The following is a 115,586-nucleotide window of genomic DNA, read 5'->3' on the forward strand; positions in this document are numbered from 1 at the left end:
GATTTGGTTAAGATGTGGGGGTGAATATAAGAAATTGATTGTGTATCTATATACAATGCACAGAAGATGGAGTGAAAGTGACGGTGTAGCAAGTTGCCTACATATTCTTATCTCCAAATTATTCTCCTTCGTCAGGAAGGAATATGGTTTGCCTACTCTAATTAAATGCAGCATTTAATGCTGTGTCTGCAACAAATTCGATCCTTTGAATCTGCCCTCTCTTCTTTTTTTTATATATTTTTGTTTATTAAAGTAATTATTTGAGTATTTGTTCACTTGTTCATTTAATTTGGTGTAGGTATAATCGGTTCAGGTTCGTGGCTGGCCGCGTTGAAGTTCCCGATTTTTATTAGAACGCAGGATGTATAGATTAAATTTTGTTGGACTTTTGTTGGATGTATCGGACAACAAAATTTTGATTTTGGGATCTTATTTATTTGTTTATTTATTTATTTAAATTTATTATTTTCATATAGGTGTAATATATTTACGTGTTCTATTTACTTGCCTATCGTCAAAACAAACCACGACGATAATCTATCGTGGCTCGGATTTAATCGCACAAAAGTTACTTATTTAGATAATCGAGCTATTAATATTGATTATAATAATATCGGCTTAGCGGGTCGCTACAATATCCTTTAACACCCTCAGGATATCCCAGAAAAACATCATTTCTAGATCTAGGCTCAAGTTTATTAGTTTTGGTATGCACAAAAGCAGAACAACCAAACACCCTTAGATGAGAAAGATTCAAAGTTTTTCCAGTAAAACCATGTTCAGGGCACTGTCCTAACAAAGGCACAGAGGGAGATCTATTAACCAAGTAAGTAGCAGTCAACAAAGCTTCACCCCAAAACTTTTTAGATAAACCAGATTTTGCAAGCGTGCATCTCACTTTATCAAGTAAGGTCCTATTCATTCTTTCAGCAACCCCATTTTGCTGTGGGGAATAAGGTACAGTTTTATGTCTTCTTATTCTAAAACCAGCACACATGTCATCCATCTGTTTGTTACAAAACTCCAAGCCATTATCAGTTCTAAAAGCCTTAATTTTCTTTCCAGTCTAAGTTTCAATCAAAGTTTTCCAAGCAGCAAGTTTATCAAATACTTCACACTTATGTCTCATGAGGAAGCACCAAACTTTTCTTGAAAAATCATCAATTATTGAAAGAAAATACACAGAGCCAAAACGAGAAGACACAGAAGCAAGGCCCCCACATCCATATACAAATATTCAAGAACATCTCTACTGATATTAGCAGGTACAAGAGTAGGAAAGGTAACCATGTGCTGTTTACCCAGCACACAAGTGTCACAGAAAGGCAAACTTCCATGAATATCAGCTTCAGACAAAATAACATGTTTTTTCAGAATATTCAGGCCTTTTTCACTCATGTGTCCAAGCCTATTATGCCACAACAGAGTTTTATCAATTTTAATAACATTACCCAAACTCCACATTAGTATGATATTGTCCGCTTTGGGCAAAGCCCTTACGGTTTTGCTATTGGGGTACTCCCCAAAAGGCCTCATACTAATGGAGTTGGGTAGCCCTTATATATTCTTGCAACTCTTGTTCATTCTCCAATGTGGGAATTGTTTGCCCTCACAATCCTCCCCTCAAACCAAGACCACATGTCTACCCATGTTACAGGTCACCACAGGTCTTGATCGAGCTCACGCAATGACATTGGAGAACTTGCAAGCACTATCCACCGATACCAAACAGTGATAAATGCATATAAATTGTACATAAATTTTTTAGGTATTTTACAATAGAATGAGTTCATGAACACTAATTAATTTAAAATGAAATTAATATGTCACATATTAATCCATATGAAATAATTTAGGAAAATATTACATTTTTAAATTAAATATATATATAGATTCATTAAAAGATTCAAAATTTGATGAATATTGCATAAATATTTCCAAATAAGCTCAAAATTATGAGTGAATTTTTCATAAATCTTTCATATATCTTCATTTTATTTTTCATGTAAAATAGTATAAGAGTAAATTAAATAAAAATTAATTTATAAATTAATTTAATTTTATTTAAATTCTTTATAAGGAATACGAATTTGCACACGTTTTTATTGTCTAAATACAAACACATGATTTTTTTAATCTTTTTTTTTTCGTGAATGATTCAATTCCTTTTCCTATAAAATGAATCAAAATCATTAGACAAATCAACGTTGGATAATATAATGGAAAGATGAGATCCCGTACACAAAGCTATGTTTTGAACTACTATAAAATTATAAATATTTCATTTTTCGAATAGTGTGTTTCTATTAAATACTTTTTCTAGTACTAGATAATTGTTGACCTCTCAATAACTAACATACCCTTTTACTATATACTCCCTCCGTCCCATTGATCCACTTTCCTTTTTGGTTTGTTTCAACTAAAATGACTCATTACTAAAAATGGAAACACGTTTCTTTCTACTTTATTCACACTCACTTACTTTACTCTCTCCACTTCTCACACAAAACTAAATTGCATAAATTCTTATACTCCCCAAGGAAGGGGTTTCCTTAGGACGGAGGGTTATAAAAATCTTAAAATTTGAATATTATTACTCCTTCTGTCCCGCTTTTTGCAGTCCTAGTTACTTTTGGGCACTTGTTTTGTAAAAATGATACTCCATCTGTCCCTGAAAATTTGTCACCTATTTTCTTTTTTGTCCGTCCCTAAAAATTAGTCACTTTTCACTTTTACCATTTTGGTAGTAGACCCTACATTCCACTAACTCATTCCACTAACAAATTATGAGGGACGGATGGAGTAATAAATATTTAAAGTGGAGAAATGGTAGAGCGTCGTCATTCCGTCCGTCCGCCAATAAATGTCTCATTTTTCCTTTTCCGTCCGTCCGTCATTAAATGTCTCATTTCACTTTTACCATATTTTTGGTAAGTGGATCATATATTCCACTAACTCATTTCACTCACATTTTATTATAAATTTAATATAAAAAAGTAGGCCTCACATTATTTGATTGTGTATCTATATACAATGCACACAAGATGGAGTGAAAGTGACGGTGTAGCAAGTTGCCTACATATTCTTATCTCCAAATTATTCTCCTTCGTCAAGAAGGAATATGGTTTGCCTACTCTAATTAAATGCAGCATTTAATGCTGTGTCTGCAACAAATTCGATCCTTTGAATCTGCCCTCTCTTCTTTTTTTTATATATTTTTGTTTATTAAAGTAATTATTTGAGTATTTGTTCACTTGTTCATTTAATTTGGTGTAGGTATAATCGGTTCAGGTTCGTGGCTGGCCGCGTTGAAGTTCCCGATTTTTATTAGAACGCAGGATGTATAGATTAAATTTTGTTGGACTTTTGTTGGATGTATCGGACAACAAAATTTTGATTTTGGGATCTTATTTATTTGTTTATTTATTTATTTAAATTTATTATTTTCATATAGGTGTAATATATTTACGTGTTCTATTTACTTGTCTATCGTCAAAACAAACCACGACGATAATCTATCGTGGCTCGGATTTAATCGCACAAAAGTTACTTATTTAGATAATCGAGCTATTAATATTGATTATAATAATATCGGCTTAGCGGGTCGCTACAATATCCTTTAACACCCTCAGGATATCCCAGAAAAACATCATTTCTAGATCTAGGCTCAAGTTTATTAGTTTTGGTATGCACAAAAGCAGAACAACCAAACACCCTTAGATGAGAAAGATTCAAAGTTTTTCCAGTAAAACCATGTTCAGGGCACTGTCCTAACAAAGGCACAGAGGGAGATCTATTAACCAAGTAAGTAGCAGTCAACAAAGCTTCACCCCAAAACTTTTTAGATAAACCAGATTTTGCAAGCGTGCATCTCACTTTATCAAGTAAGGTCCTATTCATTCTTTCAGCAACCCCATTTTGTTGTGGGGAATAAGGTACAGTTTTATGTCTTCTTATTCTAAAACCAGCACACATGTCATCCATCTGTTTGTTACAAAACTCCAAGCCATTATCAGTTCTAAAAGCCTTAATTTTCTTTCCAGTCTAAGTTTCAATCAAAGTTTTCCAAGCAGCAAGTTTATCAAATACTTCACACTTATGTCTCATGAGGAAGCACCAAACTTTTCTTGAAAAATCATCAATTATTGAAAGAAAATACACAGAGCCAAAACGAGAAGACACATAAGCAAGGCCCCCACATCCATATACAAATATTCAAGAACATCTCTACTGATATTAGCAGGTACAAGAGTAGGAAAGGTAACCATGTGCTGTTTACTCAGCACACAAGTGTCACAGAAAGGCAAACTTCCATGAATATCAGCTTCAGACAAAATAGCATGTTTTTTCAGAATATTCAGGCCTTTTTCACTCATGTGTCCAAGCCTATTATGCCACAATAGAGTTTTATCAATTTTAATAACATTACCCAAACTCCACATTAGTATGATATTGTCCGCTTTGGGCAAAGCCCTCACGGTTTTGCTATTGGGGTACTCCCCAAAAGGCCCCATACTAATGGAGTTGGGTAGCCCTTATATATTCTTGCAACTCTTGTTCATTCTCCAATGTGGGAATTGTTTGCCCTCACAATCCTCCCCTCAAACCAAGACCACATGTCTACCCATGTTACAGGTCACCACAGGTCTTGATCGAGCTCACGCAATGACATTGGAGAACTTGCAAGCACTATCCACCGATACCAAACAGTGATAAATGCATATAAATTGTACATAAAATTTTTAGGTATTTTACAATAGAATGAGTTCATGAACACTAATTAATTTAAAATGAAATTAATATGTCACATATTAATCCATATGAAATAATTTAGGAAAATATTACATTTTTAAATTAAATATATATAGATTCATTAAAAGATTCAAAATTTGATGAATATTGCATAAATATTTCCAAATAAGCTCAAAATTATGAGTGAATTTTTCATAAATCTTTCATATATCTTCATTTTATTTTTCATGTAAAATAGTATAAGAGTAAATTAAATAAAAATTAATTTATAAATTAATTTAATTTTATTTAAATTCTTTATAAGGAATACGAATTTGCACACGTTTTTATTGTCTAAATACAAACACATGATTTTTTTAATCTTTTTTTTTTCGTGAATGATTCAATTCCTTTTCCTATAAAATGAATCAAAATCACTAGACAAATCAACGTTGGATAATATAATGGAAAGATGAGATCCCGTACACAAAGCTATGTTTTGAACTACTATAAAATTATAAATATTTCATTTTTCGAATAGTGTGTTTCTATTAAATACTTTTTCTAGTACTAGATAATTGTTGACCTCTCAATAACTAACATACCCTTTTACTATACACTCCCTCCGTCCCATTGATCCACTTTCCTTTTTGGTTTGTTCCAACTAAAATGACTCATTACTAAAAATGGAAACACGTTTCTTTCTACTTTATTCACACTCACTTACTTTACTCTCTCCACTTCTCACACAAAACTAAATTGCATAAATTCTCATACTCCCCAAGGAAGGGGTTTCCTTAGGACGGAGGGTTATAAAAATCTTAAAATTTGAATATTATTACTCCTTCTGTCCCGCTTTTTGCAGTCCTAGTTACTTTTGGGCACTTGTTTTGTAAAAATGATACTCCATCTATCCCTGAAAATTTGTCACTTATTTTCTTTTTTGTCTGTCCCTAAAAATTAGTCACTTTTCACTTTTACCATTTTGGTAGTAGACCCTACATTCCACTAACTCATTCCACTAACAAATTATGAGGGACGGATGGAGTAATAAATATTTAAAGTGGAGAAATGGTAGAGCGTCGTCATTCCGTCCGTCCGCCAATAAATGTCTCATTTTTCCTTTTCCGTCCGTCCGTCATTAAATGTCTCATTTCACTTTTACCATATTTTTGGTAAGTGGATCATATATTCCACTAACTCATTTCACTCACATTTTATTATAAATTTAATATAAAAAAGTAGGCCTCACATTCCACTAATTTTTCTTACTCACTTTATTTTATATAAAGTCAAACAATTTCTTAAAATCCGTGACGATCAAATATGAAACATTTAGTCATGGGCGGATGAAGTATATTATAAGGAAAAAGAACTACACCCTCAAACTTAATCTATAAATGGAGCAAAAAATATTATATATCTCCAAATATCTTAATAGTGTAAATTCAAATTAATTGAGTCATTCAATCCCGACAAGGTGGAATACTTTCACAGTTTCACGAGACCAATCTACATTGGAAAAAAATAATGGACAGATAATATCTTAATAGCACAAATTTTGAAACTATAAAATTATAAATATTCTCGTAACATTTTTTTCTAGGATTACGTCTAGCAGAGTTTATTAATATGTAATTCTCGTACTTTAGCTTGGAAGACTATAATCTCATCAAACTCTAATATGCTTAGCTTTGATAAATTAGTGCTATTATTTGGCATACTATGATTGGGTATTTCACATTGGAGGTGCCCAGTTTATCGATGATGTCCATCTGTCGCGATATACTAAAAAATCAATACGTATCTTATATTCTCTCCGTGAGATTATGACAATCTCAAAATTGTTTTAAAGATTACACATCGTAAATCAAATCAAACAACACGACAAGTTTTGTATAATTATATTCAATTTTCTTACAATTAATAAGCTCTTAAAAGGCTGTCACAAATCCTGTACAATCTACTTGTATATACATAAGCAGCATGTGAATGGTTCAGCAGCCTTTGTTGTGTAAGTGTTCTTACCTAAGTAGATTATTCCGCCCGATGATAACAACTTATTTCTATAAAAGTAAAAAAGGTAAAAAAAAATGCATAAAATTAGAGAATTGAATGAAATAGCATAGAATCTCTTCTTTGGCTGTGTTAATTATTTTAAGATGACATGCTATTTAAATTTAAATTGATCCTCATATATTAGAATAAGTTATCGACGATGTCCTTCTGTCAAAATATACTAAATAAAAAATTAAATTGATGAACGTGTAATTGTCGATCATTCAATAATTAAAATACCTTTTTACTATTTCATAAAAGTTAAACTCTAAAACTATCCGTTCCTGGTTATTCTCTGATTTGTATCAATTTGTCCAATTCGTTGAATGACTCAATTAATTTGAATCTACTCTATTAAAATTTAATTTACTTTGATATAAGATATGTGGAGATATACAAGAATTATATTTTTTTATTTATTATTTTCTATCAATTATTAGAAACCACACCATATCCAACTCCTATAATATTCCACAAGATGGACTATATCTATATTGGAGTATATTTTTACAAAACGCAGAAAAAGTTCGTCAATCGATACTCTGTGTTGGATATCATTAATAAAATTAAAGATTGTACTACATTTTTTTTCGTACGAGGTATCTTGTCTGTTCATTTGTCTTTAAATTTTTTAGTAGATTAGTTGTTTTATTGAGGCACTTCTAATAATTCATATAAATTAATTAAATATTCTTTGGGTTATATATAAAATAACACGTGAAATACACCATTATGAAATTAATTCGTTAATAGCTATTCCCACCCTCCATTATTAATTTATGTGAATTATTAGAAGCGCCACATCAATCAAACAAAAACCAATCAACCTTGAAAAGACAAATAATAAGACAAGATAAGATAAGATATTCCCACCATTCATATATGAATAAGCTGTCGACGATGTCCTTCTGTCAAAATATATTGAATAAAAAATTAAATTGATGAACGTGCAATTGTCGATCATTCAATAATTCAATAAAAAATTAAATTGATGAACGTGCAATTGTCGATCATTCAATAATTAAAATACCTTTTTACTATTTCATAAAAGTTAAACTCTAAAACTATTCGTTCCGGGTTATACTCTGATTTGAATCAATTTGTCCAATTCGTTGAATGGCTCAATTAATTTGAATTTACTATATTAAAATTTAATTTACTTTGATATAAGATATGTGGAGATATACAAGAATTACATTTTATTTATTTATTATTTTCTATCAATTATTAGAAACAACACCGTATCCAAATCCTATAATATTCCACAAGATGGACTAATTTCACGAGAGTACCAATCTACATTGGAGTATCATTTTTACAAAACGAATGCAGAAAAAGATTTTATTTCCGCCGACCCCTCACTGGCGCCGCCCGACGGGAAACCTGCCCAGATTTTATTTCCGCCGACCCTCAGAGCATCCACAATGGTCTAGGACCTCCCATAGCCCTCACATAGCCTTCCCACTACCACATCATCCAGCACTAAAATCCTCCTGCCACATCATCCGGACATGCAACTGGACATCAAATAGCCCTCACATAGCCTATCCACATCACTAATAACAATTATATAAATTTAATTTACAATTGTAGCAACATACGGAATTTAATTTACGAGATAAATACAGGAAAATTGAATAATACTATTAAAATATCAAAAAGTACAATAATTAAAAAAAATACATTTAAAAAAATTACATAAATTTAAATAAAAACTAATGCCTTCCTATCCTCCGCGCCCACAACTCTTCAATTAAATCCTTTTGGAGGCGAATATGAGCCTCCGTCTGACGCATGTCGGCATGTGCTTGGAGGAGGGCTTCTTCATCGTGAGGTACCCCACCTCGTACGTTGGCGGCGGGGACGCCGTGGCTTGGACCGGCTTCATCATCGTCATTGGCCCAATCAGTCAGTTGTACACCTTCATCTTCGACAATCATGTTGTGCATGATACTACAGACGTACATTATATCAGCAATGCAGTCGACATGCCACAAACGCGTTGGTCCCTTAACTGCAGCCCATCGCGCCTGAAGCACACCAAATGCGCGCTTCACGTCCTTTCGCGCCGACTCCTGCCGCGTCGCAAAGTAGGCCTTCTTCGCATCTGATGCGCATCGGATCGTCTTCACGAAGACGGGCCACCTAGGGTATATCCCATCCGCCAAGTAGTAGCCCATATCATGCTGGTTGCCGTCGGCGACAAAACTGATGGCCGGACCGACGCCCTGGCACTGCTCGTTGAAAAGGGGCAACGAGTTGGGGACGTTTAGGTCGTTGTTTGAACCGGCTATCCCAAAATACGCATGCCAAATCCACAGCCGGTAATCAGCTACGGCCTCGATGATCATCGTGGGATTCTTTCCCTTGTAGCCGGTCGTGTAGAACCCCTTCCAGGCAGCGGGACAGTTCTTCCACTCCCAATGCATACAATCTATGCTGCCTAGCATTCCTGGGAACCCATGCTGCTCCCCGTGCATCCGCAGCAGATCTTGGCAATCTTCGGGGGTAGGCTTTCGGAGATACTGATCACCGAATACTTCAATCACGCCCTGACAGAAATACTTCATACATTCGAGGGCAGTCGTCTCACCGATGTGGAGGTATTCGTCCCACATGTCTGCCGAAGTGCCGTAGGCCAACTGCCTGATTGCCGCAGTGCACTTTTGAATAGGGGTGTGGCCGGGTTTGCCAGCCGCGTCGTGCCTGAAGCGGAAATACAGATATCGCTGCTCCAAACCGTTAACAATACGCATAAACAAGTCCCGCCTCATCCTAAAACGACGCCTGAAATGGTTGGCGTTAAAACGCGGCTCCTCTGCGAAGTAATCTGTGAACAGGCGCTGATGTGCAGCTACATGATCACGATCAACCACTTGTCGACGGCGGACAACTGGTCGTGGGCGAGGTACCGGCGGCTGCATATAACTCTGCATCCATCGATCAACCTCACGACTCGTATAGGCATCTAGCTCTTCGTTCAGCATACGCTCGTACTCATCAGCATCCCCATCACTACCACCACCATTACCACCGGCATTACTCATTTCTTAAATTGATCTTGTACAGAAAGAAAGATAGAGAGAGTACTCGTTAAAACAAGTGGTGCGAATGAAAATGACGTCCTCGAAAAAAAAAATTAAATTCTGAAGCCGATCCGGGGCCTACAATGGCGCCGTGAGGATCGGCGTTAGAACCGGTGTCACCACACGAATCGGCATGGGTACGCCGAAATTGACGCCGATTTCGCCGACGCCGGTTGCAATGGTTCGGCGTCAGAACCGGCGTCGGCGAAAAATCGGCGTCACGGTTTTGACGCCTCCATTGCTGATGCTCTCACTGGCGCCGGATTTTTCGTTAGGATTTAGGTCCTTAACAAATAATCCATTTTAAACTACTGTCACACAAGACTTTCGTCAATATGCTTATTTATTTAGTCTTTCTACCACATGATATATGTAAGCTAAACGATTTATTGTCAGTGGTTAGATCTATTTCATTATGTTTATTTTTTTATGTAAAAATGACAATAAAATAAAATAAAAATAAGTACATGTCATGTTAAAGAGACTAAAGTCCAATTTTGGTCTCTTACATTTTCTCTAAAATTCTTTTTGGTATCATACATTAAGTTTACCTTTTGATCCCTAACATATTGTTTTGATACATTTTGGTCCCAAACAAGGTCACAAACTTAATGTATGAGACCTTAAAAGAATTTTATGGAAAATGTACGATACCAAAATTGTATTTTAGTCCTAGATTATAATTAAGTTATTAAATTGATCAAATATTTTTACTACTATTAATTTTAACTAAAAAATGGTTATTTTGGACCAAAACAATATTTTTAAGATCAAAAGGTACCAAAACAATATGTTAGGGATCAAAAGGTCACAAACTTAATGTATGAAACCAAAAAGAATTTTAGGGCAAATATAAGGGACCAACATTGGACTTTAGTCCTTTAAAAGAACATAGATAATTTAGCTATTATTGAATATTATCTCTGAATACAACGGCTAAACAACAATTGAACCAATTAAATTATTTCAACAAGTTATACTCCGAACGCCACAATGTTAACTACACCCTTAAACTTCTATCTATAAATAGAGTCGTATTATAGAAAATCACAAAGCAAGAATCAAGAAAATCATTTCCTCTTTTCTAAATCTTTGTAATCATCCTTTGATTTGATTTGATTTGATTTGATTTAAGCTATTACTAGTAATTAGTTTAAGTTAAATTTTGGTTATTCATTTTCAGGTGGAAGAAGCATGGCAGCTACGCTTCCAAAGTTGATCGTGATCAAATCGAAATACGACAGTGGTAATGGCAACGCATACTACAGCGCAGAAAAGGATGGGAGCGTACTCGTGGGAGAAGAGGATGTGTTCAGCACGTTGGTGAAGATAGAAGTGGAGCGGTCGACAACCAACACCAAATATGTTCACCTACGATTCAGTTACTTCAACCGCTACTGGCAGAGGAAGGAGAACGGCGTAGACATTGTCGGTGCATCCGACCAGCCAGAAGAGGACTTAACAAAGCCCAGTTGTACCTTGTTCGAGGCGGTTAAGGTTGATGACAGCGGCGTCTTCTATTTGAGGCACGTCCAGAGCGGAGGGCGCGTGTTGTTAGATCCCTCCACCATGGCCTTGTACGCGGATGGAAATGCGGGCGATGATACCAGAAGTTACCTGACGTTTGTGGATTGGAACACCGTTGTTAAACTGCCTCCGCGCGTGGCGTTCAAGGGGTCTAACGGCCTGTACATCAAGGATCGGAATGGAAGCTTGGAATTCACATCCGAAGATCCTAATGATGAGAGTTCAAGCTACGTGGTGGAACTGATGCCTGACGGACATGTCCAGATCAAGCAGCCCGCCGGGGAAGGAAATTACTGGTCAGTGAGCCACACCGTTAATTTTTGGGTAAACATTATAGATCCTTTCAGCCAGCAGATCAAATTCTGGCCTGTCAAAATGGATGAGGATACCATCGCGCTCCGCAGCGCAGACACCAATAACTTCTGCCGCCGTCTCACTGCTGAGGGTCTCACTGATGGTGTAAGCGCGTCAGCTACGAGCATCACCAATGAAGCGATCATGACAGTGCAGGAATCGGTGGTGGGAAGAAAGATCTACAACGTGGTGTATCAGATGGAGTATGCTCGGATCTTCGACGAGGCTCCTTACTTGGCAGGCTCAGCCTCGCTTACCAACGGGGAAGCTGAGGAGGCTAATATGGCGGTATCAATTACATATGAAGATCAGAAATCTTATAGTTTTACCCGCAGTGTGTCATTGACCGCAGGTGTGACTGCAAGCATCGAAGCAGGCCTGCCCTTCATTGAAAAAGCAACGATCACAGTGAGTTACTCGATCAATGGGACGTTCCAGTGGGATAACACCACCACAACTACAACGTCGGTTACAGCCACGGGGACAGTTCCTGTGCCGGGGAAGAGTAGCGTTACAGTGGATTATGTGGGAACAAGAGGCACCTGCAATATTCCTTATTCTTACACTCAGGAGGATAGGAGCTCCATTGATGGCAAACCCATTTATACTGATCTGGCTGATGGTATTTACACTGGTGTCAGCTACTACAACTTCAAGTTTTATGTCAGAGATACTCTGCCACTTTGAAAACCATTGCTCTACCCAAAACATCCACTCATCTTTGTCTTTTTTTTGTTTCCTGTTATTGTTGTTTGTGTTTGTGTGCTTTGTTTTGTAAGCTTATTTTAACTTGGATTTCCCTATGTTGTTGTGTTAATAATTTCCAGATACATGTTGTATGTGATGATCCCAAGTTTGTATGCATTTTCTGGTTGATTTGAATTTTGAATAATGGATGTTTGAATTAAGACCTTAATTGCATTGTCTCTCTTCAATATTGCCTAGTTGGTTTATGTGCATCAAACTCTTCAATTTATTTATGAAAAAACATTATTGCTTTTCTATCACAGAAAGGCCCAACTGGTTTGAGGCTCAGCCCAGTCCAGGCCTATATTTGAAGTAGGCTGTTTTATTGATATTATTTGTGATTGATTACATACATATGTAATCACTCTGAGCTTGCCTCTAACCAAAACAAGATCATTTTTCCTAGATGAAGGTAATAGTGCTAATTTTTGGGACGGATTGAAGACATATTGTGGATGTTAATATTTAAGGCCCATTACAGAATATAAAAGGCCAATTCCTTTGAAGCATTTAATCGAGTGTTAATATTAAGGCCCATTATAGACTAAAGCAATTAAGGCCCATTAGCCCTGCGTGTAATGCTGCTTATGGAATAAAGATAAACGTTTTTTTTAAATGAATTTCTACGAGCCAATTCATTTTGTCAGAAATCAGCACTTAATTTATTTTATTTTAGTTTAGTTTTTTTTTCATTAATCTATTTTATTTTATATTCTTTTTATTGGGTCAAAACTAAGTTCACTTTGAACGACTTAGGCAATTCAAGGCCCATAAGGGCTAATGCATGATGGTTGAAAATAAACACCCACCTAAGAGTAGTTGTTATAGGCGTCATTTGTACTTTTTAAAGAAAAAACAGTGATAAATGCATATAAATTGTACATAAATTTTTTAGGTATTTTACAATAGAATGAGTTCATGAACACTAATTAATTTAAAATGAAATTAATATGTCACATATTAATCCTTATGAAATAATTTAGGAAAATATTACATTTTTAAATTAAATATATATAGATTCATAAAAAGACTCAAGTTTTGATGAATATTGCATAAATATTTCCAAATAAGCTCAAAATCATGAGTGAATTTTTCATAAATCTTTCATATATCTTCATTTTATTTTTCATGTAAAATAGTATAAGAGTGAATTAAATAAAAAGTAATTTATAAATTAATTTAATTTTATTTTATTCTAATTCTTTATAAGGAATACGAATTTGCACACGTTTTCATTGTCTAAATACAAACACATGGTTTTTTTAATCTTTTTTTTTTCGTGAATGATTCAATTCCTTTTCCTATAAAATGAATCAAAATCACTAGACAAATCAACGTTGGATAATATAATGGAAAGATGAGATCCCGTACACAAAGCTATGTTTTGAACTACTATAAAATTATAAATATTTCATTTTTCGAATAGTGTGTTTCTATTAAATACTTTTTCTAGTACTAGATAATTGTTGACCTCTCAATAACTAACATATCCTTTTACTATATACTCCCTCCGTCCCATTGATCCACTTTCCTTTTTGGTTTGTCCCAACTAAAATGACTCATTACTAAAAATGGCATTAATTGTAAATTTCTAGAAAACTCTTTTTTTATAGTAGTATACGTATAGATAGATAGACGTGGAGATCATTTTTTTTGCTCTATTTATCTATAGATTAAGTTTGAGGGTGTTGTTCCTTTTAAAATAAATTATATTTTTATTATTTTCTGTGAATTATTAGACGCCGCACCAGATTCAATCCCGACAAGGTGGAATACTTTCACAGTTTCACGAGACCAATCTACATTGGAAAAAAATAATGGACAGATAAGATCTTAATAGCACAAATTTTGAAACTATAAAATTATAAATATTCTCGTAACATTTTTTCTAGGACTAGGTCTAGTAGAGTTTATTAATATGCAATTCTCGTACTTTAGCTTGGAAGACGACAATCTCATCAAACTCTAATATGCTATAGCTTTGATAAATTAGTGCTATTATTTGGCATACTATGATTGTTGGGTATTTCACATTGGAGGTGCCCAGTTTATCGATGATGTCCATCTGTCGCGATATATTAAAAAAATCAATACTTATCTTATATTCTCTCCATGAGATTATGACAATCTCAAAATTGTTTTAAATATTACACATCGTAAATCAAATCAAACAACACGACAAGTTTTGTATAATTATATTCAATTCTCTTACAATTAATAAGCTCTTAAAAGGCTGTCACAAATCATGTACAATCTACTTGTTTATACATAAGCAGCATGTGAATGGTTCAGCAGCCTCTGTTGTGTAAGTGTTCTTACCTAAGTAGATTATTCCGCCCGATGATAACAACTTATTTCTATAAAAGTAAAAAAAGTAAAAAAAATGCATAAAATTAGAGGATTGAATGAAATAGCATTGAATCTCTTCTTTAATTGTGTTAATTATTTTAAGATGACATGCTATTTAAAATTAAATTGATCCTCATATATTAGAATAAGTTGTCGACGATATCCTTCTGTCAAAATATACTATATAAAAAATTAATTTGCTGAACGTGTAATTGTCGATCATTCAATAATTAAAATACCTTTTTACTATTTCATAAAAGTTAAACTCTAAAACTATCCGTTCCAAGTTATTCTCTGATTTGAATCAATTGATCCAATTCGTTGAATGGCTCAATTAATTTGAATCTACTCTATTAAAATTTAATTTACTTTGATATAAGATATGTGGAGATATACAAGAATTACATTTTTTTATTTATTATTTTCTATCAATTATTAGAAACCACCCCATATCCAAATCCTATAATATTTCACAAGATGGACTATATCTACATTGGAGTATCATTTTTTCAAAACGAATGCAGAAAAAGTTCGTCAATCGATACTCTGTGTTGGATATCATCAATAAAATTAAAGATTGTACTACATTTTTTTTCGTACGAGGTATCTTATCTGTTCATTTGTCTTTAATTTTTTAGTAGATTAGTTGTTTTATTGAGGCACTTCTAATAATTTATATAAATTAATTAAATATTCTTTGGGTTATATATAAAATAACACGTGAAATACACCATTATGAAAATTAATTGGATCATAGCTATTCCCACCGTCCATTATTAATTTATGTGAATTATTTGAAGCGCCTCATCAATCAAACAAAAACCAATGAACCATGAAAAGACAAATAAGAAGATAAGATAAGATAAGATATTGCCACCGTTCATATATTAGAATAAGCTATCGACGATGTCCTTCTGTCAAAATATACTAAATAAAAAATTAAATTGATGAACGTGTAATTGTCGATCATTCAATAATTAAAATACCTTTTTACTATTTTATAAAAGTTAAACTCTAAAACTATTCATTCTGGGTTATTCTCTGATTTGAATCAATTTGTCCAATTCGTTGAATGGCTCAATTAATTTGAATTTACTCTATTAAAATTTAATTTACTTTGATATAAGATATGTGGAGATATACAAGAATTATCTTTTTTTATTTATTATTTTCTATGAATTATTAGAAACCACACCATATCCAAATCCTATAATATTCCACAAGATGGACTAATTTCACTAGAGTACCAATCTACATTGCAGCATCATTTTTACAAAAAGAATGCAGAAAAAGTTAGTCAATCGATACTCAATGTTGGATATCCTCGATAAAATTAAAGATTGTACTGCATTTTTTTCGTACGAGGTATCTTATCTGTTCATTTGTCTTTAATTTTTTTAGTAGATTAGTTGTTTTATTGAGGCACTTCTAATAATTCATATAAATTAAAGATGCTTTTGTTTCTTCCTCTCAGATTTGGAAAAATATATTAAACCAACGCCGAATGAAGACAAAACAATCTTTTGTTTTTAATCCAAAAGATCACGATTTTAAACGTGATTTAACTATTGTCCACTTGTATTTATTAATCATGATCACATTTTCTTATTTTGGCTAGTGGGCTGCCACAATGGACAAAAGTGCATAATTTTTAATTTGTTTTGAGGATAAGATCTGAATTTAATAAGGGACCGACCATTAATTAATAATGCAGTTTCCTCGTGTTATTCTTTATAAACTTATAATTATGTATACCTTTATTTAAATTTTAGACGTAGCTTAACATATTATTTGATAGTTAGTAATACTATATAATGTAATTAAGAAAGATTACTGATAATTTTGATGTGAAGATAGTAGTGTCGCTTGAATTGTAGTATTATAAGATTTTTCAATAATTTATTATTGTATTTTTCATTAGTTCATCCAATCCTACGATAAGCAATTTTTAGATTCGTCATTGACCACATAATATCTACTACTATTATTTATGCAAGGACAAAGCATAAACTAACTTTGAACGAAGACAAAACAACTTTTTTATTTTTTTAATCCAAAGTAGTGCTATTTATACAGTTAGGTAGTATTTTTTTAATTCCTAAAGGTTAGCAATGACATTTTTAATTTTTTTCGGCCGGCAGTACGTTATATGTAGAAGAATATACCAATAAAACAAAGTTATTATATAAATAATCATTAACCTCGAATTATGACAAGTATATTTTTGTCGTAAGTGATGATAATCATTTGTACGGTTGTACCACGTGAAATAACATGTTTTATGAGATGATTATTTATTTGTAACTAACATTAAATTTGGAAAATTATGATAAGTACGATTATAAACTAACGCCAAATTATGATAAGTACAATTATGATAAGTACAATTATAAACTAATGGTTTTTTAAAATTTTCCAGCCCAATCCATCTCTAGAAAATAAATATATATATTTAAGCAAGAAAATCATTTCTTCATTTCAGTAATATGATACGAGACCATATCTTTTATCTAGACTACTACTCCTTCCGTCCCCAAAGAGTATAAACTTTGGGTTCGACACATGTTTTAATAAATAAGGGGAAAAGTAAGACAGAGAGGGAGAAAGAGTAATGGAAATAATGTTAGTGGAGAGTGGGGTCCACATTATTATAATGATATAAGTGTTAATGACAATGATATAAGTTGTAAATAAAATGATGTGTAAGGGTAGTATATTGTTTGAATTTTGTAGAATTGGAAAGTTCATACTCTTTCAGGATGGACGAAATAGAAAATAGTTCATACTCTTTGGGGACGGTGGAGTATTACTTTATTTACCATATCTTTTCCATATAATTATTTTCTTATTCATTAAGTTAGGGTTTAGTATTATAAACATGGGATTGTTATCATTTAATCAATAAAGAAATAGAATATTATTTTGAGCCCTAAATTGGTGTTCCACGTTTTTGCATGTGCTGCCGCTGCCCGACGCAAAACCTGCGCATAGCCGCCCAGATTTTATCTCCGCCGACCCTCACTGGCGCCGGAGTTTTCGTTAGGATTTGGGTCTTTAACAAATAATCCATTTTAAACTGCTGTCACACAAAACTATCCTCAACATGCTTATTTATTTACTCTCTCTACCACATGATATATGTAAGCTAAACGATTTATTATCAGTGGTTAGATCCATTTCATTATGTTTATTTTTTTAATGTAAAAATGACAAAATAAAATAAAATAAAAATAAGTACGTGTCATGTTAAATAGACTAAAGTCCAATTTTGGTCTCGTACATTTTCTCAAAAAGAAGTGTCATGTTAAAGAGACTAAAGTCCAATTTTGGTCTCTTACATTTTCTCTAAAATTCTTTTTGGTCTCATACATTAAGTTTACCTTTTGATCTCTAACATATTGTTTTGATACATTTTGGTCCCAAACAAGGTCACAAACTTAATGTATGGGACCTTAAAAGAATTTTATGGAAAATGTACGATACCAAAATTGTACTTTAGTCCTAGATTATAATTAAGTTATTAAATTGATCAAATATTTTTACTACTATTAATTTTAACTGAAAAATGATTATTTTGGTCCAAAACAATATTTTTATGATCAAAAGGTACCAAAACAATATGTTATGGACCAAAATGTCATAAACTTAATATATAAGATCAAAAAGAATTTTAGGGCAAATGTAAGGGACCAACATTGGACTTTAGTCTTTTAAAGAACATAAATAATTTAGCTATTACTTGAATATTATCTCTGAATACAACGGTGTTGTTCTTTTTTTTTCCTTTTTAAAATAAATTACATTTTTATTATTTTCTGTGAATTATTAGACGCCGCACCAGATTCAATCCCGACAAGGTGGAATACTTTCACAGTTTCACGAGACCAATCTACATTGGAAAAAAATAATGGACAGATAAGATCTTTATAGCACAAATTTTGAAACTATAAAATTATAAATATTCTCGTAACATTTTTTCTAGGACTAGGTCTAGCAGAGTGTATTAATATGTAATTCTCGTACTTTAGCTTGGAAGACTACAATCTCATCAAACTCTAATATACTTAGCTTTGATAAATTAGTGCTATTATTTGGCATACTATGATTGAGTATTTCACATTGGAGGTGCCCAGTTTATCGATGATGTCCATCTGTCGCGATATACCAAAAAAAATCAATACGTATCTTTTATTCTCTCCGTGATCCGTGAGATTGTGACAATCTCATAATTGTTTTAAAGATTACACATCGTAAATCAAATCAAATAACACGACAAGTTTTGTATAATTATATTCAATTTTCTTACAATTAATAAGCTCTTAAAAGGCGGTCTCAAATCCTGTACAATCTAATTGTTTATACATAAGCAGCATGTGAATGGTTCAACAGCCTCTGTTGTGTAAGTGTTCTTACCTAAGTAGATTATTCCACCCGATGATAACAACTTATTTCTATAAAAGTAAAAAAGGTAAAAATAAAATGCATAAAATTAGAGAATTGAATGAAATAGCATAGAATCTCTTCTTTGATTGTGTTAATTATTTAAGATGGCACGCTATGTAAAATTAAATTGATCCTCATATATTAGAATAAGTTATCGACGAGGTCCTGTGAAAATATACTAAATAAAAAATTAAATTGATGAAGGTTTAATTGTCGATCATTCAATAATTAAAATACCTTTTTACTATTTCATGAAAGTTAAACTCTAAAACTATCTGTTCCGGGTTATTCTCTGATTTGAATCAATTTGTCATGGCTCAATTAATTAGAATCTACTCTATTAAAATTTAATTTACTTTGATATAAGATATGTGGAGATATACAAGAATTACATTTTTTTATTTTTATTTTCTATCAATTATTAGAAACCACACCATATCTAAATCCTATAATATTCCACAAGATGGACTATATCTACATTGGAGTAGCATTTTTACAAAACGAATGTAGAAAAAGTTCGTCAATCAATACCCTGTTGGATATCATCATTAAAATTAAAGATTGTACTACATTTTTTTTCGTACGAGGTATCTTATCTGTCCATTTGTCTTTAATTTTTTAGTAGATTAGTTGTTTTATTGAGGCACTTCTAATAATTCATATAAATTAATTAAATATTCTTTGGGTTATATATAAAATAACACGTGAAATACACCATTATGAAAATTAATTGGATAATAGCTATTCCCACCGTTCATTATTAATTTATGTGAATTATTTGAAGCGCCTCATCAATCAAACAAAAACCAATCAACCATGAAAAGACAAATAACAAGATAAGATAAGATAGGATAGGATAGGATAAGATAAGATATTCCCACCGTTCATATATTAGAATAAGCTATCGACGATGTCCTTCTGTCAAAATATACTGAATAAAAAATTAAATTGATGAACGTGTAATTGTCTATCATTCAATAATTAAAATACCTTTTTACTATTTCATAAAAGTTAAACTCTAAAAATATTCATTCCGGGTTATTCTCTGATTTGAATCAATTTGTCCAATTCGTTGAATGGCTCAATTAATTTGAATTTACTCTATTAAAATTTAATTTACTTTGACATAAGATATGTGGAGATATACAAGAATTATATTTTTTTTATTTATTATTTTCTATGAATTATTAGAAACCACACCATATCCAAATCCTATAATATTCCACAAGATGGACTAATTTCACGAGAGTACCAATCTACATTGGAGTATCATTTTTACAAAAAGAATGCAGAAAAAGTTAGTCAATCGATACTCAATGTTGGATATCCTCGATAAAATTAAAGATTGTACTACATTTTTTTCGTACAGAGGTATCTTATCTGTTCATTTGTCTTTAATTTTTTTAGTAGATTAGTTGTTTTATTGAGGCACTTCTAATAATTCATATAAACTAACTTTGAACGAAGACAAAAAAACTTTTAAATTTTTTAATCCAAAGTAGTGCTATTTATACAATGATAAAGGCAATGTATACTTCAAGGGTGAGGATGCGTCCGTAGTTGTGGGAGAAGAGGACGTATTCAGCACGATGGTCAAGATTGAGGTCGAGCGTTCTACCACCAACGCCAAATATGTGAAACTACCATTCGGTTATTTCGACAGGTATATATAGGGAGATGATTCTTAGATATTGAACGTATGAAGCATCATGCAGCAACCGAGAAGCTGACGCAAATTAATTTAATACTTCATCCGTCCCATAAAAATATGAATAATGGGGACGACATATGAATTAATGCACAATTGATTAACTAAGACAAAAAAATAATTATGGTATAGTTAGTTGAGAATGAGGCTCACCTTACTAAAGAAAAAGAAGTTACCAAATATAGAAGAGAATAATTTTATAGGACATCACAAAATGAAAAATGTCCATATTTTTATGGGACAAAGATGATATGTATTAGCTATTCAATTTACTAAAAGACTATAAAATCTGTAAAACAGTTACACTAGTGTCCCAAAACATGTCAATTCAATTTCATATCAAGTCTTCTTTTTACCAAACATAAGATTTCCAATTCAATTCCGTAAAATTCCAGTTCCAATTCAATTCCAATTATGTGTACAGAACGGACCCGATTGAAAATATTAAGTATTGAGACTAGATTGTTTACTCATGAATCGCGTGTGGGAAGTAGCTGGGCCGGCCTGAAAATATAATAATATATAAGGCATTTATTCTTGTATATATAATGTACTGCCGGCCTGAAAATATAATAATATATAAGGCATTTATCAGTACAAGGAGGGAGTATTTACAAGTTAAAACTAGAAATTTCATTATATTTCAGTGAATACTAAAAAGTTTAAAAATTGGATATTATATCACGAAAATTTTGTATTTCTTGATAATGTCGAAATTAATGTTGATGATTGAAATAAGTAGTATTTTTTTTCCCTTTCTGTTCTACTAGCTAGTAGTATTTATTTTTTTTAACTTTAGCGAGACAAAAATCACAAATATGATATGGCTGTCGTTATTTCATTTAGTTATTAGCTTCTACCTAAACGTGTTGATTGTCTCCTCTCCATTCCGTTAATCAAAGAGCTTAATAAATAACACAATGTTAATAAGTACACCTTGAAACTTTATCTATAAATAGAGTCTTCCCATTTCCAGAAAATCACAACATAAGTTGAAGCAATCTTAGCGCAAGAAATTCATTTCTGTCCTTAAAAATATTGTAATCCTCCTTGAATTATTTTGCTGTATCGATCCTTTATCCATTTGATTAGTTATCTGTTTCATAATTTTGCATGTGAATTTCAATCTATAAATAGAGTCCTACTATAGAAAATCAGAAAGCAAGAATCAAGAAAATCATTTCCTCTTTTCTAAATCTTTGTAATCATCCTTTGATTTGATTTAAGCTATTCCTACTAATTAGAAGTTAAATTTTGGTTATTCATTTTCAGGTGGAAGAAGCATGGCAGCTACGCTTCCAAAGTTGATCGTGATCAAATCGAAATACGACAGTGGTAATGGCAATGCATACTACAGCACAGAAAAGGATGGGAGCGTACGCGTGGGAGAAGAGGATGTGTTCAGCACGCTGGTGAAGATAGAAGTGGAGCGCTCGACAACCAACACCAAATATGTTCACCTACGATTCAGTTACTTCAACCGCTACTGGCAGAGGAAGGAGAACAGCGTAGACATTGTCGGTGCATCCGACCAGCCAGAAGAGGACTTAACAAAGCCCACTTGTACCTTGTTCGAGGCGGTTAAGGTTGATGACAGCGGCGTTTTCTATTTGAGGCACGTCCAGAGCGGAGGGCGCGTGTTGTTAGATCCCTCCACCATGGCCTTGTACGCGGATGGAAATGCGGGCGATGATACCAGAAGTTACCTGACGTTTGTGGATTGGAACACCGTTGTTAAACTGCCTCCGCGGGTGGCGTTCAAGGGGTCTAACGGCATGTACATCAATGATCGGAATGGAATCTTGGAATTCTCATCCGAAGATCCTAATGAGGAGAGTTCAAGCTACGTGGTGGAACTGATGCCTGACGGACATGTCCAGATCAAGCAGCCCGCCGAGTTAGTATTTTACTGGTCAGTGAGCTACTTTGTTAATTCGTGGGTAATTATGGATAATATCAGCCAGCGGATCAAATTCTGGCCTGTCAAAATGGATGAGGATACAATCGCGCTCCGCAGCGCAGACACCAATAACTTCTGCCGCCGTCTCACTGCTGATAATATCGCTGATGGTGTAAGCGCGTCAGCTACGAGCATCACGAAGGAAGCGATAATGACAGTGCAGGAATCGGTGGTGGGAAGAAAGATCTACAACGTGGTGTATCAGATGGAGTATGCTCGGATCTTCGACGAGGCTCCTTACTTGGCAGGCTCATCCTCGCTTACCAACGGGGAAGCTGAGGAGGCTAATATGTCGGTATCAATTACATATGAAGATCAGAAATCTTATAGTTTTACCCGCAGTGTGTCATTGACCGCAGGTGTGACTGCGAGCATCGAAGCAGGCCTGCCCTTCATTGAAAAAGCAACGATCACAGTGAGTTACTCGATCAATGGGACGTTCCAGTGGGATAACACCACCACAACTACAACGTCGGTTACAGCCACGGGGACAGTTCCTGTGCCGGGGAAGAGTAGCGTTACAGTGGATTATGTGGGAACAAGAGGCACCTGCAATATTCCTTTTTCTTACACTCAGGAGGATAGGAGCTCCATTGATGGCACACCCATTTATACTGATCTGGTTGATGGTTAATGCTGGTAGAGAATGAAAATACAGACACAAAGAATTTACGTGGTTCGATTTACTGAAGTAAATCTACGTCCACGGGAAAAAGGGAGGGCAAGATTGTATTGCTTGATCTGCCAAAATACAGCTTACAACACAGACTTGCTATATGATTGTTTCTCTAGAGAGATTCTAACCTCTTCTATCAGATCTAAGTTCTATTTATATAATGAACTCAGATCATGGCTTGCATCACCACCCTAAGTCGTGGATGTCGTGTAGGTTATGGCCTAAGATCGTGGGCGAAGCGTAGGTCATGGCCTACGATCGTGGCCTGAACTGACATCACGTGGTAGTGGGTGTGTTGGACATCCTGTATGGGTCCACTAACTCCTTGTTCGGCCGAATACCGAGACCGAACTGCTTTGGTTGCCGATCTGAGAGTAGAGCTTGATGCCGACCTGAGAGCAGAGCTTGATTGGTTGGCTTTTACCGAGCTGTAGGCTGAGGCCGAACTCTTTGGTAATGCCGAACTGAACTCTTGGGCTTTGGGCTGGCCGAGCTGTCACTGCTATTGGGCTTGTTTAGTACGTACCCCATCACTACCCCCCCCGAAAAGCGAAGTGATTCACTTCGGCGAAGCGAGTCACTTCGGCATTCTGGAAAAGGGGTACGGGGGAGGCTGAAGTCAGGGGACGTGCCCTGCGCGTGACTGCATTAAATGCGGCATTAAATGCGACAGTAAAATCCGGCCGTTGAATCCTGAAAAGGTGGGATATGAAACGGTGCGATGATTTGAAATCTTTTCCAAATCTGATAAATACCGTCTTTCTTCATCATTTGAACACCTTTGCTATTGGCTTCTTCTGCACTCTCTATCTTCTGCGTGAAAAATTTCCTTCCGCTTTCAAAAATTTCTTCAGACTACCTTCACCTTCAAAAAGTAAGAAAAATGTCTTCTTCTTCTTCTTCGGAGTCGGGTAGCGTTAGGAAAGGGGGTAAGGGGTCTTCTAGCCGGAAAGAATCCGGGGAGAAGACCGTAGAGTATTTTCACAGTATCTTGAGTAAGGATACTGTGATATCCCTTTACGAAAAATACTCTTTTCCTGGGGGGAAGGCGGTGGTACCTGACGGTGATCACAGGGCTGACTCCCCGCCGGAGGGTTACGTCACCGTGTATGAGGCCTGCTTAGAATGCGGGCTTCGTTTCCCCCTCCCTTCTGCCTTTATAGATTTACTAGATTTTTTTCAGCTTCCTTTAGGCCAGGTGACTCCGAACTCTTGGAGGCACTTGTCGGCCTTCGCTGCCGAACTCCGTAGGTTAGGAAGGGATTTGTCTTTGAAGGCGATCCTTAAATTCTTTCAATTTAAGAGGAAGGGGTCTTGGTTTTACTTGATCCCTTTACAGCCCTTTAGGGCCTTTTGTAAAACGAAGTGGCCGAAGTGGCAAAATCGCTTCTTCTACTATGATAGGACCGCGGCTCCTAGTTTTCCCTGGAGAGGGCCGGAGTCCGTTATCCGTCACCCTCGGCCTGAACCGTTGGACGAGCTCGATGGCGAGCTCAACAAGATTCCCATAGTTAGGAAACAATACACGGAGTCTGAGCTCGTCAAGGGCGACGTCGTGTTCGACATCTCGTCTTCGGACGAAGAGGCCGAGGGTGAGGATTTCTCTTTATCTTTATGCTCTACTGCTTTAACGAAGAAAATCTGACTTTGCTTTCTTGCTTTTTGGCAGTGTTCATGTTGAATAAGGCTATCAGAAAGTCCTCCGAGCTTGTGGAGCCGGAGAGAGAGAAGGCTACCAGCTCGGCGCATGATGCCGAGAAGAATCCGAAGAGGCAAAAGACCTCTTCGGGTCCAAAGAAGCCGGAGTCGACTTCGGCAAGCAAGAAGGGGAAGACCCAGAAGCCCCCAAGGGCGCCAGAGAAAGACGTGGTCTTGGCGCCTCCTTCGGAGCATATCTGTGAGCCATTTTTATGGCCCACGGACTTCGCCGAGGTGAATTGTCTTCTTGATTCCTTGGCTTGGCTTGTCTTGTATTTTTGGTGCCCTCTGTTAACTTTTTTCCTTATCCATTTTCAGAGGAATGATATGCTCTCCAAGCTCGTCGCCGTCGAACTCTCCAAAGCGTCCAACGACTATGCCGAGATGCAGAGGAAATTGGCGGCTGCTTGTCACCGGGCCGAGCAGGCAGAGGCAAACTTTGAGAAAGCCAGGGCTGCTAGGATTTCGGCCCAGGATGAAGCTCAGTTTGCCAAAAACCAGCTCGTCATCCAGCGAGAGCAGACGAAACGGAGGGATGCTGCCGCCGTGGTTGCCCAAGGAGAGGGTCTCCGTGCCTACACGGAGAGACTCTTTTTGAGCAGCCAGTTCTCGGCCTTTGTCGGTAGTCTGGTAAGGCTAATTGCCGATAAGGGCGAGCAGGGGCCCGACGTCGTGCTGCCTCTGTACAGCCGAGAGATAGCTGCTCGGCTTCAGAATCTGCCGCTCCTTGAGGAGCTCGCTTCATCCTCGGTCCTGCTTTCTGCAGACCGAGTCCGGAGTTGTCGAGCTGATCGGGACGAGAACCTGGAGGCTATCTTTGCCTCCGTGGGACCCGTTTCACCCGCTTCGACTTACAACGGAGAGGGTGAGGCCGAGCCGCTGGAGCGGGAGGCCGAAGTCGATCAGGCCGGGCATCCGGAGAAGGAGGCCGATCAGGAGGCGGAGGCGAGGCCGGCAGGAGGCGAGGCCGAGGCTGAGGTAGCCCAGGAGAAGGAAGCTTGTACCAGACCGAGGAGCCGGAGACGAAGCAGGCGGAGTATGATTTCGTCTCCCTTCTCTTAGTCTAGTTTCTTCCTTGTAAAATGGCCTTGAAGCCCTAGTGTAAAAAATTTTCCTTGTGAATGAAAAATTCTCTACATTTGTCTTCGTATAGCTTTTCGTACTCGCCTTTACTCCTGTTGTATTTTACTATCTGCTCGGTACAGCTGCCGAACTAATATAGCTGCTTTGTACTCAAGGAGATGGAGATACTTCACTGGAAACGGCTGTACTCTTCGGCTTTAGACGAAGCTGAGAGAAGAGCTATAGCCGATCAGACGAAGAATGACGAGCTTCTGGCTCGTTTAGTGAAGCTGGAGGCCGATAATAAGGACTTAGAGTCCGATAAGAAGGATCTGGAGGCCGAGCTGAATACGACCATTGCTGAGAGGACTGCGTACGAGGATTACATCCGTGTGCGCGGGGGATTGACCATCTCAGATGTTCAGAGTCGAGTTGACGAACTGTGGGAGGAATATCTTGTACTCCGGAGGAACAATGCGCTGGAGAGCTCGGCTTGCCAACAAGTTGTGAAATCATTACGGCGCTGGGCTTCTCGGTACGACATTGTTCTTTCTCGGCGCCCCTCCATAGAAAGATTCCTTCGGCATATCGTGCCAACAGATGCTCGCACTCCAGATCAAACCTCTGGTTCCCTTGTTCAAAATCCTACTCCCAGCCAACAACGAACTCCGGAACAGCCGGAAACGTCAAGACGAGAACGGGCTCCGGAGCAACCGGAATCGTCAAGACGGGGACGGACTGAAATTCGCCGAGGAGTTGTGACTATGAGCGAGCAAGATCAGCAGATGCTTATTGCAGAGACTCTTCATCGCCGAGGTGTTAGGACTTCTCGGGCTCGGGGAAGAGGCGTTGGGTCGAGGATAGCATCTCGTCGACCTGCTTATTCTTCATCTGCTCGGAACAACCGAACTCGGCTTCCAGAGGATTTTGCAGATAGGTGGCTTAACTTCAGCAACCCTGGACAGTAGAATAGTCCTTTGTAATAGCGTAACGCCATTTTGTAGGGTAGCGGAGTTGTATGCCGAACAAGATTTGATAAATGAAATTTTGTTTTCGCTTCTAACACTGTATTTACAGCTTAGCGAAAAAATTTCATCGTACTTGTCCTCGGTCTTATGAAGTAAACTTCTTTGACCGGACTTGGTCCTTGGTCTGATGAAATAAACATCTTTGACCGGACTCGTCTTTGGTCTGATGAAATAAACATCTTAGACCGGACTCGTCTTTGGTCTGATGAAATAAACATCTTTGACCGGACTCGTCTTTGGTCTGATGAAATAAACATCTTTGACCGGACTTGGTTTGTGTTCTAATTTGGCGATTTTTGTCGCCGGGATCGAACTTTCCCTTGTCCTAATTCGGCGAGTTTTATCGCGTGGATCGGACTTTCCCAGTTAACCGAAGTGGTCTTATGCAGTAAACCTCTTTGACTAGACATGGTCGTCCCCGGTCTTATGAGGTAAACTTCTTTGACCGAACTTGGTCGTCCTAATTCGGCGAGGTTTATCGCGTGGATCGGACTTTCCCTTATCGCAGTTCGTTTCAGACGAAGTGCTTGTTAAGCTGAATTGCGGTCTTGTATCCTCCTTGGAAGCTTGGACTCACAATCGTTGGCTTATTGCAGTTCGTTTCAGACGGACTGCTTGTTAAGCTGAATTGTGGTCTTATATCCTCCTTGGAAGCTTGGACTCACAATAGTCTTTAATAATCGATCTAAAAAGGGGATCAGTCTTTAAAGAACGATATACCTTGGTACCATTTGTAAGAGACGACAAGCACATAGAGACAAAACACATAGGGAAAAAATGAAAAAGACGAAGGAAAAAAACTTTAAACCTTTTTTTTAAAACGACAAGTAAAAGGTACAAGTAAAAAACAAACAAATAAAAACACATACCCCTATGACCGAACTAGACACGAGACGGACTGACCGGACTTGTCTCTTACAAGTGGAACTTCTTGAGGTTGGAGACGTGCCATGTTCGGGGTACTTGTTCTCCTGACATGTGAGTCAATTTATAAGACCCTTTGCCGAGGACTTCTGACACCCGATATGGACCCTCCCATGTGGGTTCGAGTTTGCCCAGCTTTTCTGCTCGGCTTACTTCGTTGTTTCTCAAGACGAGATCTCCCACTTGAAATTGAAGCTTTTTCACCCTTTGGTTATAATACCGGGCTACTTGCTCCTTATACTTGGCTGCTTTTATGCACGCCAATTCTCTTCTTTCTTCGGCGAGATCTAGTTCTGCTCTCAGTCCGTCGTCATTCATTTCTGAGGAGAAATTTAGGGTTCGGGGACTGGGTACGCCGATCTCCACCGGAATTACGGCTTCAGTGCCGTACACCAGGCTATACGGAGTTTCACCGTTGGAGGTTTTGGGTGTAGTTCGGTAGGACCATAGGACTTGAGGGAGATTTTCTACCCATTGTCCTTTGGCTTGTTCTAACCGAGCTTTTAACCCTTTCACCAGAATCCGGTTCGTTACTTCCGTTTGTCCGTTTGCTTGGGGATGGGAGACCGAAGTGAACCGCTGTTGAATGTTCAGCTCTTGGCACCAATTCTTGAACGTCTTGTCGGTGAACTGAGTCCCATTATCCGAGATGAGGATGTGGGGTATGCCAAATCGGCACACTATGTTCTTCCAGACGAAGTCCAATGCCTTTGAGCTCGTTATCGTAGCTAAAGGTTCAGCCTCCACCCACTTCGTGAAGTAGTCCACGGCAACGATAAGGAATTTCATTTGCCGAGGAGCTTGAGGAAGTGGTCCCACTATGTCTATGCCCCATTGCATGAAAGGCCAAGGGCTTTGCATAGTGTATAGATCGGTCTGCGGCATCCTTGGGACATTTGCATGAATTTGGCACTTCGTACACTTCTTGACGAGCTGCACTGCCTCTTGTACCATGGTTGGCCAATAATATCCCCATCTCAGAACTTTTTTAGCTAAAGCTCTGGCTCCGATGTGGCTACCGCACGATCCTTCATGAACTTCTCTGAGGATGTAGTCCGTCTCTTCTGGTCCTACGCACCGCAATAACGGCTGGAGGTAAGACTTTCTAAAGAGGACTCCTTCATGAAGTTCGTACCGAAGAGCTCGGCACGTGATCTTCCGAGCTTCTCTCTTATCCTCGGGCAATTGTCCTTGATCCAGATACTGCAAGATCGGCGTCATCCAGTTCGGCGAGCTGGATACAGAATGTACCTCGGCTTCATCAATGCTTCGATGCATTAATTCTTCCGCCTTTGAGCTCGGATCTGAGGCCAACTTACTTAAGGTATCTGCTCGGCTATTTTCCGCTCTGGGAATGCGGATTATCCGGAAATAGGAGAAACTTCGGCTGATGCTTTGCGCTTTGTCCAAATACTTCTTCATTCTCTCGTCACGGGCTTCACTTGTACCCAACATGTGATTTACTATGACTTGTGAATCACAATGGACTTTGAGAGATTTGACGAGTAGACTTTGCGCTAACTGGAGTCCGGCCAGGAGGGCTTCGTACTCGGCTTCATTATTAGTAGTGGGGAATAGGAAACGAAGTGAGTAGGTTACCTCGTGTCCGTCGGGAGCGACAAGTAAAATACCAGCTCCACTTCCCATCTTGTTTGAAGCTCCATCTACGAATCCGCTCCAGCAGTCCGGCGGCTCTACTTCGGATTCCAAGGGCTGTGCTAGTTCGGCATTGGCAGAATTCATCTGTTCGGCAATAATAGGAATTGCTTGATCGAACTTCGCTTCTGCAAGAAAATCTGCCAAGGCTTGTCCCTTGATGGCTTTCCGAGGTAGATATTCAATTGTGTGCTCTCCCAACTCTATAGCCCACTTGGCGATTCTGCCTGATGCTTCTGGCTTGGTCAAAACTTGCCGAAGAGGTAGATCGGTTAAGACGCATACCTTGTGAGCATAGAAGTATGGCCGCAGTCTCCTTGCTGCATTTACTAACGCCAGAGCAATTTTTTCCAGAGGTTGATACCTTGTTTCTGGACCTCTTAATGCTCGGCTTGTAAAGTAGATGGGAAACTGCTTTAGGCCTTCTTCTCGTACAAGCACCGCGCTGATGGTTTGATCCGATGCCGCTAAGTATAAGAATAGTACTTCGGCTTCGGCTGGAGCAGAGAGAATAGGAAGCTCGGCTAGATAACTTTTGAGCTCGTCAAAGGCCTTTTTCTGCTCGGCTCCCCACTCGAACTTTGGTGCCTTTTTCAACACCTTGAAGAACGGCAGTTGCTTTTCGGCTGCTTGGGAAAGGAATCGACTCAGTGCGGCTAGACATCCGGTTAGCCTTTGCACGTCATGTATGGACTTCGGCATTGCCATGTTCTGAACGACTTGAACTTTTGAGGGGTTTGCCTTGAGTCCGTCTTTTGAAACCCAACAACCCAGAAACTTTCCCGAATCTACCAAAAAGGTACACTTTTGGGGATTAAGTTTGAGGTTGGCTTTCTTGAGCACGTTGAGAGTGGACTTGAGGTTGTGCTCGTACTCCGAGGTGCTTTTGCTCTTGACGACTATATCGTCAACATATACTTCGACTTCCTTTCCAATCAGGTGCCGAAAAAGCTTGTCTACCATCCTTTGATAAGTGGCTCCGGCATTCTTTAAACCGAATGGCATCTTTTTATAAGCGAAAATGCCGAAATCAGTAATGAAGGCCGTTTTTTGAAGCGTCAATCTCATCCATTAAAACCTGATGGTATCCTTTGTATAGATCAAGAAAACAAAAAATTTCAAAGCCTATCAGAGCTTCTACTTTTTTATCTATGTTCGGAAGGGGATAGCAATCTTTGGGACAGTGCTTATTTAGATCGGTGAAATCTATGCACATCCGCCATCCTCCTTCCTTTTTCTTGATCATGACAGGATTGGCCACCCACGAAGGGTACTTCACTTCGAATAACACATCCGCCTTCAATAATTGACGGACTTCGTCATGGATGACTTGACTTCGTTCTGCCGCAAAGAGTCTTTGCTTCTGTTTTATCGGCCGGACCGAAGGATCAATATTTAAACGATGAGTGATTACCTCGGGGGGCACTCCGGTCATGTCCAACGGAGACCATGCAAAGACGTCTTTGTACTCCTTGAGGAGCTGGATGGTTTTTTCCCGAAGTAGAGGCGTTCCCGCGAAGCCGATCTTAACCGTTCTGGATGGGTCGTCTTCGTACAGCTGAACTGTCATCGAGTTCGGCTCATGTATGACTTCGGTCATCGCCTCTGACTCCGGCTGCTGTGATTGCTATGCTTGGTGGTGCCGATCTGACTGCTCGGCACTTCTAAGCGCAATTTGCAGACATTCCTTTGCTCTCTTTTGGTCACCTCGGATGACCGCTATCCCTCCTTTAGTAGGGATCTTGATGGTGAGGTGATAAGTGGAGCAAATGGCCCGAACTGTGTTGAGCCAGTCTCTTCCCAGGATGACGTTGTACGGGGACCGAGCTTTCACCACGAAAAACTCAATCATCGTACTGGAGCTAGTAGGCGCTTTCCCCACCGTGATCGGAAGGCTGATAATACCTTCAGGGCGGGTGTCCTCCTGGGCGAAGCTCTTCAGGGGAAGCGGAGCCGGGCTGAGCCGAGCTGGGTCCACTTCTAGTTTGTCGAAGCACTCTTTAAAAAGAATGCTGACTGACGCTCCTGTATCCACAAACACCCTGTGGATCAGTTTGTTTGCCACTCCGGCTTGGATGACAATGGCGTCTTGGTGAGGAGAGATGGCCGGGACGGGATCAGCATCCGAGAACGTAATCACTTCGTCCTGCTTCAGCCTTTTATGCGTTGGCTCCTCTCGATTGGAGCCCCTGCGCTCTGACTTCAGGGACGACTTGGTCTTCCCGGCAGGGAGAGCGTCAATAGTCAGGATTACTCCATCATATTGCGGCTCGTCATCGTCTTCGGGATCCGGCTGCCTTTTCGGATCCTGAGGAGCGCAGTTCGCCCCTCTCTGCTTCTTATTCTTCTTTGACTGCTTGCTTTGGTATTTTTTCAATGTCCCTGCCCTCACAAGAACATCGATACCTGCAGCCAAGTTTCTGCACTCCTCGGTATCGTGACCGTGGTCTTGATGGTAGGAGCAGTAGTTATCCTGGGGTCGGCGCGCGGCTGATTTCGTCATCCGCTTTGGCTTTTCGAACAGGTCAGAGTGCAGTTCGAAAATTTCCGCTCTCGGCTTGTTCAGCGGTACGAACTGAGCGGGCGGCTTCTCGGGATTGAGACGGGGTCCCAATCTGTCTTGCACCGGAGTCCTTTGAATCCTTTCAAAGGGAGTTCGGCGAGGATGTCCCTGATCGCCAAAAGGAGTCCGGCGAGGATGCCCCTGATCGCTATGATCGGGCTTCCTCCTGTCTCCTCGGGACGATGAGCTGTCTAACGACCGTTTGCGACGGTCTGCCTCATCGGCCCGGGAGTACTGGTCCGCAATGTCCCACATTTCCTGAGCTGTCTGCGGACCGCACTCAACGAGCTTCCTGTAGAGAGCTCCGGGTAGGATTCCATTTTGGAATGCCGAGATGACAAGCAGATCGTTGAGATCGTCTACTTGCAGGCATTCCTTGTGGAATCTTGTCATAAAGTCGCTGATTTTTTCGTCGCGACCTTGACGAATGGAAAGCAGCTGAGCCGAAGTGATTCGGGCTTCCGCTTTCTGAAAGAACCTCCTGTGGAAGGCATCCATTAGATCTCGGTAAGATCTGATGCTGCCCTGGGGGAGGCTATCGAACCACCTTCTCGCGTTCCCGATGAGCAGCTCGGGAAATAGCTTGCACATGTGGACCTCGTTGAGACCCTGGTTCGCCATGTTATATTGATAGCGCCCCAGGAAATCGTGAGGGTCCACGAGCCCGTCGTAAGTCATCGACGGAGTTCGGTAGTTCTGTGGTAGGGGAGTTCGGGTGATGTCGTCCGAGAACGGAGTCTTCAGTGCTCCGTACACGGCGAATCCGATATCTCGTCGGTATGGAGGAGATTGAGTTCTCCTGTGATTCCGGTACCGAGGAAGATCAGGAATATGTCGGGGTTGAGGATTCTTCTTCCTGGAAGACACGGCACTACTGCGGTAGTGACTTTCATGTCTGGATGAGGAAGGAGAATCCTCCGTTTTCGTCTTCGGCTCTTGGCTCTTTTGCAGGAAGGCTAAGAACTCATCCTGCTTCTCAGCCAAGAACAGCTTGACAGCCTCATTCAGATCAGGCTGCTGGGAAGACTCAGTGGGACGATTTTTGGAGCGGCCTGTTCCTTCGCCATGAGAACTGGTGGTGGATTTATCCCTAGGCTGTTTTCCAGACCTATGGGATGGATTGGCTCCCTCCGGGTTCTCACGGGCAGGAATGCGGGTATTCTGCGATCTGGTATGCATTTTTTGGGTGGAAAAAATGGATCAAAAATTCGCTTTATCACAAATTTAGTTCTTCGTTTCCCACAGACGGCGCCAGTGATGGATCCGCGAATTTTTGATGTTAGCTAATGCTGGTAGAGAATGAAAATACAGACACAAAGAATTTACGTGGTTCGATTTACTGAAGTAAATCTACGTCCACGGGAAAAAGGGAGGGCAAGATTGTATTGCTTGATCTGCCAAAATACAGCTTACAACACAGACTTGCTATATGATTGTTTCTCTAGAGAGATTCTAACCTCTTCTATCAGATCTAAGTTCTATTTATATAATGAACTCAGATCATGGCTTGCATCACCACCCTAAGTCGTGGATGTCGTGTAGGTTATGGCCTAAGATCGTGGGCGAAGCGTAGGTCATGGCCTACGATCGTGGCCTGAACTGACATCACGTGGTAGTGGGTGTGTTGGACATCCTGTATGGGTCCACTAACTCCTTGTTCGGCCGAATACCGAGACCGAACTGCTTTGGTTGCCGATCTGAGAGTAGAGCTTGATGCCGACCTGAGAGCAGAGCTTGATTGGTTGGCTTTTACCGAGCTGTAGGCTGAGGCCGAACTCTTTGGTAATGCCGAACTGAACTCTTGGGCTTTGGGCTGGCCGAGCTGTCACTGCTATTGGGCTTGTTTAGTACGTACCCCATCAATGGTATTTACACTGGTGTCAGCAACTACAACTTCAAGTTTTATGTCAGAGATACTCTGCCACTTTGAAAACCATTGCTCTACCCAAAACATCCACTCATCTTTGTCCTTTTTTTTGTTTCCTGTTATTGTTGTTTGTGTTTGTGTGCTTTGTTTTGTAAGCTTATTTTAACTTGGATTTCCCTATGTTGTTGTGTTAATAATTTCCAGATACATGCTGTATGTGATGATCCCAAGTTTGTATGCATTTTCTGGTTGATTTGAATTTTGAATAATGGATGTTTGAATTAAGACCTTGCATTGCATTGTCTCTCTTCAATATTGCCTAGTTGGTTTATGTGCATCAAACTCTTCAATTTATTTATGAAAAAACATTATTGTTTTTCTATCACAGAAAGGCCCAACTAGTTTGAGGCTCAGCCCAGTCCAGTCCAGGCCTATATTTGAAGTAGGCTGTTTTATTGATATTATTTGTGACTGATTACATACATATACATATGTAATCACTGTGAGCTTGCCTCTAACCAAAACAAGATAACTTTTCCTAAATGAAGGTAATAGTGCTAATTTTTGGGGACGGATTGAAGACATATTGTGGATTTTAATATTTAAGGCCCATTACAGAATATAAAAGGCCAATTCCTTTGAAGCATTTAATCGAGTGTTAATATTAAGGCCCATTATGGACTAAAGCAATAAGGCCCATTAGCCCTGCGTGTAATGCTGCTTATGGAATAAGATAAACGTTTTTTTTTAAATGATTCATAAAAAGATTCATAAAAAGATTCAAATTTTGATGAATATTGCATAAATATTTCCAAATAAGCTCAAAATCATGAGTGAATTTTTCATAAATCTTTCATATATCTTCATTTTATTTTTCATGTAAAATAGTATAAGAGTAAATTAAATAAAAATTAATTTATAAATTAATTTAATTTTATTTAAATTCTTTATTAGGAATACGAATTTGCACACGTTTTCATTGTCTAAATACAAACACATGGTTTTTTTAATCTTTTTTTTTTTTCCGTGAATGATTCAATTCCTTTTCCTATATCCCCAGGAAGATCCCACGTTGTGATCTCAGTACCTTAATCCCCAGGAAGTACTTCAGGGCTCTGAGGTTCTTCATTTCAAATTCCTTGCACAAATTCTCCTTTAAATTCTAGATTTCTTCTTTGTCATCTCCAGTAATGATCATGTCATCCACATAGATGATTATGCATGTCATCTTATCCCCATTCTCTTTAGAAAAAGCGTATGATCAGATTGGCTTTGTGTGAAGCCATGTTTGACCATTGCTTGGCAGAATCTTCCGAACCATATCCTCGAGGACTGCTTGAGCCCGTATAGAGTCTTCCTTAGCCTGCATACTTCTCCTACCCCAAACTCCTCTGAACAACCTGGAGGAACTTACATGTATACTTCCTTGTCCTTTTCGAGTTCTCCATGTAAGAAGGCGTTGGTTACATCAAACTGGTGCAAAGGCCAATCCTTACAGGCAGCTACAGACAGCAACGTTCTCACTGTATTTAGTTTGGCCACTGGAGAAAAGGTCTCTTCATAGTCCACTCCATATACTTGAGTGTATCCCTTGGCTACCAATCGCGCTTTGTATCTCTCGATTGAACCATCTGCTCGTCTCTTGATAGTAAAGACCCATCTGCATCCAACTGGTTTCTTCCCTTTCGGTAAAGTACACTTTTCCCACGTGCCATTCTTCTTTAAGGCATCTATCTCCTTCTTCATTGCATCCCTCCAATGTTTGTGCCTCATTGCATCCTCGAACGATTGTGGAATTTCTTCTTCCTCATATAGGGCAGCCTCAAATGCCCTTGCCATCTCCGTGAGTTGTCCTTGAACAGTATTTGCCAAAGAATATCTTGATTTTCTTCCCGTCGAATCTGGGGAGAATCTTCGTGGAGGGACGCCTCTAGTACTTCTCTTGGGCAATTCATACTGCCCAGTATCTTCATCTACGCCTATTGGTTCTACTTCATCTTCCCTGTCATTATTAGTGTTGTCTGTAACATGCAAAGGTACAATGCTTTTTTCAGAACTGTTTACCTCGGGATCCGAGATCGGGGTTGATGGTTCGGCCATGTCACTTAATTCCACGTTCTGTATGTTGGAGTTCGGCTGCCCGGTGGTGCCGCTAACTGTCTCGGGTGGACCGACATCTGTAACAGGCGATGACTGTGGAGGCCGGTTACTCTCCCCCTGGGGCTCAGTCATGGATATGGGTATGGTCGGTCTAAGGTATAGGAGGCTGGCAATCTAGGGAGTCGTCATTGTCCTTAGTCTCCCCCTGACTCCTAGGTTGGCAGTAGAAGTATTCATCTTCCACAAAGTCACAATTCATTGTGGTATATAGTGTTCGAGAAGTTGGATCATAACAACGATACCCTTTTTGAGATCTCCCTTATCCTAGAAAGACACATTTGACTGCTCTCGGGGCGAATTTAGTTCTTTCTGGCTTAGGAATATGGACAAAAACAGTACACCCAAACACTCTTGGTTCAAGGCTAAGGGAGGATGGGATGGAATGGTTTTGGGAGAAAATATCAAGAGGTGTTTTGAAGTTTAGAATATATGTCGGGAGGCGGTTAATGAGGTAAACGGAAGTGGCTATAGCTTCCGGCCAGAAGGATTTGGGTATGTTTGAGTAAATAAGGAAGGCTCGAGTCATTTCCAGGATATATCTATTTTTCCTTTCTGCTACCCCATTTTGTTCCGGAGTTTGTGGGCAGGTAGTTTGGTGAACTAATCCCTTTTCGGCATAAATAAGTTGCATTTTGGAAATAACAAATTTTCCCCCGTTAAGGATTTGGATAGACTGTTTGTATTGAGTTTGCACAAGAGTATATAATTGAGTAAATTTTTCAAAAACTTCAGATTTTGCTTTTAAAAAATAGACCCATGTCATGCGTGTAAAATCATCTGCAAACAGCAAAAAATAGTGAAACCCTTGTCCCCCAGTAACCGGTGCAGGACCCCACACATCAGAATGAATTAAGGCAAAAGGAGTCTTTTCACGAGTATTATTTGAATGATATGAATGTCTATGGCTTTTGGCCAAAAAACAGGTTTCACAATTCAAGGCAAAAGTGGAATTAACTAATTTCGGAAAAAGTAAACGAAGATATCCTATAGAAGGGTGCCCAAACCGGCGGTGCCAAAGCCATGTCTGTTTGTCAGTCAGTCCGTGAGACAGCAACGCAGAACTCTGTTGGGCTGCTTTATCCACGTAGTACAGTCCGTGTCCACGCCCAACTATCTCCCCCGTCTGGGTATCCTGTAATAAGCAGAAACGAGGTTGCATTAGTAACTTGCAGTGAAGTTCCTTAGTTGCATGACTCACAGATAGAAGTTTATGGGATAGAGACGGAACATATAATCAATTTGAGTGCAGTGATCCCTTTGCTGCCATTTTGGGTAGTTTGGATCGATCAGTGGTGGGGGGCTTGAAACTCCGAGAATGTGAGATGTCAGCCCTTTACCACCGATTGCACGTTCCATCAGATTTGACCATAAGGGGTAATTGTCCCCATTCAACTTGGTCTGGACGGTAATTTCACCGAGAGATTCAATCTGGGATGATGGTGTGTATGGTGGTTTGTTGCTGATCTTGAGAAACTCGGCGAATTGCGCCGCAAGATCGGTTGGGATGTTGATGGTGTTTGAGAATGTGTTGGTTGGGTTTGAACTTTCGGAATCTGACATGTTTGATTGCTCACAGGTTCAAGGTCGATAGGTCGGGGAATGTATGGGACTGTGATGAACTTTCTCTGAGTACACCACGTTAACAACCTGCTCTGATACCATCTTGAAGATGGACATCGAGAGGGGCAGCGACGATTGAAGCCATTGTAGTTTAGAGTTTGTAGAGAATAGTATATAAGTTATCTTATTTCTTGTATATTGAAAGTGTACAATTTCTCCTTCTTTTATAGGTGAAGGGAAGAACTATCTAAGGCAAGAGATCAACCTATTCTAGGAGCCTATTACAAGGTATTAATTACAAATCAATTACCAAACAATTATCAATCTTCTCATCAATTATGGATCATTTCCTTGTATAGTTTGACATTTTCTTCGATTTGAAAACATGGAGTAGTAATTAATAAAAGAGGGGACATTTTTTATGATCCATCAACTTTGTCAAACTATCATTTTAGATTTGTAAACTTAGAAAATATCATTTGAGATCTGTCAACTACGATTAATATCAATCGAAATACTTTTTTACTATTTCTAAGTTTTTTCAGGATGAAAAAAGCCTCAATGCCTTGAAGGATAGTTCCTATCAATTTATTATTAATAGTATTTAAAATTTAAAATAAAATATTTTAATATATTGTTTAATAATAAAATAATATACCAATATTCAAGTATCACTAGTGTCTATTGACTTCTGTAAATTTTACGAGTATCCATATCTCAAAAATATTTTAAAAAATTCATTAAAAGAGAATTAATATTCAAGTATCACTACTGTCTATTGACTTGTAATATCTCCCTCCCTCCTCTCTTCCGAATTCTTGCTTGAAGTTATGTTGTGATTTTTTTGAGGGTATATATAGTTAACATTGTGGAGCTCTTTGTTAAATTTGTTGCATAGGACCAGATAATTTATTTAAGAGAGAAATTCAATGGTAGATATAATCAATTTCTATTGTTATATTCATATGGATTAACAATATAAAACATTGGCCCTTACCGTTTTCTCATGAATTGCGTGTGGTAAGTAGCCATCATCGAATGCTTAGTTTATATATATTTCTTCTATGCAACGTACACCACATCACATAGTGTGCATGCACGATTTATTTATTTTAAATGATTCATCAACAGTGGAATTTGGAAAAGTGTAATACACTTGTAAAATATTATCATTTGAAATATTTGGGACTAGCAAATTAAAATGTAATAAGGAAAACAAATTAACTTTTAAATGGAATAGTAGAAAAAAAACTGAATAAATAAAAATACCGAATTAAATAAAAGTAGTCAAGTTGAGGAAAATCTCTTTTAAATGGCCATTTCTACTTTGAATTTATAGTTGACAGTTGTGTTCGTTGTAATTGGGCTGGGCTGAATATAATTTTGGGTTACTTGATTGCATTCGGTTTAGCCCATGACCCGTAGGTTTACCCACTTGCAAGCCCAAGATCCACTGATTATTCGGGCCGGACAACTTGAATGAAAGCCCAATCCAATTCAGTTGACAATCTATGTTGGAAGACGAACTAGTAGTGAAACTACCCTTCTTCGAATTCATCGACGACTTGAACTAGGTATGCTTTGCCTTTCTTTATCAATCATATTTCAACATACGTGGACGAATTGATAATTCGTTTGATGTGAAAATTGTGAGTTTGTGACCTTCTACAAATCATGAACCCAAGAGTGAGCTGCGATTGAGAGCCGTTGGAGACTCAAGAAGAGGATCAAGATTTAAGAGTAGCCGTTGGAATAGCGGTTATAACCGAATTTCAGTTTCGAGGAGATTGAGTTGGTTAGCTTTGTATCTCATGTATTAGCTCAGCTTGCTTACGTAAATACATGAGAGAAAACACACACAACACACATATAGAATTTAGGGTTATGAGCTATTGTGATTAGTTTAGAACATTCGATTTGCATGTGTGAGTATAATCTTATTGAGAGTGTGAATCAATAAACTTCGTTAGTCTTCTCCGTAGATGTAGGCTACCATTGCCAAACCACGTAATCGCTTGAGAGTGCTTTATATTTCTTGTTTATGTGAGTTCAATTGGTAGATAGATCATAACAAAAATTTTGTTCGTTTTTCATGTTGCTTGATCGAAAATATGGAGGCATGTTACTGTTTTGGATTCTGGCCGTCTCTTGTTCGGTAAAATGCTTGTGCGAGTTTTCGAATTTGAAGGATAGACATTACCATTATAATGCTTGATGAAGTGCCTACATGATTTTCGCTTTAGTTGAATTACATGTGTTTCTTCGTCGTTCTCCCTCGGCTATTTGGATCATTCAAGGAATTCGGTTAAGTTTTCTAAATTGTTTGAAACAAATATCGCTTCGAATTTCTGCTGAATTCTAGTTAATCCAATTAATTTCGTGTATTTTTTGGATTCCTTATGTTTCAATCAATGCTTTCGATACAAAAGGTTGAATCTTCCAAGAAAATCATCGAAAAATCGTCTGATATTAGTTTGCTCTTGGACCGGGGTTCTCACCAACTGTTCGACGAAACGCTTCAAAGAAATACCCAATTTTCGCCGTGAATTAAAATGCATTAGAGTTCTTAATAAAGGGATTATTGAAGAGAGACAGAGCTCTTAATTGAAACATCATAATTCAAATCAAACACAATGTACATCATCAAACACATAAATGTATCTGGAATTATTAGAACACCAACAACAAAAGGCAACCCAAAGTTGAAAAAAGTAAACGAAACAAAGCACACAAACAAAAGCGACAACAAGAGCAACAAAGGTTATGGATGATCAGAGTGACTTAATCTCTCTGATAGAGAAGCTGAAGTTGTAATAACTGACGCCACTGTAGATACCATCATAAAGAATCGTATTAACAATTTTGCCATCAACGGAACTGGTGTCTTGCTGAGTGTAAGAGTAAGGAATATTGCAGGTGCCTCTTGTTCCAACATAATCAACAATAACCGTACTCTTCCCAGGCACAGGAACTGTCCCGGTGGCTGTAACCGACGTTGAAGTTGTTGTGGTTTCACCCCACTCGAACGTCCCATTTATCTCATAACTCACTGTGATTGAAGCGCTTGTAATGAAGGGCACACCAGCTTCAATGCTGCTGCTGACTCCCCCGGTCAGTGACAAGCTTCTGCTAAAAGAGTAGGATTTCTCATCTGTATAAGTAATTGAGGCCTGGACAGTAGCCACTCCCTCGTTCGGGTTACTAAGCGAGGTCGTGCCTGCCACAAAAGGCACCTCGTTGAAAATCCGAGCATACTCCATCTGGTACCTCACGTTGTAGATCTTTCTTGACAGCAACGATTCCTGCACTTCCATTATTGCTTCTTTCGTGATACTGTCAGCTGATGCGCTTAGAGAATTATCCAACTCACCTGAAATAATATTTCTCACACGACGGCAGCAGAAGTGTGGGTAGAACACACTGCGGAAGGCGATTGAAGTTTCATCGATTTTAATCGGCCAGAACATATACCTTTCAGGAAGCGCCACGCTTTGAGGATTAACGGTGATCAATCCAAAATGAGTAGGGAACCTGCTCACATTCCAGTAAGATCTAGTCGATAAAGCCTGCCCCTGCCCTATTTCCACATGTCCATCCGGCTGCACTTCCACTATGAAGCTCGAATCTTGTTTGTTACGATCTTCAGATTCGAACTCCAGAACTGTCTCATTCGTTCTCAGATACTTTCCGTTATCCCCTTTTAATGATACATTGGGAGGCAGTTTAACTAATGTGGACCAATCCACAAAAGTTAGATAAGCTTTCTCATCATCACCGCCCTTTTCATCGACGTAGAAGCCCATGGTCAGGCTATCTACCAACACACGCCCTCCGCTCTGGACGTGCCTAAGGTAGAAGGCGCCGTTATCATCAACCTTGACGGGCTCGAACAAGGTGCAGGAGGGCTGTGTGACGTCCTCCTGTGGCTGGTCGGATTCAGCAACGATGAAGTTGCTGTCTCCACTCTGCTGCTGCCAGTACCTGTTGAAATAACCGAATCGTAGGTTAACATACTTCTCGTTGATTGTTGCCATCTCGGATTCAATCTTGACGAGCGTGCTGAATATGTCCTCTTCTCCGATAAGTACAGAAGCGCCGTCAGCCTTGAAGTAAGCATTGCCTTTCTCACTGTATGTTTTGGATTTGATCACGATGGACCTTGGAAGAATGATTGTTGCCATGTTTCTTCCACCTGAAAATGTTGACAAAATGAATGACCACTACTATAACTAATAACTAAATCTCCGCCATTAGATTTTTATATATGATGTGCAATAACTAATAACTGATTTAGATAAAATGAAATGAGAGAAATATGCAAAAACGGCATATAAAAACATAACGAAACGATAGTCTAAGTAGCATAAAGGAGGATGGGTGAAGATGCAGAAATAATCACCGAAATTTAGATAAGAAGAAATGATTTTCTTGTTACAAGTGCCTGAAGTTATGTTGTGATTTTTTGGAAATGGGGGGAGGAGTCTATTTATAGATCAAGTTAACATTTTGTAGCTCTTTGTTAAATTTGTGGAGTGGGACTAGATAAATTTATTTAAGACAAAAATTCTATGGATTAACAATATAAAGCATTGGCACTTACTGTTTACTCATGAATTGCGTGTGGTGAGTAGCCATCATCGAATGATCAGTTTATATATTTTTCTTCTATCGTCTAACCTTTTCATTTTTCATTCGCCAATATATGTTTAATTTCACTTTTACTAACGTTCCAATAATTCACTTCACTCTCGTTTTAAACATAGCTCTGAGTTTAAAGTTATCACAGTTGTGTTTGTTGTAATTGGGCCGGGCTGAGTTAGACTGAATATAATTTTGAGGTTGCTATTTTACTTGCTCAATCCCAATTATATTGAATGAATTCGGGTTAGCCCATTACAACTCGAATGAAAGCCCAATCCAATTCAATTGACAATATATGTTGGTAAGACACTACCCCCTCTTCGATAACATCGACTACATGAATTAGGTAGGCTCTGGCTTTCTTTATCAATCATATTTCAACATATATTGACGAATTGATAATTCATTTGATGTGACAGTTTGTTTTTCATGTTGCTTGATCGAAAATATTGAGGCATGTTTTGGATTCTGCCCGTCTCTTGTTCGTTAAAATGCCTGTGTTAGTTTTCGAATTTGAAGGATACACATTACGCCGTTAAAATGTTTGATGAAGAGCCTACATGATTAAGGATAAAATCTTGACTAAAGGCTCATTTTGGTCCTTAACATATTGCGATTTTATGATTTTGGTCTAAAACATTATCTTTTGAATTATTCGGTCCCTCACAAATAAAAACGGGTCACATTTGGTCCATTTTGGACGGTTCCGTCAAAAATTTGACGGTCAATGAATTTTAATTCGATTTTAACCGAATTAAGAGTTAACAATTATGTTTTATTAATGTGTAATATGTAATTAACCCAAACCTCCCTCACCACCTCCGCCACGACGTCCACCTTCCATCATCCCTCAGCCTCACCCACCGTCGTCACCGTCTCATCCCTCAGCCTCACCCCCTCCTTACATCATCTCCCTCACCACCTCCGCCACGACGTCCACCTTTCTCGCCTCGCTCAACTCAGCAATCAATCCCCCGTAGCTGTCGTAATCGGGGACGCATCCCGCCCTCCCTATCCCAAATTGACCTATTTTTGAAAGAGTCAGAAATAGGTAATTGCTGGTGCCGCAGTCGGGGGTGTATCCGATCGATTTCATCTCCGGCAAAATTAGCGACGACGACACCTTCCGGTGTTGCCGCAGTCACGATTTGAGAGGAGGTGGAACTGTGGCGGGGGAGGCAGCCGTAGCGGAGGGTGCCTGGACGACGGCGAGGGCGAGGGGGAGGTGGTCGATGGAGGGGTCGGGGTGAGGGAGATGGAGATGGAGAGGAGGCGAGACGACGACTTGACGGTGAGCAACAGCGGCAGAACACCGGGAGTCGGAAGCCGGCATGTCCGAGGAGAAATGAGGGTGCCGCGAATCGATTCTGAGGCAGAGGGGGATGACACCGAGAAGGCAGTGTTTCAATTTGGAACTTCTAATTGAGAAGAAAAGAGTGAGAGAAGGGCGTGACAGAGATAGAAAGAGGGAGGAGGAGGAGGAGGAGGAGGAGGACCGAAGGTGATGGTACGACGGAGATTTTGGAGGGGGGAACCGTCAAATTTTTTACGGAACCGTCCAAAATGGACCAAATGTGACCCGTTTTTATTTGTGAGGGACCGAATAATTCAAAAGATAATGTTTTGGACCAAAATCATAAAATCGCAATATGTTAAGGACCAAAATGAGCCTTTAGTCTAAAATCTTTTCTAAATATTGTTTGATACAAATATACGTTCGAAATGTTAAGAATGTTTAAGAGTGTTTCAGCAAGATTAAATGGTAGTAGCATTTTTGGTTGTAGGGTTGATGGAGGTATTGGAACGATAATGAAATTAGAATCAATTTCTCACTTTAATACCATGTTAAACTCTGTTGAATTATCTGAATTTAACAACTCCGCCATCGATGGCCTGCTGAGTGTAAGTATAAGGAATATTGCAGGTTCCAACATAATCCACAATACCCTTGCTCCTCGCAGGCACAGGAACTATCCCGGTGGCTGTGACTAACGTTGAAGTTGTTGTGGTTTCACCCGTACGAATCTGGGGGATTTCCCTCCACAAAAATGCCCGGGATCTACCAACACACGCGCACCAGTCGGAACGTAATTGAATGTACACCTTCCGCCTGAACCAGTTGGAACAGCGTGCATTAAGGCTTCTTTATGTCTTCCACGGGCTTCTTCGATTCGGCAACGATGCCACTCTCTTGGACCAATACCTGTTGGAATTACTGAACCGGAGGTGAACGTAGTTGGTGTTGCTTGTTCCACTTCAATCTTCATCTTTACCGTACTTGCTTTTTCGTAGTAGTATAAATGCCCTTTATCAGGATAATTAGTTGATCTAATGGTGATGAACCTCGGAAGCATGAAGGCCATGATAACCAACCTGCTACTAAACATACAATCAAAATAACTTGTAGTATGTATCCAATGATTAATTATGACTTGAAAAAAAACAAATGATTAGGAGAGAAGATTACCTTAATTGGAAAGTGGAAATGAAAAAAGCTCAATCAATCTTGTTTGTGTGATTCTTTGTGGAAATGCATCCACTATATTTATAGATGAAGTAATTATTAGTATGCTGTTTTTGATGAGGTTGGTCCAGCTGGCAAACGCAGATCAGTTTGCTTAAATTTGATTGGTGGAAAGCTGTATCCAAAGATAAGATTAATGCACACTTGTTTACTAATCATGCCCACCACCTCTATCCAAAGATAAAGATATATTGAATGCACACTTCTTCTCTAATCATGTCTACTCATTGCGTACGTGATGACGCGTGAATGCTGTTCGGCGTGTATGGGCATGTCGGATCCCTTCTGGACCGATGAATATCATGAACCCAACAAACAATAATTAATTAAGAGATCAAACTACTCTTCACAACAACTAATTATTTTCCAACCGATACAATTATGAACATTGGGAGAAAGATTTTTATGCTATTTTACATTTCCTAGGAACAAAACTTCATCATTATTGTCCTTTTTTTGACTTGTAGGCAGCCCCACCATGCGTTATGAACTTATGACTAATTAAAAAAAATACTACTAGATAATTTCATTTTATTACAAAAAGTAGGTAGAATGATATAACTACGTACATATATATTTTCGAGATCAAGTAGGGAATATAGTTTCTTAATTGAAACATCCATTTATTCAAAATTCAAATCAACCATAACGATACATACTAATCACCAGATACATGTATTGATACGAACCTCTATTAGTTTAGATATTATAGGGATTTAGCATATCTTTTTCTATATCTTTGTTTTCTTGTTCATTAAGTCAGTAGCATTATAAATAGGATAGACTGTTATCTTTTTTATTCATTCAATCAATTAATGAAATATTTTCTCTCCCAAATATAACGTGTGTTTTCCAATCCTAATTTTGGATTCCCTCCGCCGATCCTAATTGGACGCCGGAGTATTCTATCAATCGCCGAGTTATCTGCCCGACGGGAGCGACTCCCGCGCACAGAAACTCTGCAATCGTCCGCCGAGCCTATTGGCCGCCGGAAATTTATCTCCACCGCCGAGCGAAACTCGCCGCCGGTGCTTGTTAAGGGAAACGTCCTTAACAACTGGTGCTTTCATTGAGAGCTCAGCATCCTCCGTCTGCGTTCATCCATATCCCCAAATAAATCACCACCATTTCTACCACAACCACGATTCAGTCCGTCGACATGTCATACGACTACGCCAGCTATTGCCATCGTAAATACAATTTCCCTCAACTCGTGCAGCCGTTTCACCCTTGCCATACCCGACAGCCCACTTGCTGGGACCCACCATGGACCCGTCGGACCACTGCATATCAACATTCTTCATCCTACGAGCTAGATATGTACTCGCCATCACCGCCCAAGCGCCGACCTACCTGTTGGGACCCACCGGCGCAACAGCAGGACCGCGGCTACCCGACCGTTGACCGGCCCCGACGCTCGGAGACGTGCTGGGACCGACCTCGCCCTCGGGAGGAGGTGAGAGCGCGAGTCCAGCCCGCCTCCCACCAGCCCCGCTACTCCACCGAAAAGCCAATGCGAGACCTGTACAGTCAGCCCGCACGTGTGACCAGTCAAACTCCGGAGCAGCCATGCCTGCCTCTAATACGGGTCTCCCAGGCGGAGAAGTCAGAACGGTCCAGGTTGGGTCTCTGCTGGCACTGTCCCGAGAAATGGGTGATGAGACATGTGTGTAAACAACGCATTCTCTGTTATGCGGATGATGGGGATGAGTTTGAGGAGAACATTCAAGATGAGAATTTAGCCGAAGAGAAAACTGATAATACTCCCACTATAGTATTCGGTGATGATGTTCCCAATGACATTACCGACGCTCCTCTTGATGTTCCAAACAACGAGTCCCCTAGAGAGTTCCTCAAGAACAAAGGGATTGTCAAGAACGACAATGAGCCACCGCAAGTGCTCGTTGGGGTATCTGATGAGAAGATTGGTGAAAATGAGGAGACAATGCTAGAAGATAAAGAGGAGGATGGTTCTATTGGTGAAGTGGAGAAGATAATCGCCTCACTCAATGTTGTTCAAGTGTCATCCCAAAATGTTGTTGGAAATTGTTTGGGCAAGAAAGGAGATGGTGCTTACACCGAATTGCCCGTAATTGCTTGTGTCAATGTGGATTTGAATGTCGGTGATGTTCCAAGTATGAATCATCGATCAACATCGCTCGACAAAGATGCAAGGTTGATCCCTCCGAGTAATGACATGCCATGCTTGGGCATTCTGGGAGGCGTGGACAAGCTTTTCGATTTGGCAAGGAATTTTTCCGCCAAAGTTGGGTCTCCTTTGTTGATTTTTTATGGAAGTGAAGAAGGGAGACGTTCAACTGTTCGGTGTGTGTTTGATCCAGGAGGAGTTGCCTCGCCGAAGCTTCTGCTTTCAACTCTCCTTTTTGCTTCGTGGTTCCCACCTTGAGGACAAGGTGGATTTTAACCGTGGGGGAGTTGATACGAACCTCTATTAGTTTAGATATTATAGGGATTTAGCATATCTTTTTCTATATCTTTGTTTTCTTGTTCATTAAGTCAGTAGCATTATAAATAGGATAGACTGTTATCTTTTTTATTCATTCAATCAATTAATGAAATATTTTCTCTCCCAAATATAACGTGTGTTTTCCAATCCTAATTTTGGATTCCCTCCGCCGATCCTAATTGGACGCCGGAGTATTCTATCAATCGCCGAGTTATCTGCCCGACGGGAGCGACTCCCGCGCACAGAAACTCTGCAATCGTCCGCCGAGCCTATTGGCCGCCGGAAATTTATCTCCACCGCCGAGCGAAACTCGCCGCCGGTGCTTGTTAAGGGAAACGTCCTTAACATGTATCTGGAAATTATGAGCATAACAACAACGACAAGAGAAAGCAACGTTGAAAGAAACTTACAAGCAAAGCACACAAACAGAAACAAGAGTAGAAGAAAATGCAAAGGTTATGGATGTTTTGGGGGTGTTCAAAGTGGCATGGTATCTCTAACATGAAAGTTGAAGTTGTAATAACTGACGCCAGTGTAAATACCATCAACCAGATCAGTATAAATCGGTTTGCCATCAATGGAGCTCTTGTCCTCCTGAGTGTAAGAATAAGGAATATTGCAGGTGCCTCTTGTTCCCACATAATCAACCGTAGCCTTAGTCTTCGCAGGTATAGGAACGGTCCCAGTGGCTGTAACCGACGTTGTAGTTGTTGTGGTTTCATCCCACTGCAACGCCCCGCTTATCTCATAATGCACTTGAATAGTTGCTTTTTCAATGAAGGGAATTCCAGCTTCGATGCTGGCGGACACCCCTGCTGTCAACGAAATGCTCCGGCTAAAAGTATAAGATTTCTCGTCTGTATACTCAATTGACACCGCCATGGAATCCTCCTTATCTCCGTCGTTAGTAAGCGTTTCTGAGCCTGCCAAGTAAGGGACCTCATCGAAGATCCGAGCATACTCCATCTGATACACCACGTTATAGATCTTTCTTCCCACCACGGACTCGTGCACTTGCAGTATTGCGTCTTTCGTGACCGTGGAAGCTCTTGCCCATAGACCGTCCATGATACCATAATCGTCATACAGATAGCAGCAGAAGTTGTTGTTGTATTCACTGCGGAGCGCGATTGTATTATCATCCATTATGACCGGCCAGAAATTATAGAGCTGGGTTGAAGGAGGAGATAAAGACGAAGCAACACCGGACACCAATAATTCCGGTGTTCTTACTGCCCAGAAATAATCATCATCGTATTCCCTCTGCCTTATATGGACATGTCCTTCCGGCTTCTGCTCCACCACGCAGATGGTTGTTTTGTCGTTCGGATCATCAGATTTAAACAGCAATAGAGACCCATCCAGCATGATATACTTGCCATTACTCCCTTTGAACGCTACGCTCCCCGGCATTTTAACTAATGTGTTCCAATCCACAAAAGTGAGGTAACCTTTCTCCTCATCCCCATTTTTCTGCTCATCTACATAGAGGGCCATGGTTTGGCCATCTACTGACAAACGGCCTCCGCTCTGGACGTGGCTCAAGTAGAAGACGCCGTTATCATCCACCTTGACCGGCTCGAACAAGGTGCAAGAGGAATTAGTGACGTCCTCTTCAGGCTGGTCAGATTCTGCAACGATGAATTTGTCGTTTTCTTTCCGCTGCCAGTACCTGTTGAAATAGACGAATCGTAGGTTCACATATTTGGCGTTGGTGGTAGAACGCTCCACTTCAATCTTCACCGGCGTGCTCAATACGTCCTCTTCTCCCACAACTACGGACCTACCATCGCTCTTGAAATGCACATTGCCTTTATCACTATAAGCTTTCGATTTGATGACGATGAACCTTGGAAGTGTGGCTGTTATTGCTTCACTACTTGCCATGTTTCTTCTACCTGAAAATGTAGAGAAAATGAAAGTTTATAAAGTACTAATAACGAAATGAACTAATTCATTTTAATAGCTTAAACAAAAGCAAAAGAGGATTGATTACTCTGCAGGTTTAAGAAGATTTTGTGAATTCCTAGATATGGGAGGAGGAGTCTATCTATAGATTAATTTTTGTGGATTATTATTGGCTTATTCTCCTAGTATATCGTCGTGTCGGCCTGAATAATGTTATAAAACAAAATGTGGTTTTGTCTTTGTTCGGCGTTAGTTTTTACTTACAATACTTTCCCAAATTTAATGTTAGTTATCATCTCATAAACATGCTCTTTCACGTGGTACTAGTAATTATCATCACTTACGACAAATATGTACAACTTGTCATAATTTGAGGTGTTATATTTATATAATCAATCACAAATATGATGAAAACGTACCTCTCGTAATTAACTTGTTGATTTTTTTTAATTGGTTTATTGTTCTATATATAACGTACTGCTGGCCGGAAAAAATTAATACTATCATTGTTTGTCTTTAGGGCATCATTAACCCCGTCCCCATTTCCGGCCCCAAGTCCCCTCCACGTCATCATTCCTCTACAGTTGCGGCCCAGGCCCCAACTGCTGTAACCCTGCAGGTTGCGGCCCGGGCCGCAACTAATAAATGACACTATTCACAACTTCAACCTATTTTATTCGTAAATGCAATACGTTGAACAATTCAAACCGGGAAAATACATTGTTCAGTCGAAAAAAGAAAATTACAAATCCTAGAAAAAAAATACAAATCCTAGAGAAAAAAAATTACAAATCCTAAAAAAAAAATATTAAATCCTAAAAAATAAAAATTACACGTCCTAGAAAAAATATTGAAATAATTTAGAGGATAGAAATGGAGAAATTGGTGGAAGAATATTGAAGAAATGAGTATAAATGGATAAAAAAATAAAAAAAAAATACATTTTGGGGGTTTGCGGCCCGTCCCGCACCGTGTAACCCTAGGCCGGGCCGGGCCGCGGGATGCTCACCAGGCCGGGAACGCGGCCCCGGGAGCGGCCTGGGCCGTGACTCGCCTCCGTGTAACGCATGGGACGGGCCGGGACTCGCGATTTGCGGCCCGGCCCCTAGCGTTACCGATGCTCTTAGGAATTAAAATAATCGTACCTATATATATAAATCGCATTCCTTTGGATAAAAAAATTACAAGTTGTTCTTCGTTCGGAGTTGGTTTATACTTAACACTTTCTCCTCTCCTTCATCAATTATTCTAAGTTGGGGTGTTATGATGAATTGTAGTAAAAAGTGGTTGGAAAGTTGTATATAAAAATAGAATTCACTCAATATATAGTGTTAATTTCACGTGGTATTTTATATATAACCCAAAGAATATTTAATTAACTTATATGAATTATTAGAAGTGCCTCAATAAAACAACTAATCTACTAAAAAAATTAAAGACAAATGAACAGATAAGATACCTTGTACGAAAAAAAATGTAGTACAATCTTTAATTTTATCGACGATTATCGAAAAAACGTTGATTTGTCTAGTGATTTTGATTCATTTTATAGGAAAAGGAATTGAATCATTCACGGAAAAAAAAAGATTAAAAAAACCATGTGTTTGTATTTAGATAATGAAAACGTGTGCAAATTCGTATTCCGTATAAAGAATTTAAATAAAATTAAATTAATTTATAAATTAATTTTTATTTAATTTACTCTTATACTATTTTACATGAAAAATAAAATGAAGATATATGAAAGATTTATGAAAAATTCACTCATGATTTTGAGCTTATTTGGAAATATTTATGCAATATTCATCAAAATTTGAATCTTTTTTTATGAATCTATATATATTTAATTTAAAAATGTAATATTTTCCTAAATTATTTCATAAGGATTAATATGTGACATATTAATTTCATTTTAAATTAATTATTGTTCATGAACTCATTCTATTGTAAAATACCTAAAAAAATTATGTACAATTTATATGAATTTAACAACTACTCTTAGGTGGGTGTTTATTTTCAACAATCATGCATTAGTTAATGGGCCTTGAATTGCCTAAGTTGTTCAAAGTGAACTTAGTTTTGACCCAATAAAAAGAATATAAAATAAAATAGATTAATGAAAAAAAACTAAAATAAAATAAATTAATTGCTGATTTCTGACACAATGAATTGGCTCGTACAAATTCATTTAAAAAAACGTTATCTTTATTCCATAAGCAGCATTACACGCAGGGCTAATGGGCCTTAAATGCTTTAGTCCATAATGGGCCTTAATATTAACACTCGATTAAATGCTTCAAAGGAATTGGCCTTTTATATTCTGTAATGGGCCTTAAATATTAACATCCACAATATGTCTTGAATCCGTCCCCAAAAATTAGCAATATTACCTTCATCTAGGAAAAATTATCTTGTTTTGGTTAGAGGCAAGCTCACAGTGATTACATATGTGTGTAATCAATCACAAATAATATCAATAAAACAGCCTACTTCAAATATAGGCCTGGACTGGGCTGAGCCTCAAACTAGTTGGGCCTTTCTGTAATAGAAAAACAATAATGTTTTTTCATAAATAAATTAAAGAGTTTGATGCACATAAACCAACTACACAAGACTAAAGACCCAAAATGGTCCTTAACATATTACGTTTTTTTGATTTTGGTCAAAAACATTATCTTTTGAATTATTCGGTCCCTCTCATTTGAAATCAGATCACATTTGGTCCATTTTGGATGGTTCCGTCAATTTTTTGACGGTTTTAATTACCGGGTCACAGATTCGTCACTAATCCGTCACTAACTGGGAGAAACAGATCCGTCACTAATCCGTCACAAATTCAGTCACTAATCCGTCACTAATCCGTCACTAATCAGCCGCCGCCTGAATCTCAACTACCACATGATCACCATCATCCACAGGCTAACAATCCCACGCTGATTAACCGCCGCCGCCGCCTCGGTCGTCTTCAAACCCTCGAAACCCGCCTCCCTCGCAAGCTCGCCGACCGCCGCCTCGATTCCGTCGGCGCATCTAATAACGTCGATGAGCAGCGATGCGACGACGAGCAGCGACGCCACCTCCTGCAAGTCCAGCTTCGGGGGCAGCGAGGAGTTCTGCAGCACGCTCCGCAGCCGATCCGCCGCCGATTTGGCGCTTTGCACGTGTGCCTCATTTTTAATTGCGGCGGCGATTTCGGCGATGGCCTTGCCGGATTCCGTGCACATTTCGACGCACGGTTGCCGAATTTTGGCGCTGAACTCCGACGCCGGCCACGGTTAAAGACCATTTTGGGACTTTAGTCACTACACAACTAGGCAATATTGAAGAGAGACAATGCAAGGTCTTAATTCAAACATCCATTATTCAAAATTCAAATCAACCAGAAAATGCAACTTGGGATCATCACATACAGCATGTATCTGGAAATTATTAACACAACAACCACAACATAGGGAAATCCAAGTTGAAAGAAGCTTACAAAACAAAGCACACAAACACAAACAAAAACAACAGGAAACAAAAAAAAGGAACAAAGATGAGTGGATGTTTTGGGTAGAGCAATGGTTTTCACAGTGGCTGAGTGTCTCTGACATAAAACTTGAAGTTGTAATAGCTGATACCAGTGTAAATACCATCAACCAGATCAGTATAAATCGGTTTGCCATCAAGGGAGCTCCTATCCTCCTGAGTGTAAGAAAAAGGAATATTGCAGGTGCCTCTTGTTCCCACATAATCCACTGTGACGCTACTCTTCCCCGGCACAGGAACTGTCCCCGTGGCTGAAACCGTCTTTGAATCTGTGGTGGTGTTATCCCACTGGAACGTCCCATTGATCTCGTAACTCACTTCGATCGTTGCTGTTTCAATGAAGGGCAGGCCTACTTCGATGCTCGCAGTCACACCTGCGGTCAATGACAGACTGCGGGTAAAACTATAAGATTTATCATCTTCATATGTAATTGATACCGACATATTAGCCTCCTCAGCTTCCCCGTTGTCAAGCGAGGCTGAGCCTGCCAAGTAAGGAGCCTCGTCGAAGATCCGAGCATACTCCATCTGATACACCACGTTGTAGATCTTTCTTCCCACCACCGATTCCTGCACTGTCATTATCGCTTCATTGGTGAGGCTCGTAGCTGACGCGCTTACACCATCAGTGAGACCCTCAGCAGTGAGACGGCGGCAGAAGTTATTGGTGTCTGCGCTGCGGAGCGCGATTGTATCCTCATCCATTTTGACAGGCCAGAATTTGATCTGCTGGCTGAAAGGATCTATAATGTTTACCCACGAATTAACGGTGTGGCTCACTGACCAGTAATTTCCTTCCCCGGCGGGCTGCTGTATCTGGACATGTCCGTCAGGCATCAGTTCCACCACGTAGCTTGAACTCTCATCATTAGGATCTTCGGATGAGAATTCCAAGCTTCCATTCCGATCCTTGATGTACAGGCCGTTAGACCCCTTGAACGCCACGCGCGGAGGCAGTTTAACAACGGTGTTCCAATCCACAAACGTCAGGTAGCTTCTGGTATCATCGCCCGCATTTCCATCCGCGTACAAGGCCATGGTGGAGGGATCTAACAACACGCGCCCTCCGCTCTGGACGTGCCTCAAATAGAAGACGCCGCTGTCATCAACCTTAACCGCCTCGAACAAGGTACAAGTGGGCTTTGTTAAGTCCTCTTCTGGCTGGTCGGATGCACCCACGATGTCTACGCCGCTCTCCTTCCTCTGCCAGTAGCGGTTGAAGTAACTGAATCGTAGGTGAACATATTTGGTGTTGGTTGTCGACCGCTCCACTTCTATCTTCACCAGCGTGCTGAACACATCCTCTTCTCCCACGAGTACGCTCCCATCCTTTTCTGCGCTGTAGTATGCGTTCCGATTACCAATGTCGTATTTCGATTTGATCACGATCAACCTTGGAAGTGTAGCTGCCATGCTTCTTCCACCTGAAAATCAATAACCAAAATTTAACTTCAACTAGTAATTACTAGTAATAGCTTAAATCAAATCAAACCAAAGGATGATTACAAAGATTTAGAAAAGAGGAAATGATTTTCTTGATTCTTGCTTTGTGATTTTCTATAATACGACTCTATTTATAGATTGAAATTCACATGCAAAATTATGAAACAGATAACTAATCAAATGGATAAAGGATCGATACAGCAAAATAATTCAAGGAGGATTACAATATTTTTAAGGACAGAAATGAATTTCTTGCGCTAAGATTGCTTCAACTTATGTTGTGATTTTCTGGAAATGGGAAGACTCCATTTATAGATAAAGTTTCAAGGTGTAATTATTAACATTGTGTTATTTCTTAAGCTCTTTGATTAACGGGATGGAGAGGAGACAATCAACACGTTTAGGTAGAAGCTAATAAATAAATGAAATAACGACAGCCATATCATATTTGTGATTTTTTTCTCGCTAAAGTTAAAAAATAAAATACTACTAGTAGAACAGAGAGGGGAAAAAATAGTTATTTCAATCATCAACATTAATTTCGACATTATCAAGAAAAACAAAAAAATCGTGATATAATATCCAATTTTTAAACTTTTTAGTATTCACTGAAATATAATGAAATTTCAAGTTTTAACTTTTAAATACTCCCTCCTTGTACTGATAAATGCCTTATATATTATTATATTTTCAGGCTGAATAAACCAATTAAAAATTTAACAAAACTATGAGAGAAAGATACGTTTTCATTATTTTAGAATCACGATTAAGGTGGAGACGGAAAGCCATATCACATTTATGATTGATTACATTAAATAGTACAACATTAGCTTCCATTCTTGGATTATGACAAGCAGTATAAGTTTGTCGTATGTAATGACAAATACCATTACCACGTGAAAGAGCATGTTTATGAGATCAAGTAATTGTAATTAAAAAATAATTAGTGAAGTGTACTCTATTTACGGTAGCTATATAGTGCGCATATAATCATTTAACAACAATAATTCCCTATTTATGTGCGTACTATGTAAAGTGGGGTTGCATAGAAGAAAATGATAAGACTGATCATTCGGTGATGGCTACTTCCCACACGCGATCCATGAGTAAACAATCTAGTGTCAATACTTAATATTTTCAATCTGTATATAAGGTGAGCCTCATTCTCCACTAACTATACTATAATTATTTTTTCTTTTTTTCTCTTAGTTAATCAATTGTGCATTAATTCATGTGTCGTCCCCAATGTTCATATTTTTATGGGACGGATGGAGTATTAAATTAATCTGTGACATAGCCTGCTTTGTCAAGTTAAAACTCCAGTAATTCATTTAAATTAATCTTCTATTTTTGGTAACTTCTTTTTCTTTAGTAAGGTGGACATCATTCTGCACTAACTATACTATAATTATTTTTTCTTTTTTTTTCACTTAGTTAATCAATTGTGCATTAATTCATTTGTCGTACCCAATGTTCATATTTTTATGGGACGGATGGAGTATTAAATTAATCTGCGTCATAGCCTGCTCTGTCGAGTTAAAACTCCAGTAATTCATTTAGATTGAGAAAAAAATGCAAAAAATAATGGATTTGGATAACATTTTTGTTTCTCCTATAACTTTAATAACTGGCTATTAAAATCGTTTCTCAAATTTCTCAAAGGTCTGAAAAATTCAACGAGAACAAGACCACTAACGAATTTCATCAGCGTTCTCAACGCACTTAGCAAACAATTTAAGCACCTCATCAATTTGAAACATACGTGAGATAACATATTACAAATTTATGATTAGAAAAACGGAATATTACAACATGAGAAAATTGAATAAAATACTAGAGGAGTATTAAAATTCATAAATTTAATGGTTGGTTTTTAAATTGACGTGACAAGACTAAAATTTGTAAATTTTCCCGCACTTTGGACTATTTTGCAAAACATTATGAATTTGGACGCAAAACATTTAAAATTATTAATAAAGTTGGTCCATTCAAAGGAGGCCGAATAAATAAATACCCTCAATTCATGATTACTGGGCCTGAAATAAATACTCAATATGTATTTTTCGGCCCAAAAGAAAAGCAAGTGGGTGGCCCATTTATTTGACGCTTTTCGAATTTCGGTGAACGGTTGGTGGCCTGTGGGCACTTCAAATATTAACTCGCCTTGTATTATAAATATTTTTTTTTCAACAAAAAAATACTCTTTCCATCCACCATTTATATAACTTTGTATATTTGAATTAAAAATACTCTTTCCATCCACCATTTATATAACTTTGTATATTTGAATTTTGCGTTAGAAATGAGCCACTCACCCCTTAAAAGGCCTCATAAGGGGGAGAGTTATCCACACTTATATAGATTAAATGGGATCTTCACCAAGTCGATGTGGGACAGAATTTTTAGAGAATTTAACAGTATACGAATTAGTTGTTTACAAATTTTATTAATGACACCAAAGTGCATATTCTTTGGGAACGGAGAGAATAGTTTATAACTATTTTATTTTAAAAATTTATTGGACCTTTACATTTTATAATTGAATCCTATCATTTTAGTAAATGTGAGTCAAACAAAATTAACTCAAATGGTAAAAGTTATCAAAGTCGTAGGATATCCACAAGTTCCAAACAATATTTGTAAATACTTTTTCTGTCCACGAATAGATTAGTACCCAACAATGTTTATATATACTTGGTGTCATCCAAAAGTATTTGAATCTAACAAACACGTTTTATTTACAAAAATAATTAATCTATCTAAACTAATCTTTAAAAAATAACCAGTCATAGAGTAAATCTCAGTCGTAAACATCATCTAAGTTAAAATATTGTAAATTAGATTAGGCTCTTGAATTTGTCCAACATTGATCAATGTGACTAGCCCATTAGCACGAGTGTAAAGCCTACCTACACTAAACCAGACGAAACAAGAAGAAGAATTGAGAAGAATATTAATCTTAAATAGGCTAGAGTTGGTCGTCCACATTTTGTCAGTGAAAAATTCATCTTTGTGCTTCAATTGTTTATTACATAATAATTAACTATTTAGAATATTTTTTTATTTTATGAGCCCGGCCCCATTCATTTGTAACTTACTCCATAAATGTTGGGGATTGTTTATATCCCAAATTTACTAAGACGAAACCAAGGGACTAGATTTAATTTATTTTTTAAAACACAGCCATAAATACAGTAGATAATGAAGTTCGAAGATAGGGAGCGTGTCTCCTTCATATATTATATTATGCATACTATATAGATATGTCAATTCAAAACAAATGAAATTATGTAGGTAAAACCCAATAGTCTAGTGTTCAAACCTATTTGTTGCTAATAAATTCAAAATCTGGTCCCCAACAACCAACCCACACTCACATCCATCCTTCTAGGGTGTGAGCATGGATTTCGATTCGGATTACGACAAAAATACCATATTATTAGGTCCACACCACACATGTTATACTAAACTACACTTAGATTTATTAACATATAACCAATACAATTTATGTCTAGTATAATATTATGTACTATCTACTAATAAAATCTCAATATTTATAATAGAAATTGTTCTTGGGCAGTGAAATTATTTCATATCACTTTAAAATTTAAAGAGAACGAATTTATTATATTAGTCTCGTGGGCTTCAGATCTAAACCTCATGGATTTAGCTAATGGTATTAGATTGGGTCGCCGATTATGGGGCTTCAGATTTAGTCTCATAGTATCAATCTATCAGAGACGGTCATTTGCTAAAACTTTAACTGATTCAGCTACATATTTGAGGTGAAAAAAAATTATTGATCCTACACTATATTTGGGTTTGAAATTTGTTCCAATTTAATTGAGAACTGAAACTTTAACTAGCCGAGTATATTTAAGCCAAAACGATAATTAGTATATTTGGGTTTAATTATTTTTAGATCCGACAATATATCAGGACTTTCAAATTTGGTCCGGTTTGATAGAGAATTGAAATAAAAATCTAGTTTGATAAAAAAAATCAATCCTTCCAAGGTGCACGTTAAAGGGTTGAGAAAGTGTGTTGAAAAATGAAAGAAACATATATTCCACATTGGTGTAAAGAGAGAACTGAAACAATGTATTTCTATCACATCCAGTGAATCGATATCGATCGGGGATGTCGACTCGAAGTATGATCGAAGTTGGAGTGTTAGTTCTAGAAAAATGTTCGGAAAGGGACGTTTCGTTGGGGAGGAGACATTAGTCCCACAACCGTCTTTTGGCCGGTGGAAGCCGACGCCATTGAATGTGACAAAATTTTCAATGTATATATATTCAAAAATGGACAACCTTATTTGTGACTTGAGTTGAAGTTTTTGTTGCTATTAATGATGGATTAAACTCATAATCACATTTTGACAGTAACTTCTTCATGAGTTATGCCGACAACTGTCTACACGTACCCTTCTGCAATTGGATGATTTCTAGTTGAGCTGGCCACGGAAATAGACCATTTTTCTTGATTTATCATCCCTTCAAAATTTTACACTTATTAGTGTTATTTGTGTTGAGAACATAATGTTTAAATTTTTTTGAGTGGATTATAGCGATAATGAAGAAATTATAGATAATGAATTTAATCCATTTTGAAAATATGAACATGCATATATCAAAATATACTCCCTCTGTCCCACAATAGTTGTCACTCTTTTCCATTTCAGTTCATCCCACAATAATTGTCACACTTCATTTTTACAATATATGGTAAGTAGGTCCACATTCCACTAACTCAGGTCACTCACATTTTATCATAAAACCAATATAAAAAATTAGGTCTTACATTCTACTAACTTTTTCAACCAAATTTTCTTCATATTTCATAAAACGCGTGCCCACAATATGAGTGACAATTATTGTGGGACGGAGAGTATATTTCACTAAAATGCACTAAAGATATACCGATTTATGATAAGTTTTTTAATTAGACAATTCCACTAATAATTACTTCAATAATTTATTCTCTTTTTAAATTTTAGCAATTATGCATTGATAAAACTATTTTTATGGACTAATGTGATAGTAGTTATATAATCATTTTCCAAAGTTCATCTTATCAAAAAGAAAAAACTTTGTATTCCCTCTGTTCCTTGTTAATAGATGCATTTCTTTTCGATATGGAGTTTAAGAATAGTGTATTAAATGGATGGTGAAAAAAGTAAGAGAGAATAAAGTAAGAAAAATGAAGATAGAATAAAGTAAAAAGAAGAACCAAACGTAGAAATGACACAATTAACTTGGAACTTTCAAAAATAGAAAAACGACTTTATTAACATAAACGAAGGGAAGTACAAAATAGAAACTTGGAGTAAAAAATTTGAGCTTTTCAAATTATAACTTTTCTAAAAAGGGATAAACTTTTATGTAAAATCATATACTCGCCTCATCTAAAAAAACAAATCTTCCGATGAAATGCGACCCTCTAGTAATTCAAACGGGACACAATCAAATAAATCAATAATCAATTTTAATGTCGGAAACGGAATGGAAATTAAGCTTAATGGGTCCATTGATTTGTCTCACGAGTTCCACGTGGGCCACCCCATGTCTGAATGGAGTCACCAGCCAATCAAAGGAGGCCACGTGTGAATGAGAGCTTCGCGTTCACGTGTGACGCGTCTAATAATTGGCTAAAGCGGGCCCCACGTAGGGGAAGCTGGCTCAGCCGAGAAGGTGAGCCGTCGGCTTTAATCGGAGAGAACCGGAGGTAGAAAACAGCAGCATTTATTACTGGATTTTGACATACAGCGTAGAAGGGGAGCTGAATCGATGGACCACAGTGGGCCGGCGTCAATTTGGGCCCGAATTAAATCTGACATAGTAATAGTTTTTTTGAAGATTTTAGATTGGTAAAAATTATGTGACATGACTTAAAAAAGAATATGAAAATGATTGCTATATACTAACAGTTATGGTAAGAGTCCTGAGACTACTATCAAGAAGTTAAATACTTGGATAGACTATTAAAACCAATGTTTTAAAAACTGGACCGGCAAGCGAACCGGCGTCATTACTGGTTCACTGGTCGAACCATTGGTTGCACCGGAATACTGTTTATATATATATATTTATTTATTTATTTAGTAGTAAATAATAAAATTTAATTAAATATTTTATCAATAAATATTATAGTATTATACATTTAATAGTATTATTATAGAAAACAAGTCTTGTACTAGTATATTAGAATATTTAATTACGTTAAGTTTAAATACAATAATAAATTATAATACACAATATTAAAAACTAGTATTAAACTCTATGTATACTTATAAACTCCTATATTATAAAACATTAGTAATTGTAAAAGTATAATTAAAATATAAGAAATATATTATAATTAACAATTTCTTAAAAGAATATATAAAATTAAAATGAATTATCTTAAAAGAATATAAAATTAAAAAGAATATATTTTTAGTGAATGATAGAATTTTATTAATTTTTTATCAATAAATATAATTAAATATATAAATTATAGTAGTAGTAAGTTATTGTAAATAAAAAATTTAATATTTATGTATAAAAATAAATAAGTTCATAGTATTATTTTCAAAAAGTAATGCGGCAAAATAATATTATACACAAAGATATATGAATAAACATAAATTAAAAACATATATTTAGTAAATACTCCTAGTATATAATCAAATAGTAGTAAACTTTTAATATAATTAATCACATATTCTTAATATACATATATACGTATTAAACACGAATTATTAGTTTATATAGATGAAATATTTCGCGTTTAACATATGAAAATAACTTATGTTCATATTACTACCAATAATTCCTTGTGGTGTAGTGATAAAATTGTTGGTAAGTTCACCGGAAGGTCTTGAGTTTGACCCCTATCAAGGCCAAAATTTTAGAATAAAATTTTGAAAAGCATTTGAATCGGTTTTCGGTTCCCGGCCAGACCGGTCCGGCCGGCCGGTTTTGGCAGTTCATGGCGGTTGAACATGTCACTGGTTTTATAGTGCTAACCGGACCGGACCACCTACCGGTTCGCGGTTGAACCGGTCGAACCGGCCGGTCCGGTTTTTAAAACATTGATTAAAACCAATTAAATATATAAAACATTTCTCCTTTTAACTAATATATCGATGATACAAGTTACCACAATTATAGAATAAATAAGGAACTCATCTGCCTTTTTATAAAAATTTACTTTACTTGGATTCAACATTTGACATTCTATAGGAACTTTGCTTTATTTGAAATTTTGAGTAATTCTTTGGTCGAGGTCAAACTTTTGTTTTTAATTTATTTGTTGGATCTAAAATGCCATACTATATTAAGAGAAAAGTTATCTTTCTATATCTTCATATTAAAATATTCAATTTCTTTTTCAATTTTATTTAATATACTCAACAACTGTATTTAAAATCATATTTTTATTAAAAAAAAACATGGCCATTTTGAATGGAATTAAGACAATATTAATTATCAATAGAATTTGGAATTAAGAGACAGAGGATATACACAATAGTAACTCTAAACAAATTAAATACTACAACACTGTCTCTTTATGCAATTTTCAGGCAATTTCAAAATAATGTGCAATAACTTTATCTGAATTGATTTGTGTTCATTGGAAGAATTTGACTGTAGATTAGTAATATATTTATGAATTTGTCAAAAATATGGTTGGTATATAAATAGATAGATAACTGTATACAAAGATAATATAGGCGCTGATTTTCAAGCAGTATTTTATTTTGACCACCGAAATTGCACAATTAATTCTGAACATGTAAAACTAATTGCTTTTCTAATACTACTAGATGATAGCATGCCAAACTGTCAAATTCCAAGATATTAACCGACAAATATTGTATAATCGATCCCCTAATTTAATTGTAATGAACATTAAAGACTATTTCCTGAGTTCTATAATAGATGAAGAAGTAAATGGTAAGTAACTTAAAGTAAGATAAACAATAAAGTATAGTATATAATTGAATAAATACTGAAGTAGAATAACGATTTTGATATTTGCTAGTGTAAACAAAAATAACTCGACAACACTAGAATACGATTCCATTACAATGGAACTTAGGTTGTAAATTAGTAATACCTTTGATTAATCCTCTATAATTAGGTCAAGTGGGCTGTTGTTTTTTCTAAATCCCAAGAAAATGAAAGATATAAAATTGATATAGTTTAAAAACTAAAAAAACATGTAAATGAGTTGACACTCTCTAATTGTATTAGAAGATGGATGTTGAAGTGTGACAAAAAAGCAGCTGAAATTGCAATGGCAACCCATTTTGGTGAGCTGTATTGATGGGGTGCATGTGGGGAAACCCCTCTGAATCCAGATGCTCCTTCTCTGAGCTTCTCTATGTCTTCCCTCTCTAGCCACTGTGTGTGTATGTGTGAGAGAGACAGAGACATTGTGTGTATGTGCGTGTGAGAGAGAGATGGATAGGTAAAGAATAAAAACTGAGAAGAATAATAGAGTTGAAATTTAAAGGAGACAAAATCCTAGGAGCAAGTTGGGAGTGATATCTATCTATCTATTTTATCAAATTAAAACACAATTTGTAGTGCCTGCCAAAATCCTTTTTTAATTGTTTGAATCATTACCACTACTCATCACATTCTACTATGATGTTTTTCATTATATCTCTCAAGATTTTTCTGATTTTTTGGGGTTAAATAATGGACTATTATTAGCCCCTAGTTGTATACATAGTAAAAATAAATAAATTATTTACAAAGTCGAGAAGGTATGGTCATCAACATCCCATATGTCATTCTGTAATTTGATTTCGTGTGTAGACAAATGGAAATATGACTATGAGCCTATGATGTCGTAAGGGTTTATGTCATTTTGTAATTTTGAAAAAAAAATGCATTAACTACAATGAAAAGAGATTTTTAGCATTTATCAAGTATGGTCAAAATTCAGTTTCATACCTATATATGTGTGTTATAGTTGAATGTATTCTTATCTTCATATCCACTATTACTTTTAGTTGAGATAGAATTGATCCTAATTAATTATGTCAATATCCTTCACAGAGTAAATGATTTGTGAATTAATATCTAGAACTTTGTTTGATTTATTATAGTTGAGTTGTTATTTCATTTTATGATGCTTTAATGTATAATGCAGTTAACTTATTTTCTAAGAAAAATCAACAAATATAATCTCTATTATTTTATTATTTTTAATAATTTATTGGATTTTTTAAGTATCCATTTAATTTTCTCTTATATTTTGTTCTCTCTTCACTTATCTATACTTTATTTTTTCTGTAACTTAATTCATTAAACGCTCATTACTTAAACTTCGTGCACAAATGAAATGACTCAGCTATGATAAGACGCTAGTAATTGATAACGGAACTTGTCGTCACATTATTATAGCATCCGCAATGGCGGACGTCGACGCGGAATTCTCACGTATTTGGCGGAATTCAGTGGCAGACGTCCGCCATTAGGCCACACACGCGCGGATACGGAATTCGCATGAGGACGTCGCAGGTCCGTGGAATTCCGCGCGGAATTCCGTCCTGACGTCCGCCATTGCGTGGACTGTCATGGAATTCCGCACAGAATTCCGATTTTTGCATTTAAAATAATGTACTTTATTTTTAATTAATTATGTTTTTTTTAAAAATAAAGTGTGTTCATTTTCTCCGTATTCGCGTCGAAATTTTAATTCCGTAAATTATTTAGTTCCGGAAATTGGTTAATTTGTGAATTTGTGAATTTTTTTAATGTGAGAATTCCGCCGGGACATCTGCACCACTGCGGATGCCCTTAGGGCAAACCTTTCGATTAAGCCTATATTGTTCACAAATTAGGCTAGCAGGCAACAGTCGATATCACATTGCAACGACTCATTGAACGAAGCTGTGATGGGCTTGCAAGCGGACCAATCGGCGGTCCGTGGCCCGAAACTCTGCCCCACAATTAAGTCGATTTGGGCCCGGACCAGTCATCTTGAGTGCCCTTATAGCACTAGGACCCACACCTGCCTAGGCTGGGTTTACACACAATTTTAGTGCCAACAATATATAGTTGGTAAATTTTAAATTGTAGAACAAAAATTGTCAGTAGTCCCAATAAGAAGAATAAGAGTACAACCCATGACTATAAAGCTAAAATTACATTATACACTATATTTTAACCAAACTAAATAGTCATACTAAAAAAAACTGAACTCCATTTTACTGCAAATTAGAAAGAAAAAAAAAAACATAATTAAATAATAACTGCAGTTTGTCTGAACCTTTACAGAGCGCATGGCAAAACAGCAGCCCCACTCCATTTAAATATATCAAAAAAATAGTACTTTACAAATTTCAACTATAAATTATACTCCAAAAAGATTACTTTTCATGTTTCCCTCTCTCCAAATATCCCATTCTTTTCATCTGCAAAATCACTTCTTACCACCCACCAAACTGAGCAGAAAAGTCTTACTAATATTTAAAAAAACCATTTGGATCTTCTGTCAAATCACAAATGTCATTTTTCTTAATTCTTTTTTAATTAAAATAATAAGTTAAACTATTCTACTATAAATTCTTCATTCAAAAATAACATGTTTCCAAGTACTGATCAGATTGCAGTGTTGTTTATTAAAATATGAACCCTCTTTTTATTCTTTCTATATAAGCTTGTATTCTTCCATATCAAACCAATTCTTGATTCTACTCCTTTTCAAGGTATGCAATTGATCTCTCCTTTTCCCTAAATTAATCTCTAAATTGATGAATTCTTCTTTATTTTCTCCTTTATTTACTGTTTTTGGCATTATCGCCTTGAGCAGTTACATGAATTTCTGCTTTTGTATCGGTATTGTAGATTTCGACAAAATTTTGCAGCTGAAAACTGACGTTAGCAATGGCTTCTTTTCTTTAAGGTCTTCGCTTTCCTCAATCTATAAGGTGGTTGGAACACTACAATCAATTAATATTTCTCTCCTATATAATCGACTACTCAACCAGGTAAATTTCCCATTATTTCTTGAATTCTTATTCAATAGTTTGATTTTAGTCTCCCTTGCTGAATTTTGTTTTTGTCTTTTTAGAAGAAATCAAATGGATAGTATTGATTGGGGCAATGAGCTTGAACAAAGCTTGATAATGTCTTCCCCAAATCCTCTCTACTACAACAACAATAACAAGATCGAGAGCTCGATTCATCACAAAACCGAGAATATTTTGCCTCAATGGAATTCAGTAAGATCAGGAGCTGGCAGCGGTTGGGCTGTCGTCGTCAATGAAGGAACCACGACGTCGCGGTCCTTCATTGAATGCGGTAGGCCCTCCGCATTCAACACCACTCTTCCTCTTCCTCTTCCTCTTCCTCCTCGAGTCGAAAATGGCATCATCATCAATAATGAATCGAACATTCTCGATGCCGCGGCCGCCTCTTTCGAGTCGTCCCTCGACTGCCTCCTCTCCGCATCCACCGCCACGTCAGCCGATCAGGACGACATCTTCTCCGAGTGCTGGAATTTCGCGAAACCGGATAAAATCATCCCTCGAAATTCCGATGAAATCAGGAGCAATCACAAAAGGAAGCTCGATTTCCACTCCGATCGCAGCGATTTTGAGTCGAAGAAGGCGAGATTCGAGAAAAAACCGCCGTCGTCGAACATCAATTTCCAGCAGGCGAGCACGTCGGCGTCTTCCGGCGGCGGAGACGAGACGGACGCGGAGGCGATCGCGCAGATGAAGGAGATAATCTACCGCGCGGCGGCGTTCCGGCCGGTGGATTTCGGGGCGGAGGCGGCTGAGAAGCCGAAGAGGAAGAACGTGAGGGTGTCGAGCGATCCGCAGACGGTGGCGGCGAGGCAGAGGAGAGAGAGGATAAGTGAGAGGATTAGGGTTTTGCAGAAGCTCGTCCCCGGCGGGAGCAAAATGGACACGGCGTCGATGCTGGATGAGGCGGCGAATTACCTCAAATTCCTCCGATCGCAGGTGATAGCGCTCGAGGCGATGGGGCAGAAGAATCCGGCGGTGAATAATTTTCCGGCGAGTGCGAATTTCGGATTCTCGCCGTTTATTGGCTACTCGTTTGCCATGCAGCAGCAGCCTCAGTTCTCAATCCATCATAATCAATTCAAAAGTTGAGAAAATATTAGTAAATTTTTTTTATTGGTTTCCCCAATTAATTTTCTTGATCTAGGTTATCATGATTAGATCATGATGTTACGTGTTTGGAGAAAAAATGGGTTTTTAATTAATTAACTTGTTAAAGTTGAAGAATCATAATTATGAAGCCATCATTAACCTTGCCTTTTTATTGCTTTTTTACTAGTTTTTACTATATGTATGTGATTAATGATGGTATAATCATGACACCCACAATGCAAATAGAAAGTGGTTTGCAGAAGAACTTTTGTCATATGTAAATGATGTTTTGGATGTATACAATGATGAAATTTCAACTATGGTCTAATTGATTGCCTTTAATTTGTATTATAAAATTAACACTTTTTTTAGCCTTTAATTGGATAAAGTCATTGGGCTATATATGTAACTCGATTTATGTGGAATGTGACATTAGATTAGCCAATTTTGTCAAATACATAATGGAATGTTTTGGTGAGAAAATAACGCAATAAAACGTTACGCGTCCACGTGGTGATTGTGGCATTTGAATTGATTACAAGAACCAAAATTAGATAACGATGGTGGGTCATGTACAATCATTTTTATTCATTTTTGTTAAGGAAAATGAGGTTTCTATTAATCAATTGCAATAGAAATAACCAATATGAAAAATATTATGTTTGATGTTCGGTTTAAAGATAAGGTAGCTAGTTTTATGAGTCTTATCAAGATTCTTCAGACTGGTTAGTACTTAATCTTGGAACAACGACGCATTTTAGAGTCTTTGTATTTTCTCTTGACAAAAGTAATCTTGAGTAATTTGAGGTCAATGTAATCTTGATACTTGATCTCGAAATAATGTTAAGTTTATGAGTTATGGCCTTCCTCCTTGACAAAACTAATCTTGGTAATTTCTGACCAATTCAATTTCAGGCAAGCAAGTTGATTTTAAGTAGTCGGAACACCATTGCTTCAGATATTGAGCCAGATTATTGGACAAGTGTACAAGCCAACAATTTTCCAGAATCATGAACTACTCATGTATCCAAATTACATCTTGCTATCAATGGAATTAAAAGATTCAAATTAAATTAAATAATTTAAAAGGATTACATTTTTGAAAAATTGCCAGAATTATCATGACTAGACTCAATATATACAATTCAAAATATAAAACATACACACACTAAATATTATTATATCTTACTTTATAAAATAATTTTTGATCAAAAATAGTAATCATAACCTAAATGATTAAATACATACAAACCCACATATATACAAGGGTTTAGGGTTAGAAAGTGATAACAACTTTATGCAATTAGGTCAAGAGTACTTTGAATATTATATTAAGGTGTTTTGTACTTAAGTGGCACTTTATCTTGGAGAGATCTTAGTTTGTTTGTATTAAAATAATTAAGACATTAATTTAAGTAATCAAAGTAGCAAACATTCTCTTAATCCTAGTGCATTATTAGTCAGTGGTCCTGTCTCCTTGATTCAATCCAAGGCGTGGCCCTTGCAACTCACCCTTCACTGAACAAATACCTTAATGCTAAGCACATGTTTTATTCTTATTTTTTGTCATTTTTTGAGGTGGTTTTTTGGACTCATCACCCCAACTTGCACGTGCATACATCTACTGTTAGTCACTGTTCATTATGTTTGTGGACACTAGATTAAAATTAGACCATATATTAAAAAATTTCAGTAAAAATAACTGAGATTACTAATGGATTTATCGGCGGACATCATACTGTCACGCATCTACAACCATCGGTGGATTTCCGACTGTACACGCACATTGTTGAGTTAACGAGAGATCTCGTTTACCAACGGACATCGTCCATTGGTAATGTTATTCAATGAACTCATATTCATTTATGGGATTGATATGTTTTACCTATTGATGAAATGTTAAGGTGTTGCATTAATTTGGCATATTTATGGCTAAAGTTGACCATATTAATTTCAATGATATTTTAAAAAACTTTAAAATCTCGTAGTTATTTCAAAGGAACTTAATTAGAAATTCAAAATTCTTTCATGTTGAAACCCTTTTGCATTTTGAGATTCTTTTTATTTGAGCTATAAAAAATTATTTGACACTTACTAAAAGTCAATATTAACATTTGAGGATATGATAAAAGGATGAATTTGCAAGTTTCGTGTTATACATATCCAATTAATTAAAAACTTGTGTGAGTTATTCCTCACAGTAAACTCCAAGAAAGAGTTACTATGTTTTTTGCATATAAATTTTACTTTGTAAAAAATTACTCCTTCCGTCCTGCTATAAATTAATGACGGAATCACATCTAAAAAAAGAGTGTATTTTTTGCATATAAAAAATTACTTTGTGAGAATGCATAAACGATGGAAATTTGCTGGATCAGTACCAGTTGGTCTTGTTGATGAAGTTGGATTCCGTTGAATGTAATATTGAAACTGCTATTCAACATTAATTTATAATTAATTTGCAACAGCAACAACTAGCAAAATTTTATGAAAATATTTCCCAACAACCAACTTATGCAGTTTTATAATCAGAACTATATATTATAATCAATAATTCAAATTACGTAGCAGTCGTCGACCACCTTTGAAATCTAAAGTCCATAAATTGAATATTCAATTTGTTGAGAATATGCCTAGCTCGAGATCATCTGTTGACGAGCATGGCATGATGATTGAAGACGAGAAAGAGATAATTGATTGTGAGAGCAGAGCCATCAAGATGCTCAACATGGATAAGGTGCCAACTCAGGGTGAGGACCAAGTACATGCTCGTAGCTGGAACGACGTGCTCACAGGAGAAAAGAGAGATGCCCTTTGATGAATATTATTGTTGTGATTTTGTAGCCTGCGTAGCAGAGTTTTGTTGGTATATTTCTTTAGGTTAAATCAAGATTCTAGATCATTCCTAGCGTAGTATAAATAGAGATGCTATGTAAAGAGTTCATCTAGTTTTTTCAACACATCTATTTCCGGAAATACAGCTATAATGGTTTCTTCTACAAACATGATATTTACTGCTTTTTTTCACAATTAAATCATATCAAATAAATATATCAAATCGTGCTTATATTGCGTGTATAAGTTATACGTACAGTTGCTATATTTATCTTGAAATTATTAAAAGTGGAACCAAATTGCAACTAGACATTCATTGGTTCCACAACTACTACAAGATCCAAGTCAAATGAAAGCAGTTATTATATGAGGTCAAATCCAGCTACTTGCTCTTCTGGAATTTCCTATGGGAAGAAAATGCATGAACTCTTTTTAGCTGGGAAAATACATGAACTAACACTTGATACTTTTTGGCAGTTACATATCAAGTTGATTATCTTTTACACATTATTTGGAAGCTAATTAGCTTGGTCAACAAAAGATCATATCTCAATCTCTTTTAACCAGTGTCATGACGATTAATTTGTCAAGATCCATCATCATCTCACCACTGACTATCTATATTTAGATTCAAGACTGAACCTCCTGACATAATTATAATTCCGTTACGCCAATCAACATGTCAAGACACACTAGATCGATGTTACTAAATATATATATCGGTAAATCCAAGATCTACCTCATGGCATAGTTATAATTAACTCGGATATTGTTCGGTTCAAGAAATAGGTCTACTATCCAAGCTCGGTGATTAAAAAAAAAAGATCATAACAAAATAAATTTTGCTCATTTAATTTCCTAACTTTCCCATGCTATTTGCATTCTAAGTAGATAATTAATTAGATTTTAAATATTTGATATGTAATGCAAATATTTATTCTATTTGATGATCGGCTTGTAAACTTCTCACTAGGTTCCAACCATTGGTATCACTGCTCATTGTTTTATATTATTGGCTGAGTTATTTATAATTTAATATTATCACAGAAAATCTCTCTAGAAGCCTTATCTCCAAAATCTTTACTAGGGCTTCATCACACTTTGGAGTTTCCCAAATTAGTGGGCTCATTTTCAGAATTGGCTCTAAAAGCCCAATAAATGATTCAGTTTTTTTTTTCTGAATTCTGAAATAAATATGTAAATAGATGTACAGAACATAAAAATATCTCACTCTGAAGTCTGAACTGTCTAGTGCCGAACAAATAGTACTCAATGTCACTGCACTCATACAATACACAGAAATACAAGATGCAAAAGGATATGACCAAACTGAATCTTTAAGTACATCCAAACTGAATTAAGATAGAAAAAACCATAGATACACACATTCATATTCTCATAATATCAATGACTTTGGTATTACCTTCTAAGATAAGCTGCTGGATGAAATGATGATGAGGGTACTTACGAAGATGGGCTAAGCCTAGCAGTTTATGGTAATGAAATAGTAATCAAAGTGCTGCTCTTTTTCACAAAATTTTCAGCAATCATCGATTTCCATCATAAATGTTCGGTGTTTATTTACATTTCTAACTTTCCTGAAACAAACAAATAGGTGATCTTCTGTTGCAACTTGTATGGATTTCTGTAGCTTCAAAACTTGTTGTGAAGGCAGCCCTGCACTCATTCGATGTATGGAGCAAACACAAGGTAGAATCAGTCGTTTGTAATGGACTATATTGAATCAAAAATGGTTATTAATACATGAAAAAGATTCGGTGTAACTCGAGATATCTTGATTTCCTATTCTCAAAAATGATGTTTGCATACAGAGTTTTCCCTTGGCATTTATAGGTCAAGATCAGCCCGTCAGTCCTTTGGTGGAAGTGTTAATCCTGCCAGAGAATACGGGACAAGATGTAGTAATTTTGGTAACATACAATAATAATCAACAGAGAAGAGGAAGAAAATGTGAAGACAGGAGCAAATCTTGAAACACAGTGTTCTTTTCACTAAGTTACAGCTTCTTTTCCTACATTAATGTAAACAAGTTACTAAACACTTGAAAAATCTATATTTTTTATGATGCAAATATATTCAGAAAAATGACAGTTGAGAAAAGTTGAATTAGCACTTAGCAAGTTAGCATACATGGAAGTATGATTCCAAACTTGACAGAAAAAAAAATTCATGTAAACTAAAACCATGGAGAATATAAACAAAAAAACAAAAGTTGAGGTGCATTTCCCATAGATTATTACCTAACAAACCTCACATGATTACACCACTTTTCCCTTTACATCCCCCTTTTGCCTCTTTGAAGCCTCCTTTCATCACTCACTCGGTCTTCCACGCGTATAGAAAGAAGCACGTGTCCACGGTCTTTGAGTATCCCCTCGCGGAGTAGTACTTGCTGAGGCCGCTGCAGTCGCTCCCATCGCCCTGACTGTCGCCATCACCATCAGCATCACCTTCGCCCCCGGGCTTGAAGATGAAGAGGCCGTGATCCGCCCCAGGCGGGCAGAACAGCCACGCGTATACGTCCCAGAAGACCTGCACCGGATGCTCGTTCACCACCACGGTCTGGTTGCCCCTGAATTTCCACTGCAAATTCCTAATGTGTATCAACACAATCCCATCTATGCTAATCCACATCTCCGGATCCTTATCCTCCGCGGTCGAGCTCTCCACCACCACGTCGTGATCCTTGCTCTCATCGAACCTCAGCCTCGTGGAGAAGGACTTCTTGCCAAACACATGCTCCTCTTTGTAATACATCAGAGCTTCCACCGATGAAGGCCGAGCTTTGGTCGTTTTATGCGCCTTCTTCTCCATGTCACCGAGCAACAGCACGACCTCCTCCTCGAAGACCAGTGCAACGTAGAAGTCTTTGCTCGGCTCGGGGCTGGAGAATTTTGCTGTTCGTAAATCCCAGTAGAGCTCAAGCTGATTCTCATCGACCATGAAAGTTTTGCTGCCTTTTCTTGACCAAAAATACCAAGGTTTAAGCTCGAGCTTGCACGTGCAAACTCGATCACGCTCCACGCTTTCCACATAGATGGAGAGTGAGTTCGCGATGAGGTTCTTGCTCCACACAGCAGTCACATTGCGCCAGTAGCCGGCGATGTGTGTCTGATACACGCAACTCACGGTGCACTGCGGGATTTTATGATCTTCTAATCTGGCCGGAGACTGGTGCGAAGAGGCAATCGATGGCGCCCTAGAAGAGCTTCTGATGCTAGCCATCCCTTTTCCTTCCGATAATGAATAAAGATTGCAAATTTTTGATCAGGGAAATGTTGGGATAAGATGAATTTCTCTTTTGGGAAATTCTTCAAACAGGTAGCGAATGTGTTTTAACTTGGGGGAATCTGATTTGCGCTGGATCGGATAGACGGCTGTTGGAATCCACAGAGTTTATGGAATTCCAACAGGTTGATAGAAATTAAGAAAAATTCATGGAAATTTCATCTGGGGATTTTTTTTATTAATTCCTATTTTGTTTTTTTTTCTGAGGAGAACAAGAAGACAAGTTATGGAAAAAATTAAATCTGTGGAGGAAAAACATTTTTGTGAGAGAAGAGGTTCTCCTAAAATGAAGGTCTATAATTGGAAATATTTCTTCAGCCTCTAGATTTTCTATAAATGAACCGTCACATTTGTAAAAATAAAAATATAACAAATAGTTCAAGTAAAAAATAGTAAAGTAGGAGAGAATAATATAAAAAATATTGTTTTTTACTTTATTCTATCTCTTACTTTATTATTTATCGCTTTGTCCCATTATAAGTAAGGCTTTTCTTTCTGGCCATTGTTTTGCGAAGATAATAATAAATAGCTAAAGTAGAAAGAAAATAAAGTAAGAGAGAGAATAGTATAGAAGATAGTCATATATAGATTAGTATTATCTTACTTACTTTACTTTATCTCTATTCTAACTATTTATTATTATTTTTGTAAAACAATGTCCGATTTAGAGCGCCTCACTTGTAGCAGGACGGAGGGACTATCATTTTTATAAAATAAGTGTAGAAAAATAAACGGGACAGTTAAAATGAAAGTTGTGAAAGTAGTAATTCAAGGTAGAGAACATAGCCCAAGTGTCAAAATGGACTCTTAACGTTACGGGTTGGCCCATTATTCAGCCCAGAAATGTGCAGTTAAATTTGGTCTTACTTATCCGGACTATCATTATTACTGCACAACCATGGCAGCAACGCCGATGATTCCACCGCCGGGAGATGGAGGCGCGGTTCCATCAACCATGGCTGCTCCGCCGCCTCCAGGAACAGACATGACCAGCATTTGCTTTCGCGATCAGCTGTGGCTCAACACTTATCCGCTCGACCGAAACCTAGTTTTCGATTACTTCGCCCTCTCCCCATTCTACGATTACTCGTGCAATAATGAGCAGCTTCGGATCCGCGCGATTCACCCCCTCGACATCCCCCACCTCTCGTAAGTGCGAATTTCGTTACACTCCAGTAGTTTTGAGGTGCTTCGTTTGAAGTGATTGGAGGAAAATGAGATTCAGATAGTTTGATTGCGATTATTTAGGATTGGAAAGTTGAATAGATGTTTTGCTGAAAATTAAATGCATGCCTAGTTTTGGTAGTATTTAGGATTTGCAGACACAGTTTTTCATTGCGTAATTTGTTTCGGTCTGTTGAAATTGAGCTTAATTATAGTAAAAAAAAAAGTAATTTGCCTCCTGTCTGTTTTATGATTCAGCTTGATTGTAAAAAAATGTAGTTTAGGTGGAGTTTGATGTTTAACTATTGAATACTTTCTGCATGAAGGAAGATGACTGGAATAGAATTTATGTTGAGTGAAGTTTTGGAGCCTCATTTATTTGTTTTTAAAAAACAAAAGAGGGATGGGCCTGAGAAAGTGACGCCTATGCTGACTTACTATGTTCTGGATGGATCAGTATACCAGGCGCCTCAGCTTTGCAACGTATTCGCATCTCGAGTTGTTAGTATTCCTTTACCTGTTATGTTTTACTATTCTTTAAATAGTGCTACGCATTGTTCCAGCATCAGACTGTTTATGCTATTGTGGAATGAATTGGCAGTCTAGGATTTTGGGATAATTTGGTTGAAATTTCTCAACCTGTTTTTCAGTGTATACCTCCATATCTTAGTCCCGCCACTCCTTGTTTGATTGTTTTGGATCATTATTCATCTTTTTTTTTCAAGATTCTGTCTTTCTATTGTTGGGATTTCAAATTTTTAAGTTCAGAGAATAGGAAGATATTGGATGTTGGTCTGTGTTATTAAGAGTTTTTCGTGCTCCTTTCTTCACTGAAATAATTCTCTTTCAAGATCTGTTTTGGTGGGACTGTGACCTGTGTTTTATGCTGGAGTGTCATAGACTTGAGATGATATGCAGTAGCTTGTGCATTGCTAGGCTTTCAGGTATTTCATTGTCTAATGCACTCTAATGCACAACTATGTTCTACCAGGGACGTGCGCTGTACCATATATCCAAGTCATTTAATACTGCAGCGTCAAAGTTAGAGAAGATTGGATACGGTACCTTCTGATATCTATTCATATGACAAAGAATGCTGCAATCCAGTAAACTGCTGCAATGAATAAAAAACTGCAAAACAGCATCTTCAAACTAATCTATATCTGTTCTGCCTTGCATTTTATTTAGACCGTTTTCCTCTTCACTTTTGATCTACACATGCATGAGTCATAAAAGCACCTTAAGCATGACATATCCTCCGGTTCTACCAGTTTATGATTTATAAGCTGGTGAACTGATACTTGATAGAGGAAACTAAGGAAGAGTTACTATATTTTGACCTGTAGGTCCTCCAACTAGTTGAAAGCTCAGGCTTGCATACATAGAGGAAGCTTGTGAATCGCACTGTACCTTTTGGTTGCTAATTTGTTTTTTGAAATCTCACTATCTCAGTTCTTGCTTCTTAAGAGTGTTGTATTCACTTTTGCCTTCCCTGAAACAGTTGATGCTGAAAATGAGAGTGCAAGCTCTGAACCTAAAGCTCCTAAAGAGACCATTAACTTCAAGGAACTTAAGCGTGTAGACCATATTCTTGCTTCACTGCAACGCAAGGTAGACTGCCATCTTGCTTTACTGTTTAAATTCTGGAGTACATTTTATGCCATGATGTCAACATTGTTATGTTCTTATAACAAACTTTTTAAGTGAGGGTAAAGTGAAAACATCATAATCTAGAACAGAAGATATGGAAATTGGTGATCTTGCATGCAAGTGATGCAACCATATTCTTGATCTGATATATTTGATGCTAGATAGGAAACAGACTATTTTCTTTCCATTGGTATCAGTCAATTTGATATTTGATGATGAGAAATTAGTTCCTGTGGCGCTGCCTCTCTCGTTGAACACTAGCTGTTTGCAAGGCGCTTAGCCATTTCCATCTGTGATGCGCATCAACTAAGTACTTGTAAAGTCGATTTGTGATGGAATTATCGCTAACAATATTATATTACTTCTCAGCTGCCTCCCGCTCCGCCACCACCACCTTTTCCTGAGGGTTATGCCCCTCCCACTGCTGATGGGGAGAAGAGCTCCGATGCCCAACAGGAACGGTTGGCGGCTGTTGATCCAATCATCGATCAAGGCCCATCCAAAAGAATGAAAATATAACAAGAGATCTGCATTGGTTCAATTTGGAGAGCACGATCAGCCAACAAATCTCAAAGAACTAACCTTTTGCCAACTGTCAGCCTTTACACTTCCAGTGCCAGCCAGTTTCTAACTTGCGATTACAGGTAAAGCCCCCGACACTCGAGATGATTTCTTACTAGGTTCTACATGATATATTGGAACATAGACAGGTATAGTCATTGTATTTGAATCTTGGATTCGAATTCATGAGGGATTTACTTGTTCTATATTTAATCTGTAAGGTAGTCGCTACTTAACCTTAATCTCGACGGTTCAACCAAGATGTTCTTAAAGCCTATACATGACTTCTATAACCATGACATATGATCATTAAAAAGTACGACCTTATTACATTTTGAGTTGCTAATCCAAAATATTTCAAATTATTAAGATATGAATTCACAAGTGCATTAGATTTTTCCATTGTTGTTGAATCGTTTCAAATGAAGAACACTCATGCTGGTCCTAGTTTAGCCTATATCTCTTGCACATTAATTGGGTGGGCCGAGCCCAATTTTGGCGTTACACTTGAACTTTAAATAACCGGTCCAGTTTGAAATTCTAAAATTGAGATTATCCTCAGTCTTTCAATTTTTTATACCGCTCCCTCTGTTCCTTTATAGTTGATTCATTTTTTCATTTCGGGAAGTTCTCTCATAGTTGAGTCATTTCTATATATAGTTCTCCCTCCGTCCCAAGCTACTCGCACTTATTTCCTTTTTGGGCGTCCCAAGTTACTTGCACTCTTTCCATTTTTAGTAAAAATTTTCACCTACCGTCGTCATTTTTGACTTTCCTATACACTCATTCCTTAATCTCCGTGCCGAAAAGGAAAGGAGCGAGTAGCCCGGGACGGAGGGAGTAATTCATTTCTCTTTCTTACTTTATTCACTTTTTACTTTATTCTCTAAGTTTTTCCCTCTCTTTACTTTTTTTATCAATGTATTTAACACGCTTAACATTCATTTCTTAAACTCCGTGCTGAAGAGTTTCGCCTCAACTATGAGGGAATGTGAGTATATTATTTTGAAAATGATGAATAATGATTATCAATTCTGTCGGATGATCGCTGTTACTCGAGACATTGCACCAAAATGAGTCTATCTGAAGGTCTGTCTCTATTTTGCTCTCGCCAGCATGGTCCTTTGCTTACTCAATAGACCAATAGTAGATTTTGGTGTGTTTTATCAACTTTTATCAATATACGTGAAAAGTTCGTAAAAAAATTTATGTGTCTTAAATATTTACAAAGTACAATCAAAACTAAAGCAAGTGTAGACGATGGAAACGATAACCTATTAAAAAGTATTTTTATTGATAAAACGATGGATTGATACATATATAATGAGGAAAAAAACCAACTTAGAAGAAATCGGTGAACAAAACCCTGAGCTTTGTGTTCTCAGATGGCCTGAGTTTTGTGGATCACCAATTTGAAATCATATAAATTGGTGGAAGTGTAGAGACCATCAATTCCTTGAGACTCAACATCAACCGGCGGTGATCCAATTGGGCGGTTGTAGACACTGTCCACCTGCGTATAGATGAATGGAACATTGTATGTACCTCTTTTTCCGACATACCGAACCCTCACCCGTAACCGTCGTGGTCATTGTGTTGGCAGCGTTCCACTGCAGCTGCGCATTTTTTATCTTAGCAGAGGCCTCATCAATGGAGCCGTCTTTGTCGACGAAGGGCAACGTGGGCACCCCCGTTTCCAGCGTATAGCTATGGGCGAAGGTGTATTCCTTCGTGTCCTCATATGTGAACGAGAGAGAAAAGGTTACATCCACGTCCTGGCTGTTGACCACCGTGGACGACCATGCCGTGTGAGGTGTCTCGTTGAATACGCGCCCGTACTCGACTTGGTATCTGACGTTATTTACCAAACTCTTCGTCACCAATTCCTCCACCTGTTAGTAAATTATCGAACATTAATTTTCCTTTTTAACAGTTTTTTACACATTAATTTGAATACATCCCTATATAAAATAATCGAAATGGGTGTGGTTTGATGGTTGATATGGAAGCCTCGTGGCATTTAAAAATTAATAAAATAATCAAAAAGGGTAAAAATGGTAAAACACAATTGTACATGACTTCTGAATATATCTTCAAAAATTGATTTTTTTTAAAAAAAATAGAATAACAATATATGGTTCAAAATTTAAAATCACAATTTGAAATTTATTTATAGAACCTTAAAATGCAAATTTAATGTTCTTCATGTTTCTAAATATACCCTTCACCTACCATTAGCAACAAGGCATGGGGATAATTATAGTTCCAAAATAAAAAAAAGATAAAAGAGGTTTATATTAGTTCATATACTAATATGTATATATCTTAATGTAAATGGTTTGTGTCTACGAAGTTTTTCACTCTAATCTCATTATCAACGTTCATATATAAATGCATTCTTTCCAACAAGTATTCCTTTGATTTTTTTTAGTGCAAAATGCACAAACCCAAAAACAAGGTGAGCATAAGTTCAACAAAAGAGGAAGATGACACATCAGCATTCAGCAAGACCTTCAAGTAGAGATGTCCAAGGTTTACGGTTCGGATAATTAATCACGAAACTGTAACCGACGGTTACGGTTTCGAACCGGAACCGTGAGATTTAAATAGAACCGAAACCGCCACTTTTGAAACCATGGGCTGGTTCAAGTTCTGAGATTTCGAAACCGAAACTGTGCCAGGACCCCAAAAAATGCCGGAAACCATAAAACTGAACCAAAACTGCACAAAAACCGGCGAAAATCGGTGGTACAAAACTGAACTACACTGCAGAAAACCGTCGGTTCTGAATCGAAACCGGAATTGTAACCGCGAAACACGCTCAAGGTTCGGTTCTGGTTTGAGATTTTTCGGAATCGGAACTGGCGGTTCCGAACCGTAACCGGTGGTTCCGGAACCTTGGGCATGTCTACCCTCAAACAACAAAAAGGAACGCAAACAGTGAAAAAGTTAAAAACAAAACATAGCGACCCCTAGCTACTCAACAAAAAGCAACGTCAGATAGCAAGTACATATACTTCAAACTTGGATTATTGATTGTTCTTTTGCATTTTAAGAGCATTAGCAGTGGGCCCCCTAAAGCCCGGCCTATGCACCGCCACGTCAGCATTTTATCCTCCTACCCTTCCACCTGCAGTGGGGCGCCCTATAAGCTGCCCTAAAGGCCACCCTATAGGTTTCACTATTAATTTGTTAATTAATTTAAATGTTTTCAAATATGTCAATGTAAAATAATTAAAAAAATACCACGATCAATTAAAAACGGCAAATCCTACATTGATTAAAAAAAGTTTTACACGAGTTAGAAATGGAAAAAAAGTTGACTACTCTACAAAAGTCCTAGCTTGCGGCGCAGCTCATCGATCATCCCCTGGAGGTATTCGGCTTTGGCCGGGTCCTGACATTGCATGAGGGCGTTGTGCGTGTCCAACAACGTCCTTCGGTTGGCAGTCGCTGCCAACTCCGGGTAGGAAAGTACCGAGGGGTCGGGGCGGCGGCCGCGGCTTGCGAGGAAGATGTCGCCTTCGCCTTCCCCTTGTTCTTCACAGCCTTGACGCCAATGGGACGTCGGGAAGATACCGGTGTGCCGGAACTCTCCTCCTCCCCGTACATCGTCCTGTTGAGGTCCACCGGATATGCGCCGCTTTCGCTGCTTGTGTAAGCACTGGCTTCGGTGGTCCTCGTCCTCTTTGGCGCAGCCGATGGCAGAATCCCGCCCTGGAACTTCTGCTTGTCCTTCAAGAGCGCCCAGATGTTGAAATGCTTGAAGTCGTCGTACATTGACTGGTACGACAACAACGCTCTATCGCGCACATCGCTCAAGCTCTCGCCGCTTCTCTGCTCTCTCGAGCACTTCTCGTACTCCGCCGAGAACAGGTTGACTTGCTTCTTCACCTGATCCCAGTGCTTGCGGAGCTGCTCCCTATGGCGCTTGTACGCACTATATACGAAACCCTATTACTTAGGGTTTTTCTTTTTGGGCTTCAGATTTAAGAAACAAATTGTTTATAAAATTAAGTAAAGAGAAATATAGAGTAAAGTGAGAGAATGAATAAATAAAAATGATTAAATGTGTTTATTTTTGCTATAAATGAAAATGATTCAAGTAATATGGTATAATATCCAAAATTTAATATACGGTTCAAGTAAAATTGGACAAATGGAATAATAATTGATAGCATTATATGCATAAAGATAGATTTCATCACAAGGAAACTTGGTGCGAAGATGATTCAAAACATAGATATAGAATCCATCAATTATTAGTAGTACTTTATTTATGTGTAACGATCCATTATGTAGTTACTTTTTATGACTGGGCCAATAAGAATTTTGGACTGAATGAGAATAATAATTTAACTCATGGCCCAGTTGAGTCCAGTACTGTATAAGCCTTAATATGACTTACCCGATTTTCAATTATAAATTTGAGATTACAAAAAGATAGACAAAAACATGCACACTCTAGTCTCTCCTCAAATTTAGACATTTTACTACTCAACGCATATATTTTTCTAACATTAGTTTAAAAAGAAAATTTAAAATTTGTTAGTCCTTTATTAGTTATAACTCTAATTCCACCAATAATTATATGCAGAAATACATACCGTCACTAATTCCGCCAATAATTAAAGAATGATAGCTCTCTGTCACTAATTCCGTTGGTAAACCTTACTTTTTTTTGTGTTACTCAAAACTCAATTAATTAATAAGAGACTTTCATGTGTATAAGTAAAAATTTAATGATCCGAACATATTGATCGTGTGTTCGATGGTGTGAGGCGGCGGCGGTGGCGAGCGGCATGAATCATTTGGGATCTGAGGTGTGGGCAGGCGAAGAGTGGAGGAGAATGGGTTATGTGTGCACATGAGATTTGTCTTGGTTGATAGGGTGTCCATAAAACACTAATTACCTGCTCAAAATTCAATTAATTAATACTTGATAGGTCAAATCAAATTTGAACCTATCCCATAAACATATCTATTCATCAGAGCCCATGCTAATCCCAATAATTCTTTTCTTTAATAAATTACCAGCAAACAAGATTAATAAGTCAACCCAATTCAAATCTCTATTTAGTTCTACCATCTTCGAGCATTAATCCAATTGCATAAACACTATAATCAATAATGCAAACCTAGTTCTTTTTCTCTCCTTTTGCTGTACAATTTTAGTTGACAAACTAAGTACTAGTAATAAATTGTCACAATAAACTCATGGAATTTGTTAGTTACATTTTTTTCTTGGACTTAAGTTTATATTTATTACATCTTGGTGCATATGTAAATTCTATGATAACTGCACATATATACATTAACTCCAAACTCTCATGAGTCATAACTGCACAAAAATAAGGCCAAGATTGTCTAGCTTAACTTTTCAACCATGTAGTATGTCCAGCCAATAACAATTGTTGAAAGAAAAAAGAAAAAGGAGAGATAATATTTATATAATTATGATTGGTTGGACATAATATGTGACAATATGTCTGAACCAGCAATCGTAATGTAAGCATCACATCTAACTTAAAAAACTATGGGTTAATCTTGATAAATAAAAAATAAAAAGTAAGACTCAAGGTATGACTTTGAAGAGGAAATAAATACAGATGAATGGACTAGTCTATGTCTACAAATTAGGTTTCTAAACTATTGCACCAAATCCAATTCGTATTATTAATTAAGGGTACGTGAATCGTGATTATGACATTTAGTTATGCCCTTCAAAAATTATAGCTTCACTTTTATGCACATGGTATTATATTTTCGATTAAATAAAATATTGAGGCCGAAAATGGCGACCAACAATAATATAGAAGAAGTCTAGGATAGAAACAGCTACAAAAGCAATGAATTCAACGTAAGAGAAAATCAAAAGCTCTGTCCATAACCACTACAAAAACAAAAAAAAAACAAAAAAAAAATCAAATTTCAAATTAAACCATGCATATATAGTAGTATTAGGTGTATGACTTCAATTGAATTTAATAGGCACGCCGTATAAAGGGACCTAGCCTGATAAAAACATTACACTTTAGTAAAGCTAAAAGAGAGCGGACATGTAGTCAAGTTATTAAAGTATAAAGTTTAATCGAATCGAACAAAATAGTACTCCTTATGTCTCATAGTAGATGTCACACTTTCCTTTTTAGTTTGTCTCACAAAAGATGTCATATTTCCTCTTTTGGAAAAAGTTTCCTCTCACATCAATTATAAAATTATATTTTCTCTCATCACTGAACACACAAAACAAACATCTCATAAAATCTCGTGTCATCTCCCAAGTATGCCACCTTCTTTGGGATGGAGGGAGTACTATATAAACGAAAAAAACCAAAAAAATCCAACATGTAAACAAAAGTTAAATGCTCTATCTAAAATAACCATAGAAACAAAAGTAAACATACAAGACACAAGAAAACAGAAAGCTCACGTCATGGCGTTAACCGTCAACCTCATACACGAGAGAGGAGCGGGAAATTACCACATTATTCTTTGGCAATACTTGACTTTTGGGTGCGTCACAATACCAAATTTTCATCCCAAAAAAATTTACTATCATCAACCCATAACTTTCCCAAACGTGTGTACTCCAAAATTCATTATATTTCATTACCTATTTATGTATTATGTCACACACTATATCTACTTACAGCCGAGTGTCAACTTCATGAAGCTTTAATATCTGCTTGGCAGAAAATAAGTGAAGACACACAGTTGTCCAATGCACACCGCGTCAACGAAATTAAATCTCATCACATGCACACATTATTACTAACATATATCTAATGCATTTTCTGTCTATATCTCTCCAACCACTTCTCTGTTGAGATATTTCAGCTTGTTATATGATCATAATTGTGTCAACTAACCAAAAAATTATTTGAAACATGAGAAAAGCTCAAGTTATGTACCATTGTAGATATAGACATTTTATGTTGAGGGGTCCAAAATATATTTGACATCCTATTTTTGAAATCGAAACACAAATCAAAATTAACTCTATTGTATAAATAGACGATGAACACAACCTAATTGGTAAGATATTTCGCCTACATTCATCGGTAATTCGAATGATCACATGGCTAAATAAGAAACCATTATTAAATCTCTTTTTAAAAAACTCTATAGATGTGTCGAGGGGCCGGATTTGGAAAGAAATAAACCATTAACTCAAATAAACCATTAATCCAAAATAAATAAATAAATAAATAAAAATGTGTAATTAAGATACCCTATTCACTCTACTCACTCACCACACATCATCGCCTTCAATGCGGCAGAACTACCTTTTGAGCCACTCATTAATGGTGCTCATCAACTCAAACTCATATAAATTCGATCTTCTTCATTGGTACTTCGAAATATTATTTTTGAAAAAAAAAAAAAATGGGAGCTTTTTTAGTATACACAATAGCAATTGCTGCATTGTGCAGCCATGCAAACTCTCAGCTAGTTCCGGCTATCATCACATTCGGAGATTCAACGGTCGACGTCGGAAACAACGACTACATTCACACCATATTCAAGGCCGACCACCCTCCCTACGGCAAGGATTTCTCCAATCGGGAACCTACCGGAAGATTCTGCAACGGCAAATTAGCCACAGATATCACAGGTAAATTAAAAACTACTCCCTCTGTCCACGAAATAATGACTCATTTACTTTTAGCACTCCCTTTGTCCACGAAATAATGACTCATTTACTTTTAGCACGTGTTTTAGTGAATTATTTGAGATTGTAATTTTAAATTGTCGGACGTGTTAAGAGTCCACTTATTAAAAATAGAATAAGTTGTAAATATCGACAAAATAAATCGATAGGCGGGAGTACTTTTATCGTGAAAACTAAAAACACAACACGATAAAATTAATTATTCCGAAGAAAATGAAATGAAATGAAATGAAATTTTCTCCGTTCAGCTGAGAATCTCGGATTCACAAACTACGCTCCGGCGTACCTGAGCCCACAGGCGTCGGGGAAGAATCTTCTCCTCGGAGCCAACTTTGCGTCTGCTGGCTCGGGATACGACGACAACACGGCCGAACTAAGCGTGCGTAAAAATCAAATCTCTCAATCTTTTATTTCCACTAAAAACAATTTTTCTTTACTGAGGTATATATTTGATTTTGTCTCATCGTTTTCGTTTCGTGCAGCATGTGATTCCACTATCACAGCAGCTGCAGTATTTCAAGGAGTACCAAAGCAAGCTAGCAAGCGTTGCCGGTAGCAAAAACGCTTCTTCAATCATTAAAGAAGCGTTATACCTCATCGGCGCCGGCAACAGCGACTTCTTGCAAAACTACTACGTCAACCCTTTCCTCAACAAACACTACACCGTTGATCAATACTCCTCCATTCTCATCAACATCTTCTCCAATTTTGTCACGGTAAATTCACCATTTCATTAATTTACCATTTTCAACATCTTCAACCAAAAATCTCAACATTTATATGATGATTTGGAACAGAGCTTGTATGGACTTGGAGCAAGGAAAATCGGAGCTACTTCACTGGCACCAACAGGCTGCCTCCCTCTAGCAAGAACCATATTCGGGCAGCACGAAAAGGGCTGTGTATCGAGCTTCAACACCGATGCTCAGCAGTTCAACAAGAAGATCAATGCAGCTGCTTCCCAGCTCAAAAAGCAGCTGCCCGGCTTGAAGCTCGTCATCTTTGACATCTACAAGCCCATTTACGACCTTGTCGCCAATCCGAGGAAATATGGTACTATCTTTTTCTCACTAAACTCACTCAATGTGCTTCCCCTGCATCTTCTGATCTCTCTTCTGTAGGCTTCGTGGAGGCGACAAGAGGCTGCTGTGGGACGGGGACCGTGGAGACGACATTTCTTCTGTGCAATCAGAAGTCAGGAACTTGCAGCAACTCCTCGGAGTTTGTGTTTTGGGATAGTGTTCATCCCTCTCAAGCTGCAAACCAAGTTCTAGCTGATAGTCTCATCATTGAAGGAATCTCTCTTGTTGCTTGATACAATAGTACACGATTTTTCTCTTGTGTTTTACATCTTCAGTGAAAGAGTTTGTGAGCTTCTGTTGTATTATTTGCTGTCATGTTGTCTTTACACAAGCTACTCAATCAACAGTGGTTATATTGGAATGGACAGTTTTACTCTGTTTCAAGGTAGTAATGAAGCATCAGATCATATCTCACTAAGCAAAATATGACTCTATGTGATCAGTTTGAGGTTCTAAGATATCAACAACTAGACATTGTAAAGCATCGAAAAACTATTTCACGCCTTCGGATTCAAACAGTGCCTCACTGTGCGTTCGCTTCCATAGTGGTTGAGACCTTAGGGCTAGGGGATCCTGGCTTCTGAAAGAAACAGACAAGACAAAGCAGTGTTCAGTTATCCAAAATTGAAAGATTTAGATGTATTGTTTTCTAAAATCACTATCTTTAATAACAAAAACAGAAAAATAGGTATCATTAGTCATCACGAACCTGAAGCGAACTACTGGAAGACAGATCCTTTCCTTTGCCATTGCTACCAAGCTTCACTGGAGACGATAGTTTTGTAAGCTTTGGCACCTCCAAATGCCCTTCACACCAAGATCCATTCACAGCAGCAACTACCTGGGGCTGTGTTCATCACAAGAGATGTATAACTAACTAGTCTTCAAGAGTTATTTTCTAGACTTAGATCACAAAATTTGACAGTTTTATATCTCTTACAAAATTCGGAGACTTGTTGGCAAAGTGTTCCTTCCCATCACCATTGCCACTGATCTTCATAGGGGATAGCAGTTTTGGGGCATTCAGCATCTCCACGTACCCTTCTCGCATACATCCATTCAGAGAAGCAATTGTCGAGGCCTTTGCACATCACAAGAGATGATATAGTTAACTATTCATCAAGAAATTACATCCCGAAATAAACAGTTGAAAAAGTTCTTACAAAGGCGCCTTTGCCATGACTACTAGTAAAGTATTGGTACACAGTGGAAGGCAACGGGGTGCTCGGTTGCTTGAATAGAGCTGGACATTTGAAGTAAGTATAGTCCAGGACAGGTTTAAAAGGCTTATGCAACCTGATCGCTTCTTGCCCTTCCAGCTGACGTCCAGCTGAAAACAAGAAGAGAGCCAAATAAGGTCAGAAGAATCAAGTGACTAAAACTTTACTTCAAATCAAAGTAGAAAGCATACCGGAGTTTACTGCTCCAAAATCACGGATCAAATCTTTCACACGAACATGCCTATTGAGATTGACTACAGATACAGGTGAAGCCATTGACTCTCTACTGTGATCATTAGAGTTAGATCCAGACATTTGTCTAAAATTCTTTCTAAATTCAAAATTCTTCATAGCTCTAACAACAACGATATTCTTCGATCCTAAACCAGGGAAATGTATGGCACTTAGTTCAAGTTCAACCATGGAAGTAAAATGACTAATGGAACAATTTGTGAAGATAGTTGAATATTGTTACCTAGCTTTTCTCCATTGAGAAACACCATGGCTCTTTTAGCCCCTTCGTGCGAATCAAAGTTGATAAAACCAAATCCTTTTGATTTCCCCTTCTCATCCTTCATTATGACACCATTCACGACATTCCCATAATCTGAAAATTTAGCTTTGAGGGCATCTTCTGTGATATCCTCGTCGATATTTTTCACATAGAGGCCTTTGAAACATCCCTCTGCACCATTCCTCTCACTCTGTCTGAGAAATTTGGAGACATATCTGACAGAGAAAAACTAATATTATAGCTCTATCTGTGTGCGTGTGTCAAGAAAGTACATAAACAAGAATTTAATTACAGAAAAGGAGCAGACTCACAACTTCTTGCCAGCAAGAGAAGAATCATGAAGAGCAGTGCGAGCTGCTACAGCGGATTCCTCTGACTCGAACTGAACGAACCCGAAACCCTTACTAATTCCGTTTTCACTAGCAACTTTGCAAGAAACCACAGAACCATATTTGGAGAAAACTTCTTCCAATAAGAGACTGGTGATCGATTTGTCAAGATTCTTGACAAAGAGGTTCCCATTGTTGTTTTTTCTCGCAACTGGGTCTCTCTCATTCCACATAACCCTAATCGGTTTACCCTTCAGCAGAGTGTGATTCACGCATTTCAGAGCATTGAAAGCTGAAGAAAGTCCCCAAGAATTTAATCAGAACTAGGCGAATTCAATCACATCTCAATTAAAAAAAAGCCGGAAACTAGCTATAAACATTTCAACAAACACATAATCGACACTTACACTAATACTATAGGAAGTGATAAAATATCAGTTGAATATGGCGGGAAAATTAAAACGCAATCAAGGGCATGATCAAATTAGAAACCCCTGAATTCAGAAGAGATGGAAATTCTTAAGCAAACGCAATGGGGGGGGATAGAAATGTACCGTGGCAAGGAAGCCAGAAATTGACGTAAGCGTAGCAGAGGGATCTGCCGGAGGGCTTGTGGCGGCAGAGATGGACGGAAAGCAGCGGAGCGACGCGTGAGAATTTGTCAGTGAGATCTTTCTCGACAACATCCGGGTGTAGATCGCCGACGTAGAGTGAGGTTCTTAGCGTCGTTTCGTTCGCCGCCATTTTCTTGCTTTGGAAGAGAGAGATGGAGAGGAGAGGAGAGGAGAGAGAGAGAGTTGAACTGAATTTAAAATTGGAGGGAGAGGTTATCAGCTATAACTGATTTAAGCAGCTGCAAAGCGAGGGGTAGGATTGTCTTTTAGCGACCTATCTCATCTATGCTTTTGTAACGAGGTCTTTTCTACTTTTGTTCAAGCCGAATAATGAAATTCCATTTTAATGAAGGAGATTAGACTTATTCCGGAAGAGGGAGTGACGCATAAGGGTTATGCGTCGTTATTAATGAAACGCACAACCCTTATGCGTCTTTGGTTAATGACGCACAAGGGTTATGCGTCGTTTAACGACGCATAAGGGTTATGCGTCTTACTCTAATAATGCATAACCCTTGTGTGTCACACTGGTTAGTATTCTTGCCTATCACGTGGGTGACCCAGGTTCGATCCCCGGCAACGGTGCATTTTTTTTAATTGATTAGTATTTGATAAAAATGAGTTATTCTAAACATTTGTTTTTGGCAAATACATATTACTCTTATAAAAGAATTAATTAAAGACGTTAATTGGAATTATTTTACGAATTTGATAGACACTTCGCATAAGCTTCTTTTGTTACAAACATGTCTCAAATAATTTCATTTGTATAATGGCTTTGACTTGGCCAAGCTCCATTTAAAATGAAGTAGTATTAAATCAGAATAAATGGAATCTAATAATTTTTGGAGTCACCGATGTTTTATCTATTTCAATGCTTAAATAGACTCACACAAGTTTTTGTGTCATATTAATGCATTTATAAGATATTTCGCATTATTTTTTTTACACGTTGTGGGAATTTTATTTAAAAGAGGGCATGCTTTTGATTTTGTTTCAATGGAATCAAACTTCATAATTTTTATTAACTTCAGAAATTAATTATAGTATTGTGGAATAAGATTAATTATGAATTTAAGTATATTTCATTTAATGGTTTTGTTATAATTATAGTTACTTTTTAAAGTTTGTGTTGATTTTAAAGTAATCGAGGGTGATAAACATAAACAATAAGAGTAATATGTATTTGCCAAAAACAAATGTTTAGAATAACTCATTTTTATCAAATACTAATCACTTAAAAAAATGTGCTGTTGCACAGGGATCGAACCCGGGTCACCCACATGATAGGCAGGAATACTAACCAGTGTGACGCACAAGGGTTATGCATCATTAGGGTAAGACGCATAACCCTTATGCGTCGTTGAACGACGCATAACCCTTGTGCGTCATTAACTAAAGACGCATAAGGGTTGTGCGTTTCATTAATAACGACGCATAACCCTTATGCGTCACTCCCTCTTCCGGAATAAATTTAATCTCCTTCATTAAAATGGAATTCCATTAACATGATTTACCAAAAAAAGAATTTTTCCCTTTTGTAACTGGATACATTTTAATGAGTATTCATTTACAATCTTGCTAATGGCACAGTGTTTATCATAATTTTGTAAAATCTAGTATATACTAAAAATAATATATCAAATTATTAGTGAGTAACTTTTTGAATTAGATATAATAATGCTATCAACTTGTATTAAGTGGCGAGAGAGAAAAGATGATGATGGAGTGCAGTTTTAGTGTGTGTGTGGTTACTAATAGCTTTATTAATGAATCAAATGAATTTCTAGAAAATAAATCCAAGTTCTACCTGTGTTGACTTCAAACTATTTGTGAATCACTCAACTACAAGTAAGAAAAAACTAAATAAAATGAAGTGATCAAAATGCTTCAAAAGAGACTGATCTAGGACAAAATCCCTCAATGCCCAAGCATATTTCACCAGTTCAGATTTTGCCGGGGAAACTTCATAGCCAGTTATCGTGCCGAAGCTTCTGAACATACTCAGAGAACTATCACCACTCATTATTCGAGAGCTCTCAGCCAACGGAGCCTTCTCTACATGCATATGCAAGCCTTTTCCTCCGAGTTGCTAGCGAGCCTTTGAAGGATCTCCACTTTCTGAGCCTTTGAAGGTGATCGAGATTTTGCCTCCTCATGATCTCGACCACCTTCAACAGCCTTCGTCAATCTTTCTTGTAGCCTCATGATCTGCTCCCTGTCTGTTCAGCTTCAACCCAAAGCCTCTTCCTCATCCGTGTCATCTTGTCTTGCGTAGATTCAACCTATGCAACGACGTTTCCATAAGCAGCCACTTTGGCCAGCAATCTTTTGTTATCTGACTGCAAGGACTCGATCATGAGGTTATAGAGCTTAGCCTCCATATTTTGCACTCTCAGCCGGTTTTGCAGCTCCAAGAGCATCATCCATTCCCATGTTATATTCGTTCACGAGCTGATCCAGCTCAGTGATGAGAAGGCCGTCTCTGTCTCCAACACTTCTACCCTCACTAGAGTTGTGAATCTTAATCAACTACAAAGGTAGGACATGATCACTCATTGGTTTGCAAGACCAAAAAATAGGAAACTACATCATCACAACCAGAGAACGAAAACAAAGCATGTAAATCTACATAGCTAATCCAGCTATTACAATCAGCAACAGGAAATGAGATGGTGAGTTTGGAGATGAAGTGGAGAGGGTGCTTGGTGGCGGTTTAGTCCCAGGTTATCCCTTCTTTGATCGCACCAGTCTTTCTTCGTAATGCATACAAGCTCTACTTTTATTTATGCAGTTTTCTGGGAAATCATAAGTTGAAAAGGTAAACGATTCCAATCCAGTGAATTGCTACTAAATTGGTTTACTTGGATAAAACAAGAGGGTGGATTAATGACTGACTAACTGATAACATCAGTTAGAAGACATGATCTTATATTGTACTATTGTACTACCTCCGTTCGACATGAGATTTTATGTAGTGTTGTTTCGTGAGTTAAGAGGAGAGACTAAAGTATGAGAGAAAATAAAGTACACAGGGTAGTGTTTCCATTTTAGGAAATGCTTCGATTTGAGTGGAACGTTACAAAAAGGAAAATGCTTCAATTCAAGTCGTAGTAAAATGTTGACCTGTGAATATTAGATGTTTTGCGTTGAAAGAAGTGGGTTGTTTGTATAGCATTTGGGTCATCCAGCCTTGTTTTGGATGATCTTTCACATGCTGTCCATTTTTCTTCTGTGCTTGTCGTTTTTATTTTTTCTACTTTTTTAGCGGTTGTGAATGTTGGTGGTTTTTCACATGCTGTCAATAAAGTAAATCTTTTGGACTTGCTTCGTTCATAACTATGACCTGTGGTGTTACATATTAGTATTTGATGTTACTCATTACACAAAATGTATATCAAATACCATTAGTTCATCTTGTCTTATTGTTCAGTTTGTGGTGCCTTCTTTAACAGGATATTCTAGAACAGGCTCAGCCTCTTTCTCCAAAGGCTTTAGTTATTGATTCTATTCAGACAGTGTATTTAACAGGAGTGACAGGAAGCTCTGGAGGCGACATGCAGCTTCTAATTTTTCTTCTTTCTTTATCATCCAAATGATTATATGATTAGTCGTAGATTGTAACCATTTTGTACTTCAGCCTTACAGAGGTTTGCTAAGAAGACAAACATCCCCGTGCTTTTGGTAGATTTAAATACTCTTTGAACTTTATTGCATAACATTTTAATTTTGTAATGATAGACGCTTCTAGGGATTGTGATGTTATTTTTCATCCTGAATGTAGATTGGTTATATCTACTTGAATCGTTATATTCAATTGACTAGATATCATCATCTTCCTTCAGCTTCTTGGAATTCCCCATACCACACGGCATAGCATTCATTGCAGAAGTTGGTCTTGGTGGCGAACCTCGTATGGTATGTCAAATATATTCTTCTGTTAAGGACCTAAATCCCTAACGATCCGATAAAACGGACAATAACGAGATAAAGATAATCCGGCGCCCGTGAGGGTCGGCGGAGATAAAGATCTGGGCGGCTGTGCGCGGGTTCCAACCCGTCGGGCAACGGCTACAGATCAGATATACGTTCCGGCTGTGCGCGGAGACCTTCCGTCGGGCAGCAGGTAGCGTAGGGAATTACGGATTCAAAGCATAACTCGGGGCATTTGGCCAAAATAATAATATTCATTGATTCATTGTTGGATGATTAAATATGATAACAAGCTCTCCTATTTATAATAGTAGAATACTACCCTAACTTATTGAATAAGAAAACTAAGATATGGAAAAGATATGGCGAATCAAAAGATACTAAATAATTGAGATTTCCTAGATGTTAAGGGGATCGTATCAACTCCCCACGGTTGAAATTCACCTTGTCCTCAAGGTGGGAACCACGAACCATTGACGAGAGTTGAAAGCAAAAGCTTTAGCAAGGCGTCTACTCCTGGATCAAACACGTATCGAACAACGGAATGTCTCCCTTTATATTCTTGCATGGAATGATTGCTTACCAAGCAGATGTCCCACTCGTCCTGTGTATGTCCCTGCAGCAAACACTTGAAATCCCTGTCGACATCTGACAATAATGTAGCAGCAGACAGAGGCGCTGTTGAGAGGATGCTATTCACATCAGAGCTGCACGACCAATATATTTCTTTAGAAGCTGAAACCTGGTAGTCTGCCGGACTTACAGCTCTATCCTCCTCAACTCCATGCTTTTCACCCAGCAAGGCAATAGACGAAATCGATACACCAGTAGTATCCGAATTGGAAGCATCATCGCCACATACATCTTCCACTTCTGTCTCGGATTTAGAGTCCATAAAAAGCATACTGCCCAAGTCTTCACAATGCTTCTCTTTATCTTCTAGCAATGTCTCCTCCTCTTCACCAATCTTCTCATCATATACCCCAACGAGCACTTGCAGCGGCGTATTGTCGGTCTCGACGATTTCTTCTAGGGACTCGTCATTTGGTACAACAAGATTAGCACCCCCATTGTGAGCAACGCTGTCGGGAACATTCTCAACTAGATTATCGTCATCAATATTCTCCTCATCCTCATCAGCGTAGCAGAGCAATCTCTGCTTGCACACATGCCCTATAATCCACTTCTCGGGGCAATAGTAACACAAACCCAGACGGCCTCGTTCAGCCTTTTCCGCTTGTGATACCTGAATCACCGCGGGTCGCGGCCGTTCTCCGTTGCAAAATACAATTGTGTTTCGGGTGGTTATTTTAGGAGAGGGGGAGTGACTGGGGTCGACTTAGCTAAACGCACCAGTCGACAGAGATGTACGATGTTGACACGCTTCTTGTGGTCTGTCCACTGATAGAATGTCTCACATTTCTTAAAATTTGTGCTAGAAGAAAAAAGTAGATGCATATTCATGGACGGAGGGAGTATTAATAAACGACTAATTTCCTCGTGTTTGAGGTGGCAATCTTTAACATCATTTTCACTACTCATCACACCTACTATGTAATATGAATATTTATTCCACGAGTTTATAAGGGTCAGATATTATATACCAACTCTTAACGACACTTAGCAAAGGATCCAATTAGAAAAACAATTTGTGAGACTTCTTTTTCTGATTGTTATATTAGTGTTCACGTTGGAGTGCTACTAAACGTCAACTTTTGCCATATTATATTGGATAATTACATGCACATTTCCAAAAATCTTTATTTTCACACATTTTAATGCTCCAATGTTAGGTAGCATGGTCAGGACACCATCTGTGGATCTCGAGATTTTGGTCTAGATAAGGTTCTCATCAAAACATGATTTTTGAACCCATTATTTCATAGAATGCAAAATGTTTGCTTTGATCCTATTGTTTCTCTCAATCTCAAATCTTGCTATTGATCTTTCCTTTGTTTCAGGACAGTCTGAGAAAGAGCTTCTTCTTGAGTTAAAAACCAGCCTCACATATGAATCCTCCACCTCAACAAAGCTGGTGCATTGGAACGAATCTGTCGATCTCTGTCAATGGCCCGGAGTGGAATGCAGCAGTCGGGGAAGTGTCTCTGGCCTTGATCTCAGTGGAGAGTCGATCTCCGATGGGATCATTACTCTTTTCAGCCTCACACACCTCCAGAGTTTGAGTTTAGCTCAAAACACCTTTTCCCTCCCCGAGTTCCCATCCGGATTCGGACAGCTCACAGAGTTAAGGTATCTCAATCTAAGCCGTTGTGGCTTTTCTGGCCAGATTCCATCTGATTTATCAAACTTAACAAGGCTAGTTGTTCTTGATCTGTCGGTCGACTTCTTCTCATCGCTTAACCTCCCTAATCTGTATAGACTGATCCACGCCTTCTCTAGCTTAAAAGAACTCCATCTTGATGGAGTGAATGTCTCAGCTAATGGCAATGAATGGGGCAGTGCTATATCATCATCCATGTCAAATTTGACTGTATTGGGCATGTCTGGTTGCTTCCTCAGAGGCCCTCTTGATTCCTCCTTGTTGAAACTACAATCCCTTTCCGTTATTCGTCTTGATGGAAACACATTCTCCTCTCCCTTTCCTGGCTTTCTTGCAGAGTTTCCTAATCTGAAAGTGCTCACTCTAAGCTCATGTGACTTATCCGGTGTGGTTCCTGCAAAACTTTTCCGGATCAAGACTCTGCAGACAGTCGACTTGAGTAACAACCGCAATCTTCAGGGCTCGTTGCCTGAGTTTCCTGCCAATGGCTCTCTTGAGAACTTGATGCTTAGTTACACTAGATTCTCAGGGAATGTGACAGAATCTATAGGGAATCTTAGAATGATGTCAAATCTTGATGTTAGAAGCTGCAATTTCTCAGGGCTGATTCCTAGTACAATCAAAAACCTTAATTTGCTTGTCTATTTAGACCTCTCCCAAAACCAGTTTTCTGGCTCTGTCCCTTCCTTTGCTTTCTTGAAGAATCTTAATGTGTTGAATCTTTATAGCAACAGATTAGAAGGAGAAGTTTCTGATTCTTCTTGGAAAGGCCTTGAGAATCTTGAGTTTCTTCATCTGGGTGAGAATTCATTAAAAGGTGAAATCCCACCATCTTTGTTTGCTTTACCAATGCTCAAATCATTACATCTCTCCAACAACAGCTTTTCTGGTTCCATCAAACTCTCAACAAGCAACACTTCATCTCCTTTAGAAGTTCTTGAAATGAGCCTCAACAATCTAGAAGGTTCCATACCACGAATCTTCTTCGAACTCAAGAATCTCTCCTCCTTAATCATTTCCTCCAACAATTTCAGTGGCTCCATACACCTCACAGATTTCAGCAAGCTGACAAATCTTGCCAGCTTAGACCTTTCCTACAACAAACTGTCAGTTCATGTTGATGAAGAAACGGTTTTCTCGAAACTGTTTCCGCGTTTAGGGAGTCTAATGCTGGCCCATTGCAATCTGCAGAAGGTTCCTAGTTTGAAAAACCAATCATCTCTGATGATGCTTGATCTCTCAAACAATGTGATAGAAGGTGAGATTCCTAGCTGGATGTGGGAAGGTAACCTCCGTTTCTTGAACATCTCCCACAACCGGTTCAGTCGTTTTCAAGAGCCTTATGATCTCCGAGCGCTGGACTACATTAACGTCCATGCCAACGTGATCGTTGGCATGATCCCGTCTCCCTTTTCGTCAGCTGTAGTTTTGGATTTCTCCAGTAATAGATTCTCCTCCATCTCCCCAGACGTCGGAGACTCCCTCCATCGCGCCATTTTCTTCTCCGCTGCAGACAATCAGATCGCTGGAGAGATCCCGCGATCCTTCTGCAACGCCACCGGCCTCCATGTGCTGGACCTTTCAAACAACAGCTTCCATGGAGGAATCCCTTCCTGTTTGGTAAACAACAATCTTGAAGTATTGAATCTGAGAAGAAACAACCTTGATGGAGCGATACCGGATGCGTTCCCGGTTGAGTGCAGCTTGGAAACTCTTGATCTCAGCAGGAATGTTCTTAAAGGGAAGGTCCCTAAATCATTGAACAGATGCAGTGAGCTCAAGGTGTTGGATCTCACCAGCAACACGTTCAACGACACGTTCCCTTGCTGGATCAACACCTTGTCCAGCCTCCGAGTCCTCGCCCTTCGCTCCAACATGTTCCATGGAGACATGAACTGTTTGGGAGACACCAATTCTTCGTGGCGAAACCTCCAAATTTTCAACATTGCTTCTAACTACATAAGCGGCGCGATACCTGCAGAAATGTTCGAAAAGCTACAAGCACTGACTGATGCCTCACAACAGCAACAGCAGCAGAAACAGCCTGATTACTTGCATTTCAGCATGGAGACGGTTCATGGCGTCTACTATCAAGACTCTGTGACGGTTGTAATGAAGAATCAGATGTATGATCTGGAAAAGATTCAGACAATATTCACCTCAATAGATTTCTCAGACAACAATCTACAAGGAGCCATACCTCCAACAATTGGATCATTGCAGTCTCTATACATTCTCAACTTCTCCCACAACGCCTTCTCCGGCCACATCCCACCATCACTAGCAAACGTATCGAAGCTGCAGTCGTTCGACTTGTCATTCAACGCTCTCGTTGGGGAGATCCCGGGCCAGTTGGCTGATCTTACATCCCTTGGTGTTCTCAACTTGTCTTACAATCATCTTGTCGGAAGGATTCCGCAGGGAAAACAGTTTAATACGTTCACGGAGAGCTCGTACGTGGGGAACGAGGGGCTATGCGGCTTCCCTCTGAATAGAAATTGCAGCGAAAAGGGAGCTTCGCAACCGGGAGAAGTACAAGGAGAGGAAGAGGATAATGTTTTTGATAGAGGGATGTATGTGAATGCAGCATTGGGATTTGTTGTTGGAGTAGGAATCATTGTTGCACCACTTTTGTTGTGCAAGAAATGGAGAAACTATTACAACAAGCATCTAACTAGATTTGCTGTTTTGGTCCTACCTCAGCAGAATCAAAAATCAACTGGAAAATGGTGACACAAAGGAGTTTTGATGAACGTAGAGTTAAGCAGAAAGGTGTTTCCTTTTACTCATTGTATAGCTTAACTATTTTTGCTGCTAATGTTGATTTACCAGCGGAAATGGGAAAAAGTTGTCGGTGCATTTCTGGTGTTTACAATCAGCACAATTTACCAACGGATCTTATCCGCCAGTAACTGCTTTTTTATGGAGTAATTTTGTTTGTTTTTATGTTTCTGGATATTTGTCGTCCACAAATGATGATGGATGAAAATAAAAGTCAATTTTAACATTTGGAGGATGCTCGGGCCGCCGTGAAATCGGTGGAATCTTCAAAGACAGATTTTTAACGGATTTATTTACTCCAGCTGGACCACTTTATCTTATTAAAATTATTATAGGGCTCCCGTGACGAGTTACAGAAACCTCAATTTTAGAATTAAGCACGTGAAAGTTATTGATTCCTGTTGATGCGACGTTAAAGTAGTGTATATAACCCTAGGGGTTTTAACAAAGCCCGCTCACTCTAGGTTTCGATGGGTGATTTGAAATGTGATCGGTCTTTGTTGTAGCCGACTTGTGGCTATGCCTTTTGTTCTTCCTCGGGTATGCCCGAGCGTATGATGTAAACGTTTAGTTTTATTTATTTAATCATTTATTCATAAAAAAAGTAGTGTATATACCAAAATAAAGAGTAAAATATTTTTTGTACTCCCATCGTTTTGTTTAATATATATAATCCGTACTTAAATGAACTAGAAATTTATTCCTTTGAATGCACTAAAATCAAATGCGGTCTTCATTTTTTAAAAGTGAGACATGTTTCACTAACTTTTTCTACTCACGTCTCACTCTCCTTCGTACTCTATTTCTTAGTACCTGGATTAAATCAAAGTGCGAATATTACTGGAAAAATGATTCACCTTGTTAGAATTGATTATCATTGTTATTATTAGAATCCCAAAAATGTAATTATTTTGCAAAAGAAAGGGTAAAGTAAAAAACGAACAACTATTTAAACAATTCCAAACAATATCAAACGTATCCAAACAAAATATGGGGCCTCAAATTTTCCTCTTTGTTCTAGCAACTATATACCTATCTTCCCATGCACAATACGACGCCGTTGCAAATCCAATCCTTCAGCTTCGCCTCCTCTCCGGCGCCGGCGGCCACCGCATCAAGGGGGTGAACTGCCTGAGCTGGCGGCTGGCGGTGGAGACCAACAACCTCCAAGGGTGGAAGTTGGTGCCGCAGTCGTGCGAGAGCTACGTCGGCCACTACATGCTCGGCAAGCAGTACCGCCTCGACTGCGAAGCTGTGGCCGACGCCGCCATCGAGTACGCCAAGACCGTCAAGCCCGCCGCCGACGGCAAGGACGTTTGGGTCTTTGATATTGACGAAACTACCCTCTCCAACATGCCCTACTATGCCCGCTCGGATGTCCAATTCGGGTATTTTTAACCATGACTTAAATCTCTGACCTATTGATATCTACTATTGGAAACATAATACACATTTTTTAAATGCAGGCTACTAAACACTTCACTTTTTATTTTGAGTTTTTATCTCTGTACTCTTTTACTTTACGAGGCTACTAAACTAAACACTTCATTTTTTTTATTTTGAGTTTTAATCTTATCCACTATACAACGATAATATTTTCATCTCGGATTTTATCTTAGCAACGTTATCAAACAAGCCCTTAGTGTTTAATTCGCGTTAATCAGGGCAATAGCATACAATGATACGAAGTTCAACGAGTGGGTGGCAGAAGGGAAGGCGCCTGCGGTGCCGGCCATCAGAAACCTCTACCTCAAAGTCCAGTCTCTAGGGTTTAAGACAGTTTTTTTATCAGGAACAGCTGAGAAATTCACGGGCATAAGGATCGCCAATTTACATGAAACTGGCTATGACAAATGGGAGAAACTCATCCTCAAGTAAGAAACATCAAACATTATACTTGATTTATTAGTACTAATTTTTTCTTTAACCCACATTAATTACTTTAAATGTTGAATTTAGGGGAGAAGATCAGCATGGGAAATCGGCTGTGCAGTACAAATCTGAGAAGAGAAGTGAGTTAGTGAAGCAAGGTTATAGAATTGTGGGAAATGTGGGAGATCAATGGAGTGATTTGATTGGTACAAATGTTGGAAGCCGTACCTTCAAAGTGCCAGATCCAATGTACTATATTGCTTGATTAATTAGTGGCCTAATTAATTGGCAATTAATCTGATTAATTGTTGTGTTTTTATGAGGTTTTAGTTTCATGTGAGAATAAGTTTGGCATTATATGCCTTACGTTTGGTTAAGTGTAAGCTCACTTTGTTGTTGTATTGTTTACCTTGGTATGAATAAGATTGGATAATTGTGTTCAATTTTGGAGGTGTTGGTTAAACTTTCGAGATAACACAAATTAATCAGATAGTGAATTAGTTTATTATATGTGTTCATTATTTTCATCTTTAGTAGTGAAATTAATTAAACATGCTTTACCATGAATTTGTAGAATTAAGTTTTACTAGTCTAAACTTATTTTTATCACATTGTGACAAATCATGACAAAATGTAATAAACGTTTGTTGTAATTCATGGAAATTGATACTGTTGTGGAAAAACGGTTATCATCCTCGATGGTTTTTTGATGAGGAATATATATTCTATTATCATATTATGCACAAATAATTCTTTATAAATATTTAAAATGTTTTTTGGGCTGATAATATTAATAATAATTAGGAGTACAATAATAATATTATAATAACCCTAAAAAGATCATAAAATCTCAATATAAATATATATTACACCACAAAATGCGTTACAAAATTCAAAGAATAAAGCTATGAATATTGAAAGGTTCTATGATAATAGCATCACTCAAACTCAACCCAATTTAAATTAATCTAGCAGAATTGAATATTTTATTAAACCATTAAAATTGATTAATCTTTATTCAACCTAAATTTATGACACGACTTTCTAATATGGAAATCCATACATAAAATTCAAACTATAGACGACCTGATTATCTCTCACATAGTACTTTATTCAAAGTAATCTATTGATGGACATCCTAATAAATATCTACATCAAATACGGTACTCTCCATGTGTTCCCTCGTAGATCATAGTTGAGGCGAAACTTTTCGGCACGAAGTTTAAGAAAATGATGTTGATTGTGTTAAATAAATATATAAAAAAGTAGAGATAATAAAGTAAAAAAGTTAATAAAGTAGAGAGAATAAAGTAAGAGAGCCTAAAGTAAGAAAGAGAAAAAGATTACTATATATGAAAATTACTCAACTATGAGAGAACTTTCCAAATGAAAAAAAATGACTCAACTATAAAGGAACGGATGAAGTATATTTGATTAAATTTACTCCCTTTGTTCCTTGTTAATAGAGTTATTTCTTTTCGGCACGGAGTTTAAGAATAGTGTATTAAATGGATGGTGAAAAAGTAAGAGAGAATAAAGTTAGAGAGATGGAGAGAAAAGTAAAAGTGAGAATTACTTTTTGCCAAAAATAGAAATGACTCAATTAACTTGGAATCTCCCGAAATAGAAAAATGACTCTTTTAACATGGAACGAAGGGAGTACTTTTCAGTCGAAAAAAATGAGCGATTTGGTTGGAATATAATGTTGAAGTGATCGTGATTCTCGAATCCTTTATCTTAGCTCTGAATGTAGATCATACAACTCTTATTATCCACCGAATTAATTCATCGGGTTTCGGGTCAGCTTTATCGGATCATGGACTAAATAAATTAGAATTTCATCACATTAGAAATCTTTAATCATAATCTTATTCAAGTCACAAGATATTCAATTCAATTAAAAAGTTTCTAACTACATTATCGTCTCTAGTTATAAATTAGCAGAACGTGCAATGCAGCTCAAGGTGTCGGTGGAGACACACTAATAAAATAATAGTCGAAGAAAACTTATCCGAATAAAAATAGTTTGAACCTTAAAAACAATACTACAAAATATAAATAAATAAAACTAGTACAAAAATATACCTGATGGTCCCATCACATTTAATTTCATCAGCGTCTGTAAAGGGAAAATTTTAGATGGATATAATATACTCATTGAATGATTGAAACATTTCTACATTCTTTGCTCCCGAATATCAAATGTAAACACTCAAATTAAGGATTGATTGAATAAGATGGTGGTCTTATGTGAACTCTTCCTAATATCTGTAACTAAATAGTTTCCTTAAGTGATACTCCATTTAATTAATAACTTTTTAACATAATGCAAAAATAGGTCAATTGTCAATTAAAGCTAAAATAATTATGGTATATCATAAAATTATTGGAAGAAAAACAACAATACTTGTATTAATATTGTGTGTGAAATGGATTGAAATTATACATGTAGGAGGTGTTCGGTTTGTAAGATTGTATCCGGGAATTCGGGATTAAATATATAGTGTATCTAGTTCATGAGATAACTCATCCTAGATGAATAATCATGGGATAATTGGTCATAGCTAATCCTCTATGACTAAAATAATCTCACAACTCAATTCTAAATTATATTTTGATATTATTTTATCTCGAGAACGAACACCATCGTATAATACTGATATACTGATGTATATGTGTATAGTGACACAGAAATTCGTTACTCCATACTAATATACTGAGACAATATGATAATATAATATTTTATTTCACTTTTTCAAATATAGGAATATTAATTGAAATATTAGCAAATTTATTTATCTAAATATATGCAGTTAGGATGTCGCTAGATTTCTCATAAAATTATCTATAATAAATATACTCTTACTATTATTTTATGGATAAAATAATTTAAAATTAAGAGAGTTCTAGAAGAAGATAAAGTTATTACTTTTAATTAAATGCCCCCTATATTTGTGTCTCTTTAATTTACCTTCAATATGCATTATACTCAATCCTTTTTTAAAAAATAGCAACTATTTTCATTTTGGGTTTTTCCTTAAAAATAGAAATTTTAGAATCTTTTTATTTTAGGACATGTATCCCACAATCTACTAACTCTACTTTCACTACTTTTTCTCTTCCTCTTTCTTAGTTTACTCATTTTTCTTTTCATTTCTCTTATTTTACCAATTATGCATTAAAACACATGTCGTTTCAAATGTTTCTATTTTTTAATACGGAGGGAGTATTAAACTCTGGTATCCGGAGCAATTAATCCACCATTCAATTAATAATCAAACTGTTGATATTGGTCTGAGAGTTGGGAGCACGGCCCTTATTTACTATAAAATAATTAGTAAATTTTTAAGGAGTCAGTTTTAATAATGTTATTAGATCAACCTAATTAGGGATGTCAATCGGGCCAACCCGTTCGGGTTCGGGCCAACCCGTTCGGGTTGTCGGGCCATTCGGGTACGGGCTATTCGGGTTACGATTTTTTCGGGTTATAAAAGTTCGACCCTAACCCTAACCCTTCGGGTTTCGGGCTAACCCACCGGGTTATTCGGGCCAATGCGTATTTTTAATTCTTTTAATATTTTCAAAAAATAATACGTATTTTAAATTTTCTTTATTTATATACATATTTTTAATTAATCATTCAACAATGAAATACATATTTTTAATTTTCTTTAATATTTTTAAAAAAGATTAAGTTATTTAAATTTAAATAACTTATTCATTACATAATTATTTACAAAATATCTATCAATAGTATGTTTATGTTTATGTATTTAAAACATAAATCAACACTTTGTTTCAAAATTCAAACATAAATCAATTCGTAGAAAATTAAACAAAATTTTCATAATGTGAGAGGTGCATCGTAGATGTAACAAAAATATTTTGAATTGTTAAAGAGTGAATTATCAAGATGCTAGCTAACTGGAGTAACTCTAAGTTTTCTAGAATTATGATTGGTCAAATTTAATTTATTGCAGCTGTAAATAAGTCAAATAATAATTTATCTTTGTTTTAAGAATCATCAAAGTACGCATAATTCAATGACGAAGCGGCGTCAAAACACTTTGCACTATTATATTGGAAATATACTAAAAGAAAGCTTTTATATACGAGTATTTATGAATCCATGAACCACATGGTGATTTTTTTCGTGATCTTATATAGTGGGTTGGCGTATTTGGATTTTGCATGGTTTTAGAGGGTTGTCTTGGATGATTTTGATTATATTTCTATATTTTGGTATATTTACATGTTTGTTGAGAAATGATAGAAAATTGATTAGAAAATGTACACAAAATATGTGGATGTGCAGCAACCTTGTTTGAGTCAATGTTTCTCGCGATTTTGAAGTCTGATAAACCTCTAATACATATCATTCTCTTCGTCTTCGAAAGAGCTTCGCGTGGATATATTGCACGCCTCAATCGGAGCTTTGTAGAGAAAGTTATGACCGTTACAAAAACTGCTCGCTGTGCAGAAGCCTTCAACCCAACGGGCCGACCCGTAACCCGAACGGGTCAGCCCGCCTAACCCGACAACCCGAACGGGTCAGCCCGAATGGCCCGATTTTAAATTCGGGCTGCGAAATTACAACCCTAACCCTGTATTTTTATCGGGTTATTCGGGCCGGCCCGCGGGTTCGGGTTACATTGACATCCCTAAACCTAATAACAACTTTAACTCATAACATCCCACTCGTGTAAGTTGGCATGCTATAATATGAAAATTATTCAACTCTATTAATTGGATGTAAAAAGAGAGCACGATTAATTATTTAAACGGCCCACATTTCATTTAGATGTCATCCAGGAAAAGCCCATGATATAAACCATGGGCTATTGGATGTAAAATACTACTACTAAATTCACATTTACTTTTATTTATAAGATTATAATTTTCCGGAAATATTTTCATTTGCATAATATAAATATTTTCATTTGCACTTCATAAATTTGGTGAGTAATTAAATAGCGCAAGAATTAGTACTTTATTTTTTTCCTTTTCTGAGTCGCGTAGTTTCATTTCTTTTCAAATAAAGTTGGTGAGAAAAAAAAAATTAGAAAGTTGTGTATTAAATGTCAATACCTCAATGTATACTCCAATTTTCAATAACCATCAATTGTGGATGTGAAAAGGGTTTATTTGATTTTTACTAGTCTTTTCTTAATCTTAAATTGGGTTGACGGCACTCTTTGAATTATAGGGGTATGGGGGCATAACTACAAAGAATAACTATGAAAATTGATAGTATATCTTAATAGAGGATTATAGTTTTTGTTTTGTATTGATTTCTTGTAATTGATGATGCTTTGCAACACCTCAATCCATGATGCATCTTTTCCATTGTTTGCTTAACACATGCTTGTTTTTTTTTCTATAATTTTAATTAACAATTTAAAAGAAAATAAAAATGTACTATAATTAACAAAGGCGGAGGGTGTTTTTAGGTAATTAACCACGCAGCATATGAACAAAACCCTAATTTCCTAATCCAATGGGCCGTCTTCTACACTATAAAACCCACGTATCTCACGCACCTTTGTTCAGTGGCCTTCACTCAATAGATCTCAGCTTCATATCTTTCAATTTCCCCCAATTTCTGCTTTTCAATTATAATTGTTTTGCTTCACTTTTTTATTTTGGTGAACGTAATGTTCGATTTGGAATCCAAAGCAGAGATAGTGTGTATCGACGTTGTGCGAATCTGATTCAAATGCACTCTGATCGAAAGTGTTCTCTGCAAAATTGAAATCACAGGGGAAAGATGGGCAGTTGTCTCTCAATTTCCAATTGATTCGTCAACAATCATCTTCCCTACACCTTGAGATCTCACATTTTCCAATTCCTCTTCTCTTCCTTCATTTTTTCGATTGATTAGTCGATCTATAATTTTGCTGTGTTTTGTTAATGGATCCGGGTGTAGAAAATCTTGCGCATCGAATGGAGAGGAATTGGATGAGAAGTGGGGGCATTTCGCCGGAGATGTGGACGGAGAGTACAATAGCCAGGCATTGAGGAACTATCATAAAATCGTATGCACTTCAATTACATTAGAACAGATTTAATAAGTAATCATCAAATTTTGACCATCGCTAATTGCTACCCATACCAAAGAATTTTTTAATCCACAAAAATCGTTCTATAAGATCAAGTAACGAATACAGTGAGTACATAGATAAAACAGAGATTCGATTGAAAGAAAATCATTTTTTAGGGCATTCAAAGTAACCTTAAATCCAGAACACGTATTGGAGTCTATTTTTCTATAATTGGAATCCATTACAGGGTTTATTCATTTCCACATTAACACTATTTTCTTTTATTTTTAATATCAAAGTCTAAATAATTTATATTAAAATATGTAATAATTCATTCTTTACTCATATTTTTCTCTCACACATCATTAAGAGCATCCGAAGTAGAATGGATGTCCTGGCATACATTTCAAAAACATCTCCGGTCACGCAACATTGTCACGTTATAAGGACATCTCACTCCAAATAGTGGTCATTCCAATAATCAAAATTCATAAATACACAAAAAATCAAAATTTTGGAATGTCCGCCCTGACCTCTCGTCAGCAAGGGACGTCCGCGTCCGTCGCCGACGACGCAATAGCGGACAGGTGAAGAAATTTAATAAATTAATTTTTTTAAAAAAATTTAAAAATTGGCCCCACATCCCTGCAATGGGGGCCTATCTCAGGGCCAATGGGTAGGCGATGGGGGGTGTTTATGCTCGACCTTGGGGCAGAGTCCATTGCAAGTGGAGATCGGTCCTTGCTCCACAATGGGAGCATTTGAGAGTCCATGGGATGGCCGATCACTCCGCCCTTTCGATTGGCCACCATTATGAGTATTCTTACCGTTTTGTATTACTCATTAACCTAACGTTTTATTTACAGGTTTGCTAAATTTTATTCTCATATGTATATAGAGGAACCGATTTTTAATTAGGTAGTCTACAATTGTTATTGAAATGATTACATTTACGGGGGAGTGTTTTAATAATTTCAAAAGTTAGGTCATTATTAATGATAAGTGTGTTTCATTGGAATGTGTGGCCCCTTATATTTGATGATTCGTGTAGAATTGGAGATATAATTTTGACCTATTGATTATCTTATCAAGAATCTTTCAATGGATTATGTTGTCTCTCTTTATATTTTTGGATATATGGGAAAATAGATTCAATCGCAAACTAAAATTGGTAGGAAAAAACTATTATACCACCATATTAAGCATAAAATGGTTATTATGAATTGATTATTTCCTATGTAGATTTTGTTCAAAGGTCATTTTACTTTTGTAGAGTTGAGATTTTTAATCAACCAACAAAGCTCGTCCACAAATTCTCCTATTTTGGAGAAAATTGGACTTTAACAAAAATATGTGGATTCTTCAATGATGTTACCAAACTATTTTCGTGCAATAAATCGTCCTCCAAACTTATACTCCCTCCGTCCCGCACTACTCGCACTTATTTCCTTTTTGGGCGTCCCAAGTTACTTGCACTCTTTCCATTTTTAGTAAAAAATTTCACCTACAGCCGTCATTTTTTACTTTCCTATACACTCATTCCTTAATCTCCGAGCCGAAAAGGAAATGAGCGAGTAGCCCGGGACGGAGGGAGTATTTCTGATCTACTCCTACTATTTATTTTCGTAGCAAAATACCTCCCAAAGTCACTATATATTCATAATTTTTTGAACTAAAAATACAAAGTTTAATATTAAAAATACCATTTTCATCTACCACTAATAATTACTTTCAAAAGTCAAAACCTATTAACTCAATTCTTGTTTTTTTCAGTATAAAGTACTCCATTTCCAAATCTTCTTCACCTACTATTTTTCCTCGAGTTAAAACATAAACCGTTGAAATATTTGTGTGAATCATGGAGAAAGAGTATGCCTTATCTGAATAATTCAATAAAGATGTCCCCAACTAGGAAACTGACATTCTTGATATTGATATGTCTGAAAAAAATTTAAAAGTCTGAAAAAATTAGTCAGCAACATGCGCCTTTAATAATTCATGATAAGGTTTTATAATGAAAATGATTGAGTGGGTTGAAGCACTTTTGCCTACCACTTTTTTTATAAATTACACCTTCTAACCTCAATTAATTGTCTTCTTAATGATCAATACAACTCATTATAATATTGTGGGTTTGCTAATATGAAAAGGTCCAAACATAATATATTGCCTTATTTCGATAATTTATTGCTTATGTACCATAATCACATTGATCCCATTAGAACAAGTGTCATTATATTAATAGTGAAACGTATATTAGTATTTTCTGGAGAATAGAAAACTCGAAATGATGAAATTTATCTCATCAATTCGGATAAGAAAAGAGTCAATATTTAACAAACAATTATCCTATTTTTGTTATACTTTGTACACAAAATTCATTAAGAAGAATAATTTTCTATTATTATATACTTATAAATAAGAAACTGATTAGTCTGAAAGAATGGCCTAGTCAACGTTGTCGGCATTTCCTCACACAAATAAAATATTAATTTTCCTATTGCAATTTATAGTTTATTAATATATTTGGAAATGGATATGGACATAAGAGGTGCCATGTCATGTTGATATGGAACCAATGGGAAGATATGTTTCATGTGTTTCTTGATAGGGTAGATGGTCAATCCCATGTTTATTAGTAACGTATATAGATAGATAGATATACTTTTTAAAGATTTAATCTATCTTATATATCTCTTAATTTATTTCTATTCACATTGATATTTCATGTGAAAGTAAATAGTATATCAATACCATTCTCATGACTAGATCGATCTATTGAATTATTCAAATAAAAGATTTTGAGGTGTGGAAGATAAGCAATAGGTTCATGTGTTTTACTCAATTTAATACTCCTATTGAACTTATCCATGTCCAAAAGTAGGGCAAAATCCCAAAGTCAAGAATTCATTTCATATCATACAAGAAGATAATGGAGAATCTAAAGATAAGGCATTAAAAAAGTAATGCAAATAAATTATCAAACTTGAGGGACCCCTCTAATCTCACCCTTAGTTTCACCAATCCAAATCAACACGTGGCACCGACCGACCAATCGCCACAATCGCACCGTTGGATGCCCGCCACATGTCGTGTTCGTAGCGTAGGGAACATGGGATTACCATGCACCCTAAGGTGATGAATGAAAACCAGCCATAATCCACTTCTTTTAATCTCATTTCACAAGCCCATATATATATGTTTCATTTGGTTGGTCCAAGAAAGTCATGTTCTTGAGATAACTTTAATATTCTTTGATCATTTCTATTGTGAATGCTTGAGCAAAGATGGAAGGAGGGCAAAACAGTCATGATCATATGTTTCAAGAATCATGGGATCAATCAGAAACTTCATCTTCATCAATAGGAGAAGATTCAGATGCTTCAAATGGATCATCCTCCATAACTTCATCTGACACAGTGGATGATGCATCTTCATCTTCATCTCTTTGTGATCTGTCAGAGATCATGGATCAATTGCCTATCAAGTGAGTAAAGATTGGATTTTTATTTATTTTTAGTTAAGAGGATCATTAATGGTTCCCAAAAAAAAAGTAAAGATTGGATTTTTATCACTTTTTTATGTGTTTTATTTTATGTAGACTGAATTTAGTGGTGTTTGTTTTGCAGAAGAGGGCTTTCCCAGTTTTATCAAGGGAAATCAGAGTCTTTCACATCACTTTCAAGGGTGACAAGCATTGAAGATCTGATGAAGAAATCAGCAACAACTCCTTCTAGAAGAAATTTGAAGGCTTCAAAGAGCTGTGGAAATGGTTTGCATAGCTACAAGATGTATACTCTGCCTAAGGCTGTCATAGCAAAGAAATCTTCAAGGGGTGTTTCTTCTCTCTCATCATTTCCTAGCAAGAGAGGGGGTGTTGTTATTAACAGCAAGCCCCCTCTTAGATGACTTGGAATGTTGAAGAAAAGTTTTAGATGACTTCCACACACACACACATGAGAGAGAGAATGTATATAAGCAATTTTGTGATCAATACTGTCTATTTTCATTTATTTCATTGTTCATAGGCACAAAAAGCAAAGAAATGAGACACCTTTTTTTTATATCAGATCAAAGGTGTTTGTTTGTGCCTTCAAAAGTCACAATTCTATCTACTTTATCCCACTTTGTGCGATTCAAATTTTGGATAGGAAAAAAAGGCAAAATTTTTGTGTTTTCAAGTTTTTTAGGATTTGTATAAAATGGGCAAATTGTTAAAAAAGCATCGGTCAATTTCTGGCTACTTCCGCAGAGATAGCCGATCATATTATAACCTTGGCGATTTTCTCAATTATTCCATGACCAAAGAACCATGTCTTTTTCTTGACAAGCCTATCTATCTTTCAACATTTTGTAGAAAAATTGCATAAAGACGAACTATACATCAAAAAATTAAGTAATGTAAGATGACAGATTCTTAGGTGTGAAAATTAAGAACATTGTGAGAATTGTGATATACTTCCTCCATTCTAAAAAAAAATAGACAGATTTGTAAATGGCACAAGTAAGAGAGAGATAAGAAAATGTAAGAAATGGAGGAAAAGGTAGTAGAAGTAGTGGAAGTGATTGTGTGAAGGAAAGAATCACATTTAACAAATAATGTATATAGTGACTAGTTTTATTTCTAAAAAATGAATAAAAGAGCCCAATGCTAAAAAATGCATGTTGGGCCTTTCATCGCGTCATATCATTTTGTTAATAATGGGCTTTGCGACAAAACTAAAGGTGAATTCTCCGATACTAGAAGCCCATTATAGGCCCGAAAACATGGAGTGCAAACAATTTAAGTTAAAATTGGATGATGATTTTGTTTTTGTTTTGTATGTTTTGTTTTATATTTTCTGTGGGATAAGAGGCCTTAAATTTTTACTTGTAAACAAATAAGTTTAAAAACAATGGTTTAAATAACCTATAATGAGTTTAGTAACAAACATTTATAGATAAAAAATACTCCCTCCGTCCCCGATTAAGAGTCACACTTTGACTGGGCACGAGTTTTAAGAAATGTAAAGAAAAGTTGGTTGAAAAAGTTAGTGGAATGTGAGACCCATTTTTTTATATTGATTTTATAATAAAATGTGAGTGAAGTGAGTTAGTGGAATAGGGGGACCTACTTATCATTTATGGTAAAAATGAAGTGTGACTCTTAATTGGGGACGGACCGAAATGGAAAAGTGTGACTCTTAATCGGGGACGGAGGGAGTTGAAGTCGGTAACTAACAAATCGAGTGTAAACAATAACAAAACCAACATAATCAGTGGCGGATCTAGGAGGGGGCGGTCGCCCCCTCCGTGCGACTATTTTTCCCTTATCGGGATGTAATTTTACCATGTCCGCCCCTCCGTTTGCCTCCGGCGTTGCCCCGAATAACCAAAAAAATAGTCATGTCCGCACTAAACCAAGCTAATATTATATATTCCGCCCCCTCCATTTCCGGATCCTGGATCCGCCACTGAACATAATAACAAATGCATCTATAAAAGCAACATGCAGCAATATCAAAGTTTCAAGCTGCGTTAGTAGCCAATTTTTTAAAAATCAAATATTTGGTTAAATTACAAGATTGGATATTAGTGTTGTGATAAATGATAATAAAATACTTGAAACAAATAATCATTCATATAAAAGTGGTCATATATGATACACCTAGCAATCTAGCATATACTTCATAAAATACAAATCCGCAAAACCATATTACTAGTATATAGCCCAAAATAACTTGGTGCCATTAACCAAATCCTCATTAATTGCATAATTTTATCTTGCCATTAAACACATATTAGTGCACCCACATGAGAACCCATAATACTCATAATTTTATCTTGCTATTAAACCCATATCTTGCTGCAATAATACTAACTTTTTTTAAAATAAAATAAAATAACCTATCTCCTAGGTGTCACCCCACCCTCTTATGAGCTTCTAGGGCTCTTAAATCTTAATTAATTCACAATTCCAAAAATGTCCACATTCTCAAATTGATTTGCCACCTTCCAAGAAGGTCAATGTGGGGACTTCACATTAAATTTTTTGCCCGAAATTCAATTTATTATTAAGACTCAACCATTAATGTCCCATTTGACTAATAAATTAAAAAGCAGCCGTTACATTCAAAAAAACAAAATTCCGTGTTTCAAAATTCAAAGTTTTTAAAATCTAATAAATGGGAGAGAGTATTATGTATTAACTATTAAATACTAATTACCTCGATTAGTGTTAATTAATCCATTTGTTAAATACTCAGTAGATCCCCTTAGATATCTAAAATAGAGTATTTAAATTTTTAATCTAAAGGTACAGTCTTTTTTATTATTATTATTCGAATCTCTTGCTTTAGTGTTTTTTTAATTGTGATTAATTAATCCCTAATCTTGAATTTGCAACAGGCTGACGATTGCATTAGCGATAGACCAATCCCTAATCACTCTCATGATTATGGAGAAAAGAGCTTTAGATATAAAAATTCTGCAGTTAGTGTTTGAATTATTTGAGACATGCCAGTTAATTAGGGATATAATCTTTATTTATTTGGAGGTTTAATTTCAAATGGCCAGACATTTGTTTAAATTTTATACATGTCTACTTAATACATGATTGGGTTTTAGTATATTTAAAAATTTATTTATGGAGCTTGAATCTAAATTGTATTCGTGGGTGTTACTTTCAAATAGCGTGAGTTTAAACATTTTGCATATGCTTTAATTATTTTCATCAATCGAGCTTCATATTATATGGGCGTACTATAATCAATAAGTACTATGATCAATAAGTGAAATTCTAATAAATATCAAACCAAATTTCAGCACTTGGATCCTTAGATGGGATGATTGCGATAAGCTACATTATTATATTAAGATGTTACATTATTAGCCATGCCATTATTCTACTAAAATAGTACATTATTAGCTAAGTTACATTATTAGACTAATAATCTACATTATTAGATAACACGTGACATTAATATAACGGTTACATCACAAGATTCAATGACTGAGATTTGCTTTGATTTTTGACAAAATTTCACTTATTAATCTGATCACATCCATCACATTATATATACAAATAGAGATGTGGGTTTGAGCAATTGCAAAAATAAGAAAAATACACAAGAATTGTTCACTTAGTTCGTCTCTTTGATACCATAGCCTCCACTGTTGTCAAGTAAAGTTAGAAATTTTGCATTGTAATTGTCATGATCGATCCTTCTAAAACAGCTATCAGTGGGGATTTGTAGTCAAGATTTTCAAACCTGATATTGTGCGAGATATTGCATAGAAATGAAGATCGATCCACACACTACAACACAAAAAATCGAATAAGGCCATTTTTTTAAGGGATATTGACATCTAATATCATGCAACTTTCAAAAAGTTGAGTTTTTTTCACGAACTTTGAAATTGACAAATAATATCACAAACTTTATCATAAGTTTGGTATTTTCCACCAATGAAAAAATTATGGCTATATTAATGGCTTGAAAAAAAATTGGAGCGTGTGCTTCAAGAAAAACTATTCTCAAAATTGGAAAAACTTGAAGCTCTCGAAGTTGTTTGGAGAAATTACGGAAAAAAATTGTATCATGATATTGTTTTCAGGAATTTTTTCATTGGTAGGAATAACAAACTTAGGGTAAAGTTCATGATATTATTTGTCAATTTCAAAGTTCGTGGGAAAATCTAATTTTTAGAAAGTTTCATGATATTAGGTACCAATATCCCTTTTTAAATGATATTAAGGAGCTAATTAATGTGTCTAATTATACCATCAACGTTCATAAAGTGTCCTTATCATTAATGTATCGACTAAAATTAGTAGAAACAAATAAAAACATCATAAAAAAACAAAAGATTAAGATAATTTGTTTGCCCTTAACTTAGGGACACCTTCTATTGTATCCTAAATTATATAGTTATTTTTGTAAATTTCCAAATACTAGTAATTGCATTTCAATTTTTATATTCTTAAAAGAGTAGTTTTTTTAGTGAATTTACACATTTACAAAATCACTGTGAATGAACATAGAGGGCAAGAGCATATGGCATTGTGGTATGAAGTGGTGTTATTTATTCGTAGCTAAACATATTTCAAATTTAATGAAAATGTGTAGAAAGTTATGGATGTAAATTAGTTCACTACCTCAAATTAACTATTTATAGTACTATATGCAACTATTAAATTAATGAACATGGATAATTTTGGACAAAATGATGGTCAAGACATGCAAAAGAGACAAGGTTATCGACAGAAAAGAAACATCCAAGTACTATAATGTAGTCAAAGAGCACAATTAACAAAACAGCCTCATAATTATAGATTTTACCAAATAAAGTATGAGTACTTCAAGAAAGCGAAGGGAAGATTTTTTCTCACCTCATATGATGAAAGCAAGTAGCCCCCAATTTTCAAGAGACAGACAACCTCAAATCAAACCCTAATCATTACACTTTTCTTGTCAATAAATTAATATAAAATGTAGAAATAAATTAATTTAAAAATGTATTCTAGCTAACCATTTTTTAGAGAGTACTACATAAACTGCGACATGTCACTCTTTATAATAGAGTTCATAGATATTGTATGATTGCAGCAAAAAAAAAGCAATTATGTCACTTAGCGGCCCCACACTTCGGTCCGATATCATATGAGGGAGTTTGATAGATGTTGTATAATGTGTACTTATATTGGAGGGTGTTTAATTAACACCCTTTGTTTGTTGAAAATTGTACTCCATCCGTCCCATAGTAGATGTCACACTTGAGAGATGACATGAGATTTTAGGAAATGTTATTTTGTGTGTTAAGTGATGAGAGAAAATATAATTTTATAATTAATATGAGAATGAACTTTTTCCAAAAGAGGAAATGTGACATCTTTTGTGGGACAAAGTAAAAAGGAAAGCGTGACATCTAGGACGGAAGGAGTACAATATAAAAAGTACTACTAGTAGCGAGCTAATGGAATTTTTAAAAAATAAATTGACATCGTTTGATGATTGAATTCTTGTTTTTCTAAATAGTTGGAGGTATGTATATTTGTTGAGTTGAATAACAATGGGAAGTCGTGAAAGTGAAACTAACATAATTTTCTATTTGATATATGTAATTGACATTGATTCTCACTTTGATAACAAAATTTTTTTTATTTTTTGTTTATAATTATTATTGACTTTCAGTTTAACATCTATGCACAGTAACACAACATACTCAATTTCGACAGTTAATAAATGATTATGAATCTATTATATATACGATTGACATTGGTTTTCAGTTTAACAACTATATATAGTACAATGTTACAACCGACTCAGTTTCGACGGTCAGAAATATTATGAACCTATTTAAAAGGTTACGACATGATTTGTCAATATGTTATAATATAAATAAATTACAAATATTGAAACACAATTATATTTATTTTTAAATTAAAAGTTTACCTTCACTTTGAGCATCCAAATAAGCAAAAATATGTGCCAAAGTATTTTTTTTATTTGATATTTGGAAATGGTTATTTGTAGCTGGCAATGATCCAATAACGTGGTAGTGTCACATGAGCTTCCACGTATGCAATAATTTTCAATGTAATAATTGTAGATAAAAATGAATTATAATTATGTGACAATAAATTGAATATTATTGTGTTTGCAAGAGAATATGCGACCATTCATAAAATGCAGTTGATATTTGCCAGTCTGTAAATACTTATTTTGGAAAACTATTAAAATTTATAAAATCTATAAATACGTTGGTGAGTATTCAAGTATACATATATAGTAAGTCCAATGAATTCCTATTCTGTGCAATAAATACTCAAATTAATCACAATATTTTGTTATTTATGATTTACAGGGTTTCTCAGTAGTGATATTAAAGTGCAATTGAATTTTATTCTAATTTCAGTTGAAAAAAAAAACAATAGTTCATGTAACTTATTTCATGCCTAACTAATTTTACAAACATTGTTGAATCGAACCTAAACAAATTAAGCACTTTTCCTCTACAATTTCCAAAGCTTCAACAAATGTACTAGACCTAATGAAATCTTTTAGGAGTAGTAAAAAATATGACATAATTTTTTTTTAATGCAACAAAATCTCAATCATTGTTCTTTGTACAAACTGAAGAATATTCTTCCTATATGTGGATGGAATAAATTCAGAGCGATTTAACTTACCAAGAGCAATTGTCATTTTGCAAAAACAAAACATGTAGTTGAAAATTGTGCCCCTCTTATAATGAGCAAGTCACATGGAAATTTTAATATTGACACTATAGTACTATAAAAATAAATATAACTAAGGGCGGGAAACAACTAATATGTTCATTTCAAAATAGTATTAAGATTCTTACCTAAAACTGTATTATACTATTCCGTAATATCTTTCATTTCAAAATAGTACTACTATATAAGATTTTCTTAGCTAAAAATAATGTACGCAATAATTTTATAGGGAAAATTGTCACAAAAAAATTACTCATATTTTGTCAAATTCTAGTTCATCTAAGCACTTTAAAAATCACTTATAAAAAATAAAAATTGCTACAAAGTTTGATTTGGTTGCATGCTATATGTTATATATAATCATTAATGTTTCAACCAAATAGTTGAGTTTTATTTTGAAAGAGACAATATCGTTCAACTCACTAACGGTGTACCTATAATTTCCATGTTTACATTTCAAATGAAATTTCATTAAAAATATTTGTTGGGAGATAATAGTGAATAATTCAAACATTATGGTTTTTCAGGATAATTTTAACAATTGAAGACTAATCAAATTTTGATTGGAAGTTATGATTTTTTTAACAATTTACTCTTATTAGTCAGCTTTTTTCCACTTGATAGCACAGAGGATCCCGACTTGTGGGGCCTCTATTTGGCTTATTTATGTTCTTGTTTAGATCTTAGTCACTTTTGGACGAAGATCATGTTGTTAGA

General features: G+C 37.0%; 13 protein-coding genes, 1 long non-coding RNA gene and 1 other non-coding gene across 21 annotated transcripts; 9 read left to right on the forward strand and 6 right to left on the reverse strand.

Moving 5' to 3' along the window:
• The first annotated feature begins 10,814 nt into the window (after nucleotides 1–10,814).
• LOC121797799 lies at nucleotides 10,815–34,644 on the forward strand. Of its 2 annotated transcripts, XM_042196523.1 has the most exons (3): nucleotides 10,815–10,969; nucleotides 11,059–12,426; nucleotides 34,484–34,644. In XM_042196523.1, the coding sequence occupies exons 2-3, from the start codon at nucleotides 11,070–11,072 to the stop codon at nucleotides 34,498–34,500; spliced, it is 1,374 nt and encodes a 457-aa protein (XP_042052457.1). In that variant the 5' UTR covers nucleotides 10,815–10,969; nucleotides 11,059–11,069; the 3' UTR covers nucleotides 34,501–34,644. The 2 variants fall into 2 exon arrangements, with proteins under 2 accessions (XP_042052457.1, XP_042052456.1); XM_042196522.1 differs by lacking the exon at nucleotides 34,484–34,644 and having other exon boundaries at nucleotides 11,059–12,672.
• Nucleotides 21,943–23,713, forward strand: LOC121797801. Of its 2 annotated transcripts, none has more exons than XM_042196526.1 (2): nucleotides 21,943–22,043; nucleotides 22,276–23,713. In XM_042196526.1, exon 2 carries the CDS (start codon nucleotides 22,287–22,289, stop codon nucleotides 23,595–23,597), a length of 1,311 nt encoding a protein of 436 aa, XP_042052460.1. In that variant the 5' UTR covers nucleotides 21,943–22,043; nucleotides 22,276–22,286; the 3' UTR covers nucleotides 23,598–23,713. The 2 variants fall into 2 exon arrangements, with proteins under 2 accessions (XP_042052460.1, XP_042052459.1); XM_042196525.1 differs by lacking the exon at nucleotides 21,943–22,043 and adding an exon at nucleotides 22,140–22,204.
• A 6,113-nt stretch (nucleotides 34,645–40,757) lies between the features above and the next one.
• On the reverse strand, nucleotides 40,758–42,695 carry LOC121797797. Its single transcript, XM_042196520.1, has 2 exons — nucleotides 42,557–42,695; nucleotides 40,758–42,349 (listed from the first exon to the last, which is right to left on the reverse strand). The coding sequence occupies exon 2, from the start codon at nucleotides 42,336–42,338 to the stop codon at nucleotides 40,929–40,931; it is 1,410 nt and encodes a 469-aa protein (XP_042052454.1). The 5' UTR covers nucleotides 42,339–42,349; nucleotides 42,557–42,695; the 3' UTR covers nucleotides 40,758–40,928.
• A 1,913-nt stretch (nucleotides 42,696–44,608) lies between these two features.
• On the reverse strand, nucleotides 44,609–45,314 carry LOC121797803. The gene is made up of 2 exons (XR_006049963.1): nucleotides 45,266–45,314; nucleotides 44,609–45,177 (listed from the first exon to the last, which is right to left on the reverse strand). It is a non-coding gene; the product is annotated as an uncharacterized LOC121797803 (long non-coding RNA).
• A 2,866-nt stretch (nucleotides 45,315–48,180) lies between these two features.
• LOC121797798 lies at nucleotides 48,181–49,927 on the reverse strand. Its single transcript, XM_042196521.1, has 2 exons — nucleotides 49,786–49,927; nucleotides 48,181–49,687 (listed from the first exon to the last, which is right to left on the reverse strand). Exon 2 carries the CDS (start codon nucleotides 49,674–49,676, stop codon nucleotides 48,267–48,269), a length of 1,410 nt encoding a protein of 469 aa, XP_042052455.1. The 5' UTR covers nucleotides 49,677–49,687; nucleotides 49,786–49,927; the 3' UTR covers nucleotides 48,181–48,266.
• A 3,113-nt stretch (nucleotides 49,928–53,040) lies between these two features.
• On the reverse strand, nucleotides 53,041–55,053 carry LOC121797800. Its single transcript, XM_042196524.1, has 2 exons — nucleotides 54,893–55,053; nucleotides 53,041–54,649 (listed from the first exon to the last, which is right to left on the reverse strand). Exon 2 carries the CDS (start codon nucleotides 54,636–54,638, stop codon nucleotides 53,265–53,267), a length of 1,374 nt encoding a protein of 457 aa, XP_042052458.1. The 5' UTR covers nucleotides 54,639–54,649; nucleotides 54,893–55,053; the 3' UTR covers nucleotides 53,041–53,264.
• A 10,234-nt stretch (nucleotides 55,054–65,287) lies between these two features.
• On the forward strand, nucleotides 65,288–67,006 carry LOC121799401 (transcription factor bHLH87-like). 3 transcript variants are annotated; one of them, XM_042198766.1, is made up of 3 exons: nucleotides 65,288–65,376; nucleotides 65,574–65,658; nucleotides 65,742–67,006. In XM_042198766.1, exon 3 carries the CDS (start codon nucleotides 65,752–65,754, stop codon nucleotides 66,787–66,789), a length of 1,038 nt encoding a protein of 345 aa, XP_042054700.1. In that variant the 5' UTR covers nucleotides 65,288–65,376; nucleotides 65,574–65,658; nucleotides 65,742–65,751; the 3' UTR covers nucleotides 66,790–67,006. The 3 variants fall into 3 exon arrangements, with proteins under 3 accessions (XP_042054700.1, XP_042054702.1, XP_042054701.1); XM_042198767.1 differs by having other exon boundaries at nucleotides 65,290–65,376; nucleotides 65,516–65,658; XM_042198768.1 differs by having other exon boundaries at nucleotides 65,288–65,658; nucleotides 65,745–67,006.
• Nucleotides 67,007–70,887: 3,881 nt separating this feature from the next.
• Nucleotides 70,888–73,214, reverse strand: LOC121798278. Of its 2 annotated transcripts, XM_042197195.1 has the most exons (3): nucleotides 71,886–73,214; nucleotides 71,455–71,519; nucleotides 70,888–71,301 (listed from the first exon to the last, which is right to left on the reverse strand). In XM_042197195.1, exon 1 carries the CDS (start codon nucleotides 72,868–72,870, stop codon nucleotides 71,962–71,964), a length of 909 nt encoding a protein of 302 aa, XP_042053129.1. In that variant the 5' UTR covers nucleotides 72,871–73,214; the 3' UTR covers nucleotides 70,888–71,301; nucleotides 71,455–71,519; nucleotides 71,886–71,961. The 2 variants fall into 2 exon arrangements, with proteins under 2 accessions (XP_042053129.1, XP_042053128.1); XM_042197194.1 differs by having other exon boundaries at nucleotides 70,888–71,519.
• A 595-nt stretch (nucleotides 73,215–73,809) lies between these two features.
• On the forward strand, nucleotides 73,810–76,640 carry LOC121798089 (mediator of RNA polymerase II transcription subunit 6-like). The gene is made up of 5 exons (XM_042196923.1): nucleotides 73,810–74,082; nucleotides 74,424–74,598; nucleotides 75,089–75,158; nucleotides 75,599–75,708; nucleotides 76,117–76,640. Exons 1-5 carry the CDS (start codon nucleotides 73,832–73,834, stop codon nucleotides 76,264–76,266), a joined length of 756 nt encoding a protein of 251 aa, XP_042052857.1. The 5' UTR covers nucleotides 73,810–73,831; the 3' UTR covers nucleotides 76,267–76,640.
• Nucleotides 76,641–83,660: 7,020 nt separating this feature from the next.
• On the forward strand, nucleotides 83,661–85,426 carry LOC121797744 (GDSL esterase/lipase APG-like). The gene is made up of 5 exons (XM_042196441.1): nucleotides 83,661–83,926; nucleotides 84,232–84,362; nucleotides 84,466–84,699; nucleotides 84,781–85,036; nucleotides 85,105–85,426. Exons 1-5 carry the CDS (start codon nucleotides 83,698–83,700, stop codon nucleotides 85,296–85,298), a joined length of 1,044 nt encoding a protein of 347 aa, XP_042052375.1. The 5' UTR covers nucleotides 83,661–83,697; the 3' UTR covers nucleotides 85,299–85,426.
• Nucleotides 85,427–85,541: 115 nt separating this feature from the next.
• LOC121797743 (polyadenylate-binding protein 6-like) lies at nucleotides 85,542–87,911 on the reverse strand. 2 transcript variants are annotated; one of them, XM_042196439.1, is made up of 8 exons: nucleotides 87,683–87,911; nucleotides 87,111–87,420; nucleotides 86,761–87,014; nucleotides 86,477–86,665; nucleotides 86,229–86,395; nucleotides 86,006–86,146; nucleotides 85,775–85,912; nucleotides 85,542–85,645 (listed from the first exon to the last, which is right to left on the reverse strand). In XM_042196439.1, exons 1-8 carry the CDS (start codon nucleotides 87,870–87,872, stop codon nucleotides 85,589–85,591), a joined length of 1,446 nt encoding a protein of 481 aa, XP_042052373.1. In that variant the 5' UTR covers nucleotides 87,873–87,911; the 3' UTR covers nucleotides 85,542–85,588. The 2 variants fall into 2 exon arrangements, with proteins under 2 accessions (XP_042052373.1, XP_042052374.1); XM_042196440.1 differs by lacking the exon at nucleotides 86,477–86,665.
• A 5,658-nt stretch (nucleotides 87,912–93,569) lies between these two features.
• Nucleotides 93,570–96,689, forward strand: LOC121799920 (receptor-like protein 7). The gene has a single exon (XM_042199438.1). It carries the CDS (start codon nucleotides 93,570–93,572, stop codon nucleotides 96,687–96,689), a length of 3,120 nt encoding a protein of 1,039 aa, XP_042055372.1.
• Nucleotides 96,690–97,715: 1,026 nt separating this feature from the next.
• LOC121798958 (acid phosphatase 1-like) lies at nucleotides 97,716–99,052 on the forward strand. Its single transcript, XM_042198243.1, has 3 exons — nucleotides 97,716–98,125; nucleotides 98,402–98,611; nucleotides 98,697–99,052. The coding sequence occupies exons 1-3, from the start codon at nucleotides 97,728–97,730 to the stop codon at nucleotides 98,872–98,874; spliced, it is 786 nt and encodes a 261-aa protein (XP_042054177.1). The 5' UTR covers nucleotides 97,716–97,727; the 3' UTR covers nucleotides 98,875–99,052.
• A 5,229-nt stretch (nucleotides 99,053–104,281) lies between these two features.
• Nucleotides 104,282–104,434, forward strand: LOC121801691. Its single transcript, XR_006050629.1, has one exon. It is a non-coding gene; the product is annotated as a small nucleolar RNA snoR135 (small nucleolar RNA).
• Nucleotides 104,435–107,874: 3,440 nt separating this feature from the next.
• On the forward strand, nucleotides 107,875–108,902 carry LOC121799664. The gene is made up of 2 exons (XM_042199096.1): nucleotides 107,875–108,137; nucleotides 108,280–108,902. Exons 1-2 carry the CDS (start codon nucleotides 107,938–107,940, stop codon nucleotides 108,557–108,559), a joined length of 480 nt encoding a protein of 159 aa, XP_042055030.1. The 5' UTR covers nucleotides 107,875–107,937; the 3' UTR covers nucleotides 108,560–108,902.
• Nucleotides 108,903–115,586: the final 6,684 nt, after the last annotated feature.

This window comes from Salvia splendens, chromosome 4, assembly GCF_004379255.2.
Source record: "Salvia splendens isolate huo1 chromosome 4, SspV2, whole genome shotgun sequence".
Lineage (NCBI taxonomy): Eukaryota > Viridiplantae > Streptophyta > Magnoliopsida > Lamiales > Lamiaceae > Salvia > Salvia splendens.

Excerpts from the sequence above, each read along its gene's own strand:
- LOC121797799 (XM_042196523.1), top strand. The coding sequence starts at position 11,070 with ATGGCAGCTACGCTTCCAAAGTTGATCGTGATCAAATCGAAATACGAC.
- LOC121797801 (XM_042196526.1), top strand. The coding sequence starts at position 22,287 with ATGGCAGCTACGCTTCCAAAGTTGATCGTGATCAAATCGAAATACGAC.
- LOC121798278 (XM_042197195.1), bottom strand. The coding sequence starts at position 72,870 with ATGGCTAGCATCAGAAGCTCTTCTAGGGCGCCATCGATTGCCTCTTCG.
- LOC121797800 (XM_042196524.1), bottom strand. The coding sequence starts at position 54,638 with ATGGCAGCTACACTTCCAAGGTTGATCGTGATCAAATCGAAATACGAC.
- LOC121799664 (XM_042199096.1), top strand. The coding sequence starts at position 107,938 with ATGGAAGGAGGGCAAAACAGTCATGATCATATGTTTCAAGAATCATGG. Across the intron at positions 108,138-108,279 it reads ATGGATCAATTGCCTATCAA|AAGAGGGCTTTCCCAGTTTT; the intron begins GTGAGTAAAGAT and ends TTTGTTTTGCAG.
- LOC121799920 (XM_042199438.1), top strand. The coding sequence starts at position 93,570 with ATGTTTGCTTTGATCCTATTGTTTCTCTCAATCTCAAATCTTGCTATT.
- LOC121797744 (XM_042196441.1), top strand. The coding sequence starts at position 83,698 with ATGGGAGCTTTTTTAGTATACACAATAGCAATTGCTGCATTGTGCAGC. Across the intron at positions 83,927-84,231 it reads ATTAGCCACAGATATCACAG|CTGAGAATCTCGGATTCACA; the intron begins GTAAATTAAAAA and ends TTCTCCGTTCAG. Across the intron at positions 85,037-85,104 it reads CGCCAATCCGAGGAAATATG|GCTTCGTGGAGGCGACAAGA; the intron begins GTACTATCTTTT and ends TCTCTTCTGTAG.
- LOC121798089 (XM_042196923.1), top strand. The coding sequence starts at position 73,832 with ATGGCAGCAACGCCGATGATTCCACCGCCGGGAGATGGAGGCGCGGTT. Across the intron at positions 74,599-75,088 it reads ACGTATTCGCATCTCGAGTT|GGACGTGCGCTGTACCATAT; the intron begins GTTAGTATTCCT and ends ATGTTCTACCAG. Across the intron at positions 75,159-75,598 it reads GTTAGAGAAGATTGGATACG|TTGATGCTGAAAATGAGAGT; the intron begins GTACCTTCTGAT and ends TCCCTGAAACAG.
- LOC121797743 (XM_042196439.1), bottom strand. The coding sequence starts at position 87,872 with ATGGCGGCGAACGAAACGACGCTAAGAACCTCACTCTACGTCGGCGAT. Across the intron at positions 87,015-87,110 it reads TCTCTTGCTGGCAAGAAGTT|ATATGTCTCCAAATTTCTCA; the intron begins GTGAGTCTGCTC and ends TTTCTCTGTCAG. Across the intron at positions 85,646-85,774 it reads CTTCCAGTAGTTCGCTTCAG|AAGCCAGGATCCCCTAGCCC; the intron begins GTTCGTGATGAC and ends TGTTTCTTTCAG.
- LOC121797797 (XM_042196520.1), bottom strand. The coding sequence starts at position 42,338 with ATGGCAACAATCATTCTTCCAAGGTCCATCGTGATCAAATCCAAAACA.
- LOC121799401 (XM_042198768.1), top strand. The coding sequence starts at position 65,752 with ATGGATAGTATTGATTGGGGCAATGAGCTTGAACAAAGCTTGATAATG.
- LOC121798958 (XM_042198243.1), top strand. The coding sequence starts at position 97,728 with ATGGGGCCTCAAATTTTCCTCTTTGTTCTAGCAACTATATACCTATCT. Across the intron at positions 98,126-98,401 it reads CGCTCGGATGTCCAATTCGG|GGCAATAGCATACAATGATA; the intron begins GTATTTTTAACC and ends CGCGTTAATCAG. Across the intron at positions 98,612-98,696 it reads TGGGAGAAACTCATCCTCAA|GGGAGAAGATCAGCATGGGA; the intron begins GTAAGAAACATC and ends TGTTGAATTTAG.
- LOC121797798 (XM_042196521.1), bottom strand. The coding sequence starts at position 49,676 with ATGGCAAGTAGTGAAGCAATAACAGCCACACTTCCAAGGTTCATCGTC.